This window comes from Limanda limanda, chromosome 12 (assembly GCF_963576545.1).
Source record: "Limanda limanda chromosome 12, fLimLim1.1, whole genome shotgun sequence".
Classification (NCBI taxonomy): domain Eukaryota; kingdom Metazoa; phylum Chordata; class Actinopteri; order Pleuronectiformes; family Pleuronectidae; genus Limanda; species Limanda limanda.
Genome location: NC_083647.1, coordinates 13,355,210 through 13,499,388, shown reverse-complemented (window position 1 = coordinate 13,499,388; position 144,179 = coordinate 13,355,210). Strand labels below are relative to the sequence as shown.

The 144,179-nt window shown below is 44.4% G+C and overlaps 3 protein-coding genes across 4 annotated transcripts; 1 reads left to right on the top strand and 2 right to left on the bottom strand.

The window, feature by feature from the left end:
• The first annotated feature begins 35,200 nt into the window (after positions 1–35,200).
• LOC133015747 (general transcription factor II-I repeat domain-containing protein 2-like) lies at positions 35,201–37,015 on the top strand. Its single transcript, XM_061083015.1, has one exon. It carries the CDS (start codon positions 35,201–35,203, stop codon positions 37,013–37,015), a length of 1,815 nt encoding a protein of 604 aa, XP_060938998.1.
• A 12,872-nt stretch (positions 37,016–49,887) lies between these two features.
• Positions 49,888–121,898, bottom strand: kif26ab (kinesin family member 26Ab). Its single transcript, XM_061082782.1, has 16 exons — positions 121,764–121,898; positions 119,450–119,668; positions 91,988–92,458; positions 85,982–86,199; positions 66,074–66,257; positions 63,087–63,302; positions 61,970–62,063; positions 61,092–61,354; positions 60,045–60,228; positions 58,821–58,980; positions 58,324–58,486; positions 54,203–57,452; positions 53,380–53,573; positions 52,406–52,429; positions 52,006–52,156; positions 49,888–51,910 (listed from the first exon to the last, which is right to left on the bottom strand). Exons 1-16 carry the CDS (start codon positions 121,896–121,898, stop codon positions 51,720–51,722), a joined length of 6,117 nt encoding a protein of 2,038 aa, XP_060938765.1. The 3' UTR covers positions 49,888–51,719.
• A 4,583-nt stretch (positions 121,899–126,481) lies between these two features.
• On the bottom strand, positions 126,482–143,353 carry aspg (asparaginase homolog (S. cerevisiae)). 2 transcript variants are annotated; one of them, XM_061082634.1, is made up of 17 exons: positions 142,958–143,353; positions 139,996–140,122; positions 139,272–139,307; positions 136,453–136,564; positions 136,209–136,334; positions 136,044–136,127; positions 135,414–135,540; positions 135,221–135,333; positions 133,061–133,246; positions 132,792–132,905; positions 132,556–132,672; positions 132,275–132,370; positions 131,296–131,459; positions 129,827–129,913; positions 129,248–129,347; positions 129,105–129,161; positions 126,482–127,664 (listed from the first exon to the last, which is right to left on the bottom strand). In XM_061082634.1, exons 1-17 carry the CDS (start codon positions 143,187–143,189, stop codon positions 127,650–127,652), a joined length of 1,893 nt encoding a protein of 630 aa, XP_060938617.1. In that variant the 5' UTR covers positions 143,190–143,353; the 3' UTR covers positions 126,482–127,649. The 2 variants fall into 2 exon arrangements, with proteins under 2 accessions (XP_060938617.1, XP_060938618.1); XM_061082635.1 differs by lacking the exon at positions 139,272–139,307.
• Positions 143,354–144,179: the final 826 nt, after the last annotated feature.

Below are 144,179 nucleotides of genomic sequence, written 5' to 3'. Positions count from 1 at the left end.
CACAGTTTCAAATGAAATCTTTCTTGATGGGAAAATAGTCTGTGTTTTGTCATGGAGTAACTGCTTTAGTTTATAGACCAGCTAGTGTTTTGGATCCTGAGGGGCTCGCAGTAACATGCTGACACCGTTTTATCCCTTTAGTTGAAAATGAGAGGAGATGTGCCTCGCAGTTTTATGATCTTATCCCACTTGGAGAGATTTCTGTTGCTCCCGGTGTATGTCTAATGCCCAGGGCACGGAAAATAGAAAACATGCTTGTGTTCCGTCTTTCTCTATGTATGTGTGTTACGGTTACAAACACCTACATGAAAACATTTGTATGCACACTGAAATTCTTGTGCGTGGGTGTTTGTAACCACTGAGTGCTTGCCCCTTGCTTAGAAAAAAATAGGGAAACAGTGGTACATGTCCTCTCCAGTCCTCCCAGCAACATGTTTTACCTGCTCCTGGTATCTGTCCATCCTGGGCTGAACGGAGTCAGTGAGCAGAGCAGGACGCTTCAGATTGAGTGCTGGCTGTGTTTACAGTCAGATGTCTATGATAAGCGACCTGTAAAGAAGAGATGACTGTCAGAGGCACATATCACCGTAAAGTGGTAAACTACAGACTGTCTGACACACACTAACAGACTGAGGTGTTTTTATGCCTCCATGTCTGCGACAGACGTGGGAGGAGCCATTACTTTCGAGTTGTCCTTCCATCCGTCTAATTCTTGTGAAAATGATATCTCAGGAACACCTTGGACTCAAGGGTTGACTGATTGGATTTTAGGGGTCAAAGGTCACTGTGGCCTCCCTTCACATGATTGGCCGTGGGACAAGAATTCAAACAATAAGTACGATAAAATACACATGATACCAATGAAATGCCTTTCAAGTTTTCATTATATACGAGTCTGGACAGCCATGAATATAGTGTGCAACTTGAGTGGTTGACAGAGGAGGACAACCACAAGATGGCGGATCAGTTTCCTCATGCGTCATGACGACTCTTTTATCAAAAGCATGAAATATGCATGCGAAAGTCCAAAGCTCACCACATTGCTACAGATCATTCATGCAGCTACATAGACACAAAACAGTCAAAGTGCCTCTGGCTTTAGAATACAATGTCTACTCTGAAGATATGACTAATAATATTTTCTTTTCTCTTCTCCCTTGTTTAGTTTTGTTCTGTTTTGTTTTATTCTCTTTTATTTTGTAAAGCCCTTTGTAACCTATTTAGATCAGTGCTTAAGAAAGAATCAGTTGTCTGTTTTTCAGATTTTACTTGACAAATTATAATACAAAAGACAGTGAATATTAATCTTGGTTAAAAAAAATTTTAGTAAAAAAAACAAATCATAAGAAAGATGGACTAATGGACATGACAGCTGCCATGCAATTATCAGAAAATTTCAGCACCACCACCCTACTCACATATTTAAAGCCACCATGTTTGCAGGTTAGATTATGAGGGTATGGTCGATAAAACAATGTCCAATATAACCATCTGTTAAAACCCCTTCAGTTAACTGAATATGTGCAGCCTCTGGATTTCACTTTAAAGATGCACATCTGGTTCCCCTTGGGTTCCTATATACTGTCAAACATATAATCCCCCACCTGTAGACTGAGCATAAAGATGTGTGACATGACAGCTCACCAAAAGTGAAGCCAAAACATCTTGATCGCCCCCTGATGGCTGGCTGTAATATAGTTAATGAATCCTGCCTTCGCCATTGTTATTGGATGGGACATGGGCCAAAATTTAAAAATTCAAAGTCAGACTCTGGCTCCAAATGCTCAAAGATGGCAGCGTTCGAATCCAGAATATTTTGGCTTCATTTCAAGACAGTGGGAGCCAGAGGAGACGTGTCGTCCATCTTTATATACAGTCTATGCACCCACCATACAAATGACATACAGACCAGTTCAAGTGAATTCATTTGAAGCAAAAAACAAAGGCCTCCAACAAGCTTCAAATAAACATTTCGACATGCAGAGTTAGGGAAGCGAGGACTGAGGTGCAGTACAAAAACTGCTGAGATACACAGAGGGGAGTAAAGCGATTACATGTCATAACACACCATGGTGAAGACTGCGGGTGTCCTGCCACTGTGTAAATCACTACCTCCGCTCTCTGGGGATTTCTCAGTAGGTGACAGCTCAAGACAGTGTTTCACCTACTCCACCAACCTCCTGTTCACACTGGTCAAAAAAATATAGACACACCGAGAAATAGTACTACAGAGAGAGGATGACAGTAACTGTAATCTCATCTGTGCTGGAAGTTAAAACTTGCGAGGTGACCAAAACTGAATCTTTTTTTCTGTAGGGGTTAATGAGTCACCCATTAGAGGTAGAAAAATCTAAGAAGCTCATTTAAAAATCTTTCATAGGATAAAATTGTTGAGGAAAAAATGGATTTCAGGATTGACCTTTAACTAATGATGTGATAATCTTTGAAACTGGCCTTTTACAACAGGCACGGTCGGCATTAGTAAGTCCAAGTTTTCAATTAAATCATGCAAAGAGGCAAAGAGTCTGTATAAACCTAAAACAAACTCATTCATGCAGGTATCATTAAATAATATCTGTGTTTAGAAGATAGATATAAAATAACTAATGGTAGCTGTTATTTGGTTCGTAAAGATTCCAGCAGCCCGACATGCAGCGAATAGTTTGAGAACAGTTCCATTGAGGAACACTACAAACCTAATGAAGCACTTGGCGATGCACAGATACATTTGAGACCAGAAGGATGCATCAAGTTAAACTGTTGAAAAAAAGGTATCGGTTCTTGCACCACTCAGGCACCAGTCCTGTATTGATTTAGCAAAAGTATCTGCAAAAACCCAGACGACACCCAACACTGCTGACAGGAAATAAAGTTTGATCCGATTGAGACAGATTGTTAAAGGGGAGTTTTTCTATCCACTGTCTTCAAGTACTTGCTGCTGTAACCGTTAGGTTTCTCTTTAATATTGTAAGGTTTGACCTTAAAATGTAAAGTGCCTTGAGATAATGTATGTTGTGATTTAGTGATATACAAATAAAACTTTAATTAATCCTTGGCTAAAGGATACAACAGGGAGAATTAAAATAATGTCTGTCTTATTGTGTCAAGTGAAATCAATCGAAGGCTGTGATGGTTTTCTGTTCATGCAGAGAACAGACTTAGGTTTTCCACTCCAACACAAACGTAATAATCCTTTACTGCTACAAGTGACAGTTCTGGTAACAGAAATGTATGCATCCGCTTATCCTCCATCTGTGGTGACATCTGTTTCATATTGTGTTCTCTGGCTGTTTGTAAGCGTTTGGCATGGACACAATTCAAATGTTATTTTTATCTGAGCTCACAACGTGAAGGGAGGGAGGCCCACTTCAGTATGCACGGTTTGCTTTGCCAGTTTTTAATTATATCTATCAGAATGACATAATTAATGTGCGTGTTTCCCTCAAAAGAAAACGGGAGCTGTTCATACGTCAGTGTCAGGTAGAAGTGCAAATAGAAATCACTTAAACTAAAAGCCAGCGTGAACCTTATGTCTCTCACGTTCCATCTTCTACAAGGTCGCGATCCAGACAAGTTCAATGATCCTGGTCAGGAGTCAAGATTACGGTCAAAGGACAAAGTGCGTTTTTTGGATTGATCTCCATCTGTGAACTGGCCTTGAGGGTCACAGAGGAGACACTTTACACTTAATTTGATAGCAACAGTGTGATTCACTATGAGGAGGTTTCATGCAACTACTTAGCCCGGGGTTGCTATATTGTGAATTCATACGGCAATACATTTCAATCAGGACATAAAACTGTCCAATTAAGACCACACAACTACAGGAGGAGTGTTTTTTTCTCTCTTAAACAGTACCTTTAAATTATCTTTAAAAAAGAATTACATTTTGAATTTAATCCTCAAAATAAAAAAGGTTTACATTTTTTTCTAGCACACCATCTTCCAGCTACTTATCAAGGGCACCACATGCTAAGATATAACAGTTAAATTATAATTTTTCTCTAATATAGTGGCAGCCCTACACATACATTTTGCCTTTAAACACGGTCCAGATTGAAGAGTAATGGAGCCTATGAAATCTAAAGGGGTTGCTAGCCATGCTAAAAGAAGCCGGAATTCACCACACACCATTTCACACACACTGGACTGAGAGCGGCAGCAGAATGTCAGAGGTGTGTGCTGTTTTAGAAACCAATGCATTTATACAGGCTTAACTTTCACTCAATACCGAGGGGGATGGTGCACTGTGCCAACCATGAAATTAACTATTTCAGAGACATGTCAGCTCGAAGAAAGCGGCTCCACACACCTATGGGGCTACAAGCTCGGTTGAGTTAAGGCCCAATGTAAACACAGACACAGAAAAATCTATACTGGATAAAAGATGCAGAAAATAACAGACACTAGTCTTTTTTATCTATCTTTGAATCCTGACACACACACAGGGAACCAACCAGTAATGGAGGAAGATTTTAGACATGTAAATAAAAATCAACCAATTCAACCCCAACAATCTCCCTCGCCAGCAACTTAAGTTCACTTGTGTGGATGTAACAGGCCTAACGCTCTAGGATCAGAACTTCTAACCCCACACGTTGAGGTGTATTACCTGGGAATGCATTTCTAGATTATTACCTCAAGCAAGGATGTTATTGTCTGTTAATTAGCAGCATTACACAGAATGTATACAACAGATTACCCTAAAATTTGGATGAAAGATGTGGTATATGTTTTTTACATTCCATGGATCAATTTTGGGATCTTGATCAGTCACATTTAGGTGGTTTGTACACTTCAGTGTGGCTTGATTGAATTCAAGGGAACTGTTTGGCCTCTTCTATTACACTTTTGGAGGTGATCGATCTAGAGTCAAAGTCGACCATAATATGATCCCAAAAATACATTTTCCAAGATATCTTCACAACTAATGGGGCTACAGAGACAATCTAAGTCTTATATTGATCAGAAGACTATTACCCATGATATAATACTAGAGGACAAGTGATAATATGAATAAGTCATACAATTAGGTAAAAAAAGCATTTTTTTTAAAGCTTGTACTGTATATTAAAAACAAATTCATGATTGATAAAAACTATGAAGTCAAAAAATCACATCATATATAGTGTAGTAACTTATGCATAGCTTATTTAGATTAACCAATTATGTCATCATATGGTCTTCAAATTCTCAATCCAGCTAGAGTCCAGGAAGGTGAAAACTCAGCCTCTGATGTTGGCATTAAGACATTTCTACTTTGCTTTTAACTAATCCGGCTTAAAATGGCCCATTACTTTACACAGACCGATTTAGCTTTGTATGACCGCAGTCTGAAGTTCCTCATTTATCCAACCATAATCCTGTGAATATAAATCCTGCTGCAGTCATGTTATTAGTTACCCAAGGTGACTAATGAGCTTGAGGTGAGAAGTGAAACTTGTCAGAGTGAAGAATAGGACAGGGGCGAGCTGAGAGGGTCAAGTCTTGTGTGAAAGGAAACATGGAGGGTGATTGAAATGGCTGAGAAAGAACTTGAGCAATGGGGTTGTGATTAAAGTGAAAGGACAGACATTATGGCCCTCCTGTCATTTAACACCTTGATTGCATGTCTGCCATGTCCCTGTCAGACTGACTGCTTCATCAAATGTCTTTGTCTGGTACCAATACTCCATTTGTTCCTTGGCTTTACCCCTGAGACCAAAGAGGACACGGGAAAACAAGGTCAGTAAAAAATGACCAAAAATATAAGGACTCCAACCATGAAGAGTTTTCAGCTACTGAAGCCCAAGTATTTTATTAACATTAATTCTAATGTTTAAACTATGCAGGAAGATTGGAGTTTCAGACTGAAATATCAAAACCACCGTTGAATAAGTTGCAATTTTATATAAATCTCCAGAGGATGAATCCACTTGACTTTGTCCTTGTGAAGGTGCTAGATGAATACTAAAGAACTTAGACACAAGCAACAGGTTGTTATGTGAGTGAAATGTTACAAGAAATGTGGTGCAGATATTAATGTCGTCCTGAAAATGAACCTTTGTGATATGGGTCTTAATCTGGGAGAAGCATCAACATCAAATCAAAACTCTGTCTCAATACTTCTGAAATACCAGACTGACATAACCATCAGCTTTTGTGTTAAGGACTAATAAGCAAATGTGACTAACTCAAGTTGCTTTCAGGCATGCAATGAAGTCCAGATATTTTCCTGAAATGTCTGGAAGGGTTTGTATATGAGCAAAAATCTCTGAATGAGTTGTTCTGGTAAGTACCCACCCCTTCTGCTCTACCCAAGCAAAACCACTAGCCTGGAGATTCCAGACATTTTCCAGTTGTTATGAATACATCAGACTCCAGCCTTTTTCTAATGTTGATGTCGAAAGCGCTTTAAGATGTTGAACATGGTTGATTTACCTGCTAAACAGCAGCATCATTGTCACTGGGAGCACGTCACTACGCTGACATCACATTTGAACTCTGAACAGTGAGAGCACCACAGCCTGACAAAATGAAGATAGCTGCACTTACTCTGCAGTTAAGGAAGTTTAAATTTCTAAATGTTTTAACAGTGTTTTCCTTCCACTTTATAGGCTGCTCTCACCATAGTAGAGTAGGAGTAAAAGTGTTTTTCCAACAGCGTGTTTGGCCTGAACAGAACTGTGGCTGAATAGAGAAGATTTCTTTAAGATTGAGAATTAAAGCCAATTTTGAATCGAGTCAGGGAGAAAATTATGTTCAAATCGCTTCTTCGCTAACTGCTTTCAATAAAATGCCTCACAAATTGGTGAGGGGTTGTGGGGTTCCACATCAAAATGTCAGATAATTGTGGCTAAGGTTTTTTTTATTGGTCGAAAAAAATATTCTGAATAGAGAGGCCACAGAGGTGGACACTCGGCATGAAGCAGCAGTTCTTATATTTTATGCTGAATTCCCTCAAAATAATAGAGTAGATAACAGCTGGTTTGAACATTCTAAAAAAATGTCGGGCATAATTTATTGTACACAGTTGGTCGACATCTTCATTCTCTTTATCATCATAAAGCTCAGACACCCCATTCTGCTCCCCACCCAGGAGGTCTGGCCCTTCCACTGACCCCAGTGTACCCCCTCAGACTAAACAATGATGCTGGGTCACCTCCTCGTGGCCCAAGACAGATGGCTGGCTCCTCTTGGGGGTCGCCACCATGGCCAAGGTCACCTCCCCTGCTCTTGCTGCACCTGCACCCCAACACTCCCATCATCACAATCTTAATACCGACCAGCACACAGCCTTCAGCCAAATCACCCTCTCCCCTGTTAACAGGGTCCTGCTGGTGTGTGCAACACCAGGATGAGGAAACATATCACCTGGAAAAAAAAGGTGTCTGCAGTACTGTTTTTTCACATGAAGACACAAATGAATGACTTGATATATGTATTTCTGCAGTCATTACTGACGAGCTGGTCTGTTTTCACTAATTAAGACATGATGCAAGCTTGGCAAAAGCTGACAACGGAATGGAATAACAATAAAAAGGCAAAGGAATAACGTGTTAAATTACGACGATGCCTCCCTTGTATGACCCTGAATCAATTGGCACCTGTGTCGCTCTAAGAAATGCTCGGCAGCCGACCGCTGAAGAGGGGGGGCAGTATTGGCAGGAGGCTGTGATCCATGTGACAGGCTACATGTCACCGTCACTGGAGTCCCCTCCCTCACCCATTCAATACAGCAAACCATCAGATCAATGTCCACAGACACAGTCCTCTTCTCCCCCCACAAAACTAATTATGTGAGCATTTTACACTGCCAAGTCTCCTGCACGTTTTGTTTATGCAGGCCTGCAATTAGTGGAATAGTCAATAAAAGACTGGGGTAGGTACCGTGAAGGAGGAACAATGGCAGAAAGTGCATGGCGGAGCCTTGGTAAAGCTGCGACTGCACGGACAGCACCGGTAGGCAGAAGGCAGCTGAGCGAGCACAGCCGCACGCTGGAAACGTTTGGCGTGAAGAGACGGACTGTGAGTTCCTCACAAGTCCAATGAGGTGCCAAAGTCCGCTCTGCAGCATCAACTTCCCAGAAGTGTGACGCTGCTGGGTCTTTATATCACTTCAGCACGCACAATTAAGTTGCTGTGAATATTTATGACGGGTTTAAAGAAATTATTCCCACTCCCCCAGGTGTCACAAAGTGGCTGTAATCAGAATTTAGTAGGAGTCTTCCTGCTCTCTGTCGATAACCTGCTTGTCTACGGAGAGCAGTAAAATCCAAAGCTGCATCTCAAGCTCTGGTCAAGTACCACTGAGCTCGGTTACAGCAGCAGCTCAGGATCTCATTCTTCTAACTAGGGGTGCACACTGCATAATGCAGCTTCGTTACAGAACAGTTTTCCAAGTTTCTCGAAATGATGAGCTTAAAGAAAAGATACAGAGGAAAAAAATTGTTAATCCATTTTGATATACACAATCTACGGCTGTAAATTCTGTCTAAAAAAGGCAATTTAACAGACATTAATCCAAACGCTAAGATGAAGGAAGTTTTTGCCTCGTGTGTGTGTGTTTGTGAATATTCACTCAATACATTTCTGCCTGAGTGCCACACAGCAGGAGGGGGAGAGCAAAAAGATTTAAATTATACTTCTTTTTCCCACAGGGATATAATGATTGTCTCTGTTCATGGCTGGTCTCAGGCCCACCATCTGTCAATAGAGCTATTTTGAGTCAGTCTGAAGCCCGTGTGGTTGAAATCCTGGAGCAGATTAATATTGGGGATACAGTTCTGTCATCATCTCCAAATCCTGATCATTATGTTCCGCTGAGGATATAAAGACAGTCGGTTTGAACACTGAACACAATAACGCTCACGTATGGTGACACTAACTCCACTCTGTGGCACAGCCCATAGATTTCCGTGTTAACAGTAGCAGTCAGCGTTTTAATTTCCCTCCAGAGAGCTACCAGGCCTGGGCTACCAGCTTGTAAAACCTAAAGACCTACGCAGCACAATGCTTCGTATGCAGTCTAAACTTTAATTAAATTAAAACCTTGATTTCCCTTAGCTGAGAGCTCAACTCTCCTGGTATAATTATGCTGCTCTAATGTGTGCACTGGTGTGTTTGTTCACTGGCAGATGATCTATCCAGAAAGCATTGATCTGTGACCATCTCAGCCAAGAGCAGGCCTTACCTTTGCTTACATCGGATCGGGAGATGCCAAACTCTGCAATGCAGTTACTCTAATGAAGGTTGCAGTCACAAATATGGACAGTGACGTGGATATTGACGCTCATAGATGCTCAGTTCCATCAATTATTACAGAAATAACTAATTGCAGTGTCAACTATGTCATTAAGGTTCAATATTTTCTAAACCTACTGATCTTGGAAATCCCAACTTGATATATACTGCCAACATCCTCAGCTGTACTTTGTCTTTAGTGCCACCTTTAGCCCCCAAAATTGTAGATAAAAAATGACATACACGAATATGAAAAACATTTTAACTATTTATAAAGATGATTATATATTGTAACGGCCCCCCGCTTCTCCACACAAACGCTGAGTCTCTTCAACTGATGTACACGGTTCTTTATTCTTGCATCTGGCTTGCCGTAGTAGCACCGTAAAACTGTAATAACAGTTACAAGTTACAAAAGCTTTTAATCATTAAAACCAAACACTAACGTTTAAAATACAACGAACAAACAAATCGCCACGTGAGACACATCTGACTGTTAACGTGACATAGCGACTCCCTTCCGCTCTACCCGCAGCAAAGTAAATGGGACCAGCTTCCTTACCTCGTTCCGCTTTGCGAGGGGTGTTAAGTTATCGTGGTTTGGATGGTTCTTAGGTCCGAGAAGTGCCGCACAGCTGGCGTCCGGTCTGGTTTCCGCTCCTTTGCCGCGCCGGGCTGTACGGCCGGTATTTTATTGCAGTGGGGCGGAACGGAACGAGAGATCTGGTGTGTCGAAGAAAACTGTCCGCTCCTTTGCTGCAGGTATTAATGCGAGGGGAGTCGCTACGTGTAAAGACAATAACAATAACAAAACTGAAAATACCCCAAGACCTAGCTGAACGTAACAACAAAATAAACCGAACCCAAAATAGCAGAATAAACAGTATGCAGAAAGTGGCAGGTGTAGCAGCCAGTTACACTCCCACCAAATCCTGATATAAACAATTCACCAATAGTACTTTACAGGATTTCTAGGTTATCTAATTGCCCTTTACATTTATATCTCTAGGGTAGTTGTACGTGTGATATATTCTATGTGCAGGATGTTTATACTATTTGCCCTCGAGGAGGAGCACCAATTTCTGGACAGGTCTCTCGACCACTGAGGGTTTGGATGAAAGACCTTGCCTTTTCATTGCTTTCTGCCCTCCTGTTTGAACCTTGACCCGACGAACAAGGCCGTCGCTGTCTGGAATTGCTTCAACCACTCGTGCTAGTAGCCATTGATTCCTTGGGAGGTTATCGTCTCTGATGATGACTATATCATCTACTTTCAGGTTACGTCGTGGTACATGCCATTTCTGACGCTTACGGATGTTCAAGAGATACTCCTTTTTCCACCGACTCCAAAACTGTTCAACCAAATACTGGACTCTTCGCCACCTCTTTGCTGCATACAGATCCTCCTTAACAAACTTCCCAGGAGGTGGCAAGGGGACTTTGGACTTCATCATGATGAGGTGGTTGGGAGTCAATGGCTCTAGCGCCTTGGGATCGTTGATTCCATCCACGGTAAGGGGGCGACTGTTAACGATGGCCATAGCTTCATAGAACAAGGTCCTGAGGGAAGCATCGTTGATTAGGCCAGCGCATTGTGCAAGGGTAGCGTTCAGCACGCTCCTAATAGTCCGGATTTGGCGCTCCCACACACCACCTGCATGACTTGCAGAGGGGGCAGTAAAGATGAATTCACATTGGTTTTCAGCTAGGAAGAGTTCTATTTGTTTAGTGTCGGATTGTTTAAAAGCTCCTCTCAACTCGTTCCTAGCGCCGACAAAGTTGGTACCTTGATCACAATGAAGTTGTCGGACGGCTCCTCTGATACTGATGAAGCACCTAAAGGCATTTATGAATGCATCGGTAGATAGGTCTTCCAGCATTTCAACATGGACGGCTCTGGAAGAAAGGCATGTGAATATTAGACCGTATCTTTTATACTCCTTGCGAGCCTTCTTGACAAGGAATGGGCCAAAGCAATCCATTCCGCTATATACAAAGGGGTCTGAAATTTCAACTCGCTCTTTGGGAAGTTCAGCCATTCGTTGCTCCTCTGTAGGTCGTCGAAGTTTCCTACATCGCACACAACCATGAATCAGCCGGGCCACTAGCTTGCTCCCCCCAATAACCCAAAATCCATTTGCTCTGAGTTCCATTTGAGTCTGGCTACGGCCCTGATGGCAGGTCTTAATATGGAAATGAGCCAAAATCAGCGCAGTGATACAACTCTCCTTTGGTAGGATTATTGGGTGTTTTAGCTCTCGACTAAGAGAAGACTGCTTCAATCTTCCACCAACACAAATAACTCCATCATGTAGGATTGGGTCGAGGGGAAAGAGATAACTTGAACTTAAAATACTCTGACCCTTTAGGAGCATTTCTAACTCTTTAACAAAGGCTTGTTGTTGAACAAGTTTGATTATGACTTGAGCAGCTCTTTCTCGTTCTTCGATAGTCACAAGCTCACTGTGTTCTCCTTTTAATCCGAGCCTCTTAATCCTTGCGACCACTTTGAGAAGTTTTGTCCAAGAAGAAATCTGACCTATTTGATGAAGGATGTCTGAGCAGTCAACCTTGGTTACAAAAACAAAAACTGTCTTAACTTCTGGGTCACCAACGAGTAGTTCAGTTAACGGATTTATTGTCGGATGTACCTCTTGCTCCCATAGAAACTTGGGTCCTGGGATCCAATTTGAGGTCAGAATTTGCGTTGCATGGAGCCCTCTTGATGCATGATCGGCTGGGTTATTTGAGGTGTCAACGTAATGCCACTGGCTGGGATCGGTATTTTCCCTTATCAGCTGGACACGGTTTGCAACAAAGACATGAAACCTACGTGCATCATTGTTAATGTAGCCCAGCACCACCTGGGAATCTGAGAGTTCTAGCCTTGGGATGCTTGTCACCTTTGTTGGTGCAACTCTTGCTTTGGCCATTGCGAGGGTGCAATGCACTCTACCTTGGTCATCCTTGTACCTGAGGTAAGAGCAGGCCCCGTATCCCTTGCTGCTGGCATCAGAGAAGTGATGTAGTTCTGTTCTGATTATGTTGCCAAAATCTAGTGGGTGGTAACATCTTGGAATGGCAACATCCTTTAACCTCAGAAGGCCGACCTTCCACTCCTCCCACCGTGATGTCACATCTTCAGACAAGGGGTCATCCCATCCAAAGCCTCTGCGACATAGGTCTTGCAGTATACACTTTCCGTTAAGGGCAAAGGGGGCGATGAACCCAAGTGGATCATAAAGAGCAGCTACAACTGATAATATACCTCGGCGAGTTGAGGGATGGTCTTTCAATCTGATATTAAAGCTCAGAGTGTCTTTTTCTATTGCCCACTGAATACCAAGTGCATGTTCCGTCGGAATAACGCCCATCTTCAACTCAAAGGGTTCGATGGTTGGTGCTCTTTCTGAGGGTTTCACACAGTCCAGGACCTCCTTTCTATTTGAGTTGAACTTGTGAAGGCGTAGCCCTCCACTGTTGCACAATTCCTGCGCCTCAGCGACCAGTTTCTTAGCTTCCTGAACTGATGCAACGCTGGCTAGCCCGTCGTCGACGTAAAAGTTTTTCTCGATGAAAGCCGATGCTGCTGGATGGTCGATTGCGTGTTGCCGTGCCAGATACTTTAACCCAAAGTTAGCGCATCCTGGAGATGAAGCTGCTCCAAAAAGATGGACGGCCATCCTATACTCCTGTGGTTCCTTTTCCAGATCTCCATTTTCCCACCAAAGGAACCGTAGATAATTACGACATCCAGGACTGATGAAGAATTGGTGGAACATTTTTTCGATGTCGCAGATGATGGCTACGGCATCCTTCCTGAAACGACAAAGAACTCCTACGAGGGAGTTGATTAAGTCAGGTCCAGTTAATAGTGTGTCATTCAAGGAGATGCCGCGGAATTTAGCCGAGCAGTCAAATACAACTCTTAGTTTCTCAGGTTTTTTGGGGTGGTAAACGGCATGATGAGGGAGGTACCAAGTGATCTCACCTTCGGTTGAACTGGGTGCTGGTTCTGCATCCCCTCTCTTAATGATTTCTTCCATGAATGTTTTGTAGTGGTCATGATATTTTTCATTAGCCTTTAACTTCTTCTTCAAACACTGAAGACGAACAGTAGCTAATTTCTTGTTGTTCGGTAGCAAAGGTGGACTGACACTCTTGAAGGGGAGAGGCATTTCGAAGTGTCTGTCCTCTTTCTGCTTGATGTGTTTACTGAGAAACTGTATGAACTGAACATCCTCCTGAGATACATACTTGTCCTCATCGACCCTTTCATTGAAGTCTAACTCCAGGGCTTTCAAAACATCACTGACTAATGGGGTAGGAATTTCTTTAACAGCAACCCTGTGAACGAAGCTCTGACTTCCCTGTCTGTCTAGATGAGGATTTGCTGAACCTATGATGCTCCAGCCGAGCTCGGTTCTCTGTGCAAAGGGTTCGTTGTCTTTGCCTATGACTGCTTCGAGTGGGGCTAGTGCTAACGGAGAATCATAACCAATTAGCAGTCCTACTTCACAATCTTGGAGCGGTGGCAACATGTCGGCTAGATGTCTTAGATGAGGCCACGTTTGTGCCGTTTCTCTTGTTGGTATATACGACTTCTCCACTGGAATAAAACTACGAGTGTAGGCTTGCTTCACGTGGATATGTTTATCAGAATTGAGGCCTCGAACTCGTAGACCGCGGATACTCGTACTTTCCAAGATGGTGTCGACAGCTGTCATCGTGCTGAGTTTCAGCTTCACTGGTTGCGAGTCCACATCCAGGTCTTGAAGCAAGTCTTCTAGGATGAATGTTGAATCACTCTGTGTATCGAGTAATGCATAGGTGAGAACTTCTTTTTGTGGCTCCTTTACCGACGACACCAGGACTGGGACTATGCTAGAGGTAGCGAGGGCACGTTGAGTGGATGCGTAGGACGTGACTTTGAGAACCTCTTTACTCGGGCCATCGTCTGTTAGGGCAGAGCCGTTTCTTGTCGCGTCCCCTGGTCCTTTCATCCACTCCTCATGCAGGCAAGTGGGATGCCTACGACCACAGGTATTACATGCATGTCGCCCTTTACAGTCTTTAGTGATGTGTCCCTTTCTTAGGCAACCAAAACAGAGGCGATTCTCGTGGATGAATGCCTTTTTGTCTTCCATAGATTTCGCCGCGAAAGAAGGGCACCTGACGATGCCATGCGTTTCGTCTTTGCAGACCACACATGGGGGTCTTCCCCTATAATTGGCCGTTTCAGGTGCATCTCGGGTGGCGTACTTTAATTGGGCAGTTGTATTGAGGGATCTGGCTCCCTTCTCGACTGTGGGTTTAAAGTTCATGAGGTGTGGGGAGGTGATAGGATTGCAAGATATCCGGGCTTCTTTGTTCAGGAACGCTGTGAAACTTTTGAAATCCGGGTAATCCCCCGATTTAAACAGGTTATCGTCGACGATTCGGCTCCACTTTCGTACGATCCATTCAGGTAGTTTTTGAAGTAGCTTGTGGTTTTCTTCGCAATCGTTCAAGATGGTCAAGCCTTTAACGTGTGGGATTGCCTCTGCACAGCCTTGGAGAAAGTCTGTAAAATCTCTCAATGCTAGAGGATCGGTCGCGCTGATTTTGGGCCATCTGGCGAGCTTGTCTCTGAAGGCCTTTTGAACGAGGAATGGGTTTCCGTATCTCTCATGTAGGACCTTCCAGGCGCCTGTATATGCGTCCTCCGAGTTCCTGTAGAAGAACCCTTCCACCGCTTTGCGGGCTTCTCCGACGAGGTAGATCTTTAGGTAAAACATCTTCTCGCTTGGTGAGAGAGGTTTCTGATCGATAAGCGTTGTAAAAGAAATCTTCCAATCAGTGAACTTCATAGGATCGCCATTAAATGTTTCTGGCTCAGGTACAGGCAAGCGATTTATGCTGAGTGAGCTTGCTATTGCTTGGGCCAGAGAGACGGTCTCTTCGGATGTAGTTGCTCTCAGAGGTGCTCGTTGAGGTTGGAATGATGACGCATTTGGATTCAGCTGAGCTTCGTATTCAGTCACCTGGTGAGCAGCGTCCGATTCATAGTTCATCCCACTTTGGCAGTCATCTTCAAAACTGTTATAGGCTCTTACTCTAGCAGCTGCTACCAGGACTTCCTTCTCTGCCTTCAGCTGCTGCAGGTTTGTTCTTTCCTCTTCTAGGTTGGATTGTCTCTCCGTCCTTTTACGCTCCACTTCAGTCAACATGGCCGCTTCTTCGAGTTTCCATTCGCTTTCCAGTGTTCTGAGCTTGGATTGCTGGGTTAGAATGTCTTTTGTCGCTTTTACCTCTTCTTGCTTGGCTGCGAGTTCTGCTGCTGCGTCTTGTCTTTTGCTAGAGCTTGTGGAAATTGCAATTGATTGGTCTGAGTTCCGTGATGTTTCTGAAAATGCGGTTTCAGTATTGGTAAGTCCGAAGATGGAGCCATGCTCTTCCTTACTCAGCACTATTCTCACTCTCTCCTTCTCAATTCGTTCGTTATAGTTGCTATCAATGATGTCTCTGCGATTACTCACAAGTGCAAGGATTTCTTCGGTCAGAGCAGAGCAGGTGTCCATTTTGCCAACGATATCTGAAGTGGAGGTTTGGTTGCGTACGAGTGGCTCATAGTGATGATGCACCGCGTCACGTTTTGTGGTAATGTTGTGTTGGATTTTGTCGAGGTCATCTGGAGAGCAGTAGTTTTTTAATTCAGTCCGAATTTCTCTTGCTGACAATTTCCAGGACTCATAGGACTTATAAAAGGTCTTTTTGTGCTTTAGGCAAGTCTCTTTGTGCATTTCTTGGACCTTATCTGGTATTTTTCTTTGCCGTGAGTCTGGTCTGTCTTGATGTATGGGAACTGATTTACTCTTTGCTGCTGCTTCGAGTGACATTTTATTTTACTTGCGTTGCTAATTTGACTATCAGGCCTTAATCTTTAGGTGTAATATGCAGTATGCCTGAATAGAAGCTCTACAAGTGGTCGCTCTAATTTGGTAACTGCTGTTTCTTTAACCAGACATTTACACAACAATTGAATAATGTATATTCAGTAATAGTTTCAGTACAAAACAGATGCAACATAAATATTATAAGCAAAGAGAAAGGTTTGGTTGCGTACAAACAAAAGAGGATGCGCTATAAATATGCTTAGCAGGCTATCCTAGGCAATTTAAACAGTGTTTACGCTCCTCCTTTACAAACAATAAATAATGTTGCAACATGACACATATTTACCATTGGTTGTTATAATCATCATCATTATTATTTCGTGATTAGTTTTGACACAGCAGGAAAGTCCACAACATTTTTCTATTTACATGTGAAAGGCTTCATTCAACTTCCATATACATGTTTCTCAGAGCGTCTATAATGCGTGCACTGTGATACGCTATCCGGTCTTGTCTGACTGTCGATGTGTAAGTTTTGTGTCTTCGGGTGAAGACACGAGTGAGGAAGACGTTTGGGTGTAGCCTCGAGTTTTACTGTAACGGCCCCCCGCTTCTCCACACAAACGCTGAGTCTCTTCAACTGATGTACACGGTTCTTTATTCTTGCATCTGGCTTGCCGTAGTAGCACCGTAAAACTGTAATAACAGTTACAAGTTACAAAAGCTTTTAATCATTAAAACCAAACACTAACGTTTAAAATACAACGAACAAACAAATCGCCACGTGAGACACATCTGACTGTTAACGTGACATAGCGACTCCCTTCCGCTCTACCCGCAGCAAAGTAAATGGGACCAGCTTCCTTACCTCGTTCCGCTTTGCGAGGGGTGTTAAGTTATCGTGGTTTGGATGGTTCTTAGGTCCGAGAAGTGCCGCACAGCTGGCGTCCGGTCTGGTTTCCGCTCCTTTGCCGCGCCGGGCTGTACGGCCGGTATTTTATTGCAGTGGGGCGGAACGGAACGAGGGATCTGGTGTGTCGAAGAAAACTGTCCGCTCCTTTGCTGCAGGTATTAATGCGAGGGGAGTCGCTACGTGTAAAGACAATAACAATAACAAAACTGAAAATACCCCAAGACCTAGCTGAACGTAACAACAAAATAAACCGAACCCAAAATAGCAGAATAAACAGTATGCAGAAAGTGGCAGGTGTAGCAGCCAGTTACATATATAGTTAAAATGTAGAAGAATGATTGAACAGGCCGAGCATGCATAGGACCACAAAGGTATATAGTCGGACTAATGCAATATATCTATATTTTGATGGCGTAGTTTCCCTCAAAATGTTGCTATTTTCCAATAACTGAAGAAATTTTACATTAACATCTTTAAGGTCATCCTACAAGATTTTAAGTAACTGCTCCAGCTTTTTAAAAACACAAAGCTACATTGAGAATCTTTAATACTCAATTTCAACAAATCTTTGATTCCCATTGTAATTGTTTCCCTTCCTACACAGAGAATAAACAGTGTGACAAACTAAGTGACAAACTGACAGTGCCCTACAGGTATGCAGACAATTAGGAAAGCCTCCATGTTTGGTTTTATTCCCTGCAGCTGTTCTGCTGAGGGCTGGAGAATGGTGGCGCCTTCTAATCAGCGACCACGTAGGGAGCTCCCATGTGTGACCGAAGCCCCCTAGACAATCTGAAATGAGTCAAGAAAAATAAGCGTTAGCCCCTCGCTTTGCCCCGCATTCACTCACAATCATTCCCCCTTTTTGCTCTCTCTCATCTCTTAGCCTTTCTCCAATTGCTGTGTGGCAAGCCCCAGTGTTATCTACAGACAGCAGCCTTGCCAGCTTCAGCCAGTGTGTATAAAAAAAATAAAAACAAGATCCAGTCTCAAAACTTTGGGGAGGGAGTCTTATCAAATGCCAGGTTCTTCAAATGCCTCAAATAGGTTCAGAAACATCTGAGAACAGCCACACGTGTGCTTAAGACATCTTTGAGCAACTATCTCCTCAGCCATCCATCTATTTATGGCCACTTATTTAGCATCATTGAAGCTAAAAGCTCAGGAATACTGCTATACAAGTCACTGGAGCATTAGCTGTTCAACACATAAATCCAATTCTTTTCTCCATCCATTAATATTTTTCCGCTTATCCAGACTTGGGTCAAGGAAGTAGCCAGCCAAGTAGGGCCTTCAAGGAGTCCCTCCCTCCGGCCACAGTTTCCATTTCTTCCTGGGGAATCCTGAGGTGTTCCCAGCACAGCTGGGATATGTAGTCCCTCCAGGAAGTTCTGGATCTACCCCCAGGTCTCCTCTCGGTGGGGCTCCCCCAATAAACCTCCAACGGAAGGCGCCCAAAAGGCTTCCTGAACAGAGGCTTGAAACATCTCAACTGTCACCTTTCAATTTAAAAAGGAGCTGCAGTTCTATTCAGAGGTCCCACTGATGTCTGAACTCCTCATCCCATCTTTACAGACAAATCTAATTCCGACTGTTTGAAATCGCGATCTCGTTTTTCCGGTCACTAACCAGAGCTTTTGACAATAGGTTAAAGGTTGGAGCATAAATCAATTGGTAAATCAAAAGCTTTACCTTGCGGCTCAGCTCCATCATAACGGTCCGGTAACGCCTGCATTACTGCTGAGGCCGCACAGACCAGCCTGTTAAACTATTTTCTTTCTTGTCCTAAAGGGAACAGCGCTGTTTGTTTTCGCATGTGCTTAGGACTGACTCTCACGAATTAGGTTCCCTAGAACATATCACAATAATAGTCTGCTTTTTCCCCCCTATAATTTGTTTTGGAAGGAAAACAAAGGTTTCCCCAGCTCAAACGCTTTCCTGACATCCGCAGCACAACAGAGGGAAGCCCTTCTTCCTTCCTTCCCTTATCTGAGGGGAAGACTCTCTTTATTCTGAACGCAGTGGTGAGAATCTCTCACAACATCAAAGCATTGCAGAGCATTTCTCCACCCAGAGAGCTAATGAGAGACGACCATCCTGTACGAGTGCGATTACAGCAGCTTCATTAAGGGGGGAGCTGATACGGTGCGCTCGGCTCTGGAGCGGCTGCCTCTGGGAGCTCATCTCCTACACAGAACTCGCTTCCAGTGAAGATCAGGTCTGTCAGCAGTGAGTGACGGGGTTAAAGCATTCCTCTGATGACTCTCTCGTTTTCTGTTTTGATCTTAAGAAAAAAAAAGGAGTGATTTATATTGTAGAAAAAGAAATGAAAAGCAGGTTGAAAGAAGGCAGCATGTAAAATAAGTATCCTGACAGAAACTGCTGCAAATCCTCCTCAGGGTGAGAACATCTAGTGTATACAGACGAGCAGGTTCATTGCCTTTTGAGCTTCTGCTTCCCTTCAGAAAGGGGGGGGGGGGAACCAAAGGGACTCAGTTAGCATTACCTGTCACAAAACATAAACCCAACAAATCACCAGAAACCAACTGAGAGCAAGAAACAGAAGGAGAGGGAATAAGAACAACTTGACCCTGAATTTCACTCTACACCAGTAAGTTTATTACTGGTGTAGAGTTTATTTCCCACTACAGATCTCGCTACGCATCACAGCAGCCGGCCTCTGTATTTACAGCCTGGACACCCAGCACTGATATTGTTATGGATTATTCTGTAAAATTGGTCTCGGTAATTTATCGTGGTTTATGGTTAGATTAATTGCTTGACCTTTGTGGTCCTGTGTGTGTGTGTGTGTGTGTGTGTGTGTGTGTGTGTGTGTGTGTGTGTGTGTGTGTGTGTGTGTGTGTGTGTGTGTGTGTGTGTGAATGTGTGTGTGAATGTGTGTGTCTGAGTGTGGAAGGACGAGGAAAAAAAATGAACAAGTGGATGTATTAATTTATACTAATCTACTAATCAAAATGATGATGAGAATATAACATATATATAATACAGTTACTTACTTATGGGATGAGTAATCACCCGATCCCACGTTACCTTTCAGATGAATCAGGGACAATAGATGACACTCCACCTTTTGATAAACACATAACTGCCTCCTCCCCCCTTCTCTTTCTTTATCTTTAAATGGGTTGAATGATTCAAGCCTTCAGCCACTTCTCCATCCTCAGCCCCTCTTACGATAGTTGCATTAGGTCTCCCATTAAAATCAGCAATATTTTATGCTAATTCCTTTTTAAAAAAAAAAAAAAAACCTTGTTGCTGAGGGAGATAATTATCTCTATTATTCAGGATCTCATACCCAAGACGCACAGGGCACAGCCTCCCATTAGCTCGAGGCCGTTCTTACCCACAAGTGGAAATAATTGAAATGTGGCAGATGTTTAATTATTGCCCTTTTCAAACACAGTAGTAATGAAGAGTATCATTCCAACATTGAGTACGATAATCACACATTTCACAAAGGAGAGTAATTATTCTTGGAGTAATTTACATGTTGAACTAGTAAAATGTTTATCAAGTTCTCAATCTATCACAAAGAGGGAAAACCTGCTGCTGTAGAGCAACGATACGGATTCCAGGCCCCGGTTTATAATCCAGAGCTGATTCTGAAATGGCACCGACACAGGAAAATGCCAATGTCCAATTTTACTACAGACGGGAGCAGTAAATCATATATGATGATGTACGATATGTGCAATACCATGGCAACATGATGGATCAATGGCCGGTTTTGAAAAAGACTTTTCTGCAGGACACCAAAGGAAGCTTGCTGGCCTGATATGATCTGGAATTCTCTTAATAACAAGGGTAGGCACAAGGGCAGCGCTCTCAAAGGACATCTATTATTCATCTGAGGATCTCATGAATTAACAATGAGATAATCTCACCATATATGTTTTACATCATAAACAGGAAAAACACTATTAGACCTAATACTGTCTTTTTCTGTATGTGCAATATTAAATAAGAGCAATATTAGTATTTGATTGAGATGGAAATAAGAAGGAAATTATGCTAAAACTGGAAAGATCCATCAAGTTGACTGTCAAAAAATTGTGAGCTTAAATTGTATAATTGAGTTTAATTGAAAGAGAAAGAACCGAGCTCGTCAGCAATACGACACAAGCATCAGTATTTCAACCACTGACACACTCCAGTTCTCAGATGCAGATTAGTCTGCCCTTAGGTAAGAAACTAACAACCACCAGCGTAAACAAAGACTCAGAGAAAGCATACTTCCACCGAGGGAAACACCCTGTGTCATCACATTCAAATAAAGGGAAAAATAAAAAATCCTGGATCCGCCCATTTATCCAGATACACTCCAAAATGTAATTGGTTCTTTCTTGGATCAAAACCCATCCCTCCACAAAATTCCATTGAAATCAGTTCAGTAAGTAAGACAGCCATCACACGGGAGTGGCTAACGGTAAACCTTCCATCAAAGAACGACTGGATCGCAATTGTAAATTGTGGTTCAGGAGTTATTAATCCTGACAGACAGACAAACACAAACGATTAAAATATTTAATCGTGATTAATCGCATTTATGTCATAGTTAACTCACGATTAATCGCAAATTTTTATCTATTCTAAATGTCCCTTCATTTATTTTTTTTCCATAATTTTACTTTCGTTTTAATGCTCTTATCAACATGGAAAAGCGGATTGGCTTGCTTTATGCAAATGTTTTATTTTATTGAAAAACAACATTGCCAAACAGGGCGGTACAAAATAAGATTATAAAGTGCACATTTCAGGTAAACAAGGACTCAGCCTATAGTGCAGTTAAACCATGGCTTAATATTTTCTTTTTTTCAAGTTTGCTGTGAACATAGCAGTCAGGCCTCTGATTTCAGAAACAATGAACCATAACAGTTCAGTTACCAATAAAAGGTAAGCCTACTACTTCTTTGCTTTCAGCTAGCTACTCAAACAGACAAGCAACAAAATAACAAACAAGCAAAATACACAGGCACGTGTCGGCCTACTTTGAAATAAATTAAACACAGAACTTTGTAGGGCTATTTGAGTCCTCCCCATATTTGTGGAAAATGAATGAAATAAGAAGTACCCTATTTTTAAATAAATAAAACCATATAGCTGCAGCCTAATAGTGTAACGGACTGGGTTTGTGTTTATGTTTGGTTTTGACGTATGTTCAGTAAAACACTGTGTTGAAGGAGCGCTCTGATATCCTGAGGGTCAGTGAAGGGGTCTGGGTGGGACATGTGACTGTTTGGACCAATAGGATGGGGTTGTTTCGGGATTGGGGATCAATGAGGAAGTGAAGGGTTGTTGGTCAGTTCCCTAATGTGCTTGATTTAAAAATATTAAAATAAATCCATGAATTATTCCCTGGGAAAATGTTTAAAAAAATAAATACAAAATTCTGGATCCTTCCCCGACTAAATTACTCTGTTATCAGCAAACAAAAACGTCCTTAAAGAGGTAAAGATAGTTCTGGTAAATTGTATATTGTCTATTATTTGGTAAGTCACAATAAATTGATTGTACAATCATAAACAGACAAGCTTATTCCTCCATGCTATCGACTTCCATTTTATCCAACAATAAAAAACATCATTGAACAACAACGTGACACAGGACCTGTTCAATGATATTTGTTATTTTTGGACTCAACCATTACAATGAAAACAGGCACTGTTGATCATACAACCACCAAACAAACCTAATTTGTAATAATCAACTCCCATTTGGCCTTTCTATTCAATATGATGTACAGTGATGAACTGGAAGAAAAAAAAGACCTTGGAGCCAGGTAAACAGTAATGAGAAATACTAGCATATTGTTGGTTTTGATCGTTTCATGGGACGAAATCTGAATACATTGATAAATATTCTTTAAAAACACATTCTCATACTTCAGGTCACCAATAAAACATTCTCATCTTCATATTAATTAGCATTAAAGGGGCCCCCGAAGGTGTCCATCTGTCTTTGTGCTGGGGGGGCAGATGTCTCTCACCCTTTGGTCCACCTCTCACCCTGGGAGCCTCCCTCCTTTGAAGCAGGTCTTTTAATTAAAACATTGTCCGAGGACTGTACCATGTGCAGCATCCCCCCCTCCATTTCAGGAGCCCAGCATCGAGCCGAGGAGGATGCACAGGTCCTGCCGGGACAGAGACGTGATAAGAGTGGACATGATACAAGTGCTTCACTGCAGGGTGGAGCGAGGACATGGAGATACGCCCGAGGTCCAGCTGTCCCTCCCTTAGTGCCAAAGAAAACAACTCTGCACCCGGACAAAACAAACAAGGAATTTGTCGGAAAGAATAAATCAAGAAGCACGAGGAGATTCGAATCTAAATTATAACACGATATTACAACTGACCTCAGCTGCCTCGACACAGATTTATGGAGAGGGTTTGTCAGCCCCTGAGCAGGCAGAGGAACTACAATATCCATCATGTTTTACAGGCATTTCAAACAGAGAGCGACAGCCACGTGTGGAGTCACACCGACATGCCCTGCAGCTCCGTGCTGCTCCTGTCGGGACAGAACACCCTGAATCAGGCACAGAAACACCTTAAGTGCACATCTGCATGCTGGTAGGTGTCAGTGTCTATAACAAGCTATATATGTACTTAGAATATTACATTATCATTATGATGAATCATTAATTGTTATGTTACTAGAGCAGTATAGCCTTTCCAAACATGTTTGGACTGGGCTGCTTGCTCGGCCTGGGGAGATGCTCGTTGCAGCTTTGGTTCTGAAATTGTAAAAGTGACCTGCAGTAATTGAGCCTCAGCAAACAGAGATCGGCTGCAGGACTGAGTCCACAGAACCGTGAAGCTGCTCCTCTGCTTCACAAAGAGCTGTTCTCCTGCTTATTCCAAATACGGCAAAGCTCGACTCAGCACAAAGAACCCCAAACTGGAGGATCAGTTGTCTTTGTCAATGTAGTGAATGCGCTAATCACTAAGTCATTTGCGAGGATGAGTACCAGCCACGGCTGCAACAGAATGCTAATCACCTGTTTATATAAAGTTTATCAATAATTAAGTTATCGCGTGTCCAAATTGCCCCAAATTTGACAGTGCATTTCCTTTTTCACAGATGGTGATGTGATGAGGATTTCTGAAGTTATGCGTCAGACAGAGAGAGATTTACGGACATATTCGATAGATCAAGGCCTTACTAGAAAGGTCCAAGTCAGTTCCAGCATCTACTCAGATCAGAACATGTTACAAGTTACCAGGACTAATACATTTGAGCCCCAGTTAAAACAGACAGAATTTTCTAGGTAACAGAAGAAACTGTCGCTTTCCTTGGGTGAACCACTCCAGTTTTCACAAATACTATACACATGGAAATGCAGCTGAACAACAGAGGGGACAGATCTCACTTATCATCTACATATACCTGAATTGATTGGTTTGTAGACAGGGGTGAAAATGGATGACCCAGTTGATTTCATTAACCATGTTGCCTCAGTAATACTATTATGCTATTACTACCAGCATCACTAACTTCAGGCACAGTCCTTGACGCGACTTTGAATGTGTGAGCGTATCCTCAGCGCACCATTTACACACATAAAATGTCTGTCAAACAAACAAGACCAACAGACATCTGCATAAAATTGCACAAATGCAAATTGTGCAAATAACCGGAACGTCCGTGTAGGTGTATCACATATGGGAGAAGATTTGTGTGCAGGTTTTTCCCGGGAGAATGCAATTATGCACCAATTTACACCCCGTCATCTTTCTATGCTGTGTTTATCTTTAGCAAAGTGCACTTGGGTTGAAATGAAGCATGGCGATGGTCTCTGTTTATGAACACTATCAAAACACATCGGAATTGTCTGCCATATGCTGCACCGTGCTCAGGTTGCCCATCAATGACTTTGGACTGGAGCGAATCCATCCCTCGTGTTCTTATTTGAGTTGGGCCTCCACTCAGAGTCCACTTAGCTTCCACAGATTACTTCTAATTAGGCTTCCTTTCTCCTGTCAGGCCGGTTGGCACATAGGTGGAGCATCTCTTGAGTCTTGTCGACGAGACGCGCTCCTGTTCTGTTAACATGCAGACGCGGTACCTTGTTTAACACTGCGGCCCGTGGAATTGTTTTGCACTAATGCTTCTTCAGACGGGTAACTGAAGAGCAAGGGTAAACCTCCCAAAGTGGTAATATGTCTACAAACACCATTTAACAATGCCTGATGAATATTCAGAGTTCTCTTGCCCGGGCAGGGAATCCCTATCAGCCATTTTACAAAGTATCGCACATAATTATACCACCTCTAAAATGGAGATCTAACGCCCAGTCTTGTCTGATGCCCCCCAGCTTTTAATTAACTAAATTACTGCATAGTTCTCCCCCCATTGATTACTGCTATGGGGATTGATTATTTCCATGCACACACCCATCCACCATTGCTGCAGGTGTGAAAACTAGTTTTAATGAGAAGTGTTTGAATTGAGGGAAATTTAACTTTTAACAAAACCTTTACTCCGGTAAAATATAGACACTGTGCATCTTTGGTTTCATTCTACTGCTTGACCTCATTTGCAAATGAAGCCTATTAGAGTTGTTGCTAGCGGGGGTATGAATGTCCTCCAAGTGCAGATAGAGGACAGATGCCTGCGTATAACCACAGTGTAAGCTCTGGATCACAGTGGGGTGACACCGGACCACAGCACATCCAAAGATTACCACTTTATGACCACAACCATGGGGAGCAAACCACATTTACCCCGCCCCTGACACTGAACGTAAAAAAATAGCAGGCAGTGTTTTGTCTCCCAGTGCAGAGGGAGCTTTGCAGCGTGCGGCGTAAACATGATCATTCAGCAGCGCTTCGACTGAATCACTTAGTTTCAGACTCGCCGTAAGGTCAAACTCTGCATAAGTACAAACACTATGTACACGACATGGTTGTAATTCCGAGCAGGGATTTGCCTCCATTTACTTACAAGTGTTCACATCATCATACAATGTGAGACGATGCCTGATGCGTTCTATGAGCGAGCTGCGGGGCTCGTGTTCTCTGAATGACTGTGACCTCCTCACCACACGGAGGAGCCGATTCCAAGACAAGCCCAAATAACAATTAAAAACTTGTACGCACATTTGAATGCATACACATGTGCAGACACATGCAAATTGTTTCCCCGCGAGTAAAACTCCCATGCAGTGTGAACAGACTGACTTTAGTCTCGCCTTAGAGGACGGATCAGCCGGTGGCACATCTGTCCAGTTGATTTCTGACCATTTTATTGTCATCCAAGGGAGCAAATGTTGCAGCTGTATGCATATGGAACCTTCGGTGACATTCAGAAGAAGGGGCGGTTTGCTGTCTCCCACCACATTGACATTCAACTACATGAGGTCCATGCTATAATAGGGTCTTTTTTTCCTCCCCTCTCGGGCCTCCCCCCTCTTCCTCCTCTTGGGCGCTGGGAGAAATGGTGCAGTCTGCGGCTGCCACAGCCCTGCTGTCAGACTGTTATAGCAGCATCCCTCTCTCCCCTCTCTCCCCTCTCTCAGCCCATAGGGTACAGCTGACAGCACATGATCCTCAGTGCCACACAGCCAGCTAGTGCACCGCAAGAGAGCCCTCAGCTAGTGCTGACATATTCCAGGGCCTATTTCAACAGATGGAGTTTTTACAGGTACCGTTTGGGGTAAAATACCTCGCTTGAGGGTACAGCATCTGGTCCATCACATATTAGATGATGTACCCCGCCTACCCCCTCTCACCTCACCCTTTGCTGCCTTTCTCCTCCTGCATTATGGAGTAGATAGGTACTGTCCATCCGAACAAATACAACACCCTTGTAAGGAAAAAGACAATTCACAGCTCAACTGTGTTGATTCATATCTAATAAAGTTATGGTCCATAATTTAAACCAGTATAATCCACTTAACATCTCAAGCGTTGCATCAACATATAGAATTCTGTTCCACTATGGGGTTTTTTCTCCTCTGCTTGGGTGAGGTCTGAGATGACAGTGTTAAATCTAATTTCCTCAGGAACCTGAGCCTCGTGGTCCACTCCAAGTCTCCATCACTCAAGCTGCGCTCAATAACCTTGGACTCATATTTCTCTGCCAGTGATTTAATGACTTGCAAGATTACATTGCGGTTGGTTGAGCCTGTGTTGATGTTGATATCTCTACTCTTTACTGTCCTGTGTCCTGTCAGTCCACTCCTGTTATTTATCATGACTTATGCCATGACACACGAGAAATGCCCAATCGGCCATTCATCTCCCCGTTAAACAATATGTGCCAGGCCGGGTCCGGATCAGAGGAGCAAGGTGAACGATGAGGTTTTGAAAAGTGCATCGGATGAATTACAGGCTTCGAGGAGTTCCTCTGAACTTGTGCCGCTGAGCGCCTCGCTGGGGCCTGACAGGCTGTAAAAACGAAAATTTACACATGCAAGACAGTTACTCTGGTTAGATTAGCGAGCTGCTTAATCCTGCGAGGTGGAATTTATGTCTTTTATAACAGAATGCCACGAAAATACCGTCATGTTATGTGGAATCAAATGCAAATCCTGAGCTAAAGTTTCAGAAGGCTCAGGAAGAGGACGAGACAAGAGGCAGACTCATTGATGTCGCTTAACTACCTCCTCACACGCCTTTGTTTCATGTGTCACAGAAAAGTCTAAATCGGTGGTGCGCCGCATTAAAACACGATAGCAGAGAGGGAGAAAATCAATATTTGAATAGTCTCGGTCTGTGCATCTTAAGTAGTCAATGAGAGAAAAAGCATACATATTCTACTATGTCTGAATTATTAAAAGGTCCCATATTTTAGAAAGGGAGATTTCCATGTATTTTCCGATTATAAAACAGGTCTAGGCTCAATAAAATACTGTGAAAGTATTGAAAAGCTCAATACAGGAAGAAATACGCACAGCCCTTGTTCAGAAAATGTGCACAACCAGACCCACCATCACCTTTAAGTGTTTACATGAAATCGCTTTACTGCTATTCAATCTCTCCTTCCTGTTCTGTTCAGCCTCACCAACCACCTCCCCAGCTTCTAATACTTAATGCTACTGATCATTAGATTCATTTTTTTATCATCCCATTTTTACAGTTTTATCGATGTTTTATTAAGTTAAACTTTGCATTAAAAAAGCTGTGCGCGTGTGTGGACTCTGCTAAGTCACTTACCCACAGTTAAGGAATAATGTTGTTCACCTGGACTCAGAGCTGCTCGTCTGCTTTCTCCAGGAAAACCATACTTTTCGTGTTTACTTGTCGCCCTGATGGCGCCGTGGGGAGGCGTGTCTTCCATGCAATCAGAAAAGTCAGCCAATCTGACAAGTTCTTGGTAGAGATCTAGAGAGAAGCATGAGAGAAGAGATTTCAAACTATAATAGGAGGATTTTTGGGAACCACAAATATTTTCTCTTCACTCCTCGTCTGCGTTTGTTTCTTTGTCTGTCTGTCGGTTTGTTAGCAGGATTAAACACAAACCACAGGATGGATTACCACAAAGTTTGCTGGATGGATTCAGTATAAATCAGGGAGGAACCAGTCAAATTTTGGTGGGGATCCCCATTTCTTTTAAATTTCTTTAGCATTGCAAGAGCATTTTTCAACATTTTCAGTGATAAAGATAAGATCCCACAGCAAGGACATTTCTCAGAGAATGGTTCATGGACCTTTATGAGAAACAGACATGTTAGGTGACTGATATTTAGGAGTTTGTGCAGTTTAATGTAGATCCAATTAGAATTCTGTATTTTAAATTCAATTTTGGTTTCACAAGGGGATTGTTGGGCCTTGGCGGAGGTATGTGCTCCTCCGAGTACCATTCTCGTTTGTTCTAAAATTTAAATAAACTTTAATTTCTACGACTACAGGCTGTGAGTTGCAAGGGCACTATTTTACATGAGTTGAATGAAGAATGAACACATTTAAAAACACAGCAGTTCAACACCTTACTTTAAATGCTAGTTATTCTGGAAGCATTTCCTCCACTTAATATCCTCAGTGACTATTTATTTACTCGTACTAATTGTCATTCAGTCCACGCCACGCCCTTCATAGTAATTACTACATACTCCACATTGCCATTCATTGATTCAGTGAAAATGTGTTGCAGCAGTCAAAAAAACATGAAAACATACATATACATTAATAGTGTATGCATGCAATGATACAGATTCACGGATTTGCACTGCTTCATGCTTTGTCAGAGCATTTTGATGAGCCCACAAGGCTGCAAAAACTCTTTTGTAAAGATTGGGTTGTGTGGCAGTGATGCGAGTGTGGAGGGAAATAATTGTCACCATCAGAGCGTCTGCAACTCATTGAGATTCAGTCATTCTATTCTTTCATTTAAAAGGAATCTGATTTTCTATTCATTTAAAGACAGACTTATAGCAAATCGTATAAGAATATGTCTCTTAAAAAGGATTTTTATTTTTTAGAGAACATTTATGAATAGGGCTATGATATCCTGAGGTTTGAACTGTCAGTGTGAATTACATTTTGCAGACAGGATGAAACGACGAAGGAAGACGGGATCAGACTGAGACGTTCAAGTCCCTTATTAGAAGTCTGGATGCGTCCTAAAGATACTCATGGTGCCGCTAACAAAGACGATTTTCATATTACAGCAAAATGGTCTTTTATTCCTTTGTCAAATCTCACAAAGACACGACGGCCACAGCGAGATGAACACTGAAATGACAGCAAGACAATCAAGGCAGACAAATGGCCAGTAATTCAATCACTGGTCCAGGACATGTCATGTCAGCCAGTCTATTGGCTGTGACAGGCTGCACGAGGTGCTGGCAGACTCATATTGACCCAGGGCTCACAAAGTGCTGATGCGTCATTGTGTAAATCAGGAGGAGACTGGTCTCCCTCACGATCCTAAAAATTCAAAAGAGAGGAGCTCAGTGCAGCAACTAATTTAAATAAATTGATTTTCTAATAACTGGTGCCATATAAACATCCAGCTGAATATATTTATTCCTGACGGTCATTTTTTTTGACGGTCACTGGTAACTGAGAAATGAAAAAATCATTTCTTGCAAAAAAAAATTTAAGAATAAAAGAAAACAATCTGTGCAATGACAAACATTCCTCGGATGCCAGAAGGAAAATTAAAATTAGAAATTAACATAATTTCCTGGTTTCCCAGGCAACCGATGTCAGAGGTCTAATTTATCCGAAACAAAAGCCAAAAGCTGCCGTGGATTTTGAGGCAGACAAATCCCTGTACACACAATATTAAGAAGAAAGATTAGTTTGCAAATATGAGCGACATGGAGGCACTGGTGGAAACCAACATCCCACATCTTCAGTTCCCATTCCCGTCACAGCTTGGATGCAGGCACAGCCACGCCACATCCAGATGCCATTCATTAAATAATTAACGTCCGGCTGAGATGACTTTGATTTAATTGATCCGGGCAAGCCTGGTGCAGGAAAGAAATTGATGGGCCGCGATGTTTGGATTCGCCTCCGAACTGCGAGAGAAGCACTGGGTCCGCAGGATTTATTGAACACATTAGAGCAGGAAGCAGGAACAAACAACCCTCCAGCCGATGACAAATACCATTACAAAACAAAAACCACAGTTTGTGTTTAGGTAGTTATTCAGACGCAGTGATGGACAGAGTAAACACAGATGATTAACGCCCACGTTCATCTGCACCGATGTGGATAAAACACGCGGCCGCTTTCACGCAATTAATTGTGTTGCCGTCTGAGCCCTGCTCGTAATTAAAACGTGTTTTGTCCAAATTCTTCTTCTTTTCCTGAGGCACAGCTGAGTCTGATAAACACAGGGGCCCAAAAGGGATGTTCAGCTGACACAAGTGTGCGACTATGTGGGGGTATGTGAGGGGGGAGGAGCCAAATCATGAACGCTTAATCTGTTTTCTTTCCTTTGTTTAAAAAGACAATTACAAAAGCCGGGCTGGGATAAGGTAGGATGGAAACTAACAAAGAGATTCAGAGGCGACAGACTGCACAAGAAGTGAGGGCGCAGGAGGACGGGCGGAGGCATGGTGTCGATACCTGTGCCACGACACCTCCGCCGCACAGCTTGTGTGAGGTGTTGGCAGCCTCGGGGGTTTGGACCGTCTTCCACCTTACTGTACTTGATATTATTCCACCGCCCATTGCAATTAGAGTAACACACACACACACCGTGCACGGCAACATGGGCAAACAAGGACACACAAAGAACAGAGAGGTGGAAGGGGGGGGGGGACACATGCAAGGAGAGCAAAGGAAGGCACGGCATGGAAAAAAAAAAAAAAAAAGAAGCTGCTGCTGCTTGTGTAAATTGGCTGATGCTACCTCCTCTTTGCCAGATTAACTCCACAGGACAGGGAAGAAGAAGGAGGGAGGGGAAGAGTGAGAGCGGGGGGGCTGGGTTCAGTGCCTTCATCAAAGGGCCTTTATTTCCCCCCCCTCCCCCCCCCTCCTCCTCTTCTTCTTTCTCTGTGTGAGTGAGTGCCAACTCCAAAGTGGGCAACCCAGTCTGTGATAGCATGTCAAGAAGTAAAAGCTACATTGTCTACGCTGGAAATCACACCGCTCGGAAATAACAAGAATCGCCCGAAGTCTTGAATACGAAGAGAATAAAAAGTAAAGTAAAGAATAAATCATTTTTGGCTACTTATCCTGTTAGAGGGGGACTATCAGCAGATCAGCCGTCACCTGTGTTTAAATGAGGAATGTGGAGCATCTTATTAAGTTATATTTAAGTATAGGTTTCACAAATAACAAAATACTTAATCTTTCGGCTCATCAGCACTTTATCAAGAGGGCATTATAAGATTGTATGGGAAACTGTGTCTATTCTAAATAAAGAACCACACAGACTAGGAGGATGTTGCCTCTTTTGTGGAAGAGGAAAGGTTTCGTAGTCGTCGTCTTCATTCTCCGTGATATTCAAAGGGATTTCATAGTTTCACAAGAAACAATGACATTAATAATCCAGATTCAGAATCAAGGAGCGAAGGGAGTGGATCTGAGGAGGGCATAAGTTCTCCCTGCTTCTAATTCCCTAAAAACTAGTTATTTTTCTCGTAAAATTATGTTAATTTTTATACTATATTTCATATACGATATGATATTTCATTAAACTATGACTTATTCTGTGTTATTCTCATACTATTACCATTTTACACTCAATATATTACATTATTCTTGAAACTTGGTAAAAACGCATAGATCATTCACAATTCCAAAAACCAGTGCAACAAAAACAGGCTACCGCATTTGTAAGGAAGTCAACAGTGTGGATGTGATTAAAGCAAATGCAGAGCACAGGAATAATGATGACTGATATGCATCATCTTGCTGCCTTATTCTAATTCCTGCTCCTGCGTTTGGCTGCAATGGTTCCAGGCCCTACAGCCAGGATGTTTTAATCTCTTGTGCCTGGCCCCGAGGCCATGAGGCCGACACTCGCCCCTGAGAGACAGGTCTGCTGACACTCCTCTGCTGTCAATTGTGAGGCTGTCACATCCCTCTCTCAAATCCCCAGCCCACTTCTGTCTCCTCCTCTCCCTCGAGTGAGTGTAATTACATTAAGGAGTCAATCCGTGCTCAACCCTCCTCTGCCCACATCTCCATCTCGCCGAATATCTTAGCATTAGCTTATCTAGAATCCTGACCTGAGGCAATAATGATGACCTGTGTCCAAGGGGCCACCAACCTCTAGTACCATGACAAGACTTTGACCTTGTTCAAGTCAAAGCTGACAAAATAAACAACTACATATCTCATGAAAAAAAAATATAGTTATTGATTTATTACCTCAAAGAAAGAGGTAACGCCTTAACTGCCATGTTTGTTTCGTTGTTTGCAGATCTGAAAAAAGGGCGGATCCAGAGATCTTCACAGGAAATAATGCATGGATCTTGATGGTAAAAACAAACACAAAAACAGACATATTTAGGGGACTGATCTATGAATGTGGGGGGGGATTTGGTGGAAAATTTAAGGGGACTGTTTTGTGAGGCCAATATTATAATAATAACATCTCTGTGTGTGTATGGAGACCTGTGAAACTTCTCAATCTGTATGCATGTAAATCTGCTGAGATTTGCGACTGTGTACAGGAATCTGAAATGTGTATTCAGAATCTGTGTGTACGTGATCCGATTTCTAAACATGTTATAAATCCGTAAATGTGTTATATACATTTTTCAAGGGTACTGAACATGTGTAGACAAATCTGCAAATGCTTACATAGATATACTGTATATATTGGCCGCATACCGTTTGGCCTTGGCAGAGGCATGCAGTGACATTCTAGTTATGTCTCTTTCAGTTTAGGAGCCAATATTATACAACAAAAGGCCAAAAGTTATGGTGGAAAACATGGACCGGACCCACACACGTACAGGTCAAGTTGAATGAGAATTTAATGAGCCTTTGAGTCAAAGTGATGAAAACGTACGTTTAAGTGGATGTCAATGAAAGATGTGTGAATAATAACCCATGAAAGACAAGTCAAAGGCAAAGGGAGGAGTAGTCACACTCTTTATGGACAAATCACGTCTTACTCAATGCGGAGGGGTTGAAGTTCACCATCCTAATCTGATTTGGGGGATATTCACTCAGCCAGATAATTGCTTTAGCACCCAACCTGTAGTTGTAATCACATTACTTGGTTAATATCAGCATTCAGCTACTGTTAATCAAATTCTGCGTGAAGTGGGTGAGCATTGCTCTAAAGTTGTCGTAAGTGAGTTACAGGCTATCGTTTTCAGCAGATTTGCACAGATTTCCGTGGCTCTAAGTGGCTGATTTGCTAGTGAGCGAAGTCCCCGAGGAAATCAGAGCCTGATCGGACATGAAACTAAAGTGACAAAAGAACGGCTGCATCAAAATAAAACATTCATCATCGTGGTTTTATAGCTGCTTTACAATAGAGCATATAGCATTAATGAGCTTTTATTGCTGCTTCATTACAGAGGTGCAGCAAACAGAAATTTTAAAGGGTGGACTTGTATTACAGCATATTACAATATTTAACAAGGTTTGGTCGAATGAATTTCTACATTACGGCGTCATTACTCGTTTTACATGGGTTACAATAAAATATTTTATAGTAAAACTTGCATTCTGCTCAGTCTTTTCCTTATTTATTATGCACCTCTGATGTTTGGGGGACAATTGTAGCTTATATCCATTACTTCTTACTCTTTGAGTCTTTAGTTAGGTTACAATATGATGTTAGAGGTTAAAAACTAAATTTCAAAACAATATAATTGTTCTTTTTAACAATGAAATGCAAATTTTCAAAGTAATGCCAGGGAAGCTGAGGAAATTATATTTACAGCTATATAACAGCTTTCAATAGCATGAATTCTCCAATGGCAGATCAAAGTGTTGCAGCCACAGGTTCAACGCTCATATACAACCTTACTTTATAACTCTTTAATTAGGAATTTGTGATTTTTACCATGTATCTGAATATCTTATATAAAGTGCATTGAATTTCTGTTGCACAGTAAGAGAAAGGATAGGAAACACAAGTATTCCTCTCCTTGCTTCATCCATAACCATCCTCATGCCTGCACAGGATGAATTTTGCAGGCTGAATGAATTTTGCATGGCTTCTCTCCAAAGACAAAAGTGCCAGGTTTGAGGAGGGGGCTGGCGTTGTGGTGCCCTCCAGATTCCACTCCAGACCCCCCGCAAAGAACTTCTTCTGAAGTTGTTCTAAGAAGAGGAGATGCCTGCCTGCCTCATCAATGCCCTGCTACTCCATATTCATGTGTGGATTCGGAGTAGGTGGAGTGGTGGTTGGGGGGGGTGAGGACGCACTCGTCGAACACAGCAAAAAGTCATTTTTTGATGTGGTGGTTTGTTTATAGGAGAGCATCAAGACAGAAAAATGAATAATATAGCAGGAATGCCACTACAATGTCTTTTGAGGTGCTGTCCCTCTAAAGCACATGTGTCAATCTCAAGGCCCGCGGGCCAAATGTGGCCCGCCACCTTGTTTTATGTGGCCCGCGAGAGCTGGTGCATTATTGTCTGAAAATAAGTTCACTGTATGCTGCTTAAAAGCGCACGTTGACCGTAAACTACATCTCCCACAATGCATTTCGACGCGCCCGTCAAGGAAACAGTCGCCCTGCAGTAACCCCGCTATGCGTTCAATACACCGGTGGAAAGGAGAAAGGTAACAAAACCCCAACATGTCCAAGAAGAGAAAGATTGATGCACAAGGAAGGCTGTTTCACGAACGATGGGAAAACGAATACTTGTTTGTACTTCAAGGTGAAAAACCGGTATGTCTTGTATGTTATGAGGCGGTGTCGGTCGTAAAAGAATATAATCTACGTCGGCATTTTGACACCAAACACGGAGCTCAGTATGCTAAATTCAGCCTCCAAGAAAAACAAGGAATAGCAGCAGAATTAAAAGGCAGACTGCAGTCGCAGCAGGATGTGTTCAGAAAAGCTACGGGCAAAAACGATGCAGCAGTGAAAGCCAGCTTTATCGTGGCCGAAGAAATCGCCCGAGCTTCAAAGTCTTTTTCAGAGGGTGCATTTTTGAAGCAGTGCATGCTGAAAGTGTGTGAGCAGGTGTGCCCCGACCAGATACAGACTTTTAAAAATGTCAGTTTGTCAAGAAACACCATCGTGGACCGAGTTAAGGAACTGGCAGGAAATCTCTCAACACAGCTGGCTGAAGAGACACGGAGCTGTCTAGCTTTTTCATTAGCTGTGGATGAAAGCACAGACAACGTGGATACAGCGCAGTTATCCATTTTTATTAGAGGAGTGAAGCCGGACCTCTCTGTCCTCGAAGAGCTGTTGGATGTAGCCGCCATGCATGGGACCACAACGGGTCAGGACATTTTTGAGGCAGTGGAGAAGTCCGTAAATAAGCATAAATTGCCGTGGGAAAAGTTGGTGGGACTAACTACAGATGGAGCACCTGCGATGCGTGGAGGAAAATCAGGCTTGGTTGGACGAGTGAAGGAGAAATTGCAAGAAAGTAACTGTCACACGCCCCTGATAACCTATCATTGCATTATCCATCAAGAAGCTCTGTGTGGAAAGGTTCTGGAGCTGGATAATATAATGACCACGGTCATGAAAACAGTGAACTTTATTCGAGCGCGCGGCCTGAATCACCGGCAGTTCCAGTTGCTCTTGCAGGAGATGGGCTCGGAGCACGGAGATGTGCCGTACCACACAGAAGTAAGGTGGCTGAGCAGGAGCAAAGTCCTCAAACGATTTTTTGAGCTGAGGGAAGAAATTGTTTTTTTCATACAGAGCAAAGGAAAACCGTTGCCTGAACTATCAGATCCAAACTGGCTGTGTGACTTTGCTATGTTGTGTGACATAACCGCGCATCTCGCTCATCTGAATGAGAAACTCCAGGGACGTAAACAAGTCATCACACAGATGTCCGACATGATCACAGCTTTCCAGCGAAAACTCGATCTATGGAAGTGTCAGGTGGAACAGGACAATCTCGCCCACTTTACTGTTTGTCAAAGCATCTCAGCCTCCATTCCCGGTGCTTTTTCATGTTCTCGGTTGGCTACCAAACTGAACCGGTTAATGTGTGAGTTTGATCTGCGCTTCTCTGACTTTAAAGCGCAGCAATCTGGTTTTGACATTTTTACAAATCCTTTCACCACCGACGTCTGTAGTGCGCCCCATCACCTTCAGATGGAGTTAATTGAGCTTCAAAGTGACAGTGGCCTGAGAGCAAAGTTCCAGGATTCTGCAATCGAGGACTTTTACCGTCTCCTGCCCCCTGGTTTGATGCCACAGCTCCGACTTCATGCTGCTCGTGTTCTGTCCATGTTTGGGAGCACCTATCTGTGCGAACAGATGTTTTCAATAATGAATGTAAACAAGACCAAGCACAGATCACGCATCACCGATGACAACCTGCACGCTGTTTTGCGGATTGCCTCAGCACAAGACCTAAAACCAGACATTGACACCCTGACCAACGGAAAACGGTGCCAGACATCCGGCCAGAAAAAATAGGTAAGCAGTTTCCAAAAATCCTTTTTTTCCTTTTCCTTTTATTTAATAAATGCGTTGTATTTACTAAGAACAGTAGAATATGTGTACAAATTAATGATTGTGCTTGCATTTTCTTTTTGTGTCTTTTATTTCCAGAACATGATGATCAAGATGAATGAGGATGTGTGAGATGGCGTCTCAGGATGAGGAGGGATCTACTTGTGTGTTCAAGGACAGGCAGCATTTTGTTTTGAAAAATGCTGCTTCTTTCATATGTTGGTTGTGCCATAGTTCACCCCCCTTTGACTTGAATACATAATAAATACAGAAACAGTTATCTAACAATATAATAAGTTGTAGTTTCATTTATTTTAAATTCCATTGCATTTTGTTTTCATACTGTTAATGTGGCCCTTCGAGGCAAACCATTATGCTGATGTGGCCCTTGGTGAAAATGAGTTTGACACCCCTGCTCTAAAGCCACATTCAGTCAAAAAAACACAGGAGCAGTGCTACAAATTTGTTGTAACAAAAAAACCTTGAACCACACTGTAGTCCTACATGCTGTTTACTTAATAAGCATTCTTCCAAGTAAAAAAAGAAAAAGAGAGATCCCTGCAGGGCTGATGCTGAGTGTGCATCTGGAACTACTTTGGTAAATCGTCAAATTATTCTAAGGGATATGTTTAGATTCAAAATAAAGATGGACAACCTGTCTCCACTTCCTCCAATCCAGAAATGAAGTTTAAATATCCTGGATATGAATGGCACCATCTTGCATATTAGGAGTCTGTGCAGTAGTGATCAGGAATGGAGCCGATGTAGCGAGGTCCCGTCAATACCTAAAAAAAAAAATCGAGAAAATTTTGACGTGTTATTTGACTTTTTAATTCTGGACCACATCCAATCTGTTAACATGGAGAAGGGAGGATTTATGATCTATGCTGCAGCCAGCCACCAGGTGGCAATCGAGATGTTACGGAGTAACTTTTGAGGAGCTGCCATGTCGTCAATCTTTATATACAGATTGTTGGTTGTCGTGCTGCAGGTTCAGGTGAACAGATAAAATATAAACCAAGAAGTGATGCTCAAAGTCAAATCCGATGCCAAGATACTTTGCAGTGGTTTATACTCACCTACGGCAACATTTTACAACGCAGCTTTTGTGAGGAACAGATGTCATTTTTTTCCATATAGCCCAAAACCATAAATCACAAATTACCCTCCAAGGCCTTTGCAAATGGTACACAATGCTGCAATCAGCACAATGCAGCAAAGTTAGAGAACATGCTAAAGGTATTCTGTCCAGTGAGGCTGCAAAGCTGTGGGAATAATGCTGAGCCAGGAGCAAACTTTTTTTATGGAAGCAAACCTGCTTCGCCACTGCAGTGGTCGTGAAAGACGAGGAGCCGGTGTTTATCTGACACGGTGCTATAGTTGGTCTGAATGGGGCCTTAGGATACACATGGCGTGTTCACGTGTATCACAAAGCAAAGTCATAAAAGGTTTCCATTCAAGAGCAGTGCAGATGGTTAGAAAGTCTCTTTTACAAGGAACAATTGGCACCGAGCATCCGCGTGCCTTTCATGGCTGTGGTCGGCTGCGACAGGGAAGATGAGAGAGGAAGAGGCTGGCTGCCAACAGATTGTCAAAATGCCCTCAGTGCAGAGTCCAGCTGCTGACTGTGCAATTAAAATGTATTTCTGTCCACAGAGAGTTAGAAAGAGGGAGATGCATTTGAATCTAATCTAATCTAAAAACTCCGGTTAAAACAGTTATTCTGTACACTATTCCGAAATCAAAATTAGAAACTCGCCATATAACCTGGCACTACCACTATCCTCTTTTTAAATTTTCATTAGCTCTCAGTTATATATTATTCCTGCAAACACTGACCCTCATACTCACATTGGTGCAAACGCTTTAGCACAAAGTTGTACAAAAGTGGGAACTAAAAGCAACACAAGCACTCATTTTTCAAGCGGAAAGATGTCACAGCTTTTTCTCCCCCAGAGTCTTCTGAGGGTTGGAGTCTGTTGCAGCTGTGCATGAGAGGCTGTCAACATCGCAGCCAAGACAAACTGTGTCTGCGTGTAACTGCATCCAGCTCGTCACACGAGACGTCTGAGGGTGTTAACACAACCGCAGAGTAACACTGGACGCAATCAAAGTGCAGAACACAAAGCTAATCAACAATCCACTGTGTGCTCCTCTTCTCGAGAAGTGTTTGTCTTCTTGACTTCAGCCAGTTGTTACCATGTTACCTTCTTTATCAGAGCATTTGGAGGTTTTATGGTGATGTGATTTATATGGGCTTGTGGCACCTTAATGATGCCAGGGAGCCTTGCCTGCTATCCATATTCATGAACAACTGTGTTTGGGGAGCTGTGGAGATGGAAGGAGGAGGAGGGGGGGGGAGCTGCAATACGTCCGCCAAAAGTCTCCCGCACACAAAGTCTGGATGGTGGAGCTGCCGAGGCCTCGAGTTCACATGCCTGTAGGCACGGGCCCACCTGTTCAGACGAGTCACATTCCCAGAGAGAAGATCAATGATTACAAATGAACAAAGAAACGTTGTGACGAGATCTGGATATTAAATCTGCAATCGCCAACTCTAACCTCGCATAGAGGCTACTTGCAAAAGCACCACAGTTGGCAATATGGGGCTGGTTACTTTCAGTTTTGATATATAAAAAAAACCTTTTTCAAAAAGTGTCAAACCCAGAGAAATCCCGAAGTCTTATTCAAGGTAACGGGATATTATAATTTGTTTGCCTTTTTAATCGCATTATAGCCGCTTTACTCGTGGCTTTTTCTGTCTCTGCTATAACGTCCAAGGCAAACGTATGACACAGAAAAAAAACACTGCTACCTTTTTTTCCTTCCATTGTTTGCATTAGTCATTTGTAATGGATCCCCATCATTCATATCCATTTTTTTGAGTTGTGGGAGGTAGATTTTCAACAGCAATGATAGTGAAAACTTCAACTCTCATGATATCAAACTGCTTAATGATGTCAATAAATATGGACTTTTGTTATTGTTATGGTGAGAGACTTCTACCCGTTGAAGTCACACTTTGCAAATTGAAATCGTTTTTTTCTGTCTCCATTAAGTATTACATTTTAAGGCTGTCCTTTTCACAAGATGATCTTGTTTACACTGGAGTTAAAATTCTGCTCCTTTAAAAACACATTAACATTGAGCAGTAAATGTATGAGATTACAAAGACAGACTAAGGCACATTCAATAGAATGTTGGAGGGAGATGTGGAGGTAATACCTTACAAACATCTTAATCCAGTCACAGCACAGCCTGCCGATATGCAAAGCCAGACTGCAGATCGACTAACTGCTTTTGGACAGTAAGACACCATATCAAGCCTGAAAGCTTCCCGTCAGCCAACTGGGCCAACTGGGAGGACGTCACCCAACTGCATCTGATGGCAACAGACTGGCCAAATAGGAAATAGTGTATAATTCCAGATCTAGAATCAGCATGCTAAGCAAATCCGAGGTTTCCCAGATAATTCACCAGATTTATTCAATTTACACGAGCGTATTACTTTGTTGGAATCACAGATTTTATACATTAGACTATGCAGACCCACTGTACAAGCTGATGGGAGAAAGATGTGCACTAAAAATGTTCATAACTCCAACGTGACCGTAAAACACTTATTACGCATTTGCCTATTCAAGTACTTAACTCCGAGGGTCTGGCACAGATTTAAAACCTCCATTCATCGTCGTCTATATCAATAGAGAAGGCAGCGAGATTTCACGTCCTATTAGCGATCATGACCTAATCAATGAGCTGTGCCTTAAAACAGCTGACAGCTAATTACGAGGGCAGCTCTCCGTGGGCCGTGCCATTCAGGTAACCAGTGGTAATTAAAGAGGAGGAAGAATTATCTGTGAAGGGTTGTTCAGAGACAGTGGAGGCAGGGCACAATGAAACGCACGGACTGGGTGAGGCCTAATTTCCTCCTGAGCAAATCAATAAAAACCATTTCATCGCGGTTGCTATGGAACAACATACTAAAAAACACAATGAGCATTACCTCTGGGAAATTGGCCCCAGAAATAATCTCACCGCTGATTTTTTGAACAATGTCGCGTTGCTTCATCTGGAAAAGAACGAGGAGGCTGAGCTTTTTTCAAGGACGTTACGTTTTGTTCTATTCTCTGAGGGCTTTCTACCCCGTTTCATTAGTGTTACTAGCACCAAAGTCACGCTACTGTCTTGTGCAACAGCAAGAGACTTTCACTGTAAGCCAGCGAACCACACAGAATAATATCAAGCATAAAGACCAAGTGATTACAAGTCTATGATTTTAATACCTTTGGGAATCTGCATAACCATAGCATCTTCCATATGCAGCCCCTCAGAGAAATATCATAAAAAGAACGTAATTAGCATGGTCCTCCTCTAGAATAAAAGCCAACCATGAATGTTTACATATACATCTTTGCATATATGCAATAGGTTATTCATCACTGTAGAACAAGATGTCAGTACACTACTTCAGAGGGAGCCACCGAGAAATGGGGTTTTGTACAACAGAGCGCTTTCTAGTTTCCTGGTTTTCTCATAATCTCCGTCCCTCTCTTTCACGTGTCCACACATGGTTTGAGCAGCCGTGCTCATTACTACAGTGGTGAGAGGTCCTACAGTGAGGAGATGTGTGCGACCGGACAGGTCAGAGAGGTCGTCCTTTTAAGTGGACTAGATGAAAGCGTGAGCTGTGAGTTCAGGCGGCAGAGTGACGACATTAGTGACATGGAGCGACCGGTGCCGCCCGTACGTTTCGGGCTTTGGACAGCGGCGTCCATGTTGAAGTGTCAACACATGAGGGGTGTGGCGGTCGTCGAGGAAGGTCACGTCTCATCACCTCGTCCCAACTTCAAAGTTTGTCGCCAAAACTCAAAGTGTTCCATCTGTTTCTAGTTTGTCTGATGTAGGAGCGCAACAGCATAGCAGAAAGCCGACTGTACAATCAGGACACAATGATTTAAGTTCCAACATGAACACAAGAACATTGTTTCTGAATGGTATTTTAACACATTTTACTAAAATGTTAAGCTTTGTGTTTAAGGGGCTTTAGCTTAATAGTGAGAATTTGTCATCCCAGTTTTGAACGTTTGTTTGGGAACGCAGCTTGGTTCCAACTTATTAAAGAAGACACAGAATAAACATAAAATATCAAGATCTTTGGGTATAAAGATTGCCCACCACGATTACCATAAATCATATATTTATATAAATTTAATATAAAACATTTGGGAAGCACAGTAGAGTACATTATGTGGCTCTTTCTATAATACACTATAATACATTTAAATTACTTTTCTTCTGTATTTTACTGTATTGTTTATTTAAGCACTTGCAAATCGTTTCTATTTTTAAAATGATTGCCAGATTTAATGAAGCACAAACCAGACAGGAAAGAACGATTCAGTCCTTCAGTAATTCAGAGAAGACATTTATTCTCCTCCTTTTTTTGGCTATGAATGAAAAGCAAAGAAAGCAGGGGGGATTGCACCAGCCTGCCAACCGACTCAAATAGGCAAACAGCAGGACGTGCGCTCGCTGCCAGACAAGCCGCCATCACGGCAACTGTTGCCACAGCTCAGAGCTGCCAGCCCACGTTTGATTAGCGAGTGTCTAGGACGTGATTGGCTACAGCATGAATGGTGAAGGAAAGAAGGGTCTTAAATGTTGTGTAATTAACCTCTTCACTTGCACATATTCCACTTTAGACATCACCACTGACAGCCTCCTGACAGCAACCTGCACAAATCAAGCTCTAATCCGGGAGACAGAGGAGGGGGGGTACAAAGACGGTATTGGGGCTGTCACCACTATGGTGCGTCTCAACGTGTCTGACGAGACAATGCACTGTAACTCGGTGCCGACAATGAAGAGACCCCTCGCTGCTGCAACAGAGACGTGAGAGGAGGAAGAAAAAAAAAGTCCCTCACCGTGTAATCATCATCCTCGTCATCTGCATGTGTAAATGAAAACAGCACACACTATCACAAGGTGTGAGTGAGGGGCAGATGAAAGCATAATGCATAGAACAAGGCTTTGACTGATTGGTGGATTAAACCCTAGGTTGGACCGTGATGGTTTGATTATAATTTGTACTGTGAACATGCAAACTGGTGGTAAAACAATGAGGGAAACCAGAGTAAGCAACATTAGAATCTCCACCAGTGCAGTTTCAATCCAAATACATTTTTTTCTAGACTCGTCTGAGGTCAGAGTGACCTTTGACGATTGATATCTAATCAGTTCATTTTTAAGTCCAATTAACTGGTAAAACATTTGAAGAAATTCCCTAAAAGACAGATTTTAAATATCATTTTTTAGAGGCCAAAAACATGACCTGATATTTGAGCACACATATCAAAGCACTAGATTAGAGAGGGTAAGTGAACATTTGTGCAAAAGACAAAAAGAGATTTGTGAGGTCACAGTGACTTTGACCTTGGACCTCAATTCTTATCAGCTCATCTTTGCATCCAAGTGACCATTTGTACCAAATATGAAGAAAAGACGTTCCTAAGAAGAATGGCACATACCATAACGCCTCTGGTCACTGTCGCTGGCACGGAGGAATAAAATAAATCAAGGAGTGAAAAGAACATATCAAAATATGGCCTGCAATTCTGATAAATGCTCAGCACACTGCAAGGTCTCGCACTTCAGAAGAAAATTGTTTCAATAAAATTGCAGAGTGTTCCGTTCACACATCTAAGTATGCTTTGCAGTACATTCGGTATCCTTTTTAAGGTTGTCGATGCTGGATCAAGTCTCTGAAGTTGCAATTTCCATCTCATTAAACCATTTCACATCAGACAGCTACAGATACAGTTAGAGCTGCACTACTTATCTGCCAATTTGTTATACAAACCCCTCTGCTGTTTCTGAGGCCTGCACACAACATTACAATTTGGGTTTGCCTATTCCAGAGTGAGCAAACAAATCCAAAGTATATTTTGGTAAAAATACTCCTTTTGAAAGATTTCTCACACTTGAAGGTTGTATGGAAAACTCGCTCTGAGAGGCAGATCGCTTGATTCAATGTATAAAGGTTTTTGAGAAAGCAATCAAAACCCTGCAAAATCAAACGCCCTCTTCAACCATGACGCACAGTCTTCCTTGCAAAAAGAGGGAAGAAAGAAAAACACACACAATTCCTCAATCCAATAAGGAAAGGAAATTCAATTCATCTTATCAGCCGCCATACCAGAGATACCCGAAACCACGTTAGCCTTTGCATTTCATGAGATGGAAAGTGCAATGCTCTTTTAATTTAAACACGCTGATGTACCTACCTAAAATCATCCTGGGAGAAAGATGCTCAACAATCACCCTGTGAAATGTGCCTCTAATCTTCTGTTGCACAGACTTTCAAAACGTCTCTCAAACTATATTCTGTCAAATTACACAAAGTATATGCTTTTACTATCAAAGGGTCACTGTGGAACCAATCCGAGGGTGTGTGAAGAGGGAAGGGAGCATCAATTAGGAGTTGATAAAAAGCATTTAATCATTACTCTTCTCCATATACAGTATCTAATGTAAACCAGGTTGCAACATGTAAGATATGCTACATGCTCAACACATAACACACAACTTATATCCATTAAGCCTTCACCACACTCACAAACCTCATGTTCTGTCCGACCTTTCTCCACAAGATTACATATTTTAGGATGTAGTTAGTTTGACCTCTGATTCCTACACAGAGCACAAAGGTACCAGATTAAACAAGAGTACAGATCCGTCAACATAAGACTTTTGCCTTTGTCCCTGGGCTACGTGTCGGCTCAGTGGAGAGGGGAGCCACCCTGCAGCCCAGGTTCTGCTGTCCACCAGATGGTTGCTGCTGGGAGCCAGCTACAAGCCTGACTGGCAGCCTAGGAAACTTAAAACGAGCAAGGCGCTGACAGTTATGAAGAAAACGTCTTCGGACAGACTAATTAAAAAGGGCTTTTTTCGTCACACGTGCCCATCTGTTAAGAGAGCGCAACCTGATGGAATGGCTGGGTGTTCAGTTTCACCAGGCTATTAACAGCAATATCTGACCGAGCACTTTCTGTGGAATTAAATGATTGAGCTTCTACTGCGGGAATAATGATTTTTTTTATGGCCGCTGATCTCTTAAGTGCAATTTGCAAATCTTTAAAAGAGCAGAAACCTTTAAAAAAAAAGCCAAAGAGCAGAACAGAGCGCCGAGCCTTTAATTGGACCATGGTAAGCAGGAACCTATCAAACAATTGGTCTAATCAAGGACTTTACACTTTACTTGTCTTTTTTCTGCTCAATTGTGTAGAACCTTGTGTAAAATCATGAATATTCATTGCACATTAACTGCTCGCATCAGTATTCTGAAAGCATTTTAAAACAGTGCACCTAAACAAAGCCTTTATGTAAATCAGTGGGTATCTACAAGCAATCGGGTTCAAGGGACTACAAGACCACAGATAAAACAAGGTCAGCGCATGCAATAGAGAAAGTGCATCTCATTTTTTGACAAGGTCAGTGCATCATGTACTCGCCAAACATCATAAACAAAAGACTGTGCATGAATAAGTAGCATTCTGAATCATACACTGAAGTCAACTCCGGTTAAGCATGTGCAATGATGGAGAAAATGACATAAACGGGGGAGAATATGAAATAGCCACCTCTGCGGTGACCTCCTCCTGCTTCGCAAGACCATTTTCAGACTGCATAATTGAGAGGACGACACTGCCAGCTGACTGTCAGGCAGCATCAGAGACTGTGTGCGTGTGTGCGCATCTTCATCTCCAGGATATTCATTACCTTGCCAGCGAACAGGTCAACACACAACAGTCTGTTTGATCTCTTGACCCCGCATCCTGCTCCTCATCACTGTCCAAACCACGGAGGCTGAATGAGGCCTCGGGACGATCAGTAAAAGTAATACAAGGGTTGAGATGATGTATATTCCACTTTGTACCAATATGGGAAAGTATTAGCCCTATATCATGTACATCATTACCACCTATACAGGCAATGCTTGATTGATCCTATCTTGCCCCGGATGCTTTGCTTAATTACACACAGTAAATAAGGTTCAATTTCAGTGATAGATCATTTCAAGTTGTCTCTGAAAGGCTAATTAATTCTCCTTCACATTATGGATTTCTTTGGTTTGATTTACAGCCTGTGGCATCATCTCAGCTTAGTGCCATGTTGTCGGACTTGTATGGCCACCCATCCTGCAAGAATTTACAGTACATATGAGGAGAAAAGCCTCCAGGTCCACAGCTCGTAAGTGGTTGCAGTGCACTCTCCCCACACATACCATCTGTTTTGGGGATGGAGATGTCAATAGTTATGACCCCCTTGAAGCACGACCAGAGAGGCTTACATCTTGCTTAGTCTACAATAATTTAAGGACTTTCCTCTACGCCAGCTTGTTTTAATTACTCAGAATAGGAGGCAGCATTTGGTCAGGTTTATAGGTCTTCTTCAAAGAGCATGCTTGGTTTAGACAGGCCATGCTGTGGGACCGAAGTGCTGTAAATCCAAAACTGAGCAACTGCCACCACTAACAATGCCCCAGGCAGATGCAGACTGCCTAACAGCAGTGGAGGGAGGGTGAGAGGGTTCATACAGAATGGCCATTTGAACATGGTCGACATTCAGTTTAATCGGAGGACACAAGGTCATCTCAAGTGACAAACTAGCAAAAGAATGAAGAAATGAACGTGATTGTCTTTTGGAACTGTATTAGTCGTATTTTAAGAGGCTCAGAGTCAGTTTGACAGGAGAACGGTCTGCGAACAGAACTACCACTTGAGACGATAATGGAAACAAAGACAAGACACTCACAAAAGGAAAGATAGCAAACAGACTGAGAACTGGACCGGGATTTCTTTGGGATAAAACCTCTCCCCCAGAGTAAATAGAGCTTCAGTGAAGGGTCAGTGCTGGGTTGGAGTGAGGGAGATGGAAGGGAGGGGAAACTCCTGACTCTTCAGTGAACTCATTGCTATTCTCATACAACACCCAACTCCCTGCTAATGATGAGAGCCCTGAGGCAAAGTGGGCTGGGATACATGGGGCTGACTGGCTCAGAAGCCATCAGACGTCTGCAGCGGCTCTGGCCAACTGTTTCCACTCTGCACAGCAGCTTCCTAATAACACTGTGGCTCAGGAGATAGCGCAGGTTGTCCACTAATGGGAAGGTCAGTGGTTTGATCCTCAAAATCCCCAGTCTGCATGTTGAAATGTCTTTGATCAAGACATTAAACCCTAAATTCACAGCTTTTCTGTCAGAGGCTGCTTTTGAACATGCACTGAAGTCTAAAAATGTGGCTTAACTTTCCTAGAGGGGCTTTAGGTGAGAACACAAATGTCCAAGTTAGTTGCTCTGGACATTTACCAGAACTTTTCCTGCCAGCCCCCTTGTAAGATGTCCGGAAAATGTCCAAGTTAGCTCATGTGAGAGTACAGCATGAAAATGTCTGGAGAACTCCACAGCACACACAGCAAACATCCGACAGACCTGAAGTAGGAATAATACAAATATCTGACAAACAGAAGACACAAAAGGCTAGTGCAATGTGCTGTAAAGAAAAACACAGATTTTTCTGCAGCTGAATTTGCACATGTCCCAAACTGTCTACCCAGGTGTCAACACTCGCTTGAATCTTCCCGGTGTGTCCACCTCAACAATCTCCTGCTGCATGCTTTGCTTGTGGAATATAAACTCAGAAAATGTCCAGAAAATTGAGTCTGGACATTTTCATATTCATGTCAGCTAGAGTGTGAATGATGTGTGATAGGAAAAAGGCAGCTAACTGCTGTGTGACTGTGTGGGTGAATGTGACTCGTAAAGTAGTGTAAAGTGCCTTGAGTGAGCGCTTTATAAATGCAGTCCATTTACCATTTATATAAAACCATGTAGAGCAGAATATTTGACGTGACTCTTCCGTACAGTGGACTCGGTCTAGACCGGCCGTCACGAGGTGTCAGAATGCCAAAAACCACTGAGCCGTGGAGCTAAAATCACCCGGAGAATTTGATTTGAAACACAGTGACCAGCTGGTCTCGCCAGTCAGCCAAATTAACCTCTTATGCTTTTGATCAAAACAGAATTAACAGGGAGGAGGAAAGATGCTGGTGCACAGCAGGTTCGCTAGAACACACCCAAACACGTACAGTACGATACGCAACAGGATTTCATGTATCACACTGAGCACAGGGCCCTCCTGGTAGAGACAGTAATTACTCTACAACCCACATCTCTGTTTCCTTCATTTCCTCTACACAGCAGACTCAACATTTTATGATCAACAATCAACAATTTTCAGGTTTACTATTTGACTCAGGTGATCAAAGGCATGAGTACTATCACTAAGGACAAGCATGTCCCACATCTGACCTTTAATCATCGCATTTCAGCGAAAAGGAAAGATAACTGCAAAATGTCGACAGAGATGGTCAAAGAAATTTAAGTTTCTTCTCAAAATGACATATGGGAGATTGAAAGGTGTGTCAATGTTTTAAGTATTCACGCATAAGAAATTGCTGATAGAGACAAAGGGAGCAGCAATGACAATTGAAATAGGAGTTATGCCAGTAATGGTCAAATATGTGAGAATGCATATTGTATATAAAGCATTCTTGTAGTTATCATAGTCCCCACTACTATCCATGATCAGGATCCATCACCACTACAGGATCAGCTGTACTTTGCTTTATGTAAATGTAGTTTGGTGTTCATATTCTGGGGCTAGTTTCATTGTAATACTTACACAGGAATATGCTTTGGATTCTGCCATTGTGTTGTTGCCATAGCAATGCGTGGCCATTGATTTGTAGGGCGGCATGAGCTCTAAAGTCAGGTGTGTACTAGTTCACAGCCACAGGTGTCCACTTACAATGGCTGAGGAGCTCCATTAGCTTCTTTCACAGTGGACTATTTTCTAAGACTCACGGACAACACTCACCTTTCTTTGTGAAGTAGGAGACACACACACATCCTCTTTTGTCTCTGTTGTTCGTGTCTTTGTCCTCGTTGTCTTTACAAGTTTTCTTCAGGAAGCAGACAAACGTGTCTCACCTGCACTGATTAGGTACCGTTAGCATGTGGTTTGGGAGCTGGACCGAACCATTTCATTTTGCACAGGAGGGGGGAAGGGGGCGCTCTCTTCACAAGAGAATAAAAACAGAAAGCTTGAGTTTCACTGGAACGGAGGAAATATGCATCAATGATTATAGGTTAAACACGTTGTGCTCAAAACTCCATTAATCAAGATTTTTAGTGCCCAACTGCCCATGTTTGTCCCAGTCACTTTGAATCGTCCTACCCTTTCTCCGTCATATAAAATGCTGGTTATTCCATAATTTCCTTCTGAATTTTAAACATGTTTTGCTTTCACATTGACATCTTTTGTCAATTGTACATGTTCGTTTTTTATTACATTTTTTCACAATATCCATCTCTGAGGTTCCTGCCGTTCAAATGCAATAGTGGTGTATGTGCCAGGTTTGACTTAAATACCTTATAAATAGGGTGTTTAAAGGTAAGTTATATCAGTGTCTCATATTCTTATAGTGTGATAGAACAGATGGTGAAGGAGACGGATGCAACACTTGGCCATGTGCTTGTGATGGAAGTGGTGTAGAGCGGACTGATTAGTTGACAATAATTACATTTACAGTTTAAGTGTTTTAAGAAAAAAATGACTTGTCACTTGATCCTCAGTTTCCCTCCTGTTGCCTGCAGTTACAGGCTTTCACAATTCTTTCTTCTTTGTTATCATGTGGAAACAGGAGTGAGAATAAAAACTTTGAACTCTGAATCATCAGTATGTAGAACCATTTTATTCACAGGTACTGTAAAAGTAAAACACAAGCTGCCGTATCATACATTTATACATTGGGTCTGAAAGTCCTATACAAAAACAAAGGGATTCGAAAATATGGGTTTTGATATGAAATATGACCTTACATATAATAATTTATTGGAAAAAAGGTCTTGGTTTGGTAATAGTTCTTTAATTCATGAGCCTTAACCCCCACACATCATTGAAAACTGAAGTTATTGTAAAAAATTAGAATGGTAAAAATGGAGTAGAAATCATTCTTAGAAATGATTAAAAAATCTCATGCAGCATCTTCAGAGAGGGCCTGAGAGAGTACATCTTTGAAAAAGAAAGAACACAAAGTCATTTATGTCATAGATATAGAAATCAAACACACCGAAGTACAACAAAGCCAGTTTGTTTTTCTTGACAAATAATTTCCCCCGATCATCTTTGTTCTCTCCGTGTCAGCCATTTTGATTTACAACAAACACATTCTGGCAGCTTTAAAGAGCTGATGTCATGATTGATTTTGCTAAACAATGTTATGATCATTGGCTCTTAATCACTGCATAATTTCACAGGAAAATCAACAATCCTGAAGTCATTGTTTTGGACACTGGCTCGACTTCATTCATGGACCTCTTTAAAAAAAAGGGTGGGGGACGTAAGAGGCCAGAACTATGTTGTTGCCCTTTAAGTCGGTACTGAGGTTCTTGCAGTAATTGCAGTAAATGTATTGGAATGCATAGAGCCAAGGATTGGCAGCACTTAAACAAAGTACTGGGTATGAGGCCGGTAGACCTGTGCTATCTCATCTGTGCCCCTTCATCATACAGCGTCTGACAGTGTTTCAAGCTCACTGATGAGCACCGCTATCAGTGGAACCATTCATTATGCTATCCTCATAGGCTAGAGTGGGGAGGGTTAAGTCTCTCAAGTTTGCATTACCACATACTGAGGCACCAGAGAGAATGGCTGAATCGAGAATAATCACTCACTATCCGTCACAGTGGCCCTTTGATTGATATGTTTTGGCTTCATGTCTAGTCATCTCGCAGCTTGAAGAAGCCTCCTGTCCCCCAACAGAGCTGCTGCTCTACCTCAGAGCGTCCATTGAGACCCATTTTGATCAAGGCAACTAGAGGAAAAAAAAAACATTCACTCAGCGCTGCGAGCCTCTTACAGGCCGGCTGGCAGGAGACGAGTGACAACAGCGAATGCAGTCCTTGATGAGATAACACAGTCCAGTTTGAGAATCTAGAAAACTAACCAGAGAGTTAACATAAGGCGCAAGAGGCTGAATGAAGATGGATAAAATGCAGACTGAGGTTTGAAACAAGAGAAAAGGCAAAGTCTGGGAGCGCAATAACATTAGCTTATTGCTTTTTTCTTTTTTTCTCTTTCTTTTTTTTTTCCCATAAAAGGATATTTGTACACACCACATAATCATATAAATACACTATACAATGCAATATAAAATATTTTATCATAAAAGAAATATGTTCAGGGTTTGCCCGGGTATGCTTAAGATACCTGCACCATATGAAAAATAATGACTTAAAACAAAGTGATAAAAAAGGCACTTCCAGGTGTTGGTGACTCTTGAGTAAGTGATGGCCACTGCCTCGCCATTTGGGCAACAACATTTGTGCTCACGTTTCATTCCTCTGTCTTTAAAACCATGTCCTGAACAACGAGGCACTGTAGTTAGGTGGTTAAGATCTCCTCTGTTGATCAATGCAATGATCCACTCTCATCTCTGCCTCTGGTTGTTCTTCATTCCAGTGGTAACTAGAAACCGGCTGCTACATTTCTTCATCATCCTTCTTCTCACTTCCTCTTTTCTCCACCTCAACTTTCTTTCGTCCTCACACTTCAACTTCACGCAGTCCCTCCTGCGGGCAAGACAACGGCGTTGACGACGTGCTGATGTCGAAGCAGGTCACCATCATGACGCGGGACTTGCATAGGTTGACGCAGAAATCCAGCTCCTCAGTGGCCTGTGCCAGGGCCTCCAGATACTCAGGAGACTCCTTATCCAAACTCTGGTCCACCTCAACTATTGTAAAAGTCAAATAAAGTTTGGTTAGATGATTTGAATTCTTACACGGTTTGACAGGATCTTGTATTTACAACTTCTCAGGAGTTACTTACACTCTCCTATCCACTTGCAGGGGTCCATCATCAACCGGGCCTTTGTGTCTTCCAGCTCCTCCAACAACACCTCATGCTTTGCTCTCAGTTCCTTCACTTGCTGTTGCCTTCTCTCCAGTATTTTCAGCTTACTATTGAAATACAGCAGGCCCTGATAGACAAGAAGAGGTGATTAAATACAGTGAACACGTTGTGGCTGTATGTCAAGAATAGATAAGAGTAATAACTCTTAAATGAAGACAAAATGGGTAACACAACCTAAAATGTGAGTCATATTTAATAACCCTGCCTGCAGGGAGTATATTAAAATGATGTAAAAAAAAGAAGTTGTGGTGTACTGTAATTGAAAATATGTGATTTACTTTCAGGTTTGTGATATCATTGTGAAAAATGAGCTCACCTTGTCAACATCCTGGAATGGTTGCTGAAGACAAATGGAAAAAGATTAAATCAAGTTAGTATGTTGAACAAGACATATTATTATATGAATAACATGTAATTTCATACATATACATACATACATGTAGTGTGTAAATATCCATACATTCTGTTGACACAAGCTATTTAGGCACTCGCATTAGATTCCAATAGTAATTTTTAAAGAGTGAGAGAAAGTCACAGAGAAGCAATTCATTACTTGTCTTCAGGCCGGGAGAGAAAATTTAAAGATAATTTTGTCCTAATTGAAAGTAAATCAAGCTACCGTCTATCTGATTTAATATCTTCTCTTAACAAATCCCCGTCTGGCTGCGCTGAACTTGTGGGAGCAGTTAATGATCCACAGAAGAGGAGACGGCTATAAAAAGCGATCAGGCAACCAGTGATGAGTGCTTGTGGTGAGCTGATTTGGGAGAGCGTTGGGCGCCGCTGCATTCATCACACATTCCCTGACCAATCTTTTCATGCATCTACTTTCTCATTGCTTCTACCCGCACAACACACACTGCTATCGTCAGCAGTAAGTCGAGTCATCACTCATATCCAAACCAATTAACCCTCGTCAGTAATTGCCTTCTGAACTCTTGACATTCCTGAGGAATGCTGCCAAAATACCAAGCTCAAGGAATCTAGATACAGACATTTTAGCTGTGGGATTTGCCGCTGAGCTGACAGAAGGTCAGACATAGCAGACTTATTATTCCTGTCTTGTTCTTTAAAAAGAAACTGGGAAGAAGTGAGCTAAGACATTCCCACAACTTGAGTCTATGTGGCACATCTTGAGCATCAACGGCATCAATGTCACACATGCAAAATATTGCTTCGGGCTTAGCAAGTGGGATTGACAAGACCTTGACCCAGACATTACATTATCTAAAACAAATTCAGCGAGAGGAGCCACTATTAAGAGCAAGTCAGCAGTGACCCTCTGCTCACCTCTGCGGTTTCCTCCTGACGCCGCCTCTGAAGCCGTTCCACATCATCGATCTCATACACCTTGATCTCAAAGGGCTCCTTCAGCGGTCCAGACATAGGAGGCAAGTCCACCCACTGACCCGCTGTGGCCACCTTCTTCCCTAGGGTAGAGGTGTCTGGCAGGGGTGCCGGGATCAGCCGCCTCCTCTGGAAACCTACAAAGCCACAAATAAATTCAGACAGGTACCAGTTACACTGGTGTCATACAACAGCAGTATTTGCTCGGCTCTCTGAGTAAATATGTATGAGTCTCGCTCTGAGATGTGATGCTAGGCTTTACATGAGCCAGCCGAGTTGTGGTGATTGCATATTTATGAAGGTTTCACAAGCTACTATTCTGTACATCTATAGCTCAAATAAATTCAAAAGGCAGGTGAATTAATTCAAATAGCTATATATATCTAAGGCTACAAAAACCTGAACCAGGTCACTGCCGCTCATGTTCAATTCGTCCTAGTTGATCATCAGACTGTTCAAACTTGTTCGAAATCATCCCATAAATGTATGAATAATGTATGCTGCTGATTCAGGGGAGAGAAAATCTAATGAAACACCAATTCATGACTGTAATAAAAATGGATTCATAAAGTTAGAACCGCTGTGTGGATAATTTACTTGGAAAGTGCATTCATTTCTGAACGCTGTTTCAATGTATGTAGTTTCACTGGAAGTGCTGTCGAGTAGCTTCTTCATATGATGTTATTATCAGAATGATATATTCAGTAATATTACCTGTACCTGCATTGCTATGTGTAAAACCCCAAAACCCAAATTACTTTCTCACCATTTGCTCTCTTCTTGGGAAACTTTGAGCCCCTCGTTCTGCCGGACGTTGACATGCCGCTCTCACTCATAGAGTCGTGGGCAGAGGAAGCGCTGCCTGTGGCTTCACTGTCTCGGATCATGCTCTCGTATCCGCTGCTTCCGCCGCTGTGGTAGAACAGGGCCGTGCGGCCCATGGCTGGAGGCAGCTCCCCGCTCAGCACGCTGCTGTTGTCGCTGCCGTGGCCGCTGCTGTAGCGCTGAGGTCGCCTGGGTGCTGTGATCTTGCTGTATGGGGAGGGCAGCATTGCGATGGTAGATTTATCTTCACCTACGTTCACCCCACTGTCGTTCCCACTGTCTGAATCTCCTGAACCTCTCATGTGCTTTCCTAATATGTTGCCTGTTGCCAGTTCGCTCACACGGCTGTTGGCGGCCCTCATGGCCTGCTTTGTGCCCATGATAGTTCCCCTGCCAGGCTTACTGCCTACTGCAGCGGCGGCCCGAGGAGCTGATGTCCGTCCTGATGGAGGGAGGTTGGCGTTGGTAGTTCTGGACACGGGAGTGGACAAAGATTTGTTGGAGGAGCTCAGGCCCTTTGAGTGGTTGGCCGACAGCGAGCGGGCCTTGCTGTTATTGACTGCCCCTAATGCTCTGGGATTTACAGACGCTTTTACCTGACCAGATTTGGTCGTATTCCCTCCACCTGGGGATGAGGGGCTTGTAGCTATAGGAGCGCTGGATGAATTAGGGATACCAAATCTGGGAATGGACCTGTTGGATTTGTTGCTCCCTAAACTTGCCCCACTATTCTCCCTACTAAGTGTCGTTCTTGAACCCGATAAAGACAGGCTTCCACACCTCTCCAGTGACATTTGACTGCCATAATGCTGCCCAGCCTCTCCCCTTGGCCCTCTGGCCTTCAGACTGGAGGTAACTTTGGCTGTGTTGAGGCTGGAGGTTTTGAAACTGGTGGAGTCTGCTCTTGGCCGTACGTCAAGCTCATCCTCTGATACAGCTGACCTTGCTCCAGAGGCCCTTCCTGTCTCCCCATATGGTGACTTTAAGGCACTTTGGGGCAGCAGGGTCTTAGTTTTATGATCAAGACTGGACTTTCTCACTGGAGGGGGAGGAGGCGAGACACATCCTGGTTTCGGGAGGTTACTCGCTTTCTGTGAGTTGGCCTTGTTGTTTTTCCCCAGAGAGGAGAATTTAAGGCTTGTGGCAGATGCAACGATGTCTTGGGTTCCCTTGTAGTCTGCGAAAGAATGAATGACGGGCACTGTCCCCAGGGTAGTGGCACCTCGTCTTAGCTGAGGCATTTTGCTAGGGGGATTCTTGCTGGCTGACTTCTCACAGCCATCAACCACCCTCTGGGATGAGGTAGACCCCTGCACCTTCGGTGGGCGAGGTACACTGTTGCTGTTGTTGGCTGTTTTGCTGGAAGGTATACCACTAGGGGGGTTTCTGGGGAATCTGCTGGTGCTGCTGGAGTCAGAAAAGTGAGGTTCGGAGTGGTTGTCGTTACGTTGCCATGGATCCTCCTGCTTAGCCTCTAACCTCTGTGGCTCTCTACTGCTGCTGCTACTGCTACTACTATGAGAGATGGATGAGGTAGGTTTAATCTTCCTGGGTAGACTAGAGTGGACTATGGAGGGGGCCTGTGGAAGTTGGGAGGAACTGAGTGAGTGAGCTTTAGTTATTTTGGATGTGAATCTGAGGGAACCTTTGGCTGATTCCGGAGATGGGGGACACTTACTCAAAGATTGTTTGCTTGAGGCAGCACTATCACTGTCTAATTCAGAAAAACTAAACCCACTGTCATTTAAGGAGTTCTTGGCATCTCTAGAAGAGGATACACAATGGAACATATCCAGGGAATCAAAGTAAAAGGTGGCCTCTGGTCCCATATGTTTGGCCTGAGGAAGGAAGACATCCGAAGAATGAGCCCCTTCGCTCTCCAAGGTGCAAACACTAACCTCACTTAACCAAGAGCTAATAGATGAACCCCTGCTATCCATTACTCCTTCCTGAAGGGGTGAGGCCACTGCGATGTTCACCTCTGATCCTCCCATCGCTGATGTGTAGGCATCAAATTCATCGTTAATGCTGCTGATGATGCTGACAGGTCGGGAGCCGGAGGCCAGGGCTTGAAGGGAGCAGTCACTGTTGAAGCTGATAATGCTGGTTGGCCGCCCCTGATCTACAATACTGCCTATAGACAGCTCCTCCACAACAGTGAACACAAGCTCATCCTCTCCGTTTAGTTCTATAGGCTGCTGCAAGGTGACAGTGGCTCTGAGAATGTCCCGATCCAGACACCTCTCCCTGAAGGTAGAGCGCACCTGACACACCTCCATTGGACCTCTGAGCAAAGGAGAGGTGCAAGGATCCCTCCTTTTCACGACTTGGTGGCTCATTCCCACAGGCGGCAATCTGGTGCTGGATCTTTCTTCATTATCTGCACTTTCTCTCTGCTCTGACGGAGGTGGAGCCGGCCTTGGCAGGGCTTTCTTGTTGAAGAAGACCTTCTCCCGTACCACAGGCTCAGAGGTTGGCACTGCAGCGGTTGATAGTTTGTTTGTACTGATCTGGCTTTCTGAAACCAATGCCTTCTCACCATCAGCGCTGGTTCTGCATACATTTGGGACACTCTCTGGCGGTACCCTTTCTGCAGGTATGCATTGCCTCTTGATAGTGTCAAGTTTAGATTTACTAGTGGGACTGCTTGATGGTTGCGTGGTGGCATGTTTTGGAGATTGTTTGGGTGAGAGGTCCTCTGGGTTGTTAGTAATATTTGCTACAGTCTTTGGTGAATCAGCGTCTTGGCTCTCCTTAGATTTTTCAGTCTTGGGGCTGGGCTGGTTTCGCTTGCCCTCTCCAACAAACGCAGTGGGTTCTTCACTGCCGTCTATACACTCTAGCCTCTCCTGCAGCTCAGCAAATGTGTTGCATTTGAAGAACTGGTCTCTGTCCATAGGCCCATCTTTTGTAGACCTCCTCCTATTCAGCGAGGGGATGATTGGAACAAAAGCAGGGGGGCCTTCATTGTCACTGAGCTCTCTGTCTGAGATTGCAGTTCCCCCAGGCCCAACGTAAATGACAGTATCACAGGACTGTTCACTACTGGAGGAGTAGTCCGGGTCACTGAGCAGAGAGGGCAGCTCTGGGTCCAGGGCTACTGTCCGAGGGTGGAAGGGCCTGAGGTGAGGCGGCCGGCGGATCCTCCCTTCCTCACAAGAGCTCTCCCCTCCAGATGAACTGGATGCATACTGCGAAGGAAGAGTTCAAGACATTAGTCTCTTTGGATTTAAACACGATCTCATTAACCGATGACAGTAATGTAATCCTATCCTCTCAAAATGTTAATGTAACAATCCTGTCATTTTACAAACCAGTTGTAACCCTTGTGATATATCGTGAATTCCCTTCTTAACAAATTCATAGTGAACTACATTGCAGGGCTATGAAATTACCAGTCGATATTTATCTTAAGGTTAAAAGTGCACGTCAATAGTAAGACAGAAATTAATGTCAACGATATGAATGGCTATATGTGGACTGCATTGTAATCATGCCAGCGACCAATACCAAATAAATACATGCTGTCATTCCACCTAATTATCTAGAGCATATATTTCCCTAATCCGAGGGAATGCATTACACACTTCCTTAGGCGGTGGTATTGATTACATGATAATGTGTTGAGGAGCCGAGATGAACTAGCTATGAGTTACCATACTAATAATCTTTCATTTGCAGAAGCATTCACACATTCATTTGCCTGATCGCTCCAAAATTACATCAGCAAGAAAAATGTGAGGGCCTAAGTCCCGGCGTGAAATATGATCAATGTCATAAAAGTTGCACATGCACATTAGCAAAGTAATTGCTATAATAGCAACGGTTAAAATAATGTTGAATATCAATTACTCTGCATTATCATTAACATATCATCATTGCCGTAACATTAAATGGGGAACAGTTGTTACAGGATTCATTATTTAGAGTTATTTTAATTCAAACATCTAAATGATTGTTGCTTAACAGATGTACCATTTTGCTGTCGCTTGATTATCATATATGTTTATTACAGCATATGTTAAACCAGATTTATCAGTGCTAAGCGGATCATCAGTGTACCTTGGATTTCTTCTTCCTCATGCGGTGGATCCGTGATGCCAGCTGGATGGTGGTGAGTGAGTCGGTGTAGTTGGCAGGCGAGTCGGAGATGTGGGCGATCATGGTCGTTCTGCAGTTGATGTTGCCAAGGGACTCCCTCAACAGCATTGTCAGTTTGCTGTCCCTGGGGGGGAGGATGCGTTTACAGCGTTATCAGCAAACAGCACAGTAACATTTCAAAATCACAATAAAAGGTAGTCATCATGATTCCAGAAGGAGCCATTTTCAATTCTCTGAGGTGAAAAATACTCTCAAATGAATGAGTAATTAATCATCTCACGCCTGAGGAACTATAACAAAAGCTTGTGCAACACCAGTAAAAGCTGTAATATGAAGCTAAACAAACTAAATAAATGGTCACACAGCAAACCAGCAAGACTGATGACACATTCAGGGACAATTACTTATAGTTCACAGACGCTGAAATCCGGTAAAAGTTTTAATGTTATTTGTCTTACCTGTAGGGGACATGCTTTGCTCCATTTGTTAAAGCCATGATGACATTTCCCAGAGCGTTCAGAGAGAGACACTGGCCTCCTCCTCCCTCTCTGCTCTTACTCAGGACCTTTTCACAACTTCCCAGGTCAATGAGGTGCAGCCTGCTCCGTCCGCCCGACACTGAGCCAACAACAGAAGAAGAACCAGATGAGCAGATTGCAGACACTCCCACAAACCCTAACTCAGCTCCTCACACACTGGGCCATAATGACAGGAGTAGCCGCTAGACCGGTGACTGTCAGAGCGGTGTGATTTGTAGATGCACAGGATTCCCACTGTGAAATGATTCAAATAGCAGCCAGGCTGGTAAACTCCCACCAGATGTTTAACTTGTGGTAACAAGGAGTCTCCGTTGGTTAGACACATAAGAAATGAAAGAACCAACATGACAATCAGAAGCACATAAGCGGCCTCCTGCTTATGAATTAAACCCATCTTGGGAGAATTGGCTGTCACACTAAAAATCCAGGGTTACACATTGTTATGTGGTAGACTTATTTCTACAGCAGCAGCAAAACGTTAACTCTTGTCAGTGAGATTTCAAATATCCACTTGATCCTGACCAAAACAGAAAACTTGTATGCAGATGTAGTTCTGTCTTCCAGAGGCAAGATGTAATTCATCCATAAAGATTTCAAGTAATGGACGTGTCTGACATTTCATTCATACTTAAAGGGCACAACAATCCACAATGATTATTCAGTGTGAAAGACAGGTCACCTGTATTTAAGAAAGGAAATATACTGATTATTACTGATGTGGTTCCACACAGAGGCTTCACGGGGTAATTATGTTTTCACCTCTGTCTGTTTGTGTGTTTGTTTTATTAGTTAGTAAGATTACGAAAACACTACTGGACAGATTACTACGAAAACTTGGTGAAAAGATGTGGTATGGGTCTGTAAAGAACCTATTAAACTTTTGTACAGATTCAGATCAGGGGGCGGATGCGAGATAGGATCCTTTTCAACGTTTTCCTAGATTTCTCAAAGAGTCATTTATGGATCATGTGTTAAGGTGCAGGTGCAGATCCAAATAAAAATCTATATCTCTTAAATTTAAATGTGGTTCCACAAAGGGCCTGTCTCTACTGAGTGCCGATCTAGTTCTTTACTATGAATGACTGATGGCAACATGGTGGTTCAGTGCAACACAGTCGTAGATGTAGTAATGTAAGCACTTACTTCCTCCCTTGCCGCTCTTCTCCATGCGGTACTGGTAAATGTGCAGGGTGAAAAGCATGTGGGAGTTGCGTCGGTCCTCCTCGTCTGCACTTGGGGTGCTGGTGCTGCGCGCGGCGATGGCTGCATCCAGGTAGAAGGCAGCCTTCTCCGCGGTCGGGGCGCGGAGCTCGCTCTGATTCTGGAGCTGGACAGGGGGGAAGGTGGAGACACAAAACAGGGTAAGGGTGAGCAAAGGAGACCACACGGGGCTTGAGAAAACGTTGAAATGAAAAAAAAAAAGGGTCGAGAGGAAGGAGAACGTGAGGGGAGCCCGTTAATTGGACCTCAACACACATTTCTTGCCCATTAGATTGGGTCTCCGGGGCAATTAAAACAGCAGATATGCACATGGAGGGCGGAGGATTAGGAGAGGTAATGGTACAGCAGGAGGCAGGGGCACTTCCCTTGCCATGGATGTGATGATAGTGGGGGAGATAGAGAAAGAGAGGAGGAGGTAGAAGACAGAGAGAGATAGAGACGGCGGGAGGCATCATGAAGGGAGCCGACACGTGGCTGTTGAGAGGGAGAGCATAAAGGAGCCTCACAGAAGTGCACCGTCTTTGAAGTACGAGTCCATATAGATCCCCAAAAACAACATCCGGCAGCAACACCTGTGAGTGCCTTCAAACCTACAGCATGCCACCATCCCCCAATAATACTTCCATTGTGCCGCAGAGGACTGGCGCTAACACACGGGTAATAGATGCTGATGGATGCTGACAGCAGAGTCAATACAAAGGTAAGGGAAAAGCCATCAATACCACAGATGGGTTTGGCGGAAATATAAAGCAAGGATTTCCCAGGCAGGTAGGATAGAGGGAGAGTCCAGGGAGATAAAAACACACATGCACACACACGGGATAAAGTCAAACATCTTTGGGAGAGGAAGAGGTAGATCATACACAGAAAAAGATCAATACCGAGACGGGCTAATACTTTATAACCTGCAGGGAGCATGAAAGGATTTCAGCAGACAAAGAGAAAGTGGAGAGGAGGAACGCTTCCAACCTGAGTGCCACAGATGGGATCCTCTCTCAGGTGGATACCCTGGGACTGGCCCTCCTGCAGGCTGCCGCTTGACACCTCCGACAGCAGGTCCTTCAGCTCCTCGTCCTTTCCAAAGATTTCCACGGCGGACACTCTGATGGAGAAGCGCGTGCCTGACTTCTCCTTGCGCTCGTTGATGAGCTTGAAGAGCCAGGAAATGGCGCAGGGCACGATGCCGAGGTTCTGAGTGGAGCTGTCTTTGCCGATCATGGTGTATGTCTTTCCTGCGGATGTGTGAATGAGAGAGAGAGAGAGGGATGGAAATGGAAGTGTTGGGAAGCACAGTTAACGCTGGCTCACTCACACAGGGTGTTTAAATTAAAATGACTTTTCGATCAAGCTGTTCGGAATGACGACAAAAGAGTAGGCGCTGAAATTGGTTATTTTCTGAGGCTTATTGTGTTTAACAACTGCTGATGGGAAAAAATAATTAATAATGTTTGAGGTGGGGGTTTCGGAGGTAATATGCAGTGCATCCCCAAATTGAAATCAAATGGGTATAAAAGGGCTTATACCAGCAGCAGTAGAAATATAGCTGCTCCTTGCATGAGGGGAGCAAGCCCCTCAGCCTAAGAACACTGGTCAGGCCAATTACTAAGATTTTAATTACAAACTGAGCCCTGCAGCATGGATGCAGCACTTTATCCCTCAACACCCCCCTCCCCTCTACCCCGGACTCACTTCCCATTCCTTTCCTCGAATCCCCCATTCCTTGACTCACCCCAGTGCACCGCTAAGCCAATTGTGGACATCAAGTGTGGCTAACAAAGAGCAATGAGAGGTTTCCACGGCTACTAACAAAGCCTCTTGTCTAATCTCTTGCCAGTGGAGGAGCTTACCGAGCTTGACTTGGCCGAAGCAGAAGATGCAGCCGTCGGCGCCGTTCACCACCGACTGGATGACCTCGGCGACGGTCCCTGAACACACCTCAGCCTGTGAAAAACAGAGAGAGACAGCGCCCTCACAGTCAATTTACCATTCAGCCTCATCCGAGGAATACACTGCAACAGGCCAACATGAGAACAATGAATCCAAACTGGTAACATATTAACCAAACAGCTATTTACTGGATACAGCAAATCACCTTAATGGTTTCAGTATTTTACATCACACTGGATTGTGTGTGTGTGCTGCAACGTGTAGCTCATTTTCGCAAGCTGTTTCAGCATGGGTCCTCTGGGGCAGGGCTTGTGGAAGGAGAGGCTCTTTCCCCATACATCACGCAGCAAACAAGGCCTCTAACAGCAGAGCAGCTTGCTGTTACCGTTAGCCACCAGCAGTGCCGTCCCAGCGGTGCAATCTAGCAGCTTGGCCTCAGCGCTTCGGCGGCAACACTTAGGCTTTCGCTACCAGCAGATTACTGGGCAAAATACCTTCTCCAAGTAGGTGGTAAGATAGAAGATCTGAGGCTCTCACCAGTACAGAAACACTGTCCGACATAGTGATAACAATCTCCTCTGCCCTCGGCTATTTAGAGCCTTACTGCACCACGGGGACATACGTGAAATATTTGACCTCAAGTTTTTCTAAAATTTTGCAGGGCTGATCAACTGCATTATAAAAAATGCTGTTTGTTTAAACTATGGAGAGAGCATGGCTAGTGTGCACCTAGAGTTACCATAGAGTAAACATGTATCTGACCTTTGTCTTAGTTCTTAGTGGGTATCTCTGCTCTGAGCTGCAGAGGCTTGAGGTTAGATATAGCTGTTCTATGAAAGGAGAGGTTACATATAACTGGAGTGGATTCAAATCATTCCCCAGGGGCCTTAAAAAGCCCAGCTGTTAGAGCCACACTGGTACAGACGCCCTCTGACCCAAGACAAGCATTTCTTCTCTAAGCCCCTGGCCACACCCTGCCACAGCAGAGAGATGTCCCTTTGCCCTTGAGACGCTGAACTCCTAAACAACACCTAATAAAACCACCAGACATACACACCCACTCATACTGGTCCTTACTTGTGAGGCATCCTGGGTAAAAACAGCATCGAAGGCAAATATCTTTGGGACGGCCACCGTGGCAGATCTCCGATGTCCTGAGCTGGAGTGCGGCGGGCTGGACGCGGGGTCGTAGAGGGTCAGCTGCTTCTTCCTACTGTCCACTTTCAAAAAAGACTGAGACTCTGAGGAGTCCGCCGCCTCCAGAGACGGACAGATCCGCATCATCACTTTCACCTGAATTCAAGAGAGAGGGAGAAACAGAAAGTAAAAAAGGGTGGATTAATATGTGAAGACGGCTTCAGTAGAGAGATGTAATAATGCATTTGTCTGGTTGAGCACATTAGAGGAAAAAAAAAAATCACATCATACTTAAAATATTTTACTCAAGGAGAAATGCACCATGGGTATTCTGAACATCGGTAAGGATTCAAACTGTGAGCCTGGTTCAGCTTTGTGCATTAAACGTCACGTGCACTATGTCAGAGTTGATGGACATCGGAGGTTGCCATGGAAACACTCGGTCTCGCATTGACTCAGTGGGTCAACACATTGTATGGTGGCGTCAGCGAGGCAGCAAGGTGCGAGCCGAAAGTCATAGCAGGAAATGGGGGACATTAATGTGAGCGAGGCGCCGTGCTGCGAGGATTATCCCTCGAGTGGGTTGTTTTTCTGGACCAGGTGCAGCTCGCCAGCATGGGAGTGCAGGAGCATATGGCCCCCTCCTTTACTCTCATCCCGCCCACCCACTCACTCTTCCTCCTTCTCCTCTCCTCTCCGTCCTCCCCTCTATTGCTTGAAAACTGGCCGCGCCGGCATTAAGAAACTGGAAACTCGCCCTGTTGCATTCTGGGGCTTGACATTCATGGAGTGGGCTTACAAGTCTTTCACATTCCACGGGTCGCGGTAGTTCATCGGGCCCGCATCGGAACGCTAACTAGGATGACGGTTTATGTCTAAAGGTGTCGATTGGGCAGCACCTTGACAAGCCTGTTTGTGTCTTACATTATTGCCATGGAGTTGAAGTCATTCAGCCAGTTGTGTACGGCGCCCCCTCCCAACCCCCGTGCAAACAACAGCTAATTTCACCGCTACCCGAATCGACCGTGCTGCACTGTGTGTGGTCGGTGTGGGCCATATTACACCCCCATTAACAATTACCTTCTTTAGAAATCCTGGCGACTATATATTGCTTTACAATCTGATGGTCAGATATACACCATCGCTTTTTTTCTGCGGAGGCAAAGTGGAAACATATCTGTGACTGACAGGAGACGTAAACGGCTCTGGGGATATGTACAGAGGCCTTTGGAGTCCCTGTCAACCCCCTGAGTGTTTAGTGTTACGCCTCACATTATATCAACCGAACAGTTTCTATATCCTGCAGTGTATATGATAGGGAACTCAATCCCGAACCATTTCCAAACCTCTTGAAAAAGTACCTGTGATGCCTCGCAGGCATGGAAACAAAACCCTTAAAATACAGCTAACTCCCTTCCTCTTTCTGACAGATGACTGTTTAGCTCAGCTGGGGGACTCTACTGTCTTCACTCCCACACAAAAGGTCCATTCTTCCCCTGACTAGTATATAAATATTGCTACAGACCCAGACTCCTGCACGCTCCGAAGCAATGCCGCTGGAAATTCTTTTCTTTCAGACGATGAATTCATCTTGGATTCCTGAGGCCAAGTGCAAACTCTCTTTAAACTCCACAGGGGGCTGTTATCCTGACTGACATGTGCATATGTTGGGTAAATTACCTTCGCTGTGATATTTAAACTGGGCTCCCACGTTCTCGGAGTCGCCGTAAAGCAGACAGAGACTACCAGGCGAACTAATGTCTCGGTTTTATTTATGTTGGAAGAGATCAGACACCGGAGGCCGCGGAGGATTGGCTACAGTATTTTCACACCTCAGACTCCGTGCTAATGGCCGCTGTTTCCCTGTCCCCTGATCCCCCACTAAATCCATTAGTGGGGCTTTGGCATTCCTCCATCCACTCTACTGTCAATGCCTGAGGAGACAGGTCCAGGTCAAAAGTGGAGGGTTGGAAGTGACCCACATATGGGTTGATGGAAACAAGACGTTCACTCAAGTCGTGCACAATTGAATAATGTGTATTAATACGAAACAGACACAGGAAAGGCAAAAAAACAAGCAGGCCATGCTGAAAATGTGACTCCACAAGGGAGAGACAAAGAAACAGAGAGCGAACTCAGATGTTTTTGCTTTTCAATGAGAAAACCTGAAAGTCAGGTCTGATCGGTTTGGAACAACATCATAAATCTTGATTCCCCTTTTGAAACCGGCCGATGTGATGCACAGTAAACCTCAGGTGTGGCAACGCTTGTTAATAACACAGCGTTTTTTTATATGACGTCCGCGCGTGTCAATGGGAGATTTACAGTATGTGGCAAAATCTCGACCGTCTGTATACCTCGCAACAGAAGCGACCACTTCCTATCCAGGTGGGATCTAATCTTGTTCGGGGGACTTCTTCTGCTTTATAAATACAGGACGCCGGCTCTGACAAACAATACCCAATAAACCACAAAGGAAGAGCGACGTGTTTATACAGCTTTGTTTAATGACCGTCCTATTGCTGCCAGCCCGACTTTCATCGTCACACACCGTATACCTTAAATGGAATTAAAAATCCTGCTGTTGAGGGGACCGCAGATTTGTGAATTATAGTTTTCGCTGTCTTTCTGTGTTCAGACGGAGGGAGCCGGTCGCACAAACTCAGTGAATTCATGACATTCCAGCAGGCTTATCTGACTGTATCTGTGCGGACTGTACCAGACAACACGCTGCCTCTGGGCCAGTGTGCCGCCACTCTGCATTCTCCCCTTCAATAAGGCTCTGTATCTGTATGTGAGTGTGTGCGTATGAGACTAAATGTGAGAAGGGGTTTAGTCACATGTATTCACTATCCTCTTTGTGTACTTTACGGGCATTCAAATAATGCATTCAGCCTTGAGTCTTTAGCGTACATGCCGACTCTCACCTTTCCCATTCCTGGGTTCTCTTTTACTTTGGACACGGCTCGGAGCAGGCATGGCGGGGCGGGGGGCGGCGAGACCTGCAGGATGCCACTGAAGTTGGTGGGGTAGATGGAGGGCTCCTGTGGGTGGAGCAGCGAGGGCTGGTGCTTCTTGCGCTTGGAGGACAGATTCAGCTTCTGAGCTGCCCTGGAAGACACAAAGAAAAATGGAGATTGAAGCCAAACTAAGAGAAAACAACGAGGCCATGTTCATGTATAAACAAATTGCTTTTAGCTCAGGTGTTGTTTCCCGGGGAGGTACACAACCAAGAGCTTAATTGTCTACATTGACATTTTTAAGGGTGTACAGAAATCACAGGCTGTAACATAAAGGTCACCGAGCTTCCGCTGTTCTGCAAAAGTAAACAAAGTCAGCAGGAAAGCTTCACTACCCCACCACTCCCACTCTTTCTTCACTTTAAATATTCCTTTTCTTCCAACTCCCAACTCAGTTTCCCCTGCAAAGAAGGTAATGATTAAGCCCTTCAACTTCACCTGGAACCAGTTTACTTCTCTCCCACCTCGATATCTTATACAGAAACCACAAATCTATAAGATAAAAATAAATAAATAGGCCTTTCAACTGTCAGGGACCATGTGTAGGCTGTTAAGGCAGGAAGGGCAGAGCAAGAGCATGAATTTATCTTGCTCAAACACAAAAAACTGTCACCGACATGACAGGCGAGGGCCGCTGAAGTACGGCCTCCTGGGATATAGTCATGTCCATTTCTGCAAGTACAACTAAGCAATTATGACAGTGTACGTTCCCCCTGTCATTTAAATCAAAGCTGGAGCCTGGTACGGTGCATTGGGAGTTTTGATCCTTTACATTAAATGAGGTGGACAGAGAGGCAGGCAGGTGAACCCAGCTCACTCCTCTACCTTAGTGGAATCTTAATGGACAAATGGCTCTCAGCCCTCTGTCGTAACTGGATCCAGCTCTTTGAGGGTCCTCTAATTAAAATCCACTGTCATCCCGGCCGAGTGTCTCCCAGAGACAGCACAGAGGAGACGTAGATTGGCTACAGGGCCAAAACAGTCTGGCACATACACACTCCATTCTGTCTAGATTCCTGCAGCTAAAAGGGCAGCACCAATATTTCTGCCGGGCCTGCAGGGAATCGAGCCAGACACAGAGTAGTTCCAGGTATGGCATTGCCCTGGATCAGTTAACACTGCACCTCAGCTGGAAATTCAAGGTCAGTGGAAGAAAGTAATATGCCAATGCACATCCAATGCACTCAAATGTTGCTTTTTTTTCTACTCAAGCAGTGGGGATTCAGAGAATTGCATTCAAGGCAAAGAGGTGATTGCCAGCACGAAGGAAAATACTGGCACGGGGAGTGAATGAAAATTGCAGGGAGAAATTAAAAGATGAAAAATCTGCAGAGCAAAGGGATTTTAGGAGAAGTGAAAGAAGCGAGGCAAATGAGGAAGAGGGAGAGAGCAAATAAAAAAAGTGCAGACCCATGTGCGTCCTGGTGAGCAGTATTTTTCTAAGAGGTCAGCCCGAGCTCATTAGTCCTGCACCAGGCTCCTCTGGGCAGCACTGGGTGGGCTACAGCCAAAAACACAACCCACCCACCCCCTCCTCCCCTCCCGACTCCTCTCCCTGCATCCTGGAATGACGACCCCAGCCCCAGCCCCTCCCCTCCTCAGCGGTCCCCTCTCCCAACTGTACGCCCCCTGCAGCGACAGCCCAAGAGCACAATCAGGGAACACACTACCGGCTGATGGAATAATTATTGCAACCAAGGGGGCTACAGGAGAAGACTCTCCCCGGGGAGCTGCCCATGTGTGATAGCATGCGAGACGGATCGTGTGACGGGGAGGAAGAAAAATGAGATGGAATAGATGAATGTGAGATGGAGGGAAAGAAACGTGGGGAAACAACACCAGAGTACACGTGGCTGTGTGTGTGTGTGTGTATGCACATTTATGAGAGGTATCCACGGCACGTTCTTTCAAGATAGATGCACCCTGTCGCTCCGTCTCACTCGCTCTCTCTCTCTCACACCCCATTCTGTCTCTTCCTTTGCCGGCAAAGAGATAAATCAGGCATCGGGTACCAGGAGTCACCATAACACACAACATACCGAGGGGAAAAGGAGGCACTGTGCCGATTTATAATTGTCTTGACCAGTGAAGAGTGTTCACTACCGAATGCCGCTTTGTAACCTTGAGATTTGAATTCATGCTGCACAATGGTGCACATGTGTTCTTCAGTGGAAGGTGAGGGAAAAAAAGGGATGGTTTTGCTTTTTTCTCTCCACAACCACATGTACACAGGGAAATTAATTGCTTGTCACCTTCTCTCCCTCCCTCTTCCCTCCCTCCCTCGCTCTCTCTCCCTCTCCCTGCGTTTCCCGACCACGCGATCAGTCAATGGGAAATAGGCTGCGTGAGGAGAGAGGCTCAGATTTCTTCGACAACAGCTTGTCCACCTGTTCACTCCCCATCTCCATGCTAATGAAGCTGTTTACTTGCACAACTTAGTCTTAATGCACGAAGGAGGGTGTGTGCACGAAGCCCGAGGTTTCTGGACTGGTATATCAGTGTTGAGTTTGTGCAAATCTATTCTCATGCAGTGTCTGGTGTGAGCATGCACCAGTGAGAAAAAGCTGCACTGTTATACTTACAGCTCTTTCCAATCCATTATCTAGTTTATGGTCATAGTCAAAAAAGAGACGACTGATAGAGTTCAACTTTGCGGTCAATGCCTGTGTTGTCACTGTTCTCCATTACTTGCACATTTGATACACTGGCACAGTCGCAGAGAGCACGGCACAAGGCGGGGCGGCTCGCCAGTTGGGGCACAGGGGTCCTTTCTGCTCCGATCGCAATCATCGAGGTTCCACTTGATTTCACAGACGTTTGTGAGAAGCTGGAGGGGTGGAGGGAGGAGGAGGAGGAGGGGGTGTGGGCGTCATAGTAACCAGAATGGAAGCAGCGCCAGGTGGGGCAGGTTGGAGGTGAGCAGACAGGATGGGTGTCCTGCAGGAGAAAAGCAGTAGGACCACAGCGGGAGGGTAGGTGAGCAGGTATAGTCCAGGAGAGCTTCTCAGGAGGAGGCAGATGAGAGGAGGCGAGGATGAGAAAGAGATTCTCCTCCGTTCAAAGCACCTCCAACTCTTCTCATCCCTCGTCACCGGCAAAAGTTCAGCGTCAGTTCAGAGCCGCAAAAACCCTGCAGCAGCTTCCTCACCAAGCTTCTCCCAGCTTCTTTCACAATCCATTCATTCCATAGGCTGCACGGTTTTCCTCTCATTCGGTTAATCCACTGTGGTGTGACTGCTCTTGAATGGCTGCAGGTCCTGATGTCCAGGTCCTTCCCAGAGTCTGTGCTGCTCACAGGCAGACGGAGGGCGGGGGGGAGAGAGAATCAACACGCCTGGCTAGCCTGGAAAATTTCCTTGGGTGGCTGAGAATGAGGAGAATTCCTACTCCGGTTCCGCCTCTCAGTCCCTCTCCTGCTATCGGTGAAATGCTGGCAGCTGTCCTGCCGTGTTTCTCCCTCTCTCTCCTCTCTCTCCCTCTCCCTGCCTCGCTCTCTCTCTGACTCCCTCACACACACTTGCACACACACACATGCTCACACACACACACACACAGACTCCCTCCTCTCCCGCTCTCTCTCTTTCTTTCCACAGCCCAGCCCCTTTTCCCTCTGACTGCCAGACGAGGTGTCAGCGCTCGATTGCTGGCTGCTCGCGGCGCAATTTGCAAGTATTCTCTTTCTCTCTCAACCCACATGCACACACGCATACACACACACACGCACAGACACACACACACACACACACACACTCTGTCTCAAACCCCAGCACACACACATGTGCACCCCACCACACGTCACATGAATACTTAATGCTCACAGGAGCCCTCTCTTCTTTTAGGGTCCCACACTTCAAACAGATTTGGTTAGTATGCATATACAGTGCATGCATGTATGAGTGTGTGTGTGTGTGTGTGTGTATACACTTGTGCACATTTGTGTATTTTTAACCATTGTTAAAGGATGTAATTAGCCAAATGAATGAGAGTGTTATTAATCAGAAGGAGTGACACACAGATAAGGAAGGATATACTTAAGAGCAGAAAGATGGATTGCCTGAATGAGCGATGCTTGGACTCAATTGGGAAGCTGTGAGAGATTTTAAAAAAAAAGAAAGAGTGTGAGCGAGAGTAATGAGAGGGCACACAATGAACAGACGACATGTTAGAAAGGCAGATTTATGCCGGCCAGCGAGACAGAGTGCAGTCAGTCAATGGTCAAGGGTAAAAAAGGGGAATGAAAGCATGTGAGTGGGCGAGCACCGGGGAGAGAGTACCCTGTATTCCCTGGGCTGCCAATTTACCAGTAAGCCCTCTCAGCCCCCGACCAGCCAGTCTTGTTTGAAAGGCTTCGGCGTTGGCTGCAGAGTGCCTCCTACAACACGTCTGCAGACGGAGTGGGTGTGAGACTTGCCAGATGAAAGTGCATTCAGCACAAGCGCCCAGCTCTCTCTCTCACTCTCTGCCTCTCTCCCTCTGACATAGTGCCCCTTATATGAACCCTGCTGGATTAAATTTAGAGTTAAAAACACAACAACAACCCTGCACTAAAATAAAAAGCCACAGAGCGGCTGATCTATTTGAAGGTGCAGAGTAAGAAGCGGTATGATACGTCGCAGAACCTTTATCTTCCTCCTTACCACGGCGGGCTCACCTCTGCCTTTGTGCAGCGCGTCTAAATTAATTAGCCTTAGGTGGCGATTCTCAGGAGCAAGAAGCTTGACCACAGAATCCCTTTGAATCATGGCTGGCAGTAGTCAATGAAAAGGAGACAATACTAATGTGGACATTGGTCACCCTAACAGTGTGACTGCTCATCGGTCTTATGCCTACTGCAACTGTTATACATCAAAATGAAGTAATAACAGAGGACAGCCACAGTTGGAACTGTCTTGATAGCCTTTCAGCTCCATCACTGTCTCCTTACGAACAGACCGCAGAGACAGATAATAACGGTAATATATATAAATGAGCCGCAGCAAGACAGATGTAAAATCATGGACCGGTTAGAATAAAAGGTTTTCCCGGCGCTTTTGTTCGAGAGAGGACGTCCAGGATTTGTCCTCACATCTGGATGGAGGGACAGTGAAGGAGTGGAGAGAGTAGAGGAGGTCAATGACTAGAGGACAGAGAGCCTGGAGAAGCTTTTGCCTACTGCTTTCAGAGCTCCACTTGGACCTCCTGTCAATAATGGCTCCGGCCTTCTATTCAAGCTTTGTCAAATTAACAAAAGAAATTCCTCTGGCCCCAGAGAATCATTAGCTGGTGCACCAATTAGCTTGTTTGTGTAAAATTTGTCCCCGGCTACACCTCTTTAGGTAGCTTCTTCCTGTGGCTAATTACCATGTTGGCCACATTTACTATCCTTGGCATTTCCTTTCTGTGATTCGCCCTTTTTTCTTCTTCTCTGCGGACAAGATAAGGATGCCCTGTCCATTCATGCAGGAATCAGATCACCGGCTCTGATATCACACTGCTCCACAGCGAGTCTTCCCTCACGCTGTTGCTGATTAGCAGGCCGGCGTCGCTCTTCATGAATGGAGGTGGGAATACTGGGCTCCAGCCAGCCTCGGCACCATGCAGTGATAATGACTACAACAACAATGAGTCGGGCTCGCTCGCTCGCTGCTGGAGACATTCAAAATTTATCCTGAGCTCAGTAGTGAAGGCATGTGAGATATCTTTGGAGGATATACAGTGTGTGCATGGAGCCTTGCTGTTGTTGTTGAGCACTAGAGAGACTGTCAAGCCCGAAATGCCATACCAGCAGATGGTGATGATTGATTGGGCAGGATGTGGGTTGGCCTATCAGGTGAGGTGCTATGTTTTTGAGTCAAAGGCTAATCAATAGGAAACCTCCCCAGAGCTAAAATCAGTACACACTGTCTTATTGATGGGCTGCCCTTGACACGATCAAACAGCCCTCTGCCCCTAACTCGTGGGGGGAATAACATAAATCTTCCAACTGAGCTTAACTCGAGAAGAAAATACAGGCTTAGTAAGAGAATCAAGCTAATGGTTTGACTCCACTGAGCAGTTTGACGTCAATTCCTGTTTTTTGGGAGGTCAAATTTGGGATTGGATTAACACAAATCTTAATTTTCAACGCCGGCCTTGATGGCTGCGTGCCCAGGTCACTCGCAGTCCGACCCAGCCGCCGCCAAGCCTCACTGGTGATTAAGCGACCATGACATCAGCCCCTGAACACACACACAGACACACATCCATATCATGCACACACAGAGAAGAGGGGATGATGTCATACTCTGCCAACCAGCCCTGGCAGCAAGAAGGCCCACCCCGGACAAGATTTACTAGCGAGGTCAGGATGCTGATCATTAAGTATGAGACAAATGCCCGCACGCCATAAAACCCTCCTTCTCACGAGTCGACCACAGTAGCTATATCTCACAGGGACCGTTTGCTGTGGTTGTCAGCATCCCTCAGATGTATGGCCTTCCATGTATAAATATATGCATTACCCCAACACTAAAAGCCGAAGGGGTCACGTAGGGTGGGCTCTTAAAATAACCAAGGAAATAAGCAGATTCAGGTGACCTGACGCACAGCATGAGGCACATGGGGACAATAACTGAGGAACAGGCTGTCAAATGCATGAAAAAGTGGAGCCGGGCCTCCTGTGTGGCTCTGAGGATTAGTCTGGTAATGAGTCTGTCTCCTTTCCAGAGTCTCCCTGCAATCAAGGGACCACTGGTATAAACATTAATTTAGTTTCTCTCACTTCCTCTTGTTTATTCTAAATCCCTCAAAACAACTAATGACCGCAACCTGACATATAAAGGCTTTCTCTTGTAAACGCATCGACTCTGGTACGGATACGCCCGGCGTCCACACTGCTACGGAGTTTTAGAGCCTCTAAAATGGAGAAGCTTAGAAACAATGATGTAGAAACATTGCTCATTCACATGAACCTTTTCCTGAAGAATACAAGGAGGATCAATGGTGAACATAGTGTAATAAAACATGGAAAGTCAATCAAAAGCATTATTGTTGTCTTTGCTCACAGCTGTTGGTTTCTGTTTACACCTGCACACGCAAGCCCAGTGTATGTGAATGGTCATGTGATGTGCATCAGGCCTGTTAATATGGAGACAAATGTGTTGTGTGGACAAAGAGAGTTTTAGATTGAAAATGTTATTGCGGCAACCTTTTACTTTACAGAAGCTACTAACAAAATCCTCCACCAGGAGACGGAGGAACAGTCACTTCCCTCTGTGCAGTCTGGTTATCTCATCAACAAAAACCCTGATCTTTCCAGTTATTCCCCCCCAAAATTGTGTTTACTCTTTCCTTCGGCAGCACAGGATACATTAAAATGGAGGAGAGAACTAACAGGCTTATCTGTCTGTCAGCTGAATCTTATCAATCGAAAGCTCTGTAGCTCTGAAGCCTTCACCTGCATGGAAGCCAGCCCGCTTGCTCGGCTGTTTTAATGACTGAAGGAAGACCTCCCCTCTCTCGTGTCAGTTTACACAGCAGCAGTTTACAAGAAGTGGCCAAACACCTCCAGGCTAGGATTTGCACGCATTCTATAAATCCTCAGAAATAGATAAATGGATCCTCAGCTAAACCAGACAGCAATGAATGTGATGTCCAGTTAGCGGAGCAATATCTCACTTGGCACGTTCCAAACACATTAAACCAAGGCCTTTTAGAAAAGCTCTTTGTTTCCATAAGGTGTTCGGCGAGTCTTTTGTTCCTGTAGTGTCTGGCCTTGGACACAGAATATCAAATGGGGCATCATTTGTGCGCTGACTGCTGACAACCCAAGGCTGCACACACATCTCCTTTGCACCCTGGCAAATTAGGTTAGGCCAAATCCAATCATGTCACATCTCTGAATACAATGTGAGAAGAGAGGATTCCAGACACAAACCGATAGGAATATAGCTTGTCTTAGTCATGTCATGAATGTGGATTCAAGCAGCTCATCTGCCGATTCAGTAAAAATCCCCGTCCATACTAACACACCTGAAAAGGTATATCATGTGACCATTCACATACACTGGGCATGCTGGTGCAAACAGGACGCAGATAATCTTCTCTACACTTAGATGCTTACTTGCAGCAAATACTTTGAACAAGAAAAAAATATGTTGAAAAGTAATCTTGAAACGACAAGGTGGAACTGTTGGTGTTTACAGCGTTTTGATTTGCCGCAGGTAGTGGAGTTGAGACTTATAAGAACCACTCTGGATGTGATTATGAGTGACTGAGTCATGATTTCCAAACAATGAGTTTTCAAACTAAATCTGTGGACTGAGGTGGACAACGACGGGTTAGTGCATCCTCTGGAGAATAGCTTGAATAACGGAAGATCGTTGCAAAAACAGGAAGAAAGTACAACTAGTGAACAGGGAGAAGGGCAGTGCAGAGGTAAAGCTGGAGGTTTAAAAGATTAGAAATTAGAGATCAATGAGATGGAAAAGGAGGAAGAATCTCCAATAAGGAGAAAATGCAGGTGAGTCAGAAAGACTGAGGTGGTGAGAGAGGGAGCGGCAGGGTGAGAGATCTGTCTTCGATCAGCGGCTCTGGCTCTGTGCCAGTGAAGCTCTGTCCACGAGGAGGTAAATCATTTTCTGCCTGAGAAAGAAACAGGGAAAAAAAAGATTGTTGGGGCCGCTCTGCCACGGCCAGCTTGAAGTTTCTTCATTCCCAAAGATGGGAATCCCCAGTCGGCCAAGAATGAATGGAACAGTTGGCGCAAAAAAGAAAAAAACTCATCAATATTCAAGGAAACCTGGTTTGGTGCGACGGTACATCAGGGAGAGCAACAGTGGATTCAAGCACTGGCTTGTATCAACACAGAGGTAAAATTAACTTCTTTGTTCGTTTTATTCTGCCTATCAAGGGAACTACGTTGAGCAGGTTTATCTTCTGTGCTTCTGGACGTCGCGTGGAGAAGAACAGACTCGTGACTTCCCAGAGGACTCTGCAGAGAAGGTGCTGTGTGTCTATGCCAGTTAATCCGTTAATGATGGAGGAGGGATTATTTCTGGCAGGGAAATGATCCACAGTGGGTGACAAACCCTTCTTGTGGTAAAACTGCCTTCCGGTGTTTTCGTTTTTTAAAGACCTACCCATAAAGCTTTGCGGTTCCAGTCTCCCCCTACGTCCCAGTCACCCTCTGTGAAAGACCACAAAGCTCTCTTGCAAAGTTATGGGGCTTAGGGAGGGCTTAAGACAATAAAGGAAAGACATTTAGGGTAAAAGTTAAGGGCTATAATTCTATTTACAGTTCACTTTATTGTTCTTCCTAGCATTCATGATCACATCATGCTAATATGCCTTTAACTAGCAAGAACATTAGGTCATTTGGTGGTGAACAAAGCACAGGGCACTTGCTCCGCAGGACCCATTTATCAGTAAATGAGATAAAGGGGCCAATTTCAGGCCCCTGGAGGAAAGAGCTGAAAATACCTGCGATGAGAATCAAAAGGTCCTCAAAGGAAAATCTCTAGCAGTTGTCTCTAACTCGTTTACTGGAGACTTCCTGAAAACTGCAGCGTTAGAAGCGAGACGGGGGGGGAAACGTTCAGCTATTACGTCAAAATTGGTCCAGGCAGCAAAAAAAAAAAAAAAAGTCCTGCAAGAAAATTCAAGTTTTCAGCTGATGGGTGACAGATGATAATGAAGACATGTTTTCCTCCTGCTCTGCAGACTCCCCACCTCTGGCACTGCTGACAGAGATTAACAGCTGCTTTCATCTCTTCCAGTGTTTTTTTCACTCTGCTCCTCAGACACGGCTCCAGGTATTTCTGCTGTGCTCCTCTTCGAGGCTGTGGAGAATCTGGAATAACTTCAGACTCTCAAATACACATGTTGAACTCCGATTCACCCGCAAACCCACCCACACGTTCCCTTGAAAGACCTCAGGAAATTCTGTTCGGGGGCCTGCCGAGACGGCGTCGCTGCCGACTCACTGAGTGACGTTTCCTGTCTCGGTAATCGTTTCGGCTCACAGTTGGTTATTAGACGTAGACGAGACAAATAACCGCAAATATTAACACAGGATTGCCTCTGCGATCGGGTACAATATTGTCTTAGATTAAAACATAACGCCCTATGAGAACAGAGGATAACTTCAGAGCATGATGAGTGTGGGAGAGACAGACAGAGGGGTGAAAGCCAGGATACTTCTGCTCCACTTCTCGGCTTCATTAATCATTTGCTGCCAGGGTAAGACACCTAGCGATTATTTATTTGCACTTCTCCACACAGAGGCTATCACAACACACAGGCCCGCAGGCTGCTGAGACATTTGGGCGTGATTAATCAGTGGGCCGTCCGGAGAGACAGAACACAGGGGGAGGGGAGATCCAACACGTGTTTCCTAATCTTTCATCTATATTCAAGTCAATAGGCATACCAGCAAAAAACTAGAGGGGGTCCGAGTCAGGTGGGATGAGCTGAGCTGTCGGCGAGGCGGCCATGACAGCAGCTGTAGGAGCGCTGGATGAAGTGATCATTTGGATCGGGCGAATCAATAAACACATCACGGATGCATATAGGAAGAATACTGACGTGAACACACCAGGGGGAAATGTGTCCCTGAGAACCGCTGTTAAGACGCTAGTGACTACAACCGCATTATTCGAGCTAAGCAGTTTATCCTGTATCACACTCTCGTAAAGTCAACCACAGAAATACACACTGCAACGCTCGCTGGGCCACATAGAGCGTATGGGGATAATGGGATTTTTAGCACGCCGCAGCTGGCTTTCACGTGCTGGGTCGTGAACCGATTACAGGCTATAATCCGCTCCATTCAAGACGACGCTGCACGCAGAAAGCAGAAACACAGGGGAGATAAATCCTCCTTGCTGCTTTTAGTTTGATACAGCAGTTTCTTTTTTTTCACGTGTCCTGCACAAGCTGCTGGCTTGTTTCGTTTGTAATTGGACGAGAGGAAGTCAAGGGCATAATGAAAGTCTTAATCTCTCCTAACTCTCCGCTAAGAAGAACATTGTGGTGCAAATATCATGTGGAATATGTAGAAACACGAATATGGTATTTATTGCACCGTGAAGCCAAAGGTTATTCTTGAAAGAAATGAACTCCGCTATTGACACGCCTGGCATCCACAGAGTTTAAGAGCCGTGGTGTTTGTAGTTTAAAAACTCCTAGGCTAAGTTTTAGAGATGTTTAGAAACAATGACGCAGGCACCCAGAACCGTTTGCTGATTTGGTCTTTTTGGTTTCATTAGACTCGTATCACATGACCCCTCTGGTTGAGAACAACCAGCATTATCCCTTTAATGTAGATCGCAACATGGATAATCAATTACAAGTGTTTCTGCCATTTCTGTTTTGAGCTTCTATGAAGTTACATTCTGCTCTTTACAGTAATACACTGCTTACATTCAGAGGAGAAGACCTGTTATAAGAGCGGTTCTGTCTAAACCGACACGTGCCTGCCCAGTGTACGTGAGTGGTAACGTGAGATGTGTTTTCAGGGGTATTAGTGATGACAGGGATTAAAACTGATATGGAGCCATAACGCTTGTGAGCACAGAGATTGTTTTCAAACAATGCCGTAGTAGTATGGATGTATCCATAGTGTGCTTCGCGTAAAGGCTACATTTTAATACATATTATGTAAAGAAAGTGTGTTTTGAAGGTGGAATTCTTCAGCTCCTGAAGCTGAGGGTGATGAGGTACACACGACAGCACCTGCCCTGACAATGGCCTTATCCTCGGTGGTAATCTAAACTCCATCCGCATAAAGCTGGGCCCTTATTAACTAACAGAACCATGGGGGTTCTGTAACGTGGTGCGTTCCTGAAGAAAAAAGCACGTGTGTTTGGGGAAATCAACCTACCGACAGTGATTAGGCAGCTATTAGTTATGTTGAATAGAAAAGGCCGTGGCTGAGGAGCAGCGACGTCTGAGAAGCTCCACCAGGAGCCACCTTTGTTTCTCCAGATTGTTCGACATAAAGGCAGCTCATGGGAGCACGGGCCACAGGCTCCATTCTACATCTGCGCACAATAGGTCATAAAATCCTTTAACGCATATATTCCCGGCCACCAGCTATTGCGATTCCGCTGCAATCTTACACTGCGTCTCGGCCACTGTGCGGAGACGTCGGTCACATCGGTTGTAATGGCAAAGATAATAGAGTCCATTTGCATGACTTTCACTGAGGGGCACTAAAGAGGTTTAGATGGCATCCCTCGGCCCCCACAGGCATGATGTATAATATCCGTTCAACAGGCTAGAGGTTAGAGGATTTGCAGAGTCGTGCATGATAACTAAACACTAATGTACTGATCATGGCGCCCTGTGGGGGCTCTGAGTCGTTATGCAGTGGAATGAGGAATTCTCTACGTGGGCAGGCAAACAGAGTTAGAGAAGGATTGACCTCTCCTGCCCACACGCAAATATTCTCACACAGACTGGCTTCTTTGATCGTCCCTGCCGACACGGTGAAAGAAAAAGGAAGCTCTATGTTCGGGGACAAGCCGAAAGGACAGAGGTCGACGCTCCACATCCTCTTATTTCTCCATGTGTGAAAGGAATATGTCAGAACAGCGATGGCCATGCTTTCCCCCCCCTCTCCCCTCAGGGCTTAGTGCACGTGGACCCAGGGTGAGTGCACAGGATTGAGTCAGCACTTCAGCTCTTTGTTTGTCAGTCACCCCTCCACTCCCCCCCCCCCTCCCCCCCCCCCCCCCTGCAGGCTATGTGAGTGGGCCAGACAGACTTCCTGACTCAGGGATTCATTTGGGGGAACAGGGGAAAAGGGGGAATGGGTTATGCCTCGTGCAGGAATGCGACCCTCAGCTTCTCTTTTGCCCCCCATCACTAGAGCTGTTTTACCATTCATGATGAGCCATTCTACACTGTGTGTCACAATGCTGATCATCACCCTGGTGCTGCAGGGTTATGCATTTGATCATCTGCTGTAGGGAAAAGACTGTCACCCAGTGAAAGGGATAATTGACAACCCTATCTTTAATTCAAGTTCAATATATTTGGTTAAATTTGTGTTTTCTTTTCATTTATAGACATGTATGATAAAGTTTAGGCTTAAACGAGAAAAATATCATGACAAAATTAAATGGGGTTTGATAATGACATCTTAAGAAAACTATTTTGTATGTTATGCGTTAATTTTGGCTGATTAATCGGTATCAGAAATGTTTATTCTATAAAATCTGTATCAGCATCAGCCCTCAAAAATCCATGTTGGTCAGGCTCCAGTGTTCTGTAAATAAACTCCTATGCGGCAGGTTATATATATATATATATATGAGTCACTCAGGCTGCCTGAACACTGCCTGTCCGTGCCAGCTTTCGATGCAGTAAAGATTAAATCTGTATCTTCCAATCAGAAAACAATGATGTCTGTTACCTGAGAATCATGGAGGCTTATGAGTCAGAGAGAGGCGACCTGTAAGAGGGTGGATGAGAGGATACAGGATGGAAGCGGCATGCATCTCTCTGCTGTAGATGCCGGAGGCTTCAAGGCCAGACTGAATCTCCATCAACATCTCAGCCTTGACGGAGCCTGACGGAGCCTTGGATAGATGCTCACACCTGGGTTTATCTACCGGCTGCAGCCGACGCCGTCAAGGCCTCAGCTGGAGCCGCTGCAGAGTCCACCACTGCACAGAGGCAGCCATTACTCCCATCAGCCTGATTATGGCAGGAATATAGCAGCTGGTGTTTTATCCAGGAGTAAACAAAGACAAATAACATAGAGCAGCTCAACCATCCCGAAGACCACCCACTCAATTCTTCTGATGAGCCATTCACTGCCCCTGGGCATTTGTTGCTCAGATTCAACAGATTGATATGAATCAATTTCGTTTGTCAGGCTCTGGAGGTGGAGGTAGCATTAACATTTCAGCTCCCCTGTGGTGGTTTCCCTCAAAATGGAGCCAGTGTTTCTGCACTTTGTTTCCTGCCCTGCTACACATTCTGCTCAGACTCTCACTCGGTGGAGGAATCCATCTCCAGCAAAAACCATTAACCTCCGGGGAGCAGACAGTCCGAACCCGGACTGCAGAGAACCCCGCATCCCACAGAGCGGAAGAGAGAGAGTGACACAGAAACAAGAAAAAGCAAAAGGAAAAAGCAATAGACATCAGAACTCACCGGGCAGAATCAAAAAAACAACCCAGACGTGCATTTTGCTACACAAACACACACACGCAGAGTTTCACACATCCAAGCGAGGTCAGAGTTGTTTGTGTGCAGCATAGCAACTTACTTGACTCCCATGGTAGTGAATGGGATATTCTTCTCCACAGGCGCAGACCTCCTGCTCTGCCCGGTGCTGTCAGAATGGAGCATCAGCCCGAGCGCTCCCTCTGAATTACAACATCTACAAGCACATAGGTCCCGCTCAGCCACCGTCCTGCTCTGTGTCTTTATCCCCCTGCCATGCGGGCCACATCCAGAGTGCTCAGTGAGACCACTCTCCTCCACATAATCTGCCCCCCCCCCCCCCCCCCTATTAGTCAGCAACGAAGATCCCTCCTGTCAATCACGGCACAGCCAACCAAACGCAGGTCTGTCCTGCTATGTCGGCCTCAAGGCTCAACCCACGGACCACCCCTAGCACGGAAGAGGTTTTAAGTTGTCCTTTACAAACAAACTCTGACACATTACTTAACCTGAATGGTGCAGAGGAGAGATCATACCTCCACCAACAATCCCCTTAAGTTCAATCAGGATGCACCACATTTCACAGACTCATACTTAAAATCTATTTCAAAGAATCCTGGATCCTCCCCCTGATTCAGAACGTTGATGTGTTCCACCGAATTTCGTGGAAATCCTTTGATCTGTTTTTGTGTAATCTTGCGTATAAACAAACCATGAACCAACTGACAGAGGTGGAAACATCATCTCTTCGGCGGAGGTAACAATGGGCTTTAGGATGTCATCCAACATGTGATTCAGAATGAACAAGCAGCTTGGGATCCTGCAGCTCTTCCACGTTCCAACTCGCTGGACTCAGATTTTCCCTCCCTCCGACTAAATCATAGTCCAGCGAACGAGAGAGAGTTTCAACATCGTGCTTCCCAATCTCCAAAATCAGTCACATTTTATTTCCACAAGCTAGTGACTTGTTTCTATGGTTTCTCAGAGCCGCCCGGGGGATAAAGGGCAGTGCGGGTTGTTGCTGACACAAAGGCCGGAGAGCCTGGACTGAACGTCCCTGTGGCCGCGGCCGCAATTCCAGGAGGATTCCTTCTGCACAATCACAGTCATTACTGCGCAAACACTCACCTGGGCAGCAGCTGGGGGGCGGGACGATGAGCGACCCATATGACCCACTTCCTCCTGACACTCCTTCGGGCCCGCATTCCAGCAAACAGCTGTCCGCCCCTGCCCCTGCGAACGGCCTGGCCGCCCGCCCCCCCCGCCCACCCGTGTGCCACCTCTTGAGTCTTTAATGTCCCCGAATCCTTCCACTAACTTGTTGAGTCTGCAAAGTCTTTTCCTAGCACTCTATTCATTACCTGCCCAGATCTTCAGAGTGAGCAAATCATCCCCCTCTGATTAGTGTGAGGTTGCAAAGCGGAAAAAATTAACTGCACCCCCCCCCCCCCCGCCTCTTAACAAACACAAACAAGGGACCAACAATAGGCCAGGGGAAAATGTCTAATGCAGAAGTGAGCACCAGAAGACCCCAAGCTGAGCAGTGGACTCGCGTGAGGAACATCACAGGAGCGACGAGCAATAAACACACCGTCCCAATCAGCAGGTGTTAATGGCACGGAGTGATGGGCGGGGGGGGGATCTGCAGGGCGCCAGGCAGACACAGAGCCGAGCCCCTGCTGCGAGCTCCGCCTGCTTTCACTGCACAACGCTGTGTCAATACACTAATCATATGCTCTGTCACAAGGCAATCAGTGCTTAACCTGCCAGTCAGCTGAACACATGGCTCCAAATTCATTAGCCCCACCCCCCTCCCAGTAATGCACTGGTGTCCACACTTAATGATATGCGCACATGCACACACACTATCCGGTCGGAGTTTGACCCTTGACTCTTCCTGTCTCCCTGCGACTGTATAGTCACTCTAATTATCAATGGGTCATTACTGAACCCCCCCCACTACCCTGGGGGAGGTCATCTCTGTTTCAGGCGACTTTACACAATCAGCAGACACAGGAAGCAGCAGAGAGGAAAAAGGCGATAAAAAGATAAATTCAACTTCATGTGATCTTTTTTTTCTCTATTTTCTGAAAACAGAAGCATCACATGATGAGATTCATGGTCGCTGCGTTTTCTCGGTGAATCGCTCCAGGCAGGAACAAAGAGACTAGCAGCACTTACGAGTTTCACATTTAGACACACAGCCTCGCAGCGATCGGGGGTTAACAGTTCTGATAATCATGCAAAACCGCTAAGTAATTTGTTCCCTTGAATTAATAACTAGCACCTTCAAAATGTATAATTGGCTCTCCCCAATTAAAATGAGCTCACAAAAATTACTTCAACAATCTCCGAAGGTTAAATAAGTTTCAAGGATGCATTTAAAGGTCCGGTGTGTAGGATTTAAAGGAATCTAAAAATCAAATATATATAGATAATTATGTTTTCATTAGTGTATAATCAACCAAAAAGACTCAATAGGAGTTGAGTCCGTCACGCTGCATCTCCATTTTCCTCATAACCCAGAATGGACAATCACTGGCTTTAACAATGAGCTTTTTTCTTACATTACCTGAAGGGCACATTGTAGGTTTGCCTCCACACTAAAGCCCCTTTTTTACTGATCGCAAAACCCAGTTACATCCACTAACATCTGGCTTTTGTCTGCAACGGTAATGGATGCAATCAACATATACCTCTGTGTTTAAAAAGAACAAAACAAGTATACCCACTAATTTTGGTGTAAAAGAAGGTATTGGAGAGGGAGGGGATGAGAGAAATGGGTTTTCAGTCGATCGCACTCTGCACCTTCACCTCTAGAAGTCACTCATCCCACACGCTGGTTCTGTAACAGCTCAAACACAGTGCAATTTACAGTATATTGAAGTTTACGCATGAAATAATCTGAGGAAAATAATTAGTTATTTGTTGCCATCAACACAAACAAACTCTTCTATAATTGTTTAAAGGAATCAAATAAAAGAAATGCTTGATTAAGTAGTTTATAGTCACAAATAATTAATCTTATAGGAGCCACGTTATTGATCTGTGCACAGGACCTGTCTTAAATGTGTCTCTGACCTGCTGAGCTCTGCGGTTACCTCATCGACATTTCTGCTAAAATGATTTTTCAACTCACTACACATCTTTAATGAAACAAATTAAATGCTTTTCTAAGCAGTTGAATGCTTGACTTATTTTCCCAATGAAAAATTAAACAATGAGTGGCTTTTGTTCATCACCCTCTTCCCTTTCTCTCTGCAGCAAACGAGAGAGAGCAGCTCGACTCGGGCTAATTGTGTTCTAATTAAAATTTCATCTCTGAGTGGAACGGTGTTAGTGAATGTCAGACAAGTGTCTGTGGAGCCTTCTCCACCCTAGTGGGGTAGAAAGTGCTGTTTGGTTATTCTGCTCTTACATCCTGGGCTCTCAGGATTTATACATGCATACCGCTAATTGTATCTTTGGAGAACAAAAAGGAATACTAATCAGATAAGAGTTTTCAATCAAGTCGAAAACATGAAGAACGCTAATTTCAACACTTTATTTTTTTCAACCGGGGCGCGAGCAGAGCAGAAAGAAAACATGAGAATCTGTTGATTGATTCGTTGTTTTGTTTTTTTTACTTTAGAAGTTAAATTTCAATCAGCAGTGATTCAAACTAATGAAACAAAACACAACAATATGAGGACTGTGATGATGATGATGATGATGACGATGATGTTTATGCTGCAGACAACAGCTGCACAGGGTCAGGAAGTTGGGGGGTTATAGATCAAGCACAGTGCATCTCCACCACCTTTATTCCAATGTTGTGCGAAGCTGACCCCATCATCGCTGTGTTTCTCTGGGCCAAGTCAAACACCACATTCCTGCCTGCAAATTATCTTCGGGATGAAATCAAAAGGTGGGACACTTTACCGCACTTCCACGTACACCCCCCTCTGCCCCATCACGACCTGCTGCAAGGAAAAAACAAGTCCACCTCCCTATTTTTCCCCTGATTGGCCCGCACTGTGTGGCTGGACAGGGCTCTTTATAAGCCATTCTTTTTGAGCTTGGGTCCAAAGAAAACACAAAAACTAATAAATCAGTGTCAAGATTTAACCCCGTCTAGCGGAGGGCCACACCTTGGTGTTATTCAGACTCACTGCTCTCATGTCGGGAAGCGAGATGCACAGGAAGTTGCGTATTTAGTGGAATGTCAATTACTTTCTTTAAGCGGGGGAGTTTATTTTTCTTGAACCAACGATAAGGTAGAACTGTTAATGACAGTGTTTACACCGTTTTACCTTCACCGGTGGAAGTTGAGTCATTGGAAGCTAATGCTGGTGACTGTGTCTTTGTTTCTAAATGTCTCTGTTCTTGCTCATCCCTGCTAAAATGCAGCCCAAGACTTTACAAACTAAAACGGGACCAGCAAGATTTCTAAACTTCTGCCCTTTGGGGTTTGAAATCTCTGGAGTAGTGTGGACGGCAGGCGTAATCACAGGAACAAACGAAAACACGAGGAGCAATAAATCAGCGTCAGGAATCAACCCTGTCGAGCAGAGGGCCGCACCTCGGTGTTATTCAGACCCACCTCTCTGGTGACGGGGAAACGAGATACATGGGAAGTTGCATATTTTGTGGAATGTTCCACAGCCGAAGGAGATGGACGCAGGCACTCATTTACTCTGACCTTGTGGAAGCTGGCAAGACAAACTCCATTTGGGGGCGCTTGGAGAAAAAAAAACCTAAGCTCCACAGTGATCCCCCCTGGGCTTCCTGTCACACTCTACAAGTCCCTTCACCTCCCGCGGCGCGGAGCTTCAATGGCCCCATGCATCATTCTCAGTCAGCTTCACTTTCGGCAACATTCATTATGGCATAGGACTCCTCAGAGAGAGAAGAGGCAGGGACTGTATGCACTGACCAGCCTGCCAGGGAATCTATCAACGACAATGCAGCACATTGCACCATCCGTCCACCCGCCTGGAGAGGGTGAAGCATTCTCCGGGGCAACAACAACACCAGAGCCAAGCAGCGCTGGAAAAAAAAGAAGCCTGAGAAACACCGGAGACCAAATGGTTCCACCAACAGAATGAGAAGGCCCGCTCTGCAGCTGCAGGAGGTTGGAACGTGCAGCTGGAAAAATCAGGAGTTTGAAGTTGAAGAAGCAAAACAAAGAGGAAAAATAACTAAACATGAAATACCTCAGGACAATACGCAGCTTTCACCTAAGCCCCTTTTCAGACACTCCCTCCTCTCATGGAATTATGTAATTCTATTATCCATTCATGGGCACTGGTGCCTGTAACCAAGGGTTCATTTAGTCCCATGATGGTGCGTATCCCAAGGCGTGCTAGAATTCAACCATGGCAAGAACAAGATGTCCATGGAATAGGTGTCCTACATGGATGTTCACACCGTGAGCCATGACCTTCTGCAGACATCTGAAGGCATGTCTGTACACACCTCCTCTCCTGCTCTCTGCATGTACTGTACTGTACACACACAAATACACACACACTGAAGCTTGAATGCACGCAGGTGTGTATGCATACAAGCTCACAGAAAACACCAAACACTTCATTTACCACCACAACAGCTCAATCTTATCTCTCTACGCGTTGACAGATTCGGCCATGGTGTGATTTGACAGGACGGAGGCGGGGGGGTGGAGGAGGAGGAGGGGCTTACCTAATGAAGAAGGAGGCTGCTGTAGATGAGGAGGGAGAGGAGGAGGCGGAGGTGACGGTGACGGCTGAGGGGAGTCCCGGTTGGTTGGAGCTCCCCAGTCGGCAGGGCGTCAGGCTGCTGCTGGTGCTGCTGCTGGTGGTGCTGGTGGTGGTCATGTTGGTGACCGGGGCCTCTGACGCTGTGACGACCATGACCGGATCCGCCGTCAAACCCGGGGCCTGTTGACACACAGATACAGAGATAAGACCACGACCAACACTTACGGGCTTTATCACTCTTTTCCACCTTCCTTCCGCCCCATTTACTTCCCCTCAGCCACAGATGGACGGGCAGATGCTGCGTCCAGCTCCTGAGAGCGGGAGTCAGCGGTATCCACAGCAGAGAGACCCCCCCCCCCCCCCCCCCCCGCAGAACAGCGAGGGCCGCCGAGCCATTCATTGATTCTGGCAACGCTCTCCAGCCTGATCTGGTTATGGCCTACTGTAATTAAGTGATAACCCACATTTAATTAGTAATTAAATCAGCGGCGTTTTACTTCACTCTGCTCCCGATTATACATATACCTCCATGACTAATTTGGCAGTTTACTCAACGGGAATGAGGGACGTGTCGTCCTGCATGTCAAGTCGAAACTATCTACTTGCAGTTTCAAAAAAGGGAGAACCAATCAACAGTTAGCGTGAGAGGTATTTATACGATAGCTTACATGTTTATTAGGTATCGGAGTTGTGGTTGCACGGGCGCACCCTTCTCTGGAAGCTTGGTAATTGAGGGGTGGTAAATAAGGTGAGAGGCTTTCGCTCCAGCCCCAGGGCTTCTGTAAGTCATGACAAAGCTACACTGGGTTTATCACCTGTACGTCTACATATTTATTACATATGTGCTGCAGCAGGTCATAAACAGCTAAATCAGTGTCATCATTAACGTCCAAGACTTAAGATTGAGAAAGACTAAAAAGTATTAACCAGATTTTTAAAGGCTTTGAAGGCTATTTAACATTTGAATATGGATGAAGAAAAAAGATAAATAAGATATTTTGCTCTTTGCATCTACTGCAAAAGATAAGCACTGGCATTAATGTGTTCTATGATAGTGTCATCATGATAACAGTTGCACTTATGCATTTAAAACATATATAAAGATAGTTAAGCATGTGATAAAGATTGGCTGCATCCATGCTAATATGTTTAAATTTTAAAACTAAAATGATCCGTCCACACAATCAATGCATGGGCCGATGTAAACAAGCATAGATTGTCAACTCTGCAGGCGGGTTGCTTGGTTACAGAAAATACTAACGAACGAAAAACAATGATGAGAACCAAGATGAGGGGTTTCTTTTCTTGAAAGGACGATAAGGTGGAACTGTTACTGACAGTAATTGTTTCAAAAGTTTTCATACAGGTCCAGCCGCGTTCTAAAGCTTCTCAGCTTTATGGGCGCGAAACTCCAGAGTAGTGTGGATGGCAGGCGTAAACATAGCAACAAACTAAAACCTGTCAGGGAGGATGTGGTCTAAGTTTAGTATCAGTATGGAACAGGCTTAATGCAGAGTAACAGATACATAGTCAGGACAAAAATAGAGGCCATTCATACACTAACCCCTCCGGCCCCCTGTTTATGTTATGTTCGCTGGACAAAGGAGCATCTCAGCTCAGCCTGAGCACTGGAGCCGGCACTGGGTTACTGATTGCTTGCTGTCCTGCACAAGGAGCACAGAGCTGATTACATGAGCCACAAGCAAACTCTGAGACTTCACTTCAGCTGGAGTCGCCACACTGACAAAAGGTTAATCCCCAGCGGAGCCGCTAGGTTATCCTGCAGGACGGTGATCAATAGAAGCTGACAGGAAGGAGTGCTTTGGGTTTTCAGCATTCGATATTAAATAAATATAAGGTCAGGGTTTTCCTTAAAAACATTCACAACACTGGCACATGAGCGTTGTGCAATCAGCAACAACCTTGAATTGAGCGCACACATGCCATTCCGGCCTTAGTGCCATTTCACTTGTTGTATTTGTGTGAATTATAAATGCCGCTCAGGCCGTCTGCATATTTGCCACCTGGGTATTTGTCCCAGATTCATGTTTGGCAACTAAAATAACATCCTTTACAATCTTTTCTATAAAGTGTGCGGCGTTACACTATCTGCCATTTGTCAGCACGGCCTGACAGCTGTGCTATTTATACGCCGAGCCAGACATGTGAATGCTATACATCAGGATGTGAGGACATACTTACATTCTGGCATTCACATGAGAGGCTTGGCTATTGCTCCTGCGCTGTTAGCTTTACATGCACTACAAACATGTTGCTATATTAAAAGTCTTTTCCCGGAAAAGCTTCGCTGACCATTTGTCGAGCAGAGAGGACCTGCAGAGCGAGCGCATGTCATGAATTCCCATTTCTTCCCTCTGAGCTTGTTATCTGAGTTAGGAATCAACCTTTTTGCTTCGGAGCTCTGGCTTTTTGGCTCTCTGGAGGCTTCATCATGGAGGCTAAGTCAGATGTTAAGCTGCCGTGTGTGAAGTTATGACTTGAGAGGAACACCGTGGAAAAAAGTGGGGCGCAGGCTGAAATGAGCCAAGTACAGATCCTCATGCAGCCGCCGAAGCAGAAAGCCTCACGCCATGCGGGTGCGAATGCCAAGTGAGGAACTTGAACCAGAGCTCGGGTGGACCCATTAGACTCTGGCATGAAAGAGTGCAGCGCTTGACACGCGGCCAAACAGGAAGTTGACGTGTATAGCTCACTGAATCTGTCACTGATCGGGCGGGTGTAGTGTCGCTTTTTAAAATCAAGTGGCAGTAGATTTTCAGGAGCATAAAGGGACAGCTGGTCACAGGTGGGGCTGCGCTGTGGCCTCAGAGTCAAACACACACATACTGGCAAGCACACGCACACTCTTGAGCACATTACAGTGCCTATCAAGGCGTATTCCCCTCGGTACTGAGACGGGGGACTTAAGCCCCTCGGCCAAGCTGCTCTCCGCAGCCTTGGACCCTAATTCTGGCTGAAAAGTACGATCTATCCCCCAGTCAGGTAATTAGGCACTGTCAGCGGAGCCATGTGTGCTCGGCCGTTTACACTGAGAGTCGGTAATGAGCTGGCCTTCCATCCTTTAACCCCCAGCCCTCCCTGATCCCTTTGCCACTGTAAAGAAAAGGCAGAGAAACGAGCAGGGGGGGGGTGTGGAGATGTGGAGGTAATAGAAAGAGTGTGTAAGAGAGTGGAAAGAGAGAAAAAAGATTGAGAAGAGTCTGAGGTGAGAAGAGCAGACCGGCATCCTATCAGTGGACCACCAGCCCCCCCCCCCCCTGCTCCTTAACACCACCAGGACTCCCCTGTGACCTCTGACCCCAGCGGTCAACAGACGATTACTGCAGAGTTGAAATAGGCCCTGTGTTAATCTGCCTGTCAGGCTTGGCCGGCCTCGGTAACCAACAGAAACCAGTGATGGACTGCTAACAGTACTGGTGTCCTACCAGGAGAGAAAAGAGAAAATACGCCTTTGTGTTCATGGCTCTTCACAGAAAACGTTCACTGACTTCAAGCAAATATCCAGGCATTGCTCTTCTAATTGATTCCCAGTTTGGAGAGAGGGAGCATTTTCCTTTCCTGCATCGTTCTCTTGTCATCGTCACTTTCAGTGGCACGTCCCCACTCACTCCCAGCTGCACCAGAGCAGCAGCCAAGATCATCTGCTGGGCTACACATTAGTGGCAGAGGAGCAGATCATGGGAGCCCGCAGCTAACATGCCAATAACGGAAACCCTCATAGGTTAAGAGCACTTGGTCTTTGTAGACACAAGTGGTCGTGGATTTCATGGAGCAAAGAGGGAATCGCAAATTTGGGTCAACCAGTTTTTCCAATAGTCTGTATATAAAGGTGGATGAAATGGCTGCAGCTCAAAAGTGAAGCCAAAGCATCTTGATCGCCACCTGCTGGCTGGCTGCCCTACAGGTAATAAATCCAGTCTCCTCCATGCTAGTTGATCTGACATGGAACCAAGTCAAATACATTTTTCTCAATGATGTTTTCTGTCATTTTAGGTTGTTCTTATCGCATTGATGTACGATCAAGTGTTCAAATCTATGTTAAGGGGTTTTAAAAGCATTTGACAGCAGACTAACTCACGATTGGTTGAACACATGTATCGAAGGTACAGCGTTATCTCAGCTCCTCCCCCTGATCGCTACTCCGCAGCCTATGGCTCCAAAAGGGCAAGATGGCAGTGTTCGTATCTGAGATGGTTATAATTCTGGGCAGTGGGAGAAAGTGGAAATCCATCTTCATATATAGTCTATGGTTTTCCTGGATTAATTTAACTTATTAAAGGTTCTCTTTCAAAAGGACAATAACACCAGGAATAAAGGAATTTTAAATGATTATCAAAGCTGATGTTTCTCATCAGGTTCTCGACCTGCGACCGACTTTCCCAAAGATGTGCAGAATTCAAGGCAGCAGCATGAAACAGTGCCAGCCAATTTACAAAGAATGGGAGTCAGATAGTTTCAATTCCATTGACCACAACATCATTCCAGATGTTAACCAGAGCCTTTTCCCAAATGGGAGATTCAAGGTGCCCTGTAATGGGCTGTGCGTGGGAGAGCCCCAGGCTGTTTTTTATTCTGCACACACAGAGTCCAAAGCGTCTTTGTCTCAACAACACTGCATGCTCTCCCTACAAAGAAACCAAGAGGGAATCATGAATTAAAACGAGTGCCTTTCGGCTCAGTGTTAACTCCCAATCCTCACGGGCTGCTGTGGGTTTTTGTCATTCTCAGAGATCTGGCTTTAATGAAAGAAACAAGCTTGGGAAAATAAAAGCCTTTTTTCTGCTGCGTGTGTTACTTTTGTATCCTGAAGGGACGTTTCTCACAGCCTGAGGAGGGCCCCAGCCTCAGCTATGTGGCATTGAGCAACTCATCGCAGCTACGAGGGCCACTAATTGCCTTTAGACACATAGATGGAGAACACGAGTCAGCCGCTCCCTTCTGTGCCAGGCTGTTTGATTTGCCCTAGATTGCGTACATGCAGTTAAAAGCTTTTGATGGCCTCCCATAAACCATCTCTGCAGGCAACTGTTGACATTAAAGGGAGGAGTAAAAATCTGTCTTCAATTTCCAAGCAGAAAGGAAGGACTAGCACTGCCAGGACCCATAAGAGACTGCGGTTATCACTGAGTTAGAACTGGAGTGGCTACATGTACAGCTTATGAACCTGATGGGAAATATTAGAGTGCATGGGTTGGATGATGTTAGCACATAGGTGTTTGCCTGGTGTTCAGTGTCTGAGAGCTTTGTCAGGTCTTGAGTCCAGATGTTTAGAAAGAGAAACATCAGTATATGTCAGGCGGCAGAAATACAGTCTGACATGTGAAAAATCACTCTTCATGTTCAACTGACAAAAACCTTCAAACATGTGCGTCTAAACTGTTTAAAGTCATACAGAAGGTACAACAAGACTAATCATTAGCTCCCATGACACCGAGGCCAAAACCCAGGACCCTTCAAAGTCTCTGGACATCAAACAGACTAATGCTTATCCAACATGAGAGAAGAGTTATGGTGGGGCTAGGGGGTGGTCATTTGAAATGCCCTTGAGGAGGAGGTCAGCAGATTAGTGTTGCGATGACCTCTGACCCCAAATCACTCAGGCTCCTTGACTACTGAGGAATGGGAGGTCAGCACTCCTGCAGAGCTCTGACTCAGAGATTCTCTGCAGGGCGCCATCGTCTCTAAAGGTCTGAAATGTAACAAACACATTGACAAGACTTGACCTGACAAGCACTGCAGCATTGTGTGCAGGGAGAAAAGGTGCTGTGCCATTATTTCAAGTTAATTAATGTCAACTCAGGTTAAAAGGCAAGTCAAGAAGCCGGGGTTTATATTACTGCTTATTCTTTGACAATTCAATCCTCTAGGGAGTGAAGCTCAGTCTAATGTGCAATCACTTCCAAATGCATGTAATAAAAACAAGAAAAGTGAAAGATTAAAGCTGTACCAGTTTAGGCTGAGGGATGAAGTTGTTGACCCTGGAGATGCTCCACATGCCCTCGAGGTACTGCTGCGCCTGAATGGTGACGGTGTTCAGGGATCCGGTGATCTGCCCTCCTGCCACCGTCACCTGGACGCTGGGTCCCGAGGAGGCCGAGGGGCTCTGAGACCAGCCCGGCACCCGGCGCCTCTCCCCCAGGGGCAGGACACCGTGTGTGATGGTTTGGCCTTTGGACAGCTGTTTGGCACGGACACTTGAGGACGACATGGTGATTCTGGAGGGCTGCGGTAAAAACGAGGTGGTGGGCAGGGCCGCCATGTCCGGGCTGAAGGTGAGGACGGGAGCATGGAGCGTCTGCAAGGCCTCCTGCCTCAGCTGGTGCAGAGGGGTGGAGCACACCTGGCAGCAGCTGACACCAGCGTCATGGCTCCCAGGTGTTTTCAGCTGCTCTAACAGAAATGTTGCATATCCAGGGTCCTGCAGAGACACAAACACAAAAGAGAGGCTTTAACTCCACACATGATATGCCCACACACACACACACACACTTAACGCGTGTAACACGTTGATTTCAAGCATATCGCTCGTCTGTTCTCTTGAAAGGATTTCCTGTGTGTTCACATTTTCCATGTGCGTCAGTGATCTGCTACCAGTGTGGTCTCTGGCTGCCCTCTGGGACCCTCACTCCCTGCCTTAACCACTTCCTTTTTTTTTCGGGATGGTTGTTTGTTTAGACTGAGAGGTTTTGCCTGCATGCAACTTAAGACTGTTGATCAGGTTAATCAGGCATGTGCTTATTTCACAGAATCTGGGACCAAAACAAGAGGAACGTGAGGAGAAAACTTGGCTCGGAGGGATTAGCCAGAGACCCCACAGAGGCATTCTTCTCTAAAATAGACAAAATGTGTATTTTATTTATTTTATGAAGCTTTACGAAGAAAAAAGACAGAAGATTCCAGCTAGTTACTGCTTTTCAAGACGGTGTCCAGTAGAGTTTTGTCCTTTTACTTTGTCTCTAAGAACGCCCCCCTACCGTGTCCATCTCTGCTTGGGAGGAATGACTACAGACAACAACAGCTGAGCGGACTGAGTGCCCACAGCTATACAATTTACATATGATAAGTGTCCCAGCATGAAAACATATGATGAGCAACCAAATGTGAAAATAACTACTTCCTCCAGGAAGCCGCAGGGATGCACAAAGCTATCAGAAGTTTGCAACATCAAATCTAAGTAACTTTCTGATTTTAGGGAAACAAACAAACATACACACACACACACACACACAACCACACACTAACAAGACAGTCTCTTAAGAGGCATTAAGGGCCACTAGGCCTCTGCCCAGTGGAGTCATGGCCAGAGACTGGAGCCCACAGCCGATACATAAATGTTTATGAGGCCTTTGCTCTGTGGAACCTCCGAGGTGATCAGGAGGAGTGAAGCTGCGGGGAAACAACAATCCACTGCACTAATGCAGCGCCACTTAATACAGCTACAACCCAGAGACCATAGAGACGCGGGTCGAGGGACTCTAAATCTCCTCTGCGTGAAAGCGGCTCAATACTCAGACTTCTGTGCGCCTTATACACCAACAGTATCAATGATATAATCACATAACCTTCCTGCAATCCCACGGGGAATGATGCACAGTTTCTGTATGTCCATTTCCCTGTATACTCGGAAATGGACAGAAAGTGATATTTGCTGGATTGCAGTGAATGTCCCCATAATCTCCATATCATCACCTTACTTAAAGGACGATCATGCGTTGGACTGTGACTGAACTGGCCCGATGTTAACTGAGTGGTTGTGGTAAATTATTTACTTTACTGGCTACTTACTATACACGTGGTCGGGCACGGACAGGATGAGGGCACAACTAAGGAAAACACTTAGAAATGTAGAAATTCGTATAAATCTCACTGGGGATGAGGACGCTGATGGGAGGATTACTGGCTGATGGGAGATCAAGAGCAGCAAGGTAGAAAGTGAATGTTTATATATATAAATGAGGGATGGATTTAAATGTTAGAAGCTTATAACAGACATATGATAGAGCTATGATAAGAGCTTTTAGGAATGATATCTAATGCTGCTTGATCCTGACACGTGAACGGATTCCATAGTTGCGCTCAGGCAGGATATTTATGCACAAGACAGGAGAGTTCCGCTGAAATAACATGAAACAGCCTATGACAAATTGGTGTGAAATGAGAAACAGAGCGACAGAAAAGAGGAAAACACAGCGGCCTGATATTTTCTGTGCACTGGTGTAGTGTGGATTCATGTGCGTGCCTCGCAGACAGGAAATTAAAGGGACGTCACAACCAGTCAACTCCGCCCTTCCATCACCCCGACACCCTTTACCCTCTCGGACCGGCCCTCACCCACCTCAGGGCACCGGTGGATGGAAGAAATCAATTCCCCCTCTCCCTCTCCGTGCATTGTTAGGTGTTGATTTAGGGGAGCTAATAAAAAGACACACAATGCTGAGCCCATCTGCTATTCAGTTAGCATTCTGGAGGTTAGAGAGCGGGCTGCTCCTGTAAAGCTGTCGCAAGCTTTATGCCCGGTGGAGTGAATAAAGGGTCACGGCCAGAAGGCTTATGGAGATGATGGGGGGCGATGATGACGATGTTAGGCATGTGGAGGGGGGGGACGAAAGCGGATATGGTGAGATTGAAGGCCACAGGATCCATCTTTAGGGTCAGAGAAGACATAAATACATGGAATGTAATTCTGAGAAAGCAGGTTTGGATTTAAAATGAATAAATTACACTCAGTAAAAGCAGCTGAAAAGTCGCCAGGCGGTCGGACACTTAAACAGTTTACTCCCGTGTCCGTGCTCTCCGGTTCAATCTAACGGCTTGAGAGCTTGTGCATGAGCATTAAAGTGGAAAACATGAAACATATGATGCATGAGTGCACCCAGCCTGGAAGCCATATTGTTTCTTTTATTATCCATATGATCTATTACTGACAGGTGCAAGTGGGTGTGAAGAGTGCCGCTGCTGCACAGAGAAGTATGTAACGCATAAGGCATCGACACAATGGAAATGTTCAAAGCATTCCCCCGTCGGCGTCCAGGAGGGGAGCTCCTTCAGGGCTCGGACTCCTCGGCCATTGTTCCGCACAAGTGGGAGATGGTTTTGGTTTCTCAACCCGAGGAGAGAGAGAGAGACTCAAAGCGCACCAGTGAGGATGAGAGGACAGCAAGAGGGAGAGAGAGGGGTGGGAGGAGGTGTAGGCCGAGGTTGTGGCCCTTGCCTGGAGGCTTGTGGGTGGTTGTGTTGGTTTACTGCCTGTCAGCAGTGATCTTTATTAAACTCTGGGGACAAATGCAGTCCGATGCTGTGCCCTTATTATGGAAAGGAGGTCTGCACTGCGAGCCCACTGGGGAGAGGGAGCCCTGCGAGTGCCTGTGGAATGAGCCCTTCGCGGCCCTTAGAGACCCAAGTTTGTCTGTGTCCCTCACACTAACTGTGATGAAAACCAGGGCAGCCGCGGCAGGCGAGAGAGCCACCATGCTAACTGACTGTCTCTTTGGTTTGATGGAGAGTGTCATCGCAGACAGGCCGTGCCCAGAGGCTGATGGAAACAAGCTCAGCCGTAACCACTTATGGATGAGGGGACAGGGAGGAGGGTGCGCATGATTTCTCTCCCGTGCAAACACAACCGAGCAAAGTCACACATTCGAATTTCCCCCAAAAAATCACACCTCATTTGCCTCATCTCGTCCGCTACCTTCTCTCCACCCCGACAAAGTGAAGCTGCCAAATCCGACTATTTTCGCGTTCGGCTTCTGATGCGCCTCAGTTGTGGAGCACTGGCCTAGATATAAATCAGGCTGAGGTCACAGTGATTTGAAATGCATGAGGCCCCTCGCTGTAGCCCAGAGACTTTTAGCCACGGTCCATTGAAAGTAAAATACTCTGGGAAACCATATTTTCTATTTCAGTTGAGCCCAACAGATATTTCCCAGACATAAAAGCTCCACTACAGCGGTGGCAGGAAGAGAAATGAAGCAACATCGTATCAATGTGCATCCGTGATGAAAAGGAAAAAAAGAAAAAAAAAAAATCTAATGAAAAGTTGCAGCCTGCAGCTCCTCAGCTCATATGTGAACTGTTTTACAGCTGCCAGCACTGTGGCATTCTGCTGGAGACGATTGCCATCTTATTTCTAACATCTGTCATTGTGCAATTTGCCCAGAACCGGTCCAGAACTGACACCGCAGCAATGAGACGCAGACTATTCCTCGATCCTCTGTGTTCGCTCTGACTCATCAGTAAACGGAAACACAAGCCAGTGGAACTCGTGAAAGTTAATTCAACGATTAAAACTTCTCAGTCGGTTTTCCTTTCCTTCCTTCCCCTGTCGCGTTTCTCCTTCATTATTCTATCAGCACGGAAACATTCCTCACAATGAGTCAGTGCGAGCGCCATGCTGCTTTATATCCGTCCGCACTAAACTTTATTCACACCATCACCAGTCCTGTTTACCCGTCACCGTTTTCTTGAGTACTTCCTATGACTGCATTTCTTGTAAAATCGAGACCACACAGCAGCTGCCAACTCCGATGCCCTTTCAACTCCTATTAACCGGCTTTCCCTTCCTCTGCCTCCCTGTAAGGAGCCATCTCTGTTTACTTGGCCTGAGACAGTGTTGACCCTAACCACACACCGTCTACGTAGGTCTCAAAGGGATCAACCCCCCCAACCCCCTTCCAATAAACCGCAGGAGCCCAGTTCCAGATCCCGGGGTGAGGACGAGAGCTTCCGGCAGGCCTGCTTTCCCACAGGTAGCCCCGGCTCGCTCTGACAGCCGAGCCGGAGAAAAACGAGCACAGCTGCTGGCCTTTCCCCGGGTGAGCGCAGGGCATTAAGACCCATTTCATTCCCAGGATGAAAAGCAACACATCCAGTGGCGTAATCGCCTTCTGCCCTCAACTACTCCCACCACCTCAACCACCTCTCAGACGCGCCCTCCACAGCCGCCACGTGGACTCAGATCCCCCGAAGCAGGGCTGGAGGGCCTGGGACTCTGATTAGATATCAGGTATGTGCTTTTAGTGCCGCAGCAGATCTCGGATACAGACCATTAAATTTAACCACTGCCTGCTCGGAGGCAGAGAAGACAATGACTCAGGATGTCACACTAGCGTGCTACTTAACTCTGTGGGAACGAAATCTGGTCGAACACGGAAAAAGGGACGGCTCGCCAAATCACATCAAACAGATGTCTGCCCCCCCCCCTGTCCGTCCGTCTGCTGACTTGACAAGATTAAACAAACCCGCAATAAGACGTTCAGCAAACAATGCAACAGTATCTGCAGGAACACAAGTACATTGTTGTTACCTGGCTGGCAGGACTTCCTGAGACAAGAAGCCCACAGCACTGCAGTAATGAAGTCACTTGTCCTGTGTGAAAAACTGCTTCAAAGAGAGTCCATTGAATAATTATGAAACATTTCTGCAGCTTCATGTGACATTTGGATTTTGTCTCAGTAAGGCTTCATTTAATCTCCCAACATTCAAGCTTTAGTCAGAGATGTGTTTCCAAAATCGATTCTGCTCCTGTTTTTCCCAGGCTGCCATAGAGACTGACCAATACAAGGGTTGACCGATAATGAACCTTTGAAAGACACATTGGTATCAGCAGGTTTGCATTCTACAGAATTAACAATGCAAGCATACTTTTCTTTTAATAGTTATGTATGATAACGTTTATGGTAAAGCTGTTAAATATCAAACCTCAATTAAAACTCTTTATCATTAAGTTTTGATAATAACATCTTGGAATCATTGAAAAAATATGTTAATGTACTTATTGGCCGATATATCTATACGTACAATTTTTGGATAGACAAATATTGGTATTGATATCAGCCCTCAAAAACCGGTCTGGCTCTGCTTCTTTCTGCTCCTCTCCTGTGATTTTGTGTCTTTTCTACTGACCAACTTTTGTAAATTGCAAGAAAACTTGATTCAAAGTTTTAAAAAAGTACAAAATTAAGACGTGCTAACGCTGACTTTGCAAAAACAGGGTTTGTGACATTAGATTTTGCCCACAGAGATAAGACAGCATTATCGAATTCTGCAACTATCTTGAAGAACCAACTGCTTACTCACAATGTCAACAGCACATCTCTGTGAGCAAACCTCCCTGTCTCTAGATCAAACAGACGATTACCTTGTTTAAAGAAAGTCCATCAGATTTCTCTGCACCAGTTATTCCCTCAAACGCTCAGTCGTGTCTGAGCATCTGGTCACGAGGAGCTCACAGAAACAGATGTCTGTCTGTCTGCCCCCCGTGTGATTTAGCTCTCTCCTCCCTCTGACTGTCAGTGAACTGCTGACAGAAAATGCAAATAGGCTTTACCTCTTGGTGACACTTTCAAAACACGATAGCACCACCTGTCCAGATCATCACCGTGACACATCCTCCCATGAACAATTGCAGGGTGGAGCAAAGTCCGCAGTTGAGATTCACTTCAAAATGCAGTTGTGACCTTTTTCATGATAAGATCTGCTGGGTCATATCTGTTTTGTTTGGGGTTTACGAGCACTATGACACTGCTCATTGCTAAACTGCAGCTCCATAAAAACACATGTCACTGTCAATCAGAAATAAAAAGGCCATAGATCTCACAGACCCTCAGGTTAAAAAAAGATAAAAGTCAGATGGGATCAATCGTGACTGTGCATGCAAAACCAGCATGATATCACTGATGAGCTCACATAGAGTCAGCGCTCCATATGGTCATCCCACCAATATGTGTGTGTGTGTGTGTGTGTGTGTGTGTGTGTGTGTGTATGTGTGTGTGTGTGTGTGTTTCCAGCTGCTCTCACTGTGGGCAGAATGAGATGCATGCTTTTATAAGTGTTCATAAGTGTTCACAAGACCAGGCTACATGAAAGGGAGAAAATGTTTGTGTGTGTGTGAGTGTGTTAGTGTGTTTGTGTGTGGGTGTGTGTGTGATTGTGTGGTTGGTATGTGTGTGTGTGTGTGTGTACGTGTGTGGCTGTCTCTCTTTACAGCAAACCCATCCATCACTCCAGCCTTTCACCACTTGGCCAGTTAATTACCCTTTCCTGTTCACTCGCGCACATAAAGAAAACAAGCCCTGTTCAAACTGTTTGGACAGACTTCACTCGCCCTCCCCCCCCCCTTTCCAACATCCCTCTCTCTCTCTTTCTCCCTGTCTCTGCGTCTCTCTCTCTCTCTCCTCTGTGGACGAAAGGCCGCCGTCACTGCCTGAGCCCAAGATCCGTCAAGCTATCATCGGCTGTGGCCGAGGTCAGAGTGTTGGGAGGTCCAGGATGGACGTGAGGAGATTTTGAACTCTTAGCTGCCAAATGGACGTCTTCATTAGGCATTTAGTGGTGAGGGATCTTTACTTTAACTCAGACTGACTTTTAAACAATGCCCTGTATGAAGAGAGCAATGTGAACCATCCTTGCAAAGTTTTCTCATTAGTGAAAAAGTAATGCTCAACGCATCACCAGATAAACTAGACGGATGAAACTACTTTTTCCCAATCTTCAAATATATTTCCACTTGCCTGACTACGGCTGCTGTGGAACAACTCAGGCAGCAGCAGAGCTCCATGCTACGCTGTCCTCACCAGGGACGCTGAGGATTGCGTTTATGTACGCTTGCGCCAGCAATTGTGCACCTCAAATTAGAATTACAGTTTTTTGGGGGCTTTGGGATGCTCTCAAGGTATTTTCTCCCTTTTCCCAAACAGGCTTGGCTGTGGAAACAAACCCAAATGAGTGCATAATTAAAAATTCAACAGGCGAGATGGGAAGGCAGGAGCCAGGTATTTGCTGTGAACTGCAGGTGAAAACAGGGGCAGAAGGAGGGCTGAGAAGGAGGGGTGAGGGAAAGGAGGTTGAAGAGGGGAGAGGAAGGTTAGAAACTGTCTGGCTCATTCTCAGAGATAATGAAAAACGTTCCCATTTTGCAAAAAAAAGAAAGAGCTGTTCAATAATATAACCACTTTCATTTAAAAGCTAAAACTGAGCATGTGAGGTCAGAATTAAAATGTTAACTCTGCTCCATGCATTTCCAGCCCTCATTAGTGCATTGTGAGGCTGGAAGTGTTCAGTATTCACGGGACTATCCACAGGAGCTGGTTGAGAGATCTATTTTTGTCCAAGAGCCCACTCTGAAACACTCAATGCAGAGCAGCGGATCCTGATACAATAGTTAGTTCCAGCAGCTCAAACCACTTCTTCACTCGTATTCAAACAGTCTATACGCAGTGATTTCAGCCACCTGCTTCTCCTCCGTCTGAACTGTCACTCTCAGAGAGCTGCTTTCACTGTAGTTTGCTCTACGGGAGGTTTTTTAGGGATTTTCACTGAGAAACAGAGAATTCCCTGTTCCCTGCAGTTTATTTAGAGAGAAAAACAAACTGCTGCAAAAGCTTACGGCGACTTATCTCCATCGCAGAACTCCCTCAGCCCCACAGAAGGTAAAGTGTGTGGCGTGCAAGTGCACACACGAATGGTTTATTATCCGAGAAAAATGCAAAGGGAGTTGCTCGCGCTCAAACAGATGTAATTGCATATGGTATGTTCATCAACATCCTCCACAGCCCATAGTGGGAAAATAATCTCCGTCTACACATCAACAACATGATTAGAATTCATCATTTTTAGATCAACATTTAAATATTTTTCTTCATGCCAGGGCGTCAGCGTTAAAGTGCACATAAGCTTTAATGTATGAATCCACAAGGTTCGTATTTGCCTCATTTCATTTGCTGAGTGCAATAATTCATCCACGACAACTTGTGCAGAGATGAAAAGCTAAAAAAAGAGTCCCGGTCATGAAAATAAAGTGATGTCAAGGTGAAATATTGAGAATCCTTCTATAAGTATTCTTTCCACTTTCCCCTGGGATGGGCAAGACATGTAATTATACTGGCGAGAAGCCATATGGATAAATGTTCAAGTTCTCTCTCACTGTTGGAGTCTCTCTCTCTACATGTGGAACTATATAGGAGAAGTCACATAATGAGGCACAGTATAGTATGTTGTTATTGTCGAGCGCAGCACTTTCACTTTCGGCAGGTAGCTCACTTTCCACACATGGGCTCATGTGCCAGTGTGCATACTGTACGGGAGCAACAGGCTGACTGATGAGAGCATGCAGGGAGCATGGAACACCGTGATAATGTCACCTCCTGGTTTTTAACTTCCCGAGTGTGTTCATAATCTGAAACCACAAACCACCGTAAGCCGAGGTGAGCCGGGCTGTCCCGTCCGCTCCCAGGCTGTGGCGGCATTATCTCTGAGGGAGTGACACGCTTTGTGTCTGACAAAGCTGCTGCGTGTCGGCAGAACAATGGAGCAGCCGAGTTGTGAGTGGCGGAATCAGTCCGGTGCAACAGCCTGGTGTAGGTACAGCAGAGAGGAGGGGGGTTGTAAATTTATGATGAAAGATGTAATTGCCATGCCATTGACTTCTCAGAGAAGACAATTCTCACTAATAATAGGCATTTCAACATCAGCCCATGGCTTTCAGCCGGGGAGGGTTGTGTTAATGGAAAACTGTTTTGTGTTTATGAGAACTAGACATAGAAAGAGATTTGTGAGGGAGAAAACACACAGAGATAAGCGCTAACCAGTATCCAGTCTACTTTTTGATTTTTTTTCTTTTTCTTGCTAATTGAGATGTCTAGACACATTCTATTGAATCTTAGTGAGATAAGGAAGTAGGCTGAACTGTCTTGGTGGAGAATAGCGCACGCTAATCCACTTACTGGGTCTAAAGGATTTTCATTCACTATCCTAGAAACTGCTTGGCTTATCAAAATGTGTTCACGTGCACATTTTGCGACTTTGTCTCTCAGGAACAATAGCTTCCTGCAGATGGCCTTGTGGCCCACAACACAAAGCTGCTCCAACCATTTCACTTAATATTCAAATGAGCTGCTCAGGATTGGTTTGGCTGGAAGCCTGATTGTTTTTTTCAAAATAATATTAAATTTTTTACCGTGATAGTTCATGGAAAACAATTTGCATTTATTTACATTAATTCTACTTTATTACCAACTACGACACTGGTCCTGAAGACACCTTAGCTGTTTTCTGACATCAACAGAAATGTTTTCTTAAAACTGGGTCCAGACATTTTTACGGAGTTTAGACTTCACAGCAAGAGGAACGTCTCTGGAACAATCAGGAGAGGGGTGGGCCCTGGGTAGAGCGAGCACGAGGCAGGAAATTCTTCTGCATAAAATACAATGTTTTCGTTTACAGCACATCAACACCGGCATTTCTCATTCCGCAGGTAGCCGAATCCTTGGATAGGCCGGGCCGGGAAGGATCCACCCGGTGGAGCCTCTGCTGCTCGGGGGTGGAAGGACACATTTTTGGGCCACATTTTTCGGAGCCTTGAAATAGGTCTACATGCGCCACTTTGCGCCAACAGGAGATACATCCTATTAGCTGTGTCTCAATTTAGTGGCTGCATCCTTTGTCAGCTGCATTCGTGGACCGACGAAGGATGCAGCCCCTAAATTGAGACACAGCTAATAGGATGTATCTCCTGTCGGCACAACAATGGACATATCGGACATATTGAGTAACAGACGGACAGACTGATGTTTCCCTACAGATATACTGCTAGAAGTAACACACAGTCCAGCAAACACAGGGGAAAACTAATTGATTTCCAAAAGCTTTGTATGTTGTCCAACTGTTTGAATGAAACCGTTAGTGTCTAAGGTGACAGGAGTTGATAGTGCAGGAAACAGCCAATCTAGCCTCTTCTTTGTACCACTAAAGAACCAAACAGGAATCAACTTAAAAAACTGACTGAATCCTTATGCCAGGGACACGAAAACGAATGGACAAGGACACTGCCGCCGTCACTTTACTTTGTGAAGTGATAACCTTGGAGCTGTTGGCAGCTTGAGTTCTGATTTCCCGTCTTCCCATTCTCCAGGGGCTTTCTGTCTGCTCGTATGAAATGTCACAACACAGCCGAGCCCGGTTAGAGCTGAGTGAGTTGGCATGATGGTGAAACAATAGCTGCAGGTTTCACTGCTGAATTTTGATGCTCTGAGCCAAAGTAAAGGCAGAACATGTGAAGCAAAGTGAAAACCGAGAGCTGGAGCCTGCAGTGATTTGCACTTTTGGCTCAAGGATACAATAGCGTTTATCTGAACCTGTCTGTCTGCGTAATCCCTGAGTGATGCGCCTTAACTGCACCTCAGAGAAACACACACAGTTAAGAGCAGTTAAAAAGCAATAGTCACTCAAGGAGCAAAGAGTTATACTGTCTCCAGCAGGCTGATGCAGACTAATGGATCTTTTATATATTTATGAGTGGAGAATCGAAAGAAGCCAGACATATCATCAAGCCAGGGGATGTAAATTTCTGTGCACGGCTCCAGTCTCTTTGTTTTGTTAATTTGAAACAAGACAACGGACGTCAGAGCTATTACAATATGTCAGATTGAATCACAAGCTACATCAGTGCGGTTTCGAGCTGCAAACACACACACACCCACCCACACACACTTATGGAGTGATATGTAAGAGGATCTGGGGATGCAGAAGCATGCCTGGTCCGTGCTCAGGGTTTTATTGTGGGACTGCGGGGTCAAAGGGTAACTAATTGCGCAACTCATGGAGGTCAGCGTCGATGTGGCCTTCTGCCCGAGCGCTGGAACACCACCTGAAGGTCTGTAAAGACAAATGAACTCCGACCTCCCTTCGGATGACATCGACCCCACGAGCCGCATCTTAATCTGGGTCACGGAGAAAGGAGGAGACCTCTGCTGTCTGTCCAGCGTTACGTGCTGACAGAGCTATCGCTGACATTTACCTGTCTGGTCTCGTCTTCAGTTACTCACAGAGAAAACAAGTCTCTGTGAGGTCAAACTTGGCCTATTGCTCCTTGTGTGTTATAAGTAAAGGTTGTGGTCACTCGGGCGTCAGCGTGCACACAAACAGCTGAGAAGAGAAAGACAGAAAGTGCTGCTTGGTGAAATCTGGTCTCGACAACAATAGCTTTTCTTGTGTCAAGCAGCTCTTTCGTTTTCAGAGACACCATAAAAAGCCAAACACAGTTCTGCTGCCAAACTCCTGGAATTCCACAAGAGCAACTCTCAGTTTTACAGAGCGACTCCCTGAGCGAGGCAGGAGATGCTTATCATTTTCCACCAGTCAATAATTAGCTGACTCAGTAATCAGCTGGTTTGTGCAGTGCGCCTGGTCCGTGCCTTCTCATTGAGCCTGACTGCTGCAGACGCCGGGGCTTTTACCTGCCGAACTCCAGGGCCTGTACCACACCGGGAGCTGATTCCACTGTCTGGAATGTACTCGCAAGTAGTTGTGCCCCAGTAAAAGAGCATTTACAATGTCTGCCGTGTGTGTGTGAGTGTGTGAGTGTGTGTGTGCACCATCCTGTTCCAAAGAATGAACAAAATACTGTTTGATGGATGGATAAAACCACATGACAACTCCAGCCTTACGGAAAAGGTATTGTGATGGAGGTCTGGGGATCATCCAAAGAAAAGGAGTGTCTCGCTTTCATGATTAACAAAATGTCAAAAAGGATTTCCCTTCCTAAACAGAGGCTACAATCATGTGAGGCTGCCTGCCAATGGGACGCGGACAGATGGGACGTCTCCCTCTCTCATGTGCTGCACTGTTTTGGAGACAAAAATGACCCAGACCTGTGTCAACAGCTGGGAAAAGCATCCCTCGCTGTGCTTTGTAAAAGTGATAAAAATAACACCATGAGGTGCTCGCTGCGGGTTACGCCCTGACAGGGTCTGTTTTTCCTGGCCAGGAGGGTCACTGTCAGGCAGAGCTGGACATCCAGCCAACACACATCAAGGCAGCACTTTCCTAGCCTCCATTTTCGCCCCTGTCTTTTCCTGTTTTGACAGGAAACAGGGGATGATAACACGGCCGCGCAAACAAGCCGAGACTACCTCCGACCTGCTGCCGGGGCCGTCCTCTCTCGGCAGTGGATGTCTGTTTTCTTTGGAGGGACTCGTGTCCAAACATACCCAAAAAAACATGCTAACCGGGCCACTGAATCTAGTACAAACACAGACATCAGGCCAGTGTGTCGCACAGGCATGCACGCACACAGCCCGGCGCACTCTGCATACACACCTGTCTTCATTGCCAAACTTGAATAACCTTTCCAGATCCTGGCACAGTCCTGTGCGTGTCGAGCAGATCCTCGGAGGCTCCCAGCAGCAGCCTGCCAGCACAGAGTTGCACAAAGGAGCGCAATAAAACTCACCACGAAAGTCACGGACACAAGGCTAAATGGGACGAGATGAAAGCTGCCGCGGTCACCATGGGGACCCAGACATAAATGGCGGAGGTTAGCGGAGGAGCAATGTCAATATCTGTTTTGACGGGGGGGGTTGCTTTGAAGGCCAAGGGAGGTGTGGATGGGTAGCATCCCTTGTTTGAGTCTCTTTTTGGAATGTGGGCCTTTTATGTTGTCAGGAAGCACACCGCGGTGAGACACAACAAGTGGAGTGACGGGGGCCATTAGAGGAGCTTTGTTAACGGTGGGAGAAGCTCAAAGGAACGGGACACTTGGATTGCCCTCTGTGATCCCCCGCTGGCCTTTGTTTATGAGCTAATTAAGCATTGTTCAGCGGCTGCAGGAGCCTCGAGCGCTCAGTCCCCACAGCGCCACCATGACTTTCAATGGCTACTGTAGGGCTTTTTACAGCGCCCTCTATAACTCAACAACTTGAGCAGGAAGCACTTTCTGAAAACCTCTTTTCTAGTGCGGCAACCAAGCTCGGGAAAAACAGACGACTAATGAATGTGCTCGGAGTGTAAGGGCTTTCGTGGCCGTGTTTATGAGGCGGAGTAAAATGCATGAAAGGGATGGGAACACAGAAATCAGGTGTATAGTTCAAATTCAGTTCAAATGTGGTCTGCAGCGGCTGCTACCGTGGGAGTTCAAGTGTGCCCCGGTTTCACCCCTCCATTGGCCGCCGCAGCCGAAACAGCCTCTCGCTCACAAAAGGGATGAAAGCATAAACACCCCGTGTGGGATGAGGGGCGGCCTAGAGGTCAGTGGCTGGACAGAATGGCGAGGAGGGGGCAGCGTCTCGCTCGATGGATGTGGAAATGAGAGTGGCTGAAAACATGTTTGCTGAGAAATGCAAACAAAATGGAAGGACATCTTTACAGAAACCGAAAATGGATTTGTGCAGAGATGCGCAAACAAGAGTTTGGGTCAGTGATGGAGAGGTCGGGAGCATCACATGAAAAAGAAAAAGAGGACGAAATCACAGATTGTTCATTTACACAAAATCAGTTACGGAATGTTTGCTTATCAAATTTTTAAAAAGAGACTGAATTAAGATGCTATGAATTTTCTCTGAACAGGGGAACTCAAGGCAAACAGGTCACATGGCCTCAACTGGAAACCAAGAATAGGCACAAATCAGGCCTCGTCTTGACTATTTAGCAAATTTAACTCTTTCCTCTGTGTTTGGGCCTCTCCTCCACATGCAAACCGCATTTAACCAAGCAAAATTTAGATGATTACAAAAACCTTCCAATTCAATATCTTAAAAAAACGTATTTTGTATCTGTGTGTATATTTAAAACAGATCGATTGGAAAAAAAGCTTATTTTGCATGTGCCAACTTTTGCTTTGAGTACTGAGCATCAGAAACAACAATAGCTGATATCTACCATTTCTCTATTTTTGGTGAGCAGGTCTAATGTGATTGGAGATGAATGAAAATGAAGGTTCATTGGACGAAGATTTTTGTTTTTTTGAATGGAGGGGGAAATATCTGTTCAAAAAAATTGCTACAGTGGTGTAGAAACAGTAAGACTAAATAAAACCAAACATTCAAGCTTTATGGCTCGCCAGCTGTCAAATTCAAATGTCCATCAGAGAACAACCCTGGTTATTTGTATGTTTTTTGCTTGTATGAGTTGCTGCTGTTGAAGGACATAAAGTGGGGGTGTTGTACACAGCAGAGGACTGAACACAGCAGTGACATCCACTCCTGCTCCCAACACTGAAGCTGTGCAGGAATCCACCAAGGCCACAAGACACAGGTGTGCTCCCCAAGAGCTTCCCTCCTTCTCACCGGGCATCCGAGGGAGGGAGGGAAGCATTTCCGTGTTGCACAGACACGTTCAAAGGCATTCCAGCAATGTTTTTGTTTGATGCATAAATTTAGAGCGGTAAACAACAGCCCCGATCCGAGAGGAGCACCACGTGAGCGGCTGCCAAACAGCCTGTGGCAAACAAAGAGCAAACATACCACATTAATGATGACAACTGAAAAAACAGAATAACTGAAAGTAGATCCAAATGAAAGTGAAATGCCACAGCAATCAAACCACATTCAATTAGGGAAGGCAGCAGCAAATAGCCCCCAAGACTCTCAGGAAACTGAAAAGTAGCTACAGCCATTCTATTACTCTTTCTTTGAAAATGGAGTTTTCAAACTAAAACGATCTCTGAACACTAGGGAGTTTTGGCTCTGGATCAGTTTCCATCCCTGTCCATACGAACACGCCTGTAAACAATGATAAGCAGCAGTGTTTCCAAACTTCTCATTTTTAGCTTCTCTAAAATTCTGGAGTTGTGTGGACACCAGGCGTATCCGTAGCAGAGTTGATGGGTTTTTGTATATAAATGTATTAATGTGAGTTGTAGTCTCAGAATGCAGCGAAGAGGCCTATACATATCACACAAACTCTCTCACAGGCTTGTTCTCACACACAGCATGGGAGTCAGGCACTTAGCCGGGGGGTCTGCACTGTGAGGCCCGACAGCAAGGTCCCCCCCCCACACCCTCGGAACGGTGAGGACGGTTCGGCTTTTACAGGCGATGCTGAGCTGATACTGAGAAGCAAACGCAGAGGATGGAGAGGCAGTTTGGGACTCGTAAACAGAGAGGTTTAAGTTTAAGTGCCCGACACACATGAAGGAGATAAAACAGCCCAGAGCTCTTCAGCAGAGAGGGTGACATCATAAAATAGAGCGGCAGTAACAAGTGGGGAAGCATAAAGGACGGATCTATTAATGGGAGTCGGTTCATGGGAGAGAGACGGGGGAAGGTTTACTCCGTCCACTGGGAGCGATGACGAGCTCGAGATGGCATCATTTCTCACGCCAGGACGTTTCTGCTGATCTGAATGTAAATGTAATTATCCTAATTTTGCTTCTGTCAGAACACCAGTGACCTCCGTAGAGCAGGGGTTTACTGTAACAGAGCAAATGTGGACATTAATGCCAGCTCATCACTGTATCAGGGTTTCTGCAGGTTTCAGCAGCTTAAATTTAACATCTTTTAAGACCAGCATGAATTCAATTTAAGACCAGTGTCAAGTACGAACAGCAGAGTCCCAAGACTTACTTGCACTAGTTTATAATTAAAGATAAAATAAAGAAGCCTAATGGAGAATGGAGAGATAAATTGCTAAGAAAGAACTACAACTCACAGAGAGACATTACAAAGTCTTTATTAAACTTGAAAATGTCAGGAAAGTAGTGTTAAATGACTGTTAACATAGATAAGACTAACCTAAACATACTTACAACCCCTTTTTGCAATATCTGACATTTGTAGACATTTGAAACTGTTTAATTATGTTTTTTTTTTTTTTTTTACTCTAATGCTGTGTGTCAAAGTTCAAGGCACAAAAGAATCTGCTTATCTGCACAAATCATGGGATGAGTCAGAAAATATAAAGGGAGTCTGTGTTTAGAAGCTGATCTAACATGGCTGTTGCCTAGAAGGGATGAAAATATCTCCAATCACTATGAAAACACTTTGGAGGCAACTCAAGCATTACAAAAAAAATGTAAAAGCATTACAGTAACACAAGTGCAGCAGTTTGTCGGGGGAAAAGACGAGAAACACTGCTGCCGTGTCTCGATTGACTTTTCTTCTGGTGGAAATCCATTATGAAAATCCATACAGCTGAGGTTGACCTTTCCAGTTGTTCCGCTTATTGAGAAATTCAGATGCACATTTTTTATCCGAGGTAATAAAAGCAACTTCGCTGCTGTTTTCTTGTAGAATGCAAGGCTGTGCTATTTCCTGGAAAATGTCAGCAGGCAAATCGCTAAGTAAAATCGGTCAATAGTGAAAGAAAAGAACAGAAACTCACATGTTCCACTTTCCTTCTGCTCCTTCTGTTTCAGGAGATGCACGAGCTGATGCAGATCTGATGTTTCAGACTCCACCCAGAAGGTTATGTTTTTTTTTCTGTTTGTTTACCGGATTACACAAAAAACGATATCCTTGAAATTTTGGGGGGGGTGGGGCGAACTTTTTAGCAAAAAAATTTTTTAGATATGGTGTTTCTCAACATTATCCTTTATGCTAAGAGAACAATTAACGGATATTGATGAGGGTGAGCTATTTGAGGCCGAACCAAATCAAAATCTGGATCTAGTAGATTTGAATATGGCTTCATAAGAGGGCTCTGCTGAATGCCATTCTAGTTTGGTGATGTAATATTTCAGGCCCATAATTATGCTACTATCGAGTGTAGTTTTCTAGTTTATGATCAGTTACGCAATCATATGAGGTCATGATTAGCCGCGAGTCAGCCAGCACGGCAATAATCTGAGCTAAAGAGAGATGGTCTCTTCATTGTATTCTCCCTAAAGCTAAGCCCAGCAAGCACCATAGTAATGGCGCTGGCCAGTCACCTTCTCCATCACCTTCTCCATTAACCAGACCACCACTAGGCCTGCGTGCTGGAATGAAGATAAAACACTGACTATAATAATGCAATCATAAATTGGTAGCAGTTAAGTTGAGAAAGATGGATGACTTCTGCGGCAAAGTGGAAAGGATGGAGGGACTCTGAATGTGCTTCATCTCTTTCTTTTCCTCCAGTACTTACACGCACGTTCGCACATCATCAATACACACACTCGTCCTCGCTCGTGGAGCTGGACACTCAAGCATGAAATGAACATGAGCAGCGTGAACTTTGACTGGCATTTTCTCACAGCGCCAGGATTTATGGAGCACTATATACGTTTCTGAATGAGATCCCCACAATGAAAAATAGCACAGACGCGCTGCAGGCCCCGGCAAGACAAGTTAACACAACCCATCTACCAATCACAACACAAGCCATCACAATCCATCTACTATTACACAAACACAAATAGACTCACACAGGGACGCGTGCATTCTGTCAGCCCGACACATATATAGAAATATGACATGAAAGCAGCGGTGCACTCACACGGCAGCTGCGCACCACAACTTCAGTTTACTACTGTTGGCAACGGAGAGACTCCACTGGGAATGAACGGGTGATCGTTCCGGTATTAAATAAATAATACCTAGCAATCAATGGCTCCAGTTTATTATTTTTTTATTTTTTAGAGCTTTGCAGTTAGAGTTAGGAAAGCCGTTTTCAGAGAGGAACTCATGTTGAGAATGTTCATAAAATTGGATTAAGACATTTTCTGGAGTTTACTGAAGACAACAGGAGAAGATCATTCGAAAACATGGGATTGTGCGTTTGTTCTGCTACAATTGTGTATGTGGATCGTGCTCTAAAACAAACTCAATTTGTAGTAAAAGCTTCTCTAATGACCATTCGATGAAAGAAATAACTAACAGTGCGCAATGTCCAAGGAGTTGCTTGTACATAAACACAGAAATCTGGCCTTATTCAGCAGTTCCCTTCAGTCCTATACCAGGATGTTAAGCATCTTCCAGCTCATTATTTACTGTTATGGTTCGATCTAAAAGCTCTAAAACCGGCTGTGTGTTACCTGCCCTGCACCACCTCACAGCACATTGTCAAAGCAGAGACGGAAACTATGCCTATGTCTGACTATAACAGACCTGTAAGAAGAGTGGTGACAATCGGGCTCACATTCATCAGGTAGACAAAGACGGATGAATACATATATTCTGGGAACTGCTTGGATTCACAATAACAACCTCATGAGGTGATGTCAGGGATAACACAACCACCAAGTAGCTTAAGAAACCTGTTGATCATTTTATCCCTTTTTAAGTAATACACACTGCCAACACAAGGCCTTCAAACTGCCACAACACTGTGTATAATTCATCATCTTGTTGTGTATTTTATTTTGTGTAAGTATGACAAAAAATCGCTGCCAAGACAAACTCTTGAAGTGCCTTGCTGCTGGCACCTTGACAAAAGCTCAGAGAAGGTTTTGCTCAGTCCACTTAAACATTTATGAGAGATTTTAAAAACCCGCGTCTCTGAGATCTAGGCTCTGTGCCGGCGCTCTGAGGGTAAACGTTGCCACAGAGGCCAAACACTGGCAGCATTCTGAACTGGCAGGTGAGAGGTGGAAGCTCCATTGACATTTGCCAGAGAGGGAAACAAACAGAGCAACGTCCAGTCAGTCGCAGGCGCCGCGCTCTGCTGATCCACTGTTTGCTGTGAGCGGGGGGGCCACGCCCAAGCCGCGCAGAGTTTGCCGTCCGCATATCCATCTTGGCGAGGATACACAGCGCTGGCGTTCTCTTTCAGCACATCGCAATAAGCCGGGCGATTTGTCTGCTACCACAAGGCCTGCTGTCAATTGAGCGGGTTTTATGGAGCTCCTCCAACTCAGCGCTCCGCGGTGTCCGTGTCTTGGAAATTTATCTCCTCAACTATGTTTTTCCAATACTCTGAATCAGACTCAATAATGGACTGCAGTCTGCCTGGGCCGGGCACGTCTCACTTCACCATGACATATGGAGCCGAGCACCAGGAGCCCAGAGAGAGCACAAGACGGAGAATCGCTCGCACACACGCAGGCAGCTCGCCCTGAATTAACAAGTCAAACTGATGAATTCCCACTGGCTACACTTCTTGTTGCATTTGTGTTCTTTGCGCATTGACATTTCTGCCTTTGTTGCTTCGTTCTCATGCTTCTCAGACCTGTGCTGTGCCGTAACACATCGTCCTGTCAGCCACGTCCCCGGCTCCATTGTTTCATTTCGGTCTGGCTCATTGTAGCACATGATCCTTCACCAAACAGCAGCAAACCCATTCAGACACGCATGGCAATCGTTCATCGGATACAAAAGCAACAAGGAACAGCTCAAGAGTATAGGTGCTGTCAGAAACCTCAGCAGTGCCCGTTGCTATAATTCAAAGACTTCTGTCAAAATGACTCTCAATCTAAAAACCACATCCTCAGATTTGATTGATTAGACAGGTAATGCCATTTCACAATACCTCACAATGAACACTCCAACTAAATGTGATGCGAGCTAGTAAATCGGCAAAAACATGTGATTTCCACAGTGGAATTTACACGTCATGTCCTGCCTCATGATGTATATCCCCATACGGGGAATTTAGAGTCTCTAATAACCTAAACTACCTGCTAACCCCGGAACAGCTAGCAAATCACCTATAATAATAACAATATTAACCTAATCATTGTTTTTGAGCTAATCAAATTTTATTTAGTGAGCACATTTGGTGGTTGAAGATCATTTACTTAAGTAAAGCTAAACTAATACTATGAAAAACACAACAACACCAACAGTCAAAGGTCCTGTGTTCAAAACCTCAGCTAAACCCTGTTTCCCTTTTAGGGACAAAGTATTTTCCAGCTAATCCAAGAGGATTATATATAATTTGTTTGTTTAATTTGAGGAGCAGGAGAATTTTCTGGACCAACAAAGGATCATTTACACTCTGGGTTTATCTGGAACATCCAAATTAAACAACAACACATTTGGACATAAATAGCTTTCATTGAACAGGAAGGGGCAAGAACAATTGTAATGCGAAAAGTAACAAGAAAATAAAGCTGAAGGACAAATGTAGTGGAATAAAAATAATGAATATTTGCTTCGGAGGTGAAGTGGAATAGGAGGATAAATTTGCAGAAAACGGAAATATGTAAGTCACGTGAAAATACCTTGAATAAAATATTTCTAAAATGTTTATATCTTTTATTAATCATTATTTTGTGGTGAGATTTTGCTGCTTTGGGCCAAAATCTACAGAGATTAAAGAAAAGCAAAGACGCTCTTCAAGGTGTGAACATCCCTGGCCTCTGGTAACTTAAAACTGCTTTCTCATCAGCTCACTTTAAGATAATGGTGCAGTTGTTCTCCTCAGTCACATACTTTCTCTAAACAGCGTTTCTGAATACCTGTTATTAAAGATAATCTGCTGGCTTGTACATTTGATGTCTTTGAATGAACGAGACACTGGAGCCTTTTGCAGTAACTCATAGCGGCAGAATGAATCCCTCGGTCTAAGCAGCTCTAAAAAGCTGAGCTCACCTTGACAGGTAAGTGAGGGGACATCTGGACGGCTCTCTGCAGACGCACATCTCCGTGGCACGCGGCTGCACCAGATGGCTAGAGTAGGACACATTCAGGTTTGTGTGTGTGTGTCTGAGCTCAAGCATGATTCCACCTGTGTTCCCCACGTGCCAGTGTGTGCACAGTGTGCGTATGTGTGCGCGCATGTGTTTGGAAACTTAAGTCAGCTCCTGTTTAATCTCGCCCGCGGTGGATCCGCTCCTCTGAGCAGCCACGAGCACAGACGGGAGGAATTGTACTTATTCCAGGTGGAGGATTCCTTAACCTCCTCAAACAGATTCCTTCGCTTTGCTCCCGATGAAAGGCGGTGAGCATCAGTCTCGCCGCGGCTCAGTTTCCATCAGCGCTCACATCTGCACACCCTGAACCCATTTCCTGCACTCTGCCTCCAAGCAATTCACCCTCGCAATTGCGATAAGTAGCAGCCTGTGCAGCAACAATTGGGGTCAATTCACTTTCGGCTCTGCAAATTAAAGATGTAAAATGAAACTGCAGCAGACATTGTGGAGATGTGGCCTCCATTCCAGGCTTGCCTAAAGGTTAGAAGAAAAGGCTTCTGGCCTAAAGTACCTTGAAATGCAGGAGGAGCTGTGGAAATCTGAAGGCGGGAAAGTGAATTAAAAAAACTATTTACGCTCACTTTACTTTTGACAGGGTTATTCCACTGTCCACATCTCAAGGAATATGGCTGCACGGTGTGGCTCCAAGGAGGAGATAAAGACTGGAAAATACAGGAAAGAAGGGGAAATCTTTTATTCCAAGTCATCTTCCATCAGTGGGATTTGTTTTATGTCACTGTAGTGTACCTGAAGTGGTGGAAAATGACTTTTCTGAGCCAGTTCCGATATGATTCATGAGTTTTGGCAGCAATATCAAAGATTTTCTCCTTATTTCAGGTTTATTACATATGCTACTTTAAGAAGTATGAACGCGTTTTTCTATAAACCCATTTTCTTTCAATAAAAGATGCCAAAACTAAAGTGAGCTCAACACAAGCAACCGTACATCAATCAAAACTGGCAAAACATTGATTCAAATCAGAGATGAAAATATAACAATAAATTTCGTGCCAGCTTTCAGTATATGCGAGTTTAAGACTTGGTGTAAAACAGAGTGCAAACCCAGTAATTACCTTAGATTCCCAGCCGTAATAGTAATTATAAAATAAATGTACATAAAGTAATTTCTCGCATGAAGACGTGTCTGACAGCTGATGAAAGAGCGACTGGCTGAAGCTGCGGAGACTTGAGGTGAAGTGGCAGCGAACAGCTGCATCCTGCTGAGGCTCCCAGATACAGAGCCGCACGGTAGCTCCATGACTGATGTCTGTGGTCGCTGCACCACTTGACACCAGATTATTGCTCTGTGGTTTAATACAGCCACATTCCATAAAGCAAAAGTCACACTGCATGCAGGGATGAAGTGAGGGGACGGCTCAGCCCAGAGTCCCCTGTATTCTCCTGTCTCGTCTCTTATCTGCTCACTGCCTCTCTTGTCTCTCGAGGGCACGCACTGCTGAGCAGGCACCACACAGGCACGCAACACACACATATCACACAAAGCCTCTGGGGCTCAGGTGCTTAGAGGTGAATAGAATAATATGGTCATGCTCTGTTTTAACTCCACGTCGGCTCGAGTTTCACAACCGGAGGGTTCTTTTACACAGTCTCGTTTCTGTCCTTCCCTTCATCCGTCTGCCAGTTACTCTGACCTGTCGTCCGCCCTCCTGCAGCGAACCTGGCAGCGTACACCTGTTCCAGCCCAGGTCAGCCCCCCCCCTGAAACCCTAACCCACCATCAAGACAGGGAGAACTGACAGAAAGGTCAAAGGTCAGTCAACAAAGGAGACCTAGCACAGCCTGAGAAACGGTGGCCAGGCTGGTAGATCTGAAGCCATTTACAGGATCCACTTCTTCCCCCATCTCCTCTGAACTATTTATCTTACACTGACTGCACAGTCAACAATGTTGCTGCTATGCCCTTGGTCATGACAACTAAACAATATGCGCCACGTCTTTCGTGAGTTTAAGAATTAATTGGGAAAATTGGCAGAATGCAAGCAACATGCCACAATAATGGCATTCATGTAAATTCATGTGTTTATTTCACACAAAACAAAGTCAAACACACTCGCCCTGAAAACATGAGTTGCATGAAGCGTGGTTGATTCATTTCCTTTCTCCGGGGCTTTGGAAAAACAAAATCTGATTTGAAACACTCACGTGGATTCACTAACAACTCTGCACTTTGAGTGGATCAAGGGTCAAACGAGGAACAAAGCAGAAACAGATCTAACATGAATCCAAATGAGCCATTTGAGAAAATTACTGTTCCCATTATTTATGAATCCGATGTGAAAAAGCTGGCAAAAGGCCTGGTGGTACAAACTAATTCCTGCAGCCACATTCACAGTCACACTCATGCACACCATCCATAATAGGCTTGGACACATTGTGCATATATCAGCAGTGCACTGTTTTCATAATTAGCTGCCGGTTTGCTCTCCATGAACCAGGATTAAACTTCGTTATACTTGAATGTCCACTGACTTGTTTGGTGTGATGGAGCTAAATTCAGTTTCCCTATTTCCTGAGGTCAAAGGTCATGAGCAAGGTGAGATCTAGCTGCAACTGACCTGAGCCTCGAACTAGCTCAACTCTAATCCACATCATCCAGCCGTCACAGGCCCGCAGGACATTCTGTGTTAATCAGTCCGTGTGCTATAGAGCTCACAAGGACCAACACTGCGTTTTATATTCATAGGCCTCAGTATTCATGAGCAGGTGTTAGCACTGCTGACTCTAGCATTGATCTGCAGTTTCAACAAACCACAGTCGACTCTAAGAAGCTGAAATTGGAAAGATTCGATATTCTGGCCTTTAGCTTTAGATGTTTGCATCTCAGAGCAACAAACACCAAGGCTGTCTCTGAAATCCCTCAGCAATACACCGTGTTTTTAGCTTTGAAAAAAAAAATCACCAATTGGATTGTCGGGGTTTGCAATATGGAGGCATTTTGTGTGTGTGTGTGTGTGTGTGTGTGTGTGTGTGTGTGGGGGGGGGGGGGGGGTGAGTAGATAATGATAATGAGTGAGTTTTCATTTTTGGGTGAACTATCCCTGTAAGCTTAACTGACCTGCTGCTGGCTCCAGCTACATATTTACTGTGCCATAAGAGTGTCAATCTCATAATAAACATGGAAGTAATCTAGTAGTTTTGTGCACTCCAACTTTTTCATTGAGGAAACCTGAGCATCGATTCACCTCCATGCATATTTAATCAAAATAATCCCGTCTTTTTTGGCAGCCATTCAGCCCAAATGTCAACTCTCTCATGGTTCAGCGATCACAATCAAGGGTAGCCTCTTTAAAAAAAAAAAAAAAGGTATCAAATGACGGGGATTCTGTCTAAACTGTGACTAAGGGGTCTAGGCTGTTTCAGCTCAGCCACGGGTGAGGAATTATATTCCTCTCAGGTCACAATAACTTCAGGCTACCAACTCTTTACAAACCTAATTGTTGTTACTGACACTCTCCTGACTTTTTCATGAGATGGTTAACGACACAAGCACAACAAAAAGAAAATATGAAGTTTCCTTACTCAACATTAAAAAAAGAGGATGAGAGTGAACTGGCTGCGTGTCTCTATCAGTCGGTGTTGACAGAGCCTCCGAGGAGCCACTTGGTTACTTTGAAGTCGACTTTCTTCACATTAAACCTCGCCGCAGCGTCCAGCCACAATAAGCCTAGTCTACAATTATTCAATCCAGACTGTCTGCTATTCACTATTGAAGTCATTCCCTCACTGTATTTTTTTAATTATGCAAATCAAATAGGTGAATTCCCTTGATTACATTAAAGTGATGGAGGTTTTCTGGGTTGGGGCATTTTTTAATCATCTGCTATCTGAATAACATCAAGTGCATCAAAGACGCAAAAAAAAAAAAAAACCGGGTTGGGACGTTAGCTCAAGGACTTCATTTCAGGAGATGTATTTTGTGGTTGAGCCTTGCGCAACACCTCATCAACTGGAATAAAGTATTTATAATTAGGAAACCATCGCAAATGATGTGTATAAAGGGTAATATAGTCGTGTATGTGGAGTTGAAATGGTTTTTAAATGCCTTCAAACACCAATGTTGCACTTAAGGCAGGAGGTGAGGACATGAAAGAGGAGAAAGTGTGAAACATATTTAATTGCCGCAATTGGATAAAGAAATATCTCAAATGGAATATTTTTTTTAATGCTGACCCAGTGATTTTGGCCAGAGAGCAGAGTTGTGATAAACTATAATGTGAAGGGAAAGTGACGGGACCTTTACTTTCCCAAAAGCTTTTTCAGGACATTTTGTTAGCAGCTTCCTTTAGACCCAAACAGGAAAACACAAAAGCTGTCTGGGAGACTTCAGTGTGTGTGTGTATGTGTGTGTGTGTGTGTGTGTGTGTGTGTGTGTGTGTGTGTGTGTGTGTGTGTGTGTGTGTGTGTGTGTGTGTGTGTGTGTGAGAGAACAGTGAACTTTCCCTCCAGTAGACTTCATGTATGAAAGCACATTCTCTCAACCCAAACAGTCTTCCTTGAATTTTTGATCTACTCGCTACTACTACTGTATTCAAACAATAAGTCGACGGGCAGGCTGAGGGGGGGGGGTGTCTGGGGACCGAGCCGACTTCCTCTTCGTTAAAAAAAAAGAAAAAAGAAGTCTGGCGGATGGGGAGGGAGGGGAAGTGCGACCTCGGGTAAACAGTCTCCGCTTTTTTTTTTTTCCCATGACAACCGCAGACACAACACTGGCCTGGACCCCCCCCCCCCCCAGGTGGAGCATGGACCCAGACCACCTGAGTCGTCCGGTTGACCTCGCTCCCTCTGCGGAGGAAGCAATTTGGAAACCATCGCCCACAAACCGCGTCCAACAGGTGAGCAGCTCTAACTCACAGAGAGACAAAGGGTCGTCTATCCTCCAGCTGGACGAGACCATACCATAACCCTGGTTCAATAACAGCCACCCCGGAATTAAGGCTCAATTTAGCCATCAACAAGTGGGAGGTAGGGGAGGGATCGGGGGGGGGGCCGCTCTCATCTCTCTCTCCAACACTGAGCACCTGGTGAAGGCCACAAAGTACAGCTGGAGGGTCCCACACTAAAAAGGGGAGGTGGGTTCTCATGGCAGATAATAGCAGCTAAGAGGAGGCTTAATGTGTTCCCGGGGTGGACTTACCTGATACCTGCATATAGATCTGATATGCCCGGAACAAAGGTTATAGACCACACATACAGAAGTCTCCACCGCAGAGACCCAGGTGCTTCAGAAATTGCCCCCTTGTCCGTAATGAACCTGTTCCCCCTACCGACGTCAGGTGCTGTAGGGTTTTTGGGGGGGAACCTTGGAGAGCTGTAATCCAATCTGAAGTCGGGACTCTCTAAAACGGGACAACAAAGGAGGACGGACCCCAGGGCAGAGCCAGACCTCGCCACAACAACAGCGGGTCTCAGGGCCTATATTTAACAGCGGTGGGAATTGTGGGAGCAGCCGCACAGGAACACTTTCAATGCACAGCGAAGGTCGATTGGGTCTCCACTTCCTCCTCAGTCTGCAAACGTGAGCGTCTCGCCCCCGTTTTCAAACCCCCCCACTCAAACACCGCCGCCGCCCACACCCCTCCCCACACCCAGCAGCAAAAAATAAAGAGATAAGCATTGTTTAGCCAAACAATGGGCCACTTTCAAAGTCCCAAAAGCTTCCATTTTCACATCCAAGGCCAGCATTTGAAGTCGAGTATACGGCAATAAACAACTTTTGCAAGTGGATGGCGAGAGGGTTTCTGTGTTGGAAACAATCAGGTGGATGCTCATGGATGGAAAGGTCAACGTTAGGAGCAGGTGCAGGCGGGGGAGAAGACCGAAGACACAAGCAGCTCCACAGAAAAGCTCCATCAGAGAGTCACAGTTCATCTCCTATGCTACAACAGTGACTAACTTTCTCACTTGTTGACTGTCTTGACTATTTTATCAAGAGACACTGTAGAACAACAAGGCTTCTCATGTGATCCCAGTATCTCAAACTTTAAGGCGTATAAAATCTAATAAAATGAGGGATTTTCAGAACGGGATTGGTCTGAAAGGAGTGGAAAAAAGGGGGATTTCACCAACCTTCAGTGAGTTCTGGTCAGCCAGGGCCAGCGCTTGCCTCCTCAGCTCGGACACTTTCCTCTCACACTGCTGGCAGAAGCCTCCCTTCTCCTCCGACTCGCTGATGGAAACCGAGCCGGCGCCCTCGGGGGGAGGCCGGCTGCTGCACCGCGCGTCCTCCGCAGAGGGAAGCCTTTTCCTGGGGGGGACCGGGGACTCTCCACTCGGGCATCCCTCCACCTTGCAGCAGGAAGGGGTGACAAGAAAGTTCGGTCAACATCAACAACAACAACTACTAGAAATACGTTGTTTGTGTCTTGACAACCTGTCTGAGCACAGAGCACCTGTCCAAGAGCGCACGGCACAGATTGTGGTTTCTTAAAGTTTAGAAACCAGCCTGAGAAGAAGATCACCCTCTTTTACACTAAATCACGTCTGAGACACTTACAGTGAACAAGCGGTGGCCGTTGGAGCCTCCACCCGGAGCTGCGTTGCCCCCAAAGGAGCTCATTCCTCCTCCAGATCAGGGTCGCACCTTCAGCTCGGAGGGAACTCAAAGGTTTCGCCGGTGAAAGACGCGACGCGGAGCCATAGGCTGGAAGGACCGAGGACCTGGCTGAAGGTGACTGGTCATCTGTCAGACTGGGCTGGGACCAGGAGCTGCTGATCGAACTGGGGAGCGAGCGTGTGACAAGTTTGCGCGCAGCGGAGGAGTTTGTTTTTGGCACAGGAGAGAAGTCAGCGGTGCGCAGGGAGGAGGTGTTACTGGAGGAATGGGAGGGCTGCAGCCGAGGGGAACTTTCCTGCACGGTGCTGGGACTACATGAGGGTTCAGGGCTGTTGTTGTGCCATGGATCAGACTGGATGAGTAGAGTGGTGCATTGTGATAGAGTGGGCTTCACATTAAATACACTTTTCTACACATTTCCTCCAGGAAAACCATCTTATTCCAGAATCTCTGACAATCACCAAATGTATTTGTGGATCAGCTTAACCAAGACTCAATAGAGCTCTTCAATGTTTACACTGAGATAAATAGGCCTATTCAAAGTCAATGTATGTGGTTATGGCTGCATCATTTCATCAAATGGAAACATGGGCTGTGGCTTGTGCGTAATCGTTTGGCACATTCCCAAACATTCAGCCTTAATGTCAAATTGTAGGATTCCCACTGGGAGTTAAAGTTCTGTGGGTCTGAACAAAGTTTGGGTTTGAGTGCATTACATTGAGCTTTATGGATTCAAGGTGCACAAGTCTCCTCTTTGTGATCATCAAACGATAATTTCAGGTTATGAGATAAGAAAAAGATAAGAAAACTCAATAAACTACATTGTTCTGCAACAAGATGTTGAAGATGATAAGACTGAGAGCATTTTGATTCTGTTCATTTTTATCATGAGAATTTGAAATATAAGGTCACCCAGTTTAGAGAATTCAACAGTTTCAGTTTCAAGGCGCATCAGCAACTGTTGCAGGCACTGCCCCTGGTGGTTGTTAGTGGGACTCTGGCGCCATCCTCTGGTGAACAGCGGAGTGGCACCTCCCTAAGTGGCGGGGTGGATGGAGGTACTCAGGTTAAATATTTAATTTGGTAAACTTTAAATATTTCATGCGGATGATGTAAGCGACAGTGGCCACATGCGCCCCTGCTCTTGGCATCAGAGACGGGCTTGTCTCTCTCCCCTGCCCTGAATCGACCTAGTTTAGGGAAACCCACTTCTGGTTTAAATCCACATTATGGGATGGGATGTTAAAGGAGGGAAATAAAAAGTCCACAAGATCTAAAAAGATTATAAATTGTCATTTAAAAGCAATTTTCAAGGTGGGTTTCAAAAAATCTTGCTCTGAAAAAGGCTGCAAAGGGGTTGTATTCAAGACATGCAACGATCCAGAACAGAAATAAAAAGATCATAATTAAATCTGAATCAAATCTTTCACAACGTGTTTCTGCTCATGTTTCAATCTATACTGCTTCATTAATATCCGTTTATATCTTAATAAACCAAATTTCTACCATATTTGAAGCCTTTTTTGATGCATTTTGGCCAAATCCCAGAAAACATCAAAAAAAGTTTGGACTCTTCAATCCGGTGCAAATTGTTGCAGAAGTGTTGAATGCATCAGATAAAAGATGAGTGAAACGAAGGGATGAAGTTGTAGATTAGAAAGAGAGATGGAGGATGCTGCGCGGCGCACCTCCAGGTCCTGAGCACCGGACAGGAGCCGTGAGACGCGCGTCATCTGTCGGACTCCTCACTGGTTCCCACTGATTTCACACTTACGCATGAGACCACCCTTTAGAAAACACGTGTTTCAAAGATCTCTGTATTCTTACCCTTTGTTTTCTCCTCAGCAGGTGACTTGTAAATCCAAATATGATGTCCGAGTCAACGAAGATGGTCCCCAGGTCGATGACGCTGGGGTTGGGCTTCCCAGCTCCGGGAGACCCCGGCGAGTTTGGCAAAGCCATGTGGGCTGCGCGGGTAGCCTAAGAGAAAAAATATATTCCACTCCACAGGAAACCTATCTGCGCTGTACATCCATCTATCTCACAGCTGTCGCGCCCTCCGACGAAAAGATCCGCAAGGTTTGTTAATCCGGACATCCAGTGAGATCACGGTGCGCGCTCACACTTGTGCGTAAAACCGGCCTTCAGGTTTCCAGCGGAGCGCGGAGACGATGCAGCGGTACGATCCATCCGGACAGCTTCACATCCTCTCACACACTTGTTCCATGAAAGCCACTGTGCATGGTGCAGGTCATGCTCTGATGTGTGCGCGCTGCTGCAAGAGGCGCACCTTGCTCTCTCTCCTCTCCCCCCTCTCCCTCTCTCAGTCACTCATCCCCCCTCTCCCTCTCTCTCTCTCCTCAGCCCCCCTGTCAGCCGGTGATGACCTGCTCTCCCACCCGATTTGCTGCCACGGAGATAACGCAACAAAACACAATGACAACACAATGGCAAACCCAGGCAATATAACCCCTAACGACAGCTTCCCTGTAATATTCACACTGTGTGAGTGTGTGCACGGTAATGACCTCATCACAGCTTACTTTATGGTATCCCTGTCTCCCATATGTAATATTCCTGCAGGGTGTATTTATTGCACTGTATTCTGCACAAGGGAATATCAGACAGCCGAGAGACACTTGATGTTTTATTTCTGCAACAGGGATTAGGTTTCTTCAATCAAATTAAACTGATTTCATTCCGATTGATTTTAATCTGCTTTATTGCAGCAGGTTCCATCAAAATCAAGTCAAACTAAATTTCACTTTGGAGACAATCATCCAACGCTGAACATAATCCCTTGTGTGACACCTGAGAAACATGATGATTTAAGGTGTTTGTGCCGTTGAATAATTCAACAGTTGTGGGGGATTCACAGTCACTGAGAACTCATCAGTCCTGTCATTGAGGAGCCGTCACCATTTCCAGCCGGCTGAGGCTAATTATGCTGTATTGACTGGTTGAGACGTTGAGACCAGCAGGTACATTGTGTGAGGTTCAGGAGAAGCATCCGTCTGATATTGACAAAACCAAAGAAGACTATACGATGATGTTTTCAGCGTTAAAAGTTAGTCGGGCACTGAGTCCACAGAGCATTTGGTCTCCTCAGTTTTAATTCATGAAGTTGAACCAGTTTCTCCTGAAGCTGAGCAGCAGACTGAGGTGATGTCATCCACGTGGGGCCGCTCTGCACACTGTGAACTCACTGGCTCAGTGCCGGTGAGATTTCACTGTGAGAGACAAATGTTTCTGCTCTGTTTCAAATTAATCTGATTTACAATGTGACAGAGCAAACAAAAAACAGTACGTACGTACTAGATTGTATGGACTCTACTATACTATACTATACTACACAATACTATACTAAACCATGCTATACGGAACTGTACTGCACTGCACTGCACTGCACTGCACTGCACTGCACTGTAGTGTACTATACCATACCATACTATAATATACCATACCATGCTGCATTGCGCTGTACTGTACTAAACTATACTTTACTGTACTATAATATACCATGCAGAACTGCACTGTACTATACTACACTACACTATACTATAATTTGTATGAACGACAGTATAAACCAGCACTCTATAGAGCACATGCCTCTGCCATGGCCCATCAGTTCCCTTATAGTCAATCTAGCTTGACTCAAGTGGTTTCTTTTGCAAAATCAAACATGCAAACCAACAGACAAACGGACAGGAATGAAAACTTAACCTCCTTGGTGGAGTTAAGTTAAGTGTTCCTGGATTAAAGGTATATTCCTGTGATTTTAAATTGTACTTTACACTTGGAGGACTCCCAACAGAAAATATACTCGTAAATAACTCCTAAAGGGTCTGACATATATCATTACTTTTAGTCCTCAGGCTTTTAAAATCCATGCCTGCTTGTATCCGCGTTTTTTCTGCAAATGTTTAGTTTTCAAATCCAAAGAGGAATAACCCCTGATGACACCACTGCGACATCATTATTGTAATTTTCCTCACGTTTTAGAGAAGCTGTAAAGCAACAGACAAGTGTTGTCACAGTCTGACCTGTGGCTACTGCTAATGAGGAGGGAAATCGATGGAGTGGCCCTTTAGCTGAACAAAGAGAGAAGCTGCAGGCAGATTGTACTCAAGGTGGATTCTCACTTAATTCATTTCAAACTGCTGGTTGGGTTTAGTCCGCTGGTGCCGAAACACTTTATTTGAAGTTAAACTCAGGAGATTGTATAATTCACCAAATCAGACCAAACTTTAAAGTCACACGTCCTTGAACCAGAAAGACAAGTTTTTTCATTCTTGAGCAGGTCAGAGACGATCATCTTTAAAAAAAAGACAATGATGTTGTGACGCCTGAGCTGAGGGGGGTAAATAATAAATATTCTAGGCATGAATAAATTACTTCTGATCCCACAAACACCTCACACACCACGCACATTACCACCCCCACCCCACCCTCCCTCCCTGTCGTACTCATACACACTCATACACACACACAAACACTTTTTTAAAAGATAGGGAGGAGGCTAGGGGGGGGGGGGGGGGGGTTGGTTGCCTTGTCAGTGTAGACCAATAATTACAATCCACAGTAAAGATGATTTACCACGTCCGTCACCCAGCCCTCCCCACAGGAGGAGGCCTGGGTTGGGTCTCCCCCCACCCCACCCCTCCAGCCCGCTGATGAAATTCGGAGGACGTGGATCCCCCTGGGACGAGCAAGTGCTGCTACATCTGCTGCCCTTGTGCACGTACAGGGAAATCGCTCAGGGCATCTCATTAATGCCTCTCCCCTGTCTTATCCTCCTGCGTGTGAGACCTCTGCAGCTCCTCCTCGTGCACGGACCCGGCTTTGTGAGAAACGTTTAGCAAATATTGAAGGTTCTCCGTGCACGGAGGGAGATCAAAAGGAGAAGAGGAGATGGGGGCTGTCTAAAAAGAAGGAGAGAGGGTGGGAGTAATCGGTGCACGGTGCTTTCATGAATGATTTATGCAATATTAAGTAGCCTGTACTCCTTGGAAAAATAGGGCATTTGGATTTTCTTGAAGAGTCTTTGGGTCAAGTTTTCCCACCAAACTGATCCTGACACTAAAGGATCTGAATTTAAAGTTTTAATGCCGGTCTTTAAAGTTTAACTGAGTCCACATTTAGTCTTTGAAGTGGTTTGGTAGAGAACGAGAGACAATATTTGTCCTAAATCAAGTAAAAAGCACAGATATTTTACCCCAAGTTTCACTATTTATCGTCACTGAGTAAAAAACAGTCGGTGCTTCCCTCTGGTTTGAAGCAACAGATTTAAAATGGCAGCAAACGCAGTGATTTTTCTGAGATTTAAGTTTCAGGACTTTGGACAGCAACCGTCCCCCCAGACTCCACCAGCCCACACAAACTCAACAGAGACAAATGTTTTTTTATTGACTTGTTTTAATCAGTACCTCTGAACAGTAGCAACAGTAAAACACAGAGAGAGAAGCAGCAGCGTCAGTGCATCAGGAGGGTTGTTAAAAATGTGTGTGCTTGCCAGCAGAATTAAATTACTGAAGCCTGATGATTTTTTACAACCCCAACACAGTGGCTGGGATGTAGCACTGCAACACAAGGGGGCACAAGAAGAGAGCAAGACAGACAGAACACAACTCACAGTTTGACATGAAATGATCAGAATCCGGCCTTTTGAGATGTTTTCCGGCAGCAGCATTGGTCTGGCTGGTCAAGTGGTCCTAAACATTTCACAATTTTGTCTAAGAACTGTTGAACTGTTGAGAACCACTTAATCAGCGAGACTACACACTTTTTCTGGGTAAAACGTCCGTCCTCCACTCTCCAGCTGAAAAGCAGAAGCTGGAATTAGGCTCTGAGATCCTCCTGTGGTTACGACACGAGCACACACATCACCATAACAGGTTTCAACAACACCACGGAACCTACTTGCAACAGAATAAGTCCACAGGAAAACAAACGGAGGCAGCTTCAGTGTGCTCACCTTGGGAAGGTGACTCTTCTCCCATGCGACGGTGCTTCCTTGGTGCCATCCCAGCCCAGACTGAGTGACTGCAGAGTCTTAGCTCTTTATATAGTGTTTTGGGGCTAGGTTCATACAAGCCTCTCATTCAGGCAGGAATGAGACCCATGCTGGTCTAACCGGACGAGCTGGGTTCCACCAGCTCCTCAAGGCGCACGAAGGGGCAGCCGCCCTCAAGACAAGAGACTGCAAATACCAAACTGAAAAAGTCACATGGACGTGAGGAATTTTATGTCAACTCTGATTTATGCTTTAACCTCTTAATTTATCCCTGTGTCAGATTTGTAGGAGCTCACACTGATGAGTGTCTGAGCAGCTCCAGTTTGTGTTTGATTTGTTTCTGCTGAAGGCCTAGTGAAGCAATCTAATTTTTATTCTTACCACATTTCTGTGGTGAACACAAAATACCTACAGTAGCGGCCTTCAACAATTGGGCTGACGTGCACTAATTCATACAGAAAACCACCTCGAATCAGAAACTGCTCGGGAATCTTAAGCAAGGATGTGAGTTTCAGGCAACAGGAGACAGTGATTTAATTTCAAGAGATTTATTTTTCATTTGAGAAATACTGAATCAGCTTCACACACAGGGTTTTGCATTTTTAAAATACACAAAATTGGGACAATAACAGCAGCGAAAAAACAGCTCATTTGAAGCAATTGATATGTATTTGCAACTTAAAGTCATATGTAATTTTCTTACATCAAAGCGTGAAAATAAATGAACATGGACGGGTTTACAGAGTAAATTGTATCAAATTACAGAGTAGCGCTGTTAAACGTTTACTCGTTCTAAAAAAACAACACGTTGCGTCTTTGTGATCGTCACACACACAAAGAAAATACAAGACAGAAGACAGAAACTGAGGTGGTTTGACGGGGGTTTTTCGATTGAATTTCTTCTTTTACATTTCAAAAGGAGAGATGTGACTCTTCCAGCTCGACGAACGGCACAAAGAAACAGGCTGGATGAGTCTGGACGGTTTTTGTTATTCCTGTTTGTGCAGACGGAAGTGAGAATCTCAGCTTCGAGACCAGACTTCACACTTTACTACACTTTAGACCTGAGTCAAATGCTACAGTTGGTTCATACTCCAGAAAACTAAATACTTTACAAGCATCTTACTATAAAAATAACCATACAAATAAGATCTGTGAAGGTACCCTGTGCTTCTGAGATATAATGAATATATTGCTTTAGAAAAGTATGACAATACTTATTTAAGTAATGTGCTCTTTTCAACTTTGTCTGCTAAAAAAACAGTTTCATCGCCATCCTTCGCTGTTCGTGGAGACATTGGAAGTTTCAGCAGGTCTCCGTGACAGAACAGCTCAGGCGAAGCTCTGAATTCCCTGACTTGACAGAGCATTAACTCAGTCTGTTGTTCAATGTTCGTCGACACAAATTAAAATCAAAACATTCAGCAGGATAATACATTTCCTACGTGTGTCTGTACGTGTACAAACATTGGTGCCCTTCATGGACAATTCTTAACTGGCTTTCGTGTGGGCAGTGATTGGCTTTCAAAGACAAACAAACAAGCAGACATTCAAAAGTGAGTGCAACTGGGACATTCAGCAGGAGGGCGGGCGGCGTGCTGGGGACGGCTCGGGAAGGAAGTGGACACAAGTGGAGGGCGGCTTCCTGTCGGTCGGCGCGGCGTCACCTCCCTGTGCCGCAGGCGTGGCGGGGAACTGGATCACTCGAACAATCTCTGCCACAGAGACACAAGGAAACAAAATGAATATGGAGCATTGGTGAGGTGAGAGGTGATTCAGCACAAACACACACAAATCACAGGTCACCTTTGGGGACATTACATTACAGGGACTTGCATATATTTCCTGGAGACGTAGCTTAACTCTACATCATAACCACAACATTGATTTGAGTTCACAATCACTGAATAAGCTTGAGGATGCAGCATTTGTGCAAAATCAACAGTTTGAAAATCGAAATTGTGTCCCCAGAGGTAGCCTAGGACAGAGACACTCAAACACACACACAGGTGATTCCAAAGTAAGGCCTGCCGCAAATGCTCGGCATTCTCAGGCACTTGTGTGCAGCCATCAGGTGTGACCAGATTTTATCTGAAGACACTGAAACAACTCTGAAATTCTGAGACAAAGAAGTTCAGTTCGTTGAGCTTTGAAACAGCAGCAAGCAGCAGATCCTTATGGTTGATGAGTGGAAAATGCAATAAATGTTGTTTTTTTACCTCCACCAAGGACTACACAAAAACAATGTGTAGGTATGGGTCATAGAAGAAACTATTGAATTATAGTGTGGTTCCAGGAATAGTTTTACCCACTTGCTTCAACAACAAGAGAGAGATCGGGTGTTTTTCATTTTCATCTTCACTATATTTGAGATATATTTATTTTTTACTGCTTTCTTCCATTCTGCTTAAAATGTCCTGAAAAACTGAAATTATTCTGCCTCTGTTCACAAAGTAATTTCAGCATAAGAGATGGAGGAAAACTTTGATATGTGTTAATATTTGTTTTTCAAATTTCAGCTGAAGTTGATGTTTATTCTCTAAAAGTTGAAGCTGCGACAGTCACACAGTACGTTTGGAAATGGCTGCCTTGCATTTCTGCAGCTGTACATTCACTTTTACACAGAAAGGACTTTGGAGCTCATTCAGTGTTGTTTGAAGACGGGATGAATGTGAACAAACCTTTTAATACATTTTACTTATTGTTTGTATTATAGGTGAAATACAATGAGGACAGAGTGACAAATGAGACTCAGAGACCAGGGGTTTACCATACAACTAGTGAAAAGCATGCAACTGTACACAGAACACCGATACACAACTACAATGTTCTACAAAATGGATGGACCATAGGCTCAAATGGATGTGCACAAAGAAGAAAGGGAGCCATGGTTTTGATGGGTCACTAATGGAAAACATAGAAATAAGGAATCGCACAATTTCACATTGTGCCATTTACCTCCTCCCCATCATCCTCATCATATGAATTAAATTCACCAAATACTGTCTGAAATTAAACAAGACAAACATGTAATTCAGAGGAAACTATAGGGAGAGAATCGTTTCAGTGTTACAGTCACAAGCATGTTCAGAGGAAGTTGTGCTTGTTTGTCAGGAAAGACAAAGATATGAAGCAGCTAGAATAGAAAGTGTCACCTGGTTCAAGAACGGAGCTAAAAACGCCCAGACTTCAACTTTGCCGACAGCCTGGGCCTGGTGAAGAAAGAACAAGACGTGGTTTTAATTTCAGAATTTAAAAGTGATTTTATTAACGAGGATTGTGTCCGCCCTGAACCTACCACTTGAAGTGCCGTCTGTCCGTCGTAGCCTGGTTTGGTCAGGTCAGCTCCAGCGAGCATCCAGATCTCCAGGCCCTCCAGGTCACCGATGGATGCCAGGCTGACACACAGGAAATGACAGAGTTATTACAGCGAAGAACATAAGCATTATTAACACAATTAAACAGACACTGGGTAAAGGGCAGGTGGTATAAAGAATCCTTTTTAAGAGACTGGGCAGCACATCAAGGAAATAAATCAGTAATCTTGGTCTTAAGGAGTCAGTGATGTTTGGCCTTTTTCTTGAAAGCGAAACGAGCCGTACTTCGTACCTTACAAAAAGGCGTGTTTCTGAAATGCTTCATTGGAACAGATTTGATTATACTTGGCGAGTGTCTCAGCCTGCGTTGTCTACTTGCCGACAGTAGAGAAGCGTCGCAGATCGGAAACTATGCTGCCTGGGAGCATTCCTGCCGTTTGTGTCAGAGTGGGGCGACTGGTTGTCAGCTATGTAGGATGGGTCACTGTGTGCACAGCCGAGCAACCGAGACACCTGTGACCTGTATGTGTGTTTGGCGACACGCTTTCTGTGTGTCTCACCTGCACAGCTCTGTTCCTGCTTCCTCCAGCTTGTCTCTGGAGAAGTGAGCTCCGGTCTTTTTCAGCAGCTTCACGACGTCCTTGTGTCTAAATGAATTATTAGAAGAGATGCGTTGTATTATTACTGTATATTTAAAACATAAAAACTATTAACAAAATCACTCGGCTTATACCAGCTGATAAATCTGTATAAGGAAGTGTTTTCAGAAGCTTCACTTAAGTATAATGTTGCTTTCAAGCATTTGAATTTCATCACATTGATTCTAAACTATGTCTTAAATTTTCAGCTTTGATTGACAGAGTCAACGTGGCAGTGGTGGCGGTTTGGCGAGTTTGAACAAGTTCCTTATCGCCCACAACCAACCGCCCACATGGGAGTCACCTGCAGTGACATAAGCAGGAATCAAAAATTAAACAAAAAGGCCTAAAGATGTTGATCCCGGAGCTGCTGCGTTTATCATTAAGAGCTGCCCTCGCCATGTGAAAAAGTTAATTGACACAAGATGACAACTTAATGCTTAGTTTTTTGTCGAGTCACATTGAAAGAAACTATTACCCGTTGAGTGTGTTAAGAAGCCAGTATCTCTCATCTGTGAAACTGGGAGCAGGCTGGTAGGACTGGTTCGGAGGACACTCCCCACATTTGTACTTTAACCCTTTTTATTCTCTCCCTGCTCTCTGCCACCCCGTATATGGTCATCATGCTGCAGTCGCTAAAATGTGCGTCAGACATGTTGACATCCCGGTAGCAACTCAAAACTCCAGTTCGGTAACTTTCTCTTATTTTGTAAGTACTTTTAGGAAGGCCATGCTCAAGGGTTTACTGTAGGTAGTGTAACGACAGGTGTTAGCGTTAAGTGCATCCCTCTGCCATCGCAACCGAAACAAGTCCACACTTGCAGTTAAGCCAACCGTTAAAATAGGACAACAGCCATTTGGCACAACACACACACACCGTCTTCACCCTGAGGCTCGACGTAGCAGCTATGGAAGAAACATTAAACATGGCTTCTACCGCATAGACATTCAGAGTCAAAGTCAATGAATGACACAAATTTTAAATCCGCTTCGGTAAAAATAAACACAGTCTATATTGTGAGGTGACAATTAGCCTAATTAGTTTGTTGCCTGGCCTCTAAACTCCATTACGAGTTGCATCCCCTTGTTTCAGCCCCCCCCCTCCTCTCTCTCTCTCTCTCTCTCTCTCTGACAGCTGCTGCTCCCCTTCCTGTCATTTCCCACCTTCCAGCTCTTTTAATGAAGTTCCCTCTACAGGAGCCATTAACAACATGTTTGCAGGAAACACTCCGATGACTGAGAGGATTAACAATGGTTGCTGATGGCAAAAAAAGGGGGGGGAGGATTTTAAATGTTGTGTTTGCAGCTTCATAAATGACATAATTACCGTAAGAGATAGATTAAAAGCAAACGCATCAGCTCTCACAGTTTCAACCACAGGGGCGGTTTACCTGAAGTGTACAGCATTGCATAGGGGTGTATCCCCGTAGCGATCTTTAGCGTAGACTGTAGCTCCCTGACTCAGAAGATACTCCACCAGATCCAAGTGGCCCTCACAGGCCGCCACGTGCAGGGGTGTACGTCCGTCGTAGTCTCCCTGACACAGGTTGGTGCCCTGTGAGAAAGCAAAACACCACATGTTCACTTTATTTCATCTGGTCGTTAAAGAACAGGTCTGGTGATATCTTGATACACATGCCTCCGGTATCGTCCAAAAACATATCGACCCAGACCACTGCACAGGGTTGGGTGTCCCTACATTACAATAAACAGTGTCCCACATACACTCTAAATACAGGCTTGTGTACCTTATCTACAGTGCTGAGCTGTTTCAAGACAGCACGAGAATTTTTACTTGAAAAGAAACTATAAAATCCAACAATAGACCAAATTTGGAGTATGTGGATAAAATCCGTCACAAACTGTTTAGGTGTGAATGTGGCACTTTAAAACAACAGATTTTATGATACCAAAGGAAGAAATCAGTCCACAGAAACTGTCTAAGCAGCGACTGCAGACCAGTCAAGCCACATACATACATGTCCATGTGACTGCTGGGACGACTCAGGGCCTGCCTTACCAGTCGGGCCTGATGTCTTGTTTCACTGTGCACCAGTGTGTTTGCTGCGGCCATTAAATACGGAGAGTGTGAAGCTGGAAATGCATCAGTTTAAAAAAACGACAAACCAAGCACACTTTAAGATAAGCTTTTGTAAAAGTCTAGCACTAAACTGTGTTCAGACTGTCACAGCAAACACCAGGTTGAGCTCAGAAGGCTGGTTAACCTGTTTTTGATTACAATAGGTTTTAGCCGGGGACGTTTTTCTTCCCTTAAAACGAACCATTATTTGAAGGTGTGTGTATGAGAGGGTTGTTAATGTCAGTATAGTAAAACTGGACATGCCGATTGAATGAACAGTGATGTTGTACCATTTCTCTTAGGGCTTTTAAAGCGTCTATGTCTCCAATCTTAGCGGCAGCACAAGCCAGTGAAGGAGTCAGAGCGTCACGAATGGCTTCCAGTTCCTGGAGACAAAACAAAATGTCATGATCAAAATGCTGACCTTCAATTCAAACAAGTTTTTTTTTTATTGTATTTTTCAACATATATGCATGAATCTAATAACCACAACTTTAAGGAAAAGTCTGGACTTCAATGCAAAGAAATGCTCAGTTACGAGTCGTGAAGCCGGTGGGCGTGGCCTACTCACCTCCTTGCAGCTGACGCTCAGACACTTAGCGATGACCTGGATGAAGCGGCTGTCTCTGAGACCCAGCTTGGGTTTCTCTTCGCAGCTCATTTCACCTCGCAGGTTTTTTCCCATCATCTAAGACAGAGTCACAAACACAAGCACACTTTTTCTTCATTTTTCTTTTCTCTTCTAATTTCTCGGGAAATATTCGGATTCTCCAAAACCTGTATTTGTTTACGTATGAAGACACGGACCTCTTTCATGGCGTTTAGATCAAGATCCGTCTTGGCCAACACATAGGACAGCTTTGTCAGGGCAGCCTCTGGAGTCATGTCACCACCAGGTATCAGCCCGGCCACCGTCAACACCTAAGAAATCAAGAGAATGGGTTGTCTGTTTAATTCCTTCTTTCTAAATGATTTTGAGTCACTTAACGGACCAGATTCTCTTTTTTATATCTGGAAAATGAATCACAAAAACAGAAAGGTCGCGTTTTTTAGGCCAAAAGGGGAACGTGAACTACCGCTCCAGTGGCGTACGTTGCGACTACGGTGCCCCTCAGACACTGCGTGCAGTTCATGATGATGATGCCAGAGTCAGTGGCCTTCTTCAGCTCCGCTAGCAGGTCAGGGCGGTTGTCGGGAGCGTTCCCGCTGCCATAGGTCTCCATGACCACGCCCTTCATGGGCGGCTGCAGGAAAGCCTTCACCTGGAAACGGACACATCCACAGTTTATTATTATTATAAACACCCACAATTTATGACTAGCTCAACTGGCCGCTCAACTGTGTAGAATCAAATTGAGGAATTAGTATTCCATGTTATTTTTCCTGCAGCCCCTTTCACTCTAAGGCATGCTCCCATCCACTCTACTAAAAAGCCCATCTGGCGCAATCTACGCAACCAATATCTCCATCACTGGTTGGCTGGCAATGAGAGGCCCTATACCACATCATTAGCCATGGCTTATGACTAGAATGGCAGATGACTGAAATGGCAGGAAGGAAAGCAATTAATCTGAAGGTGTTAGCAAGCATAAAGTCACTTGGCAAGACCACGGCAGTTACCGTAAAACGTGAGGAGAAGGTGACATTACCAGTGCCGGGCACAGTCTGTAATTTTTGATGTGATAAGCAGTTTGACAAGAAATGTTTGACGTATATTTCCAATGAAGCGCTCACGGAGCGGTGGCGGACGGGGAACACGAGAGCCTGGTGCCTAATCAAAACAGTGCCTCACGAAGGCAGTTAAAAGCTGTAAGGAAGTCTTGATAGCCGAGCCGGGCAGCGGCAGCAGATTGAGATAGTAAAGTCGCTCCCCCAGCAGCCGCTGCAGGGGGAGGTGCTCCTAAATGTTACAGTATCTGTGCCAATCCTCCCTCTTTACAGGGTGATTGGTCATGGCCCATAACTCCTTCTCATCTTTCTCTGGGCTGAGCTTTGATGGCAGTTTACATGACTGGCAAAGTAACAGAAGATGGGTAATAGCACAATTAAATTAAGCTTAACTATATTTTATTGCAGTTTGGAGCAGTCAGTTGCCTTTGAAGAACATACACTTAATCACGTTTTATTGCCCAGGAGGAAAATTATTTCATTACAACACGCATGGATAAAAATATTTGCATGGCGTGTTAAAAGTCTTTAATGTATCCCTTTCATCATTTGACTTAATTTAATCTGGTGCTGATTTGAAACTGTATTTATACATAAAAAAAATGGACGGGCACATTACTCACAGTGGATGATTTGAAACTTCATGCAAATACAGAGTCAATAAAAAGCATGTGAACCCATTGGAACATTCTGCATTACTAGTTCATGAAATGTGTCCCAATCTTTTTCCGAGTCACATGTAAAAGACAAACACAATGTGCTTAAGCTAATAACACAAACAACTCTAATCTTTCTTGTATTTTTTGAAGAAATCCATTTACACATCAACAGCGCTGGTGGAAAATAGCAGAGTGTAAACCTGTGGATTTCCTAACTGGTCAAAACCTCCTTCAAAACAGGATCCTCCAGTTGCGGCTGTCAGACCTGCAGGATGTTCAGAGCGTCTTCCGATCAGACATATTCTTGGGCCGTGGGGTGTAATTAACTTTCTACATTCTACAGCATCACTATTAAGTTAAGGTTACCACTCCAAAAGGTTGATTTTTGTTGTTTCAAGTCATTACCTCGGCCAAGGAGAATAGGTTTTCATTTGATTTTGTTAGTTTTTTAGGCAGAAACAACTGAACTGATTTCCATTAGGGTTTTGTGGAGGGTTTAGGCGTGATCTGACAAAGAACCCATTCTATCTTTAAAAGGATTCAGGATTTTATTTTTTTATTCTTTAATAATGGCGGGATATCGCATTAACCTAAGAGGAGGTACAGTATTTGCTCTTCGAGTGCCCTTCTTGTTTTGTATATTTTTAATTCAGTGTTTAGTGACATTGTCCTGCTACATCACCCAACTTCCATTGAGTTTCAGCTGCTGAACAGCCACCCTGTTCTGTATTAATGGGTACTTTCCTGACACTTATGCCAAGTTTCATGGTAATCCGCCAAGCATAATGTGGCTAACTAACAAACAAACACATAGAAAAACCTCTTTGGCAGATGTAATAATCATCTCTGCTCCAGTTCAGACTCTGCATCACCTGCATAACATCAACGATATTTCTAATAAGGACTTACAGTGGCAGAAGTAATTCCTGGGAAGAGCCTGAGCAGGCCGATGTTAAGGCTCAGGTCGGTGCAGACTTGAAACGTGTCTGGGGTGTCTGGTCTCCAAACCTCATCCCAGTTGACTGTGGGAAAGCAACAAATATGAAATAAGATAAGGTATGTCTGCTTCCCGAAGACAGGCTCAACCTGACCCCTGACTTACCTTTAATGTCGATTTCAGCTGTGGCCAGTGGACCAAGGTTAGGAGAGCAGAATGCCTTGTAACTCCCAGCATCCACCTTGGTCGTGCGATTCCCTCGGTAGAGTTCGTTGTTGAAATACAGACACACCTGAACGGAGAGAAAAAAAACTGTTAAATCAACACTCAAGAACATCAATGAAAATATGTCTGTTGGTTTCTTAGTTTTCTTCTTTAATTCAGTAAAATCCAATTAAATACAGGAGAACAAGTTTAACTACACTTTTTTTACTTGCACAGATAACACTGTTCTTCCTGTTCTGGTGGTTGTTGTTCAGTATTGTGAAACACTGTTGATAGAGACAATTCTCCTCAGAAAAGTGGTTTGAGAGACTTTTTGACCTTTGAAAAGGGCCAAGAATGCTCACAATAGTTTTTGTAGATCATGTGCATCTTCCAAACATGCTATACCTTTGTAATATCAACGGATTAGTTATTTTCATGTATTATTTCATTTATACCTTCATCACAATTCATCCATCTACCACTATGCATAATAAAAAAGGCAGAACTAATAGAAAACTTAAAAAGAAACAAAGTCACTACAAGTGAATCATATTTATTCTGTAACTCCACACATCTCCGGCTCCTCACCTCAGGAATGGTAAACTGGCCAGCGATCTGCAGCGCCCCCAGCAGGTTGCCTCTGCCATCGTTCCTTATCTCATAGATAGGCACCTAAAGACAGAACATGCCGTATCTTAAGAAGACAGAACAACCCTGAGATGCAACAGTACAAGGTGCAGACATATATCTCACCTGTGAGCCAGTGACAACGACCGGTTTGCCCAGATGTTCACACATGAAGGACAGGGCAGAGGCTGTGTAAGCCATGGTGTCTGTGCCATGAAGGATCACAAAGCCATCGTAGTTTCTATAGTTTTTCTGGAGACAGACGAGACAAAATTTACAAACGCACGATCACTATTTAATTTGTCTACATATCTGAGAGCTTTCAAAAGTTTACACGATATTATTCGGCAATGAATCCACCAGCAGATACCTCAATGTCCTTTCCAATTTTCACCCAGTCATCTGGGGTCATATTTGAGGAGTCCAGCAAAGGGACGTACTCCAAGATAGTGTAGACAATCCTCTTTTTCTCATTAGACAACCTGGAAGATAGATCAAGTCTTAAGTCTGAGTATCAGTGACTGTCTACAAAACTTGTCATGTTTAGAGAAATTAAACACCGAAAGTACAGACAGACCACATTCAGGGGTTTAATCATTACAAGGGTTGTTGTTCACTCCAAACCACACAAAAGAAACATGATTAAACAAAGGATTATTATTGTCTGTATTGTGATATTTTAATTATTTGTGTTCATTGGGATTATTTCATAAGGTCGCATCACGTTCTGGTTAAGCTTTTAAGAATGTTTGAAGAAGGATGGGGATACACTGAAAAACTTAGGTGACTCTATGAAGTGTAACTAAGTGTATTTAGCCTTGTGCCTCAGCAGCAGGAAACCAAAACCTGTTTCTTACACACACACAGAGGCATTTTAAGGAGTGTATAAGGGAGGGGCATGACAGCGGCCCTGACAACTCTACACACTGAGACTTCAGAAAACACACAAAAAGACAAACCAAGAGCAAATTGAGAGAACGATCAATCATGAGTTTGACAACACAAGTGGTGCAAATAATCACAATGCGACCAAACAGTCAAACGCTGGATACGGTAAAAATCTGGGCTTTATTCTACTTTTTTTTGTAGCTGCTAGTTTAACATCTGATAAATCCAGTACAAGATCAAATCAGTTCTCTTTTCTCGCTCCATAAAGAGTTCAGAAACAATAACATTACTTATAATGTTATTCGGCAAAGAAACAGGTTTTATTTGAATTTAAACTTTTAAAATACATGTTGCTGAGACAGACAGGTCTCACACAAAGTCACTGTTTTCCTGATTTGTCTAAAAATATTTGCTGCTCGTCTCCTAAAATGATGACTCATGGTTCTAAATGAGTCGTCTCCCCTCTGAACTCTGTCTACTTTTGCGAACAATCGACTTCAGATACTTTCTTTTCCGTATTTGCTTGTCCTGTGTGTATTTGAATGGGTTTTCTGAAGTTGCAGTGTGTTGAGCTTTCAGGGCCAATGAGTGAAGTTCTAACGCTTTGTGGGGCTTTATATCTGTGTATAGGACATAAGACAGCCCATTTAATATATCTTGAGGGTTATTTGGCGAGTCATCTCAGATTAGGTCATAACCTTGTGTTTCTTTTTCATTCCAATTACAAGGGAGGGAACCTTGTATGAATCGCCTCGGAGTGGAGTTTAACTCGGGCCGCCCCACCTGCGACACTGCGCATAAGGCAGCTTGACTGGCTAAACCACCATGGAAAGATTTTCATTTTTAATCTCCCTTCTAAAGAAACAGGGTGGAACACCCCCCCGCCACAGCCTCATAACAGGGAGATATAAGCTGAATGGAACAGCAGGGGGAAGGACTCGGAGGCAAACCCCAGTCCACCCGACCAGACGTCCGACAGACACTCTTCTAATTAGACTGAGTCCACACACGACCCGAGAACGTATGTTGCTAATAATATTCAGTCCAAAGTTCCCCCAAGAAAATACTATTCATATTACAAATCGTATATCTTTGTGGCGAAGCAGCCTGAGGTGGCGCAAAGCGATGCATTTGCATATATCCATGCTAAGATGCCTCATAGCTCAAGAATAATGATTTGTGTGTGTGTGTGTGTGTGTGTTGGGGGACTGGAGAAGTGGAAGGAGACGGGTGGAGGTAGGGGGCAGGCAGCCTTGTGGCGTACCCTCGAAACATCACATGAATAAAGCTTTTCAATAAATCAATAAACCAATTCCCTCCTCAGTAACATAAGCTTGGCAACTGCCTACTATCAACAGTACGCCCATTAGACAGTATACAGGATGAGCAAACATTAGGTTGTACTGAAGGTCTAAAAATTAACATCATATTTAATAAAAACATGTTCAAAAAGTCATGTTTAACAAATATTATATGGTTGCAAATCCTTAATATTTTTAAAAACTGAAAATTATCTAATTTTTGCCAAGCAGTTTACCAAATAACACAAGAAGGCTGTGTGTCGCAGGGGGTTTGGACAACTTTTAAGGTTGAGAGCAGTCGCACAGTCCTCTGAAATATTATTATGAGCCTCACAAACTGCTCACACAGCCTCAACTTCGAGTTTATGGAAAACCAGTCTACTAACAACTGCTTATATATATATGGATATAGCTTCTATGGATCCCTTATCTTCACCACACACCACACTCCTCCCCACTGCTCAGCCGCCTTTCACAGCAGCCTACGTGAAGGGGGGTATGGAAATTTGTGAGCGAATGTCGGTTTCTGGCAGACCAGCACCTACTATCATTAATGAAGACCCTACAGAGACTGCTGATCAGCTGGGAGCCCACTCACAAGCTTTACGCTCCCTGCTCCACAGCATATGGAACAGACAATAAGACAACACGACGTTAGAAAGAAAAGAAAAAATCAAACATGCAGTAGAGCAGATTAACCAGCAGGCAAACGGCAGCGATTTAATAAGTAAACCTCAGGAAAACATCAGGCTATCACCCCCATGCTAAACTTTAAACCAGATGGCTTGTTGGTAACAGAGATCACATTCAGAAGTGCAGGGTTAGTCACACAGAAATACTTCAGGCAGCTCTGAACGCCTGAGTCCTTTCTGCTATTTGCTCCTCATGCCAAAGGCCATGTTGGCATGCGTTTCCTGTCAGGCGAGCACACCCTAAGCAGAGGCTCACACCACCCTCATGCACAGTACATGCACACACAAAGCTGCGAATGCTACAGCACCCATGAAATGGCTGGTCACAATGAGGCGTCAGCTTCCTGTTAAAGCAATAAAAGCAGTTCATGGTCATTAAAGTCATTGTTATTGTATATTGGGAGTCAGTCATTTCTATTCAATATATGCTTCTTCAGATATGAAATGGATCTTTCACTGTTTAGTGACAATAACAACTATACTCTTGGGTACATGTAATATTCATGAAGATGCAGCGTTTACAGTCAATTCTAAATTGATTAACGTATAGCAACAACCCCCCTTGCAAAGAAAGCCAGGCGAGCAGGTCTATGATTTAATTTCCTTGGCAATGGTCTGAACATACAGTAACTTCAGTATTTCTAAACAAGCTACATATAAGCTACTCACAAAAACCTTAGCTTTCAAGGACAATAACATTACAATGCATGTATTCCATTTATTTTTTCATTATGAAGACAGGTAATACTTTGCCTTCTATATAATTTTTTTCTTTGAATAGCAGTTGAACATTTCACATTAAGTGATAATTGTTTGCAAATGAAAAATATGACAGTTTGATAAGGTTAGTTTAATATTTGTAAAAAAGGCTTTTATTAAGACGAATCTGTGCATCTGTGTGCAATACAAATTATTTATTACATGTAAAATCAAGATGGGACACTTTACACTAAACTTAACCAGAGAAGAGCAGAACATATGTTGTATTAGTTCTTCAAAATACTGATTGAGCAAGGAGGTGGGCGCACTTACGGCAGGACCAGGGTGTCCATATAGGAATAGTATTCATACAGGAAAGACTGCTCGGCATAATTCGCATCATGGAGGAAAGGCAGCTTGCGCAGGTAGTTCACTAGCGCATTGGGCTCTGGTGCGAGACCTGTGGGTTAAAGAAACACAAAAAAAAAGGCGATTATGTTTGATCACTAGGAAGAAGAGCACAGCACACGGACCATCACAACACCAAACATCAGTCTCATACTGAACCCTAGTGGTACGTGTAAGAAATTACAATTTTTACAGGTGTTGAAAAAACACATTTATTCTTCCTATCCACACTGAGTAAATAGTATTTAAGCCATGGATTAAAGGATTATTCTGATATACATAATAAGATCAGAGCTTGTTCACGTGAAGCTGCTTCTTAACAGAGGAAACAGTGAAAACACCCAGTTTCTCTGGTCACAGCTGCTCAGAGATAAGCGCCACAGCTTCTTGATTAGAGCAGAAGCTGCAGTTGGTTTTTAATGAGCTTCAGTTTCAGCGTTTGCCTCCAGTCTGACCTGCTCTCACTTATATATATATATATATTATATATATATATATAATATTTCGTCAACTAAAATATGCCAAGTCATAATTGAATACAAATTGGCCTTTTTCTTATGTTTACTCTTTTTAAGCTAATAGGCTGCAGCTATATGTTTTATTTATTTCAGAGGGCTTCTTCTTATTTTATACATTTCCCACAAATATGGGGAGGACTCAAATAGGTCTGTGTATAATTTATTTCAAAGTAGGCCTATGCCAGTGTATTTTCTTCACCTCTTCATAAGAGCTTGGTGTTTTCCTTTGTTGCAACAGGTAAAAATAGCTATAAAATGTCAATAGTTTTCTGAATTGTTGTTCTATAATTTCATAAATGCAACAAGTGGGGACACCTCATCATGTAGTGCTACTTTAGGTCATGAAGGTATTAAATCTGCCTTTCAGCACTGAACCACATGTTTCAACCATATACGTATATAAAGATGGATGATGTAAATAATCCAAAACACTTTTTAAACAAGTGAATGGATTCAATCAACAGAAACGCTGGAGTGCTTTTATTCTGAAAAGGCATACAGAAAGTGTTTGTTTGTGTTTGATAAACATTAAAACTCAGGTAAGCTTATTTTCTCTGTTTATTCTGCTGTGAATCACAATGTTTATCTGTCTCTGAAACAAATGTATTTACATCACTTTCCGAACCCGTTTCAGAGAAAAAGCACGCCAGAGTTTCACTTTCTGAATCCACTCATCTGTTCCAACGGGTCTTTGATTGTTATCTACAGACCGAAATATGCGCATCTTCATTCCGTAGAGTCCTGACATTTAGTTTGGTTTAGATATAGTTTATATGTATATATATAAAGTATAGTTTGTATATATAAAAAATATATTATAACTATATATAAAAAGTTATAAGCTGTGTTATCAAATATGTTTTGCGGCTCCAGAAAATTTTTATTTGGGGGAAGAGGGGGCAAAATTGCTCTTTTGATAGTAAAGGTTGCCGACCCCTGTTCTAGACAGACCTCAGGCTCATTGGTCTCTCTCTCTCTCTCTCTCGTGTACTCGGGTTCACTTCTAGCTCCTACACTTTTAACCTCTACATTCTGCCTCTTGGACAGATCACCAGGAGGGACGTCATCACTCTCCAGAGCACACATATGCTTTACATTGCTGTGTCTCCTGGGCAACTTGACGTGTCTTTTAAATGTATTTTTTAAACATCAAGAAATGGATTGGCAGAGAATTTTCTGAACCTCAAACAGGAAAAGACCTCAATGTCAAAACAATGAGTCATTTTTGACTCATAACAAGTTTAAACTTGAAATGTCACTAAGAATGTAGTTAATCATCCAAAGAACATTGACAGTGTGTGACTGCAAGTCTCTCTCTCTCGCATACACTATAACATCCTTTGTATCACCTGCTGGACTGACTATTTTTATGCTCTACTTTCTGGTCTGCCTAAACAGAATATACCTAATCTCCAGCTGCTCCTTTTTGTTTGTTGGTTTTTACTGAATATATTCTGCAAAGCACTTCTATTCTTTTTCAGAAAAGTGCTGTAAATAAAGTCTTATCGATTTAGAGACAATTGCATCCCAATAACATCTCTTCCTAAAGGGATAGTTCACAGAAAGAAGAAAATTCACTCATTATCTAGTCACCACTGTGCCGACGGAGGGGTGGGTGAAGTGTTTACGTTTGAAATGATCACCATTTACCTCAATTGTATCCAATTTGGCTGCAACACTGTTTACACCTGAAACTCCAAAAGTGTTTTGTGGACTCAAACACTTTTGGAGTTTCAGGGGTAAACAGTGTTGCAGCCAAATTCTCACTCACACACACACGCAGTCAATATATTTCCTTTGCATATACAACACAAAAACCTGAAAATTTATTTCTGATGGGTGGCCTTGAAAAAGACCTGTTCTAGCCATAGACTGGTTCTAGCTTGTACCTGCAGCCGGAGGGACCTTTGAATGTTACTCTACCCCCCCACACGCTCCAAATGTTGCCCATTACCCCGCGTAATCATCTAGTTATCCATTGACAGAATGTTTTGACCATTGTCGCCCAGGGGGTACTTTAAGTTGATGGTCGTGGGGGGGTGTAAGCCACCACAATAATCATACCGTCACGCAGAATTAACAATATTGACTATTACGAAGTGGTTGGTTTCCTAGATTCAATCGAATTCGCAGTACGAACTGTAAATAGTGAATTTAACTTGAACCCTTTACCGCAATGCCTGCCCCTTGAAGACGTTCTGCCTCGGTGGTGCACGGAGTAAATACTGTGTGCACTCAGCTGATTGTATTACGGGACTAATGCAGGGTGCGCTCACGTGTTGTGGACACATGTGCACACTAACATGCACACACTCGTACACTCGATGATGAGAGGCAGCAGAGAAGTTACATCAGTGAGACTCGGTTACCTTCAGAATGCATGGTCATCCCGATGGTTCCCCCGGTGTTGAGGACCAGCACGTTCCTCTCGGCAGCGTGCAGAGGAACCAGCTTACTGGTTTCCAGCGAGCTGCAGCTCGACAGCTTTCTCCTGCGGCACGTCTGCAGCTGAGCGCGACTGGGAGACACGTCGCTCGATTCACTCAGGTCCAGTGTAGTGTTCGACAAAGCGTGGGCCAGGGATGTCATCTTGTCCGCCATGATTCGATCTCGGTGCTGCCTCCTTCACAGGGTCTCAAGGTCTCCGGTTCTCAGGGGGTGTCAGCGGGTCAGAGGCAGGACGCAGGGTGCACTTCCTCCGGCTGTGAGTGCAGAGCAGCGGCAGCCATGGTCAATATGTATGGCAGCAGACGGGGGGCGGGACCATAGCACTTAACCTTGTGAACACTGGAGATCCCTGCATCGAGCCCCTGTGGGTGACGTCACACCCACACACGCATGCTCGTTTCACTGCGCCAGCGGGGACATTTCATCGTGTAGTGCTACTTTAGGTCATGAAGGGTTTAATCGTATACGTATATAAAGATGGATGATGTAAATATTCAAAAACGCTTTTTAAACATGGTAATTGGATTCGATCAACAGAAACGCTGGAGTGCTTTTATTCTGAAAAGGCATTCAGAAAGTGTTTCTTTGTGACATAAATATATATATATAAGATAATTTTCTCTGTTTATTCTGCTGTGAATCACAATGTTTATCTGTCTCTGACACAAATGTATTTACATCGTAAATACCGTAGACTCCTGACATTTAGTTTAGTACATGAACCAACTTGTTCTTGATGGAAAATGCAGGAGATAAACCTGCGCCTCCACCATCAGTATCAGACAAATAGCGCATGTGAAAAACAGACAACCTACATACAGCTGATCTGAGGCCTGACGACAAGCCAGTGAGCAATGCTGCCAACTTTGGCGACTTTCTCGCCAAATCCTTTTGGCGACTTTTTTTGTTGTGAAAAGCGACTAGCGACAAATTTAGCTACTTTTTCTGGGGTTATTTGATACGTTTCTGGTGTTATCCAAGACTTTTCCACACAGCCTCAGTCACTTAAAGGCCGGTGCATGCTTCTGCGTTTTCACAGGCCCGGAAGCGTAAGAGCCCTTCCGGGCCCCTTAAGTACTTACGTATTCCTTCTTACGTGCTTACGTGCGTCGCCCAATTTTTCTAACTAGACGGCAAAGCTCC

Coding starts and splice junctions, on each gene's coding strand:
- LOC133015747 (XM_061083015.1), top strand. CDS start 35,201: ATGTCCAAGAAGAGAAAGATTGATGCACAAGGAAGGCTGTTTCACGAA.
- kif26ab (XM_061082782.1), bottom strand. CDS start 121,898: ATGGCTTTGCCAAACTCGCCGGGGTCTCCCGGAGCTGGGAAGCCCAAC. Junction 63,303..66,073: donor AGAACCCAGGAATGGGAAAG/GTGAGAGTCGGC, acceptor TCTTGAATTCAG/GTGAAAGTGATGATGCGGAT. Junction 58,981..60,044: donor GAAGAGCGGCAAGGGAGGAA/GTAAGTGCTTAC, acceptor TTGTTGGCTCAG/TGTCGGGCGGACGGAGCAGG.
- aspg (XM_061082634.1), bottom strand. CDS start 143,189: ATGGCGGACAAGATGACATCCCTGGCCCACGCTTTGTCGAACACTACA. Junction 136,335..136,452: donor AAATTGGAAAGGACATTGAG/GTATCTGCTGGT, acceptor GTCTGTCTCCAG/AAAAACTATAGAAACTACGA. Junction 132,906..133,060: donor CAACGTACGCCACTGGAGCG/GTAGTTCACGTT, acceptor TTGATTTCTTAG/GTGTTGACGGTGGCCGGGCT.